The 121,896-nt window shown below is 46.1% G+C and overlaps 9 protein-coding genes, 2 long non-coding RNA genes and 1 pseudogene across 13 annotated transcripts in view; all 12 read left to right on the forward strand.

The window, feature by feature from the left end:
• The window catches only part of LOC143009021 (uncharacterized), a 3,953-nt gene extending 2,146 nt beyond the window's left edge, over positions 1 to 1,807 (forward strand). Inside the window, exon 4 of the long non-coding RNA XR_012964645.1 lies at positions 77 to 1,807. This is a non-coding gene — a long non-coding RNA (uncharacterized LOC143009021). The remainder of the gene's footprint in view (positions 1 to 76) is intronic.
• LOC143009008 (serine dehydratase-like) overlaps positions 1 to 9,105 on the forward strand; it is a 21,965-nt gene extending 12,860 nt beyond the window's left edge. Inside the window, exons 2-11 of one of the 2 annotated variants that reach the window (XM_076160999.1) lie at positions 5,333 to 5,429; positions 5,632 to 5,696; positions 6,205 to 6,358; positions 6,435 to 6,471; positions 6,583 to 6,722; positions 6,835 to 6,923; positions 7,109 to 7,342; positions 7,424 to 7,554; positions 7,707 to 7,793; positions 7,935 to 9,104. In XM_076160999.1, coding sequence (XP_076017114.1) covers positions 6,212 to 6,358; positions 6,435 to 6,471; positions 6,583 to 6,722; positions 6,835 to 6,923; positions 7,109 to 7,342; positions 7,424 to 7,554; positions 7,707 to 7,793; positions 7,935 to 8,038 — 969 coding nt within the window. In that variant the 5' untranslated portion in view covers positions 5,333 to 5,429; positions 5,632 to 5,696; positions 6,205 to 6,211 and the 3' untranslated portion in view covers positions 8,039 to 9,104. Of the gene's footprint in view, positions 1 to 5,332; positions 5,430 to 5,631; positions 5,697 to 6,204; positions 6,359 to 6,434; positions 6,472 to 6,582; positions 6,723 to 6,834; positions 6,924 to 7,108; positions 7,555 to 7,706; positions 7,794 to 7,934 lie in introns of both variants that reach the window. The other variant, XM_076160998.1, reaches the window with a different exon arrangement.
• An 8,085-nt stretch (positions 9,106 to 17,190) lies between these two features.
• On the forward strand, positions 17,191 to 20,767 carry LOC143008988 (serine dehydratase-like). Its single transcript, XM_076160977.1, has 10 exons — positions 17,191 to 17,311; positions 17,514 to 17,578; positions 18,086 to 18,236; positions 18,329 to 18,368; positions 18,480 to 18,619; positions 18,732 to 18,820; positions 19,016 to 19,249; positions 19,331 to 19,461; positions 19,606 to 19,692; positions 19,834 to 20,767. Exons 3-10 carry the CDS (start codon positions 18,093 to 18,095, stop codon positions 19,935 to 19,937), a joined length of 969 nt encoding a protein of 322 aa, XP_076017092.1. The 5' UTR covers positions 17,191 to 17,311; positions 17,514 to 17,578; positions 18,086 to 18,092; the 3' UTR covers positions 19,938 to 20,767.
• An 11,788-nt stretch (positions 20,768 to 32,555) lies between these two features.
• LOC143008995 (serine dehydratase-like) lies at positions 32,556 to 35,139 on the forward strand (annotated as a pseudogene).
• Positions 35,140 to 37,664: 2,525 nt separating this feature from the next.
• On the forward strand, positions 37,665 to 42,714 carry LOC143008992 (uncharacterized). Its single transcript, XR_012964643.1, has 3 exons — positions 37,665 to 37,853; positions 40,890 to 41,141; positions 42,395 to 42,714. It is a non-coding gene; the product is annotated as an uncharacterized LOC143008992 (long non-coding RNA).
• On the forward strand, positions 37,850 to 40,748 carry LOC143008991 (E3 ubiquitin-protein ligase TRIM21-like). The gene is made up of 2 exons (XM_076160981.1): positions 37,850 to 38,110; positions 38,222 to 40,748. Exon 2 carries the CDS (start codon positions 38,259 to 38,261, stop codon positions 39,684 to 39,686), a length of 1,428 nt encoding a protein of 475 aa, XP_076017096.1. The 5' UTR covers positions 37,850 to 38,110; positions 38,222 to 38,258; the 3' UTR covers positions 39,687 to 40,748.
• Positions 42,715 to 45,127: 2,413 nt separating the features above from the next.
• LOC143008996 (zinc finger protein RFP-like) lies at positions 45,128 to 47,871 on the forward strand. Its single transcript, XM_076160984.1, has 3 exons — positions 45,128 to 45,234; positions 45,394 to 45,488; positions 45,600 to 47,871. The coding sequence occupies exon 3, from the start codon at positions 45,637 to 45,639 to the stop codon at positions 47,062 to 47,064; it is 1,428 nt and encodes a 475-aa protein (XP_076017099.1). The 5' UTR covers positions 45,128 to 45,234; positions 45,394 to 45,488; positions 45,600 to 45,636; the 3' UTR covers positions 47,065 to 47,871.
• Positions 47,872 to 52,810: 4,939 nt separating this feature from the next.
• Positions 52,811 to 55,809, forward strand: LOC143008993 (zinc finger protein RFP-like). Its single transcript, XM_076160982.1, has 3 exons — positions 52,811 to 52,917; positions 53,077 to 53,171; positions 53,283 to 55,809. The coding sequence occupies exon 3, from the start codon at positions 53,320 to 53,322 to the stop codon at positions 54,745 to 54,747; it is 1,428 nt and encodes a 475-aa protein (XP_076017097.1). The 5' UTR covers positions 52,811 to 52,917; positions 53,077 to 53,171; positions 53,283 to 53,319; the 3' UTR covers positions 54,748 to 55,809.
• A 4,698-nt stretch (positions 55,810 to 60,507) lies between these two features.
• LOC143008994 (E3 ubiquitin-protein ligase TRIM21-like) lies at positions 60,508 to 63,506 on the forward strand. The gene is made up of 3 exons (XM_076160983.1): positions 60,508 to 60,614; positions 60,774 to 60,868; positions 60,980 to 63,506. The coding sequence occupies exon 3, from the start codon at positions 61,017 to 61,019 to the stop codon at positions 62,442 to 62,444; it is 1,428 nt and encodes a 475-aa protein (XP_076017098.1). The 5' UTR covers positions 60,508 to 60,614; positions 60,774 to 60,868; positions 60,980 to 61,016; the 3' UTR covers positions 62,445 to 63,506.
• A 4,639-nt stretch (positions 63,507 to 68,145) lies between these two features.
• LOC143008985 (E3 ubiquitin-protein ligase TRIM21-like) lies at positions 68,146 to 71,147 on the forward strand. Its single transcript, XM_076160974.1, has 3 exons — positions 68,146 to 68,255; positions 68,415 to 68,509; positions 68,621 to 71,147. The coding sequence occupies exon 3, from the start codon at positions 68,658 to 68,660 to the stop codon at positions 70,083 to 70,085; it is 1,428 nt and encodes a 475-aa protein (XP_076017089.1). The 5' UTR covers positions 68,146 to 68,255; positions 68,415 to 68,509; positions 68,621 to 68,657; the 3' UTR covers positions 70,086 to 71,147.
• A 150-nt stretch (positions 71,148 to 71,297) lies between these two features.
• On the forward strand, positions 71,298 to 98,131 carry syt14a (synaptotagmin XIVa). The gene is made up of 8 exons (XM_076160975.1): positions 71,298 to 71,537; positions 77,791 to 77,838; positions 81,145 to 81,297; positions 83,620 to 83,862; positions 89,753 to 90,024; positions 90,111 to 90,560; positions 91,035 to 91,224; positions 95,815 to 98,131. The coding sequence occupies exons 1-8, from the start codon at positions 71,525 to 71,527 to the stop codon at positions 96,126 to 96,128; spliced, it is 1,683 nt and encodes a 560-aa protein (XP_076017090.1). The 5' UTR covers positions 71,298 to 71,524; the 3' UTR covers positions 96,129 to 98,131.
• A 3,558-nt stretch (positions 98,132 to 101,689) lies between these two features.
• On the forward strand, positions 101,690 to 120,193 carry sertad4 (SERTA domain containing 4). Of its 2 annotated transcripts, XM_076160997.1 has the most exons (6): positions 101,690 to 101,993; positions 102,110 to 102,177; positions 115,160 to 115,332; positions 115,448 to 115,563; positions 115,930 to 119,652; positions 119,742 to 120,193. In XM_076160997.1, the coding sequence occupies exons 3-5, from the start codon at positions 115,179 to 115,181 to the stop codon at positions 116,809 to 116,811; spliced, it is 1,152 nt and encodes a 383-aa protein (XP_076017112.1). In that variant the 5' UTR covers positions 101,690 to 101,993; positions 102,110 to 102,177; positions 115,160 to 115,178; the 3' UTR covers positions 116,812 to 119,652; positions 119,742 to 120,193. The 2 variants fall into 2 exon arrangements, with proteins under 2 accessions (XP_076017112.1, XP_076017111.1); XM_076160996.1 differs by having other exon boundaries at positions 101,690 to 102,177.
• The last annotated feature ends 1,703 nt before the right edge of the window (positions 120,194 to 121,896 follow it).

Genomic DNA, 121,896 nt, shown 5'->3' on the forward strand with positions numbered 1-121,896 from the left:
GAGATGTGTTTAGGGATGAGGATCACTTTCACTGTTACTTACTGCTGTTCTTGTTCTTTACTTCATGCACATGAAGAATGGAAACAGTCTCCCTCCCTGTGGTGCTCGTGGCTTCACTCGGATCTCCCAGGTGAGTCCCATCAGCTGATCAGGGCTCTGACCTGGAAGCTGAATGTCAGGCGTTTGAGCAGAAGATTGGAGCGGCTGGAGGAATCCAGTACTACCACTACTACTTCGACAGTTGAAGGTGGATCAGCTTCATCACATCTTTGTGAAGTTATGGGCCTTGCCGGCCACATCGCTTTCAATGAGCCGGGCTCCAGCCTGCTGTCCAGGATCAGAGTGAAGACTTTGTCTAAGGACACCATTGCCGCCAACGTGTGATTCTTTGGTAACGACCTGCCGAAGGTTCCTATCATGGCCCTACCTCTGACTGTGGGTATGGCAACAGCCATGGACGCCAGAGAGAGACTCTGTCCTCTTGGGTTTCTTCTATTCTTGGACTTGAAGGAGGGCAGAAGTTTTTTCATTGCAGCAGTATCAGGATTCCTCAGAACAGGTCAGAAGTTATCAGCTGATTGTCTGTGACCTTTGACCCCACTGAACAGGAGCTGGGTTGTGACCTCATTTGTAAAACTAATAGTACACACACACACGCCGGCAGCCGCTTGTAGTGGCTCTGCTTTGTAGCGATCCAGACAATGCTCTATGGATTCCTCCTCATCATCTGAATCAGAAGAAAACGCAAGATGGACATCCTCCTCTTCTTTGGTGACGGCTCCTCTGTTGTCTCAGCAGGTGGTTGTTGTGCAAGTGTCTCGCTCATCAACAGGTCACGTACTGAAGCCCACACCTCACTCCTTTCATCTATTGGAAGGCACTTACGGTCTTTAAACCTAGGGTCAAGGGCAGTAGTGACCTTCAGCCATTTGAGGTTGATGCTATCCTTCCGTTGAGCTAGGTGGGAGGCAGTTGCTCAGTGGGTAGTGCTTCCGCTCGAGAACCGGAGGGTCGCCGGTTCGAGCCCCTGCCGAGGTGCCCCTGAGCAAGGCACCGAACCCTCAATTGCTCCCCTCTCTGCGAAGGGTGGTAATGTAAGTCGCTTTGGATAAAAGTGTCTGCCAAATGATCGTAATGTAATGTAGGTCTGTGGTAAAGGCCTTCTTGAACCTCAGAACATAAACGGGATCATCGTCTGAGGGCTCCATAACTCTGAACAAGTGGCATAAGGCTGGCAAGACCACTGAACAGGAGACATACTCAATCACTGATGGGGTGTGGTACACCTCAGGGGGTAAACATGTTTTATCTTACTCCTCCCAGTCTTACCCACGCTGTGACCTAGTACCCGGGTCATGCATGGTTTTGTTGGTACATGGGACACAGCACAAATAATGATCCATAAATGACAGAAATGAGAAGACATTTTTCCACCGCACTAAAATAAATCAAATGATTTACACTATTCTTTGCAAATTTCAAAATTATGAAATTGTTTCCAGACACCTTCTGGACTAATCCACAATATCGGGTCACAATTGGAAAATTACGCGGTAAATGTGCTGGGAAAGCGAATGTAAACAACATGCTGGTGTCTCTCATGCAGAAGCCAGACAAGAGAAACAGGCGCCTGGTCAAAAACCTCCACATTGGATTCACTGTGTTTGAGGTAAATACTACTGTTTATTGTTTCCATGAAAGGATGTGGGCAACTTTGACTGGGACTTCCATGCACTTTGAAAATAGCCACAAATAAGTGAAACGCAAATGCACCTGTGTTGTAAAAATTTATTTTTAAATGTTGAACCCTGAACACTGAACACTGAACGAAATAGTGACCTCTTCGAACGTCTGAAGTCGGTAAATGTTGTGCTGCGAAATAACAACAAATATAAATAACAACATATATAAATTCATTGTTCATTACATCATCGAATACATTCATAAAACATGCATAACATATATTAACGTGTGTGTATAAATATATATATTGTATTATATAGTATATATTACCTCCATTTAAAGTGGGAGCTAGGGCTTCTCCTTCGGTGGTCGTGCTGATTCATCAGCCCTGCGCCTTTTAGATGCTGATGGTGGAGGTGGTGGCGGTGGTGGCGGCGGCGGTGCCGAAGCGCTGCCTCGATTTCTCCCATGCTGCGGGAGATGGCCTCCAACAGCCTCGCGGCCCTTAATGCCATTGCTCCGGCAGCCCCTGCCGCCCTGATGGCGTTCTCCAATGGAACCATCGCTCCACCACTCCCTCCAGCGGCTCCTTGTTCCTCCCCAGAACTCATGGCTTTTGGGGAAAAACAAAACAACAGTTGTATATACTATTGATATTATTGTAAACCCATAAACTATATGAGGATATATGCAAAGGTAAAAAATGAAATACTTTTAACAATTTACTTGAAAGAAGAATGGAAAAACAGTTGAGAGTGACATAAACACAACATATAAATATGAACAAGTTTAAACCTATATTTAAGCCGGCATAACTAACTAAACTATCTAAGCCTTAGATAGTTTAGTTAGTCTAAGCCTTAGATAGGTAAGTTAGTAATGCGGCTTAAATATAGGTTTAAACTGGTTTAAACTTGATGTATGATGATTTTACAGCAGTTTGTATGTGCGTGGCTTTTTCTGCCACGAAGGTGTCCAACGTTAGTAAGGGCATAAGGGTTAAAATGATAGGGGTTTTTATATGATTTTGACCCAGGAATTGAAAAGCTCAATCTACTCACAGTCAGCCGGAAATGGTTCTTTTTTTTATGGTCTGTGGAGGAACAGCACAGAAAAGATTAGACAGCAGTCACTGTGTCATTAATGGACCTGTCACTGTGCACCTGGGGGGCAGTGGCTCAGTGGGTAGTGCTTCCGCTTGGGAACCGGAGGGTCGCCGGTTCAAGCCCCTGCCGAGGTGCCCCTGAGCAAGGCACCAAATCCTCAATTGCTCCCCCCTCTGCGAGGGGTGGTAATGTAATGTAAGTCGCTTTGGATAAAAGCGTCTGCCAAATGATCGTAATGTAATGTAATACATCCAATAAAATCAAGGAGGTGAACTCCACAATTACAAACCGGAATTAAAGTTCAATCAAATGGGACGAGAGCATGGAGAGCATAACAGTTTCTCCTTGACCTGACTGGACAGTCTGAAAGATGGTGAAGGAGCACAGATAATCTCAGTTTATTGACAAAAAGTAATTATAGTAACCCATTGGTTTGTTTATCTGAACACAGAAAACAAAGTGCGCTCTAGAATTCCATAAAAAAAAAAAGATACACTCATTACTCACGCACGCACGCACGCACACAATTCCAAACAGTCATTCCAAATGTTTTAACAGGTTAGCTACCTGGTGAGTAACCTAGCCGCGCAAGCTAATTAGCGTTTAGCTGCTAAAATGGCGTTAAATAGCCGCTAATTAGCGTTAGGGTTCTGTGATGCTAAACTCCGACTCACAGAAGTTGAGCACAACAACACGCAGCAGAGCATATAAAGATTGTCATGGAGTTATTGGTTCTCTCAGCCATAACAAAATATGTAATCAAAGGAAACACTCACCGTTATTTTGTTGAGACTTCTACCTCAAGACAGAAGATGGCTGATTCTTTGCGCTTGTTTGAGAGAGAGAGAGAGAGAGAGAGAGAGAGAGAGAGAGTGAGCGAGTGAGCGAGGGAGCGCGACAAAGACAAGGAGGTCTCAATCAGATCAAAGTTTCATTTCATCTGCCATTTTGTTTTTGTTTTCCTTTCTTTTGTCAGATTTCATGTGAGCAAGTGAATTTCGGTTTAGTTTGATTTCATTTGGTATTGACGAGTGTAACCAGGTTAAAATTGTAAATATGTTTGGTTTGAAATTTCACCAAATCTTTGACCGATGTCTGGTTATTGTTGTTGGTTTGGTTTTTAACGTATTAAAGCTTCAGCTGTGCTCTGTGGACCTCGTCTCATTTCTGATGGCGACTCAGACTACCTAAGGCTTTAGAGGACCTCAGTCAGGTCCTGCAGAGGGTCCAGAGCCTCCAAGGAGCCACCGTGCACCAGAGATCATAGATTTATGTTCCACAGTTCATGTGTCCAACTGGACTGGACAGTCCGAAAGGTGGTGAAAGAGCACAGATAATCTCAGTTTATTGACAAAAAGTAATAATAGTAACCCATTGGTTTGTTTATCTGAACACAGATTACAAAGTGCTCTATAGAATTCCATAAAAAAAATAGATACACTCATTACTCACGCACGCACGCACACACACAATTCCAAACAGTCAAAAAGTGTTTTAACAGGTTAGCTACCTGGTTAGTAACCTAGCCGCGCAAGCTAATTAGCGTTTAGCTGCTAAAATAGCGTTAAATAGCCGCTAATTAGCGTTAGGGTTCTGTAATGCTAAACTCCGACTCACAGAAGTTGAGCACTACAACACGCAGCAGAGCATATAAAGTTTGTCATGGAGTTATTGGTTCTCTCAGCATAACAAAATATGTAGTCAAAGGAAACATTCACCCTTATTTTGTTGAAACTTCTACCTCAAGATAGAAGATGGCTGATTCTTTGCGCTTGTTTGAGATAGAGAGAGAGAACGAGAGAGCGAGGGAGCGCGAGACCGCGATAAAGACAAGGAGGTCTCAATCAAACCAAAGTTTCATTTTATCTGCCATTTTGTTTTTATTTTCCTTTCTTTTGTCAGATTTCATGTGAGCAAGTGAATTTCGGTTTAGTTTGATTTCATTTGGTATTGACGAGTGTAACCAGGTTAAAATTGTAAATATGTTTGGTTTGAAATTTCACCAAATCTTTGATCGATGTCTGGTTATTGTTGTTGTTTTGGTTTTTAACGTATTAAAGCTTCAGCTGTGCTCTGTGGATCTCGTCTCATTTCTGATGGCGACTCCTGAGGCTTTGGAGGACCTCAGTCAGGTCCTGCAGAGGGTCCAGAGCCTCCAGGGAGCCACCGTGCACCAGAGATCATAGATTTATGTTCCACAGTCAATGCGTCCAATCAGGAGCACAAAACTTTGATCTGTCTGGTCGGTCTTGGTTTGTTACTCGCAGGTTTTTATGTGGTGGATTTCTTGAACACAGTGTGACGCTACAGCAGGAACAGGAGTATGAACGGGAAATGACAACAGCAAGCAGAAATAAATTAAGACACGAGTGTGTTACTGTTCATTCGGTAACGCTACATCACGAACCTGACCTATGGGCGCCATGTTTGTACGGACGCCCTGATTTATTTTGACTTTATTTACTGGCGCTTTTATTTTGAAATCATCGACCAGAAGTGACCTGCCGTGTTGTTGTTCTGTCACGTGTTTAACCCACGTATAGCGCAACATAACGCCACGCTAATGTTTAACACACGAAACTCCTGAATGCGTCTGAGTCCTTCATCGTTTGTTGTCCTGACGAGAAACTTTAAATAAACGTAAGTAAACATTTATCTTTGCATATTTACGATCATTTACGAGATTCTGTGCTTCGACCTAAGATGCGCCGGTGCAGCGCTGCCACGTTAAAGTCCGTTTCTGCTTTTGTTTTAATTTATAACACACCTCAGATGATTCATTATATTATTTTTGAACTTTTCTGTGGGTGTTGCGTAACCAGCTCAGTTGTTTTCCTTACAGGTCCCGTGTTGATCTCTCTTCGGCTCTCTGTCTCCATAGTTGACTCCTTTATTGCTTTAGTAAAGGTACGTAAATGTTTGTTATCATTTATTTATCATATTGTTGTTAGTGTTATGAATAGTAATCACGAGGAAAAGCTCTACTCTTTATCATCACGGCTTTATCATCTCAGCAGAAAGCATCAGTGGACGCATCAGAAACTCGTGCTCTTTCACAAAAACCCCGATAGAGGGCGGTAGCGAGCAGAGTTCATCAAAGGTCTGACATTGATCATAAAGTCCGCAGTTTTTGCAGTATTGTGCTTAATGTACTCACATGATTGAACGTGCCCTTAACCAGACAAGATGAGTCAACACTAGAAGTTCATTTTCATATCCAAGGTGCTTCAAAGTGATGTACATAAATCACTTCAAAGACAATTGAACAGGAAATAAAAACAGAATAATTTTAAAGGCATTGGAAAGTGAAATGAGACGCCACAGAAATGTTCTGATTCACAAAGTGATGCTGGAGTGAAGAAGCTGCACACTTCTATCTCCTCTGTATTCTGTCCGGTCTGTGTTTCTGTCTCAGGCGCGTCATGTCGGAGCATTTCCACCTCAACACACCTCTGCTGGAGAGCGCCGGCATGTCCAAACGGGTCGGAACCACCGTCTACCTGAAGATGGAGAGCTCACAGCCCACCGGATCCTTCAAGATCCGTGGCATTGGACACCTCTGCCAGCAGGTACCGGCCCGGTTAGATGATACAGTATGAACTGAGAACACTCACCTTCATTCAACCTTCATCGTGTCCTTTGCAGCTCGCTTCAAAGTCCAAAGGAGTCACCTGTGCTTCAGGTGAGTTATGCTCTGATAAACTCTGTGTTCAAATGCACAATATAACACACAATCAGTACAGCCCAGTCTCATCTGCAGTGTCATGTTGTGTTATTCTGTGTCCTCTTCTAGGTGGTAGTGCCGGGCTCGCTGCATCCTTTGTAGCCAGAAAAATGTGTCTGCCAGCCACTATAGTGATTCCCACCTCCTCTCCTCAGCTGGTGGTCCAGAAGCTCCAGGATCAAGGAGCTACTGTCAAAATTACAGGCAAGGTGAAGTAAGCTATTACACGTGTAAGTAAGCTATTCCACCTGTTACAACTAATCAGTTGTAACAGGTGGAACACAAGAAATCAAATGTTTGCTTTCTTTTCTTCTGCTGCAGGTGTGGGATGACGCCAACACTGAGGCTCTCAGACTGACGGAAATTGAGGGGCTAACTTATATTCCTGCATTTGATCACCCGCTGCTATGGTACACACACACACACACACACACACACACACACACACACACACTCCTTTTATTAATAAGTATAATACTTACTTCCCTGTACTTAAACCAAACCCTCTCTGTACCTCATTCCCAACACACACACACACACACACACACACACACACACACACACACACACACACACTCACACACACACACCTCAGGCAGGGTCATGCCAGCGTCATCACGGAGGTTGCGGCCTCCCTGGGCCCCACAGTGAAGCCCGGGGCCGTGGTGCTGTCTGTGGGGGGAGGGGGGCTCCTCTGCGGGGTCGTCCAGGGCCTGATACAGGCAGGCTGGGCAGACGTGCCGATCGTCGCCGTGGAGACGGTGGGGGCCGACTGTTTCAATGCAGCAGTAAAGGCGGGGAAGGTGGTCACCCTGGATGACATCACCAGGTCAGAGGACTTAAGTTTTCTTGAATATGTCAAAGTGTTTTCAGCAAACATCTTCACCTCCGTCCGTCCGTCTTCACTCAGTGAGGCCAAGTGTCTGGGATCAAAGACAGTTTGCACCAAAGCCTTTGAGCACAGCCAGAGTAGTGAGCTGAACATCATATCTGAGGTCGTCACCGACCTGCAGGCGCTGCACGCCGTGGAAACCTTCCTAGGTCAGACCTTCATTTATTAGATTTGAATCTATCTGTGCATGCTTTGGTCTTAGTGATCTCTATGCTCATGGTGTGTGTGTGTGTGTGTGTGTGTGTGTGTGTGTGTGTGTGTGTGTGTGTGTGTGTGTGTGTGTGTGTGCGCGCGCTCCCAGATGAGGAGCGTGTGTTGGTGCAGCTGGCATGTGGAGCCGCTCTGGCAGCTGTGTACAGTGGAGTTATCCTCAGATTACAGGAGGAAGGTAAACACAGACTAAGTCACTTACATTTGAACATTCATTTCATACTAACTCATCAGCATTAATAATAGTTTCTCTCTTACACTTCTGGCATATTAAACTTTATGGATTATACATTTTCCTCACTAACTTCTTTCCTTCTAGGTCGCCTTCCAACCCCTTTGCGCCCCCTGCTGGTGATTGTGTGCGGTGGCTGCGGCATCGACATGAAACAACTGGCTAAGCTCAGAGAGAAAATACACACTTAAAGTGTGTGTGTGTGGGCTAATAAGAAATCAATAACTGTATTAATTTCATGAACTATTTTAGATGCAATCATTAGGAATCACTGCAATGAAAATGAAAATTGAAATAGTAGCAGATTGCAGGGAAACTCACTCATATTCTTATGAACGTTTAAGACACTGTCTTTTTGTTCACTTTCTTGATTTGTCCACATGGTGTCGCCCTTGCTCGTCATTCATAACAGACTACAGTACAGTGCGTTCCCATACCTGACCTGTATATTGACTAAGGCCGAGCCATAAGGGGTAATGGATTGATAGATTGATTGATAGTCAGACAAGTCATTTATCATTCTATCCGTTTTGCTTAATTAATCCTCTATACATGTCGGTAATCATGCATCCATATGTGTTAGGCTAAGGAGGAATTACTATGGAAACGGCTCCTCTGTGTTCTGTCTGAGCTGCAGAGCCTGCAGGGGAGCGATCACACACAGGCTGAGCACTGAAACACAGGGGTGAACTGATTGAACCATAGAAAAATGCATTCAATCAAGCATTTATAGGATCTTTATAATAAACAACATTCCAATAGGGATTCTATTCTTTTATTTCAAATTCAATTCATATATATGTGATCAATGTTGATGTCAGAGTCAGATTGGATTCTATATTTGTTTTTCTTGCTCTCCAAATAAAAAGAATTAAGTAACAAAATCACAGGAAGTGGAGTCTTAAAGAGATTTCTTCTAGATGACATCCCATAATGCTTTGTAGTGTGTGTGAATGGCACACTGAATACACACATCACAACTCAACCTTGAGGGGTGTTTTTTATGACCAATAAAAAACTCAGATACTTGTTGCTAAGCCATCCTGGACTCTGCCTCCGCACTACTGTGCCATGTTCTCACAACCTGCAGAGGCCGCGGCTTCCAGCTGTTTTAATTTCAATTTACCTCATATTACCTATTTTACCTCAGGGTCTACGTATAAAGTTGAACAACAACAACAACAATAATAATAATACAACCCCCCCCCCCCCCCTCTCTCTCTGTATAAAAATGATCTCCAAAATGTCCCATATTTGTATGAGCAATGTCATGTAATATATTTGCTTCAATAAAAACAAATAGCAAAAAAAATGAATGGACTGAATTCTGTCTTTAGTCTTTGTCACTTTCAGGGATCTTTGAATCAGTCGGAACCTACGCTTACCGGGATTCTGACGGTTCTGTCCGCCACAGCATGAAACCAGACCCGCAGAAGGCATCAACAGGACGGAACACGGAGGTAGTTCTTAGCTGCTAGCTTAACCGCGCTCCAACTAAAAGGAGACAAAACCTGACATTGGTTCGTTTTCTCTGTTAATAAAGTCATTCATTAGTAGATTCACTGACTGGTAGTTTACGTTATGTGGTGTTGAACATTTAGGTGTATTAGTCATCTGCTGATTTGAATTAACATTTAATGACCAAATAACTCAATTTATACAAACAAGAGGATCTGTATTTGAGTTATTGATTCGTCTTATTTCGGAACCTAAAACCGTGACTTCATTCCTGAGTCAGCGTCTTTAAATGTTGATTTTAATCCTCCTTACAGGACGTTTGGACCATGTGGTTCCTTTTGGAGGAGTGAGACCCTGATGAAGATTGAAGTCATGAACCTGCAGGTGTCTGAGTCTGATCAAACAGGTGAGAAGCAGGAAATAAAAACCAAAGCTGTGGAGTTTGAGTGTTTTGAGTAGAACGATTAAAAGACTTAATGTTTTCAGTTTAACCCTTATGCCCTCCTCTGGCATGTTTCCCCCCTATTTTGCTTTTTGATATCGGGAAAACTTTGGCTGTGTTACAGCTTTTGGCATGAATTTTTGCAAGAACTCTTATTTTAAGTCACATTTTTTAAAGTTGTCTTTTAAATGTGTTTTATACTTCTATTTATGCATTTTGCACCCTCTGGACCTCCGTGGCAGAAAAAGCCGCACACATAAAAACTGCTATAAAACCATCATACATCAATTTTTTTTCTACCTTTTTTCATAAATCTCTTACACAACTTCTTAGTTGCTCAAAACTACCAAATATTCAACAATTCTCTGGATTTTAACCCTTTAAGTGCCTGTTTAACTACTTGAAGGATTTCATTATTTATGACAAAGTAACACAAAAGGGTCATTATTTTCCATAAACTTAACAGCGATGGGGCTTTGGTGGTGATTAGAGTCTTGGATGTGTCAAAGATTAGTTATTAAAATTGATTGGATTGATTATGATTGATTATAATGGGCGGCAGTAGCTCAGTCCAAAGGGATTCAGCTTGGGAACCGGAGGGTCTCCGGTTCGAGTCCCGTATGGACCAAGTAAGTGGTCTAAGTAGCTGTTGAGTTGCCTGTTTGCCTCCAGGGCACTGCCGAGGTGCCCCTGAGCAAGGCACCGAACCCCCAACCGCTCCACGGGCGCCGTAAAATGGCTGCCCTGCACCCCCTCTATAGTGCATGTGTTTGTGTGTGATATGTAGGGGGTGCAAGACAAATATCAATTGCATGTGATTGCCGTGAATTGCATGCAACATGACAAGAATAAAGTATCTTAATCTGAATTAGTATTTTTATGTAGTATCAAATACTCCCTCTGGACACCCTCGAGGCAGAAAATGCCCCATTGACTTCCATTGAAACCACATTTTCCAATCCCATTGCCATTACTTTATAAAGTCGTGCATTCTCTAATGTCAGCATTTCATTATGAAGAAAAGTGGTGATATTTGACATTTTTAGTGTATTCCACCAGATTCAATCATTTTCCCAGTGTAGGCTGATGCATGAAATTCTTGTATTTTTGACAGTTGTTGTGTGTGTGTGCGTGTGTGTGTGTGCATCTGATTCATTAATGTGAACATTTATTGTGCAAACTGCAACAACTTTGAAAACTTGATCCACAAAAGAGAACACAACAGAACATGAAATAGGAACAAATTTGAAACAGAAATATCCAGGCGAGAGAGAGAGAGAGAGAGATGTGTTTAGGGATGAGGATCACTTTCACTGTTACTTACTGCTGTTCTTGTTCTTTACTTCATGCACATGAAGAATGGAAACAGTCTCCCTCCCTGTGGTGCTCGTGGCTTCACTCGGATCTCCCAGGTGAGTCCCATCAGCTGATCAGGGCTCTGACCTGGAAGCTGAATGTCAGGCGTTTGAGCAGATGATTGGAGTGGCTAGAGGAATCCAGTACTACCACTACTACTTTGACAGTTGAAGCTGAAGGTGGATCAGCTTCATCACATCTTTGTGTAGGTATCGGCCTTGACGGCCACATCGCTTTCAATGAGCCGGGCTCCAGCCTGCTGTCCAGGATCAGAGTGAAGACTTTGTCTAAGGACACCATCGCCGCCAACGTGTGATTCTTTGGTAACGACCTGTCGAAGGTTCCTATCATGGCCCTACCTCTGACTGTGGGTATGGCAACAGCCATGGACGCCAGAGAGAGACTCTGTCCTCTTGGGTTTCTTCTATTCTTGGACTTGAAGGAGGGCAGAAGTTTTTTCATTGCAGCAGTATCAGGATTCCTCAGAACAGGTCAGAAGTTATCAGCTGATTGTCTGTGACCTTTGACCCCACTGAACAGGAGCTGGGTTGTGACCTCATTTATAAAACTAATAGTACACACACACGCCGGCAGCCGCTTGTGTGTTTGTAGCTTCCAAACATTCGCCACATTTGTGCAAGAGTTCACTGTTAAAACATAGAAAATGCCTTTCAAACTTTGCACCATGTGCAAACATCTCACAAGTCTAGAATTTCATTAAAGCGTCTAAGGATACATAAAGGGCTACCACAAAAATCCGAGCTAACTTAGCTACTGTCAGCCTAGTCACATGGCATTACAGGGTACATACAGGGTAATAAGGCCACAGAGTTTACTCCACTTTAACACAACTTTAATCATCACCTAGCAACCACATTAACAGATAAAAAAGCTGTGTCCCCTGGCGGTGGCGCTGCAAATAACAACAAAAAATATAAATAACGACAAACATAATCATATATAAATTCATAAAACATACATAACATATATAAACGTGTATATATATATATACATATATACATATATACATATATATGTTTTTTATCGATTGACAGCCCTAAGTTATATATATATAAATTATTTATATTATATAAATTATTTATATATATATATATATAAATTATTTATATATATATATATATATATATATATATATATATATATATATATTAGGGCTGTCAATCGATAAAAAAAAAAATTAACTAATTAATCGCAAATTTCTGTAATTAATCGCGATTAATCTATCAATAAATTAATCGCATTTTTCTACTTAAGACTGAACCTTATAATGAATATTCTTTTTATGTAAAATCCTCCAATGAATGTAGAATAAACACAAAGAAAGTACATTTAAATTCAAAAAACATTTTAATGGCTTAAGGTGCACATATGCACAGTGCAAATACAAAAAAGAAAGGAAAGTTACAGTTGAAAGTTCAGGGGGTTGACAGGTACTTGCATGCAATGGATGCCAGCCTGGCATGTGCTCCCTCTGTCTTTGACCACCTTTGTAGTGGACACCGCTCTATGCCCGTTTTTGACACTGCTTTGAGCATTCCTCCTCATCATCTGTATCTGAATCAGAAGAAAACAGCAAGATGGACATCCTCCTCTTCGTTGGCGACGGCTCCTCTGTTGTCTCAGCAGGTGGTTGTTGTGCACGTGCTCATCACCAGGTCACGTACTGAAGCCCACACCTCACTCCTTTCATCTTTTGGAAGGCACTTAAGGTCTTTAAACCTAGGGTCAAGGGCAGTAGTGATCTTCAGCCATTTGAGGTTGGTGCTATCCTTCCGTTGAGCTAGGTCTGTGGTAAAGGCCTTCTTGAACCTCAGAACACAAGCGGGATCATCGTCTGAGGGCTCCATAACTCTGAACAAGTGGCATAAGGCTGGCAAGACCACTGAACAGGAGACATACTCAATCACTGATGGGGTGTGGTACACCTCAGGGGGTAAACAATTTTTTATCTTACTCCTCCCAGTCTTACCCACGCTGTGACCTAGTACCCGGGACATGCATGGTTTTGTTGGTTCATGGGACACAGCACAAATAATGATCCATAAATGACAGAAATGAGAAGACATTTTTCCACCGCACTAAAATAAATCAAATGATTTACACTATTCTTTGCAAATTTCAAAATTATGAAATTGTTTCCTACTTTGCTTTCCAGACACCTTCTGGACTAATCCACAATATCGGGTCACAATTGGAAAATTACGCGGTAAATGTGCTGGGAAAGCGAATGTAAACAACATGCTGGTGTCTCTCATGCAGAAGCCAGACAAGAGAAACAGGCGCCTGGTCAAAAACCTCCACATTGGATTCACTGTGTTTGAGGTAAATACTACTGTTTATTGTTTCCATGAAAGGATGTGGGCAACTTTGACTGGGACTTCCATGCACTTTGAAAATAGCCACAAATAAGTGAAGCGCAAATGCACCTGTGTTGTACACATTTTTTTTAAAATGTGGAACCCAAAGAAAGAATAAAGACTGGACCTCTTTGAAGGAGTCTGAAGGAGTGGCAGAAATGCGGTTGTGCTGCCAAATAACAACAAAACATATAAATATAAATAACAACAAATATAAATAACAACATATATAAATTCATTGTTCATTACATCATCGAATACATTCATAAAACATACATAACATATATTAAGGTGTCGGCACTTAATGCCGCTGCTTCGGCAGCCCTTGCCGCCCTGATGGCGTCCTCCAAAGAAGCCATCGGGGCGGCTCCACCACGCCCTCTCCCTCCAGCGGCTCCTCCTTCCTCCCCAGAACTCATGGCTTTTGGGGGAAAAACAAAACAACAGTTGTATATACTTGTGATATTATTGTAAACCCATAAACTATATGAGGATATATGCAAAGGTAAACAATGAAATACTTTTAACAATTTACTTGAAAGAAGAATGGAAAAAAAGTTGAGAGTGACATAAACACAATATATAAATATGAACACAACATTTAAATATGAACAAGTTTAAACCTATATTTAAGCCGGCATAACTGGTGGTGGTGGAGGTGGTTGGAGTGCGAGCTGCTGAAGCGCTGCCGGGATTTGTCCCATGCTGCGGGACATGCCCTCCAACACCCTCGCGACCCATAATGCTGCTGCTTCGGCAGCCCTTGCCGCCCTGATGGCGTCCTCCAAAGAAGCCATCGGGGCAGCTCCACCACGCCCTCTCCCTCCAGAGGCTCCTCCTTCCTCCCCAGAACTCATGGCTTTTGGGGAAAAACAAAACAACAGTTGTATATACTTGTGATATTATTGTAAACCCATAAACTATATGAGGATATATGCAAAGGTAAACAATGAAATACTTTTAACAATTTACTTGAAAGAAGAATGGAAAAACAGTTGAGAGTGACATAAACACAACATATAAATATGAACAAGTTTAAACCTATATTTAAGCCGGCATAACTAACTAAACTATCTAAGCCTTAGATAGTTTAGTTAGTCTAAGCCTTAGATAGTTTAGTAAGTAATGCGGCTTAAATATAGGTTTAAACTGGTTTAAACTTGATGTATGATGATTTTACAGCAGTTTGTATGTGCGTGGCTTTTTCTGCCACGAAGGTGTCCGACGTTAGTAAGGGCATAAGGGTTAAAATGATAGGGGTTTTTATATGATTTTGACCCAGGAATTGAAAAGCTCAATCTACTCACAGTCAGCCGGAAATGGTTCTTTTGTTTTGTAGATGGTTCTCTTCGTGTCAGGTCTGTGGAGGAACAGCACAGAAAAGATTAGACAGCAGTCACTGTGTCATTAATGGACCTGTCACTGTGCACCTGGGGGGAATACATCCAATAAAATCAAGGAGGTGAACTCCACAATTACAAACCGGAATTCAAGTTTAATCAAATGGGACGAGAGCATGGAGAGCATAACAGTTTCTCCTTGACCTGACTGGACAGTCTGCTAAGGTGGTGAAGGAGCACAGATAATCTCAGTTTATTGACAAAAAGTAATTAAAGTAACCCATTGGTTTGTTTATCTGAACACAGATTACTAAGTGCTCTATAGAATTCCATAAAAAAATAGATACACTCATTACTCACGCACGCACACAATTCCAAACAGTCAAAAAGTGTTTTAACAGGTTAGCTACCTGGTTAGTAACCTAGCCGCGCAAGCTAATTAGCGTTTAGCTGCTGAAATAGCGTTAAATAGCCGCTAATTAGCGTTAGAGTTCTGTGATGTTAAACTCCGACTCACAGAAGTTGAGCACTACAACACGCAGCAGAGCATATACAGTTTGTCATGGAGTTATTGGTTCTCTCAGCCATAACAAAATATGTAATCAAAGGAAACACTCACCGTTATTTTGTTGAAACTTGTACCTCAAGACAGAAAATGGCTGATTCTTTGCGCTTGTTTGAGAGAGAGAGAGAGAGAGAGAGAGAGAGTGAGCGAGGGAGCGCGAGCGTGACGAAGACAAGGAGGTCTCAATCAGATCAAACTTTCATTTTATCTGCCATTTTGTTTTTGTTTTCCTTTCTTTTGTCAGATTTCATGTGAGAAAGTGAATTTTGGTTTAGTTTGATGTCATTTAGTATTGACGAGTGTAACCAGGTTAAAATTGTAAATATGTTTGGTTTGAAATTTCACCAAATCTTTGATCGATGTCTGGTTATTGTTGTTGTTTTGGTTTTTAACGTATTAAAGCTTCAGCTGTGCTCTGTGGATCTCGTCTCATTTCTGATGGCGACTCAGACTACCTGAGGCTTTAGAGGACCTCAGCCAGGTCCTGCAGAGGGTCCAGAGTCTCCAGGGAGCCACCGTGCACCAGAGATCATAGATTTATGTTCCACAGTTCATGTGTCCAACTGGACTGGACAGTCTGAAAGGTGGTGAAGGAGCACAGATAATCTCAGTTTATTGACAAAAAGTAATAATAGTAACCCATTGGTTTGTGTATCTGAACACAGATTACTAAGTGCTCTATAGAATTCCATATTAAAAAAAAGATACACTCATTACTCACGCACGCACGCACACACAATTCCAAACAGTCATTCCAAATGTTTTAACAGGTTAGCTACCTGGTTAGTAACCTAGCCGCGCAAGCTAATTAGCGTTTAGCTGCTAAAATGGCGTTAAATAGCCGCTAATTAGCGTTAGGGTTCTGTGATGCTAAACTCCGACTCACAGAAGTTGAGCACAACAACACGCAGCAGAGCATATACAGTTTGTCATGGAGATATTGGTTCTCTCAGCCATAACAAAATATGTAGTCAAAGGAAACACTCACCGTTATTTTGTTGAAACTTGTACCTCAAGACAGAAGATGGCTGATTCTTTGCGCTTGTTTGAGAGAGAAAGAGAGAGCGAGAGAGCGAAAGAGCGCGAGAGCGCGAGCGCGACAAAGACAAGGAGGTCTCAATCAAACCAAAGTTTCATTTTATCTGCCATTTTGTTTTTGTTTTCCTTTCTTTTGTCAGATTTCATGTGAGAAAGTGAATTTCGGTGTAGTTTGATGTCATTTGGTATTGACGAGTGTAACCAGGTTAAAATTGTAAATATGTTTGGTTTGAAATTTCACCAAATCTTTGGTCTAAAATGTCTGGTTATTGTTGTTGTTTTGGTTTTTAACGTATTAAAGCTTCAGCTGTGCTCTGTGGATCTCGTCTCATTTCTGATGGCGACTCAGACGACCTGAGGCTTTAGAGGACCTCAGTCAGGTCCTGCAGAGGGTCCAGAGCCTCCAAGGAGCCACCGTGCACCAGAGATCATAGATTTATGTTCCACAGTGCATGCGTCCAATCAGGAGCACAGAACTTTGATATGTCTGGTCGGTCTTGGTTTGTTACTCGCAGGTTTTTATGTGGTGGATTTCTTGAACACAGTGTGACGCTACAGCAGGAACAGGAGTATGAACGGGAAATGACAACAGCAAGCAGAAAGAAATTAAGACACGAGTGTGTTACTGTTTATTCGGTAACGCTACATCACTATCTGACCTCTGGTCGCCATGTTTGAACGGCCGCCCTGATTTATTTTGACTTTATTTACTGGCGCTTTTATTTTGAAAGCATCGTCCAGAAGTGACTTGCCGTGTTGTTGTTCTGTCACGTGTTTAACCCACGTATAGCGCAACATAACGCCACGCTAATGTTTAACACACGAAACTCCTGAATGCGTCTGAGTCCTTCATCGTTTGTTGTCCTGACGAGAAACTTTAAATAAACGTAAGTAAACATTTATCTTTGCATATTTACGATCATTTACGAGCTTCTGTGCTTCGTCCTAAGATGCGCCGGTGCAGCGCTGTCACGTTAAAGTCCGTTTCTGCTTTTGTTTTAATTTATAACACACCTCAGATGATTCATTATATTATTTTTGAACTTTTCTGTGGGTGTTGCGTAACCAGCTCAGTTGTTTTCCTTACAGGTCCCGTGTTGATCTCTCTTCGGCTCTCTGTCTCCTTAGTTGACTCCTTTATTGCATTAGTAAAGGTACGTAAATGTTTGTTATCATTTATTTATCATATTGTTGTTAGTGTTATGAATAGTTATCACGAAGAAAAGCTTTACTCTTTATCATCACGGCTTTATCATCTCAGCAGAAAGCATCAGTGGACGCTTCAGAAACTCGTGCTTTCACAAAACCCCCGATAGAGAGCGGTAGCGGGCAGAGTTCATCAAAGGTCTGACATTGATCATAAAGTCCGCGGTGTTTGCAGTATTGTGCTTAATGTACTCACATGATTGAACGCGCCCTTTACGGGACAAGATGAATTAACACTAGAAGTTCATTTTCATATCCAAGGTGCTTCAAAGTGCTTTACATAAATCACAACAAAGCCAATTAAACAGGAAATTAAAACACAGGGCGATTCAAAGGCATTGGAAAGTGAAATGAGACGCCACAGAAATGTTCTGATTCACAAAGTGATGCTGGAGTGAAGAAGCTGCACACTTCTATCTCCTCTGTCTTCTGTCCGGTCTGTGTTTCTGTCTCAGGTGCGTCATGTCGGAGCATTTCCACCTCAACACACCTCTGCTGGAGAGCGCCGGCATGTCCAAACGGGTCGGAACCACCGTCTACCTGAAGATGGAGAGCTCACAGCCCACCGGATCCTTCAAGATCCGCGGCATCGGACACCTCTGCCAGCAGGTACCGGCCCGGATAGACTCCTGGTGCTGACTGCTGATACAGTATGAACTGAGAACACTCACCTTCATTCAACCTTCATCATGACCTTCCAACTCGCCACAAAGTCCAAAGGAGTCACCTGTGCTTCAGGTGAGTTATGCTCTGATAAACTCTGTGTTCAAATGCACAATATAACACACAATCAGTACAGCCCAGTCTCATCTGCAGTGTCATGTTGTGTTATTCTGTGTCCTCTTCTAGGTGGTAGTGCCGGGCTCGCTGCATCCTTTGTAGCCAGAAAAATGTGTCTGCCAGCCACTATAGTGATTCCCACCTCCTCTCCCCAGCTGGTGGTCCAGAAGCTCCAGGATCAAGGAGCTACTGTCAAAATTACAGGCAAGGTGAAGTAAGCTATTACACGTGTAAGTAAGCTATTCCACCTGTTACAACTAATCAGTTGAAACAGGTGGAACACAAGAAATCAAATGTTTGCTTTCTTTTCTTCTGCTGCAGGTGTGGGATGACGCCAACACTGAGGCTCTCAGACTGACGGAAATTGAGGGGCTAACTTATATTCCTGCATTTGATCACCCGCTGCTATGGTACACACACACACACACACACACACACACACACACACACACACACACACACACACTCCTTTTATTAATAAGTATAATACTTACTTCCCTGTACTTAAACCAAACCCTCTCTGTACCTTGTTCCCAACACACACACACACACACACACACACACACACACACACACACACACACACACTCACTCACACACCTCAGGCAGGGTCATGCCAGCGTCATCACAGAGGTTGCGGCCTCCCTGGGCCCCACAGTGAAGCCCGGGGCTGTGGTGCTGTCTGTGGGGGGAGGGGGGCTCCTCTGCGGGGTCGTCCAGGGCCTGATACAGGCAGGCTGGGCCGACGTGCCGATCGTCGCCGTGGAGACGGTGGGGGCCGACTGTTTCAATGCAGCAGTAAAGGCGGGGAAGGTGGTCACCCTGGATGACATCACCAGGTCAGAGGACTTCAGCTTTCTTGAATATGTCAAAGTGTTTTCAGCAAACATCTTCACCTCCTTCTGTCCGTCTTCACTCAGTGAGGCCAAGTGTCTGGGATCAAAGACAGTTTGCACCAAAGCCTTTGAGTACAGCCAGAGCAGTGAGCTGAACATCATATCTGAGGTCGTCACCGACCTGCAGGCGCTGCACGCCGTGGAAACCTTCCTAGGTCAGACCTTCATTTATTAGATTTGAATCTATCTGTGCATGCTTTGGTCTTAGTGATCTCTATGCTCATGGTGTGTGTGTGTGTGTGTGTGTGTGTGTGTGTGTGTGTGTGTGTGTGTGTGTGTGTGTGTGTGTGTGCTCCCAGATGAGGAGCGTGTGTTGGTGCAGCTGGCGTGTGGAGCCGCTCTGGCAGCTGTGTACAGTGGAGTTATCCTCAGATTACAGGAGGAAGGTAAACACAGACTAAGTCACTTACATTTGAACATTCATTTCATACTAACTCATCAGCATTAATAATAGTTTCTCTCTTTCACTTCTGGCATATTAAACTTTATAGATTATACATTTTCCTCAAAAACTTCTTTCCTTCTAGGTCGCCTTCCAACCCCTTTGCGCCCCCTGCTGGTGATTGTGTGCGGTGGCTGCGGCATCGACATGAAACAACTGGCTAAGCTCAGAGAGAAAATACACACTTAAAGTGTGTGTGTGTGGGCTAATAAGAAATCAATAACTGTATTAATTTCATGAACTATTTTAGATGCAATCATTAGGAATCACTGCAATGAAAATGAAAATTGAAATTGTTGCAGATTGCAGTGAAACTCACTCATATTCTTATGAACGTTTAAGACACTGTCTTTTTGTTCACTTACTTGATTTGTCCACATGGTGTCGCCCTTGCTCGTCATTCATAACACAGACTACAGTACAGTGCGTTCCCATACCTGACCTGTATATTGACTAAGGCCGAGCCATAAGGGGTAATGGATTGATAGATTGATTGATAGTCAGACAAGTCATTTATCATTCTATCCGTTTTGCTTAATTAATCCTCTATACATGTCGGTAATCATGCATCCATATGTGTTAGGCTAAGGAGGAATTACTATGGAAATGGCTCCTCTGTGTTCTGTCTGAGCTGCAGAGCCTGCAGGGGAGCGATCACACACAGGCTGAGTACTGAAACACAGGGGTGAACTGATTGAACCATAGAAAAATGCATTCAATCAAGCATTTATAGGATCTTTATTATAAACAACATTCCAATAGGGAATCTATTCTTTTATTTCAAATTCAATTCATATATATGTGATCAATGTTGATGTCAGAGTCAGATTGGATTCTATATTTGTTTTTCTTGCTCTCCAAATATAAAGAATTAAGTAACAAAATCACAGGAAGTGGAGTCTTAAAGAGATTTCTTCTAGATGACATCCCATAATGCTTTGTAGTGTGTGGGAATGGCACAGTAATAATAATACAACCCCCCCCCCCCCCCCCTGTATAAAAATGATCTCCAAAATGTCCCATATTTGTATGAGCAATGTCATGTAATATGTTTGCTTCAATAAAAACAAATAGCAAAAAAAATGAATGGACTGAATTCTGTCTTTAGTCTTTGTCACTTTCAGGGATCTTTGAATCAGTCGGAACCTACGCTTACCGGGATTCTGACGGTTCTGTCCGCCACAGCATGAAACCAGACCCGCAGAAGGCATCAACAGGACGGAACACGGAGGTAGTTCTTAGCTGCTACCTTAACCGCGCTCCAACTAAAAGGAGACAAAACTTGACATTGGTTCGTTTTCTCTGTTAATAAAGTCATTCATTAGTAGATTCACTGACTGGTAGTTTACGTTATGTGGTGTTGAACATTTAGGTGTATTAGTCATCTGCTGATTTGAATTAACATTTAATGACCAAATAATACAAACAAGAGGATCTGTATTTGAGTTATTGATTCGTCTTATTTCTGAACCTAAAACCGTGACTTCATCCCTGAGTCAGCGTCTTTAAAAGTCGATTTTAATCCTCCTTACAGGACGTTTGGACCATGTGGTTCCTTTTGGAGGAGTGAGACCCTGATGAAGATGAAGATTGAAGTCATGAACCTGCATGAAGGTGTCTGAGTCTGATCAAACAGGTGAGAAACAGGTAATAAAAACCAAAGCTGTGGAGTTTGAGTGTTTTGAGTAGAATGATTAAAAGACTTAAATGTTTTCAGTTTAACCCTTATGCCCTCCTCTGGTATGTTTCCCCCCTATTTTGTCTTTTGATTTGGGGAAAACTTTGGCTGTGTTACAGCTTTTGGCATGAATTTTTGCAAGAACTTTTATTTAAGTCACATTTTTTAAAGTTGTCTTTTTTTAAATGTGTTTTATACTTCTACTTATTTATTTATTTATGCATTTTGCACCCTCTGGACCTCCGTGGCAGAAAAAGCCGCACACATAAAAACTGCTATAAAACCATCATACATCAATTTTTTTTCTACCTTTTTTCATAAATCTCTTACACAACTTAGTTGCTCAAAACTACCAAATATTCAACAATTCTCTGGATTTTAACCCTTTAAGTGCCTGTTTGTCTACTTGAAGGATTTCATTATGACAAAATAACACAAAAGGGTCATTATTTTCCATAAACTTAACAGCGATGGGGCTTTGGTGGTGATTAGTTATTGACAGCCCTAATATATATATATTAGGGCTGTCAATCGATAAAAAAATTAACTAATTAATCGCAGAAATTTCGCGATTAATCTATCAATAAATTAATCGCATTTTACTACTTAAGACTGAAGCTTATAATGAATATTTTTTTTATGTAAAATCCTCAAATTAATGTAGAATAAACACAAAGAAAGTACATTTAAATTCAAAAAACATATCAATGGCTAAAGGTGCACATATGCGCAGTGCAAATACAAAAAAGAAAGGAAAGATACAGTTGAAAGTTCAGAACATTGAACATTTTTCACTTCATAGACATAATTTACTTAGTCCTTCTTTACACTCAGCCAGTTACTGAGGCAGACCAGTTTGTTAACGTTATCAGGGGACAAAGAAGCTCGCTTCTTTTGAATGATGTGGCCTGAGAGTGAGAACAACCTCTCACAAGGCACTGTGGTTGCAGGGGTTGACAGGTACTTGCGTGCAATGGATGCCAGCCTGGCATGTGCTCCCTCTGTCTTTGACCACCATTGTAGTGGACACCCCTCTATGCCCGTTTTTGACACTGCTTTGAGCATTCTTCCTCATCAGCTGTATCTGAATCAGAAGAAAACAGCAAGATGGACATCCTCCTCTTCTTTGGTGATGGCTCCTCTGTTGTCTCAGCAGGTGGTTGTTGTGCACGTGCTCATCATCAGGTCAGGTACTGAAGCCCACACCTCACTCCTTTCATCTTTTGGAAGGCACTTAAAACCTAGGGTCAAGGGCAGTAGTGATCTTCAGCCATTTGAGGTTGGTGCTATCCTTCCGTTGAGCTAGGTCTGTGGTAAAGGCCTTCTTGAACCTCAGAACATAAACGGGATCATCGTCTGAGGGCTCCATAACTCTGAACAAGTGGCATAAGGCTGGCAAGACCACTGAACAGGAGACATACTCAATCACTGATGGGGTGTGGTACACCTCAGGGGGTAAACAATTTTTTATCTTACTCCTCCCAGTCTTACCCACGCTGTGACCTAGTACCCGGGTCATGCATGGTTTTGTTGGTACATGGGACACAGCACAAATAATGATCCATGTGCTGGGAAAGTGAATGTTAACAACATGCTGGTGTCTCTCATGCAGAAGCCAGACAAGAGAAACAGGCGCCTGGTCAAAAACCTCCACATTGGATTCACTGTGTTTGAGGTAAATACTACTGTTTATTGTTTCCATGAAAGGATGTGGGCAACTTTGACTGGGACTTCCATGCACTTTGAAAATAGCCACAAATAAGTGAAACGCAAATGCACCTGTGTTGTAAAAATTTATTTTTAAATGTTGAACCCTGAACACTGAACACTGAACGAAATAGTGACCTCTTCGAACGTCTGAAGTCGGTAAATGTTGTGCTGCGAAATAACAACAAATATAAATAACAACATATATAAATTCATTGTTCATTACATCATCGAATACATTCATAAAACATGCATAACATATATTAACGTGTGTGTTTAAATATATATATTGTATTATATAGTATATATTACCTCCATTTAGCGCCAGTGCAACTGCTTTTTTGGTCGTGCTAATTCCTTGCGCTTTCTAGCTGCTGCTGATGGTGGTGGTGGTGGTGGTGGTGGAGGTGGTGACGGTGACGGTGGCGGCGGTGGTGGCGGTGGCGGCGGCGGTGGCGGCGGCGGCGGCGGCGGCGGCGGCGGCGGCGGCGGCGGCGGCCGGAGCTGCCGAAGCGCTGCCTCGACTTCTCCTATGTTGCGGGAGACGGCCTCCAACAGCCTGATGGCCAACGCGGCCATCGCTGCGGCAGCCCCTGCCGCCCTGATGGCGTTCTCCAATGGAGCTATCGCTCCACCACTCCCTCCTGCGGCTCCTCCCTCCTCCCCAGAACTCATGGCTTTTGGGGAAAAACAAAACAACAGTTGTATATACTATTGATATTATTGTAAACCCATAAACTATATGAGGATATATGCAAAGGTAAAAAATGAAATACTTTTAACAATTTACTTGAAAGAAGAATGGAAAAACAGTTGAGAGTGACATAAACACAACATATAAATATGAACAAGTTTAAACCTATATTTAAGCCGGCATAACTAACTAAACTATCTAAGCCTTAGATAGTTTAGTTAGTCTAAGCCTTAGATAGTTAAGTTAGTAATGCGGCTTAAATATAGGTTTAAACTGGTTTAAACTTGATGTATGATGATTTTACAGCAGTTTGTATGTGCGTGGCTTTTTCTGCCACGAAGGTGTCCAACGTTAGTAAGGGCATAAGGGTTAAAATGATAGGGGTTTTTATATGATTTTGACCCAGGAATTGAAAAGCTCAATCTACTCACAGTCAGCCGGAAATTTTTTTCCTCTTCGTGTCAGGTCTGTGGAGGAACAGCACAGAAAAGATTAGACAGCAGTCACTGTGTCATTAATGGACCTGTCACTGTGCACCTGGGGGGAATACATCCAATAAAATCAAGGAGGTGAACTCCACAATTACAAACCGGAATTAAAGTTCAATCAAATGGGACGAGAGCATGGAGAGCATAACAGTTTCTCCTTGACCTGACTGGACAGTCTGAAAGATGGTGAAGGAGCACAGATAATCTCAGTTTATTGACAAAAAGTAATTATAGTAACCCATTGGTTTGTTTATCTGAACACAGAAAACAAAGTGCTCTCTAGAATTCCATAAAAAAAAAAAGATACACTCATTGCTCACGCACGCACGCACACAATTCCAAACAGTCATTCCAAATGTTTTAACAGGTTAGCTACCTGGTGAGTAACCTAGCCGCGCAAGCTAATTAGCGTTTAGCTGCTAAAATGGCGTTAAATAGCCGCTAATTAGCGTTAGGGTTCTGTGATGCTAAACTCCGACTCACAGAAGTTGAGCACAACAACACGCAGCAGAGCATATAAAGTTTGTCATGGAGTTATTGGTTCTCTCAGCCATAACAAAATATGTAATCAAAGGAAACACTCACCGTTATCTGTTGAGACTTCTATGTCAAGACAGAAGATGGCTGAATCTTTGCGCTTTTTTGAGAGAGAGAGAGAGAGAGAGAGAGAGAGAGAAAGTGAGCGAGGGAGCGCGAGCGCGAGCGCGACAAAGACAAGGAGGTCTCAATCAGATCAAAGTTTCATTTCATCTGCCATTTTGTTTTTGTTTTCCTTTCTTTTGTCAGATTTCATGTGGGCAAGTGAATTTCGGTTTAGTTTGATTTCATTTGGTATTGACGAGTGTAACCAGGTTAAAATTGTAAATATGTTTGGTTTGAAATTTCACCAAATCTTTGACCGATGTCTGGTTATTGTTGTTGGTTTGGTTTTTAACGTATTAAAGCTTCAGCTGTGCTCTGTGACCTCGTCTCATTTCTGATGGCGACTCAGACTACCTGAGGCTTTAGAGGACCTCAGTCAGGTCCTGCAGAGGGTCCAGAGCCTCCAGGGAGCCACCGTGCACCAGAGATCATAGATTTATGTTCCACAGTTCATGTGTCCAACTGGACTGGACAGTCCGAAAGGTGGTGAAGGAGCACAGATAATCTCAGTTTATTGACAAAAAGTAATAATAGTAACCCATTGGTTTGTTTATCTGAACACAGATTACAAATTGCTCTATAGAATTCCATAAAAAAAATAGATACACTCATTACTCACGCACGCACGCACACACACAATTCCAAACAGTCAAAAAGTGTTTTAACAGGTTAGCTACCTGGTTAGTAACCTAGCCGCGCAAGCTAATTAGCGTTTAGCTGCTAAAATAGCGTTAAATAGCCGCTAATTAGCGTTAGGGTTCTGTAATGCTAAACTCCGACTCACAGAAGTTGAGCACTACAACACGCAGCAGAGCATATAAAGTTTGTCATGGAGTTATTGGTTCTCTCAGCATAACAAAATATGTAGTCAAAGGAAACATTCACCCTTATTTTGTTGAAACTTCTACCTCAAGATAGAAGATGGCTGATTCTTTGCGCTTGTTTGAGATAGAGAGAGAGAACGAGAGAGCGAGGGAGCGCGAGAGCGCGACCGCGATAAAGACAAGGAGGTCTCAATCAAACCAAAGTTTCATTTTATCTGCCATTTTGTTTTTATTTTCCTTTCTTTTGTCAGATTTCATGTGAGCAAGTGAATTTCGGTTTAGTTTGATTTCATTTGGTATTGACGAGTGTAACCAGGTTAAAATTGTAAATATGTTTGGTTTGAAATTTCACCAAATCTTTGATCGATGTCTGGTTATTGTTGTTGTTTTGGTTTTTAACGTATTAAAGCTTCAGCTGTGCTCTGTGGATCTCGTCTCATTTCTGATGGCGACTCCTGAGGCTTTGGAGGACCTCAGTCAGGTCCTGCAGAGGGTCCAGAGCCTCCAGGGAGCCACCGTGCACCAGAGATCATAGATTTATGTTCCACAGTCAATGCGTCCAATCAGGAGCACAAAACTTTGATCTGTCTGGTCGGTCTTGGTTTGTTACTCGCAGGTTTTTATGTGGTGGATTTCTTGAACACAGTGTGACGCTACAGCAGGAACAAGAGTATTGTTGGAATATAACAAATAATGTCAAACACATATAAGTAAATGCAGTAACTGAGGTTAATATATTTACAAGTAACCAAATGGCTGGCCCCGGGAAAGTCTGGAGATTGAGTAATACATACGAGCATTTACAGCTTCTCTCTCCAGGAGGGCTAGGTTCCCGTGGGTAGGGTTCTTTAATTTTCACAAGGAGAATTCTACTTTCCCCCACAGACAGCTGTTCATCCCTCAGATTTGAATCTTAGCGCTGCCCCGCATCTCAGGGCTCGAAGCTGGCTGACCAATAGATAACAGTTAAACTACAGTGTCATCAGTGAATTGATGACGCCTTGTGTTTGCGGCATAAATGCAATTGTACGTGGAAACTCACGGCCTGACCCACGACACAAGGACGGGGGCAGGACGAGCGCTCTTCAATGTCTTATTCCAGTAAAAACCCATCTGAGAATTTCAGTTCATCTTTGCCTCATCATTCACCACCAGAACAACGAACACGAAGAAAGACCACCAGAAAGGTCCTTTTTTCAATATTTGGTGACACCCGGACGTGTTTGGTGGTGTTTGTTCATTGGAAGAACTCCGTGACGACCGAGGCAAACGCTCCACTTCTATAATGCGCGCAACTCAAAAGGTACAGTACAGAACCTGTTAAATCAAATCTGTAATAGGTTATTGGACACTCTAAAGTTTATCTATGGAAGTGGGTGATTGTCTGCTGTAGCCACGTAAATATAATGTAAAGAGGAGACTGATTGAAATCTCTGGATGGTTAACTGCGGTAACACATTGAACTTCTTATCCAGACCGGGGAGATGCGAGTCTTCCCAGGGTTTAATTCCCTAATTAAATTGTTTTAAAAAAAAGCTGAATTCGATTTGTAGCTGGGGCTGAATTCCCTTCTACAATTTTACATTGAGCTAATTTCGGCTGAATTCCGGTTATTAGCTGGAGTTGAATTCTCTTATTACTTTTGCGCAACAACTTATGGTTTAATTCAAATGTTGTTATGGTTGAATTCCAACGACTTGTGTTAAAAAACCCCGCTAATTATTAGTAAGGAATGTCCAAGCGTTCCTGTGATTCGGCATGATCACATGGTTGAATTCCAGTTATTGTTAACTTGTTAAGCTTAAATACTTAGAGAACCCTTGGGGTGCATCTGTAAGAGAGATGTGGCAGATTACTGACACAAAATAAAGAATAAATAGACTTTTGAGTAATAAATAATCGTTCCATGTGATTCTGTGTTAAGTCCTGCCTAGAATATAGTGGTATAGTCGTATAGGGAGTAATATTTTTGTCTGACCGTTAGTTGAGATCGAGTAATGTAATTTTAAACTGTCTGTGTTGTATTGGTGGATTAAGGGTTATCCGCTTTCAAACTTTTGGTAAAGTTGCGTACTGGCCATACGTTCCTTTTTCAAAGCTGTATGCGTGTGTGTGTGAGAGGGAAAAATAGAGAGAAACGGACGTTTTGGATGCATGATCCGTTTTCGACTGAGAGAGGTTTGTGTGTCCGTGTGTGTGGGAGGCAGTAGCTCAGTGCGTAGAGCTTCCGCTTGGGAACCGGAGGGTCGCCGGTTCGAGCCCCTGCCGAGGTGCCCCTGAGCAAGGCACCGAACCCTCATTTGCTCCCCCCTCTGCGAACGGTGGTAATGTAATGTAAGTCGCTTTGGATAAAAGCGTCTGCCAAAATGATCGTAATGCGTAATGTGTGTGGGGGACTTGCAGTCACGTGTCTTTGACAAACAGCTGGTTGAGACAGTACTTGTGTTTGTTTGTTTTTGGTCGCCACGTGTGACTGAGAGGTGGCTGCATCTGACTGAGATTCTGTATGAGAGTGTGTCTATGTCTTTGACTACGGCAGCGAACGAATGAGCCGTATGTCGTGAGAGGGTTGTCCGTGTGTTCTGGTCCAGCTGTGTACGTGTGTGAGATTGAGTGAGCCGGCGCGTAAATAAGTGTGTGTGTCTGAATATCTGAGTTGTGTGTGTAAATGCGTTATAACACGTGTGTCTGAATATCTGAGTTGTGTGTGTGTAAATGCGTTATAACACGTGTGTCTGAATATCTGAGTTCTGTGTGTAACTGTCTTATAACACGTGTGTCTGAATATCTGAGCTGTGTGATTAACCTTGTTATTACGTGTCTGTATCTGATCGTGCGTGTGTGTATGTGTAAGAATGCAAGCAGGAAGAACGAACTGTTTGTCTGAGAGGGAACTGTCTGTGGGTGTCTGAATATATTCAGGATATAGGTTTTATAAAAGTTCAGAGACTTTTCGGGAGTTTTTCAGCACCGGCATATCACGCAGTAATATACTCTGATACACTGTCGAAATCCCGGGGAATTAATTGTTGGTGAATCACGAAAAATAACTATTACATTGGATTTCTGTTTTTTTTTTTTTTGTTTTTTTTTTATTTATTATTTTTTTCTCTTTAAAATTTTTAATCGAATGTTTTCATTTTAGACTTTACTTTTTAATTTTCTCTATTTTTTAAATAAGTAAAACATAAGATAATTACAACGTTTGAAAAAGACTTGGAAAGCCATGGCTGAATTTGTAACCTGCAAGTCCTACACTGAGGCCACTCTGACACGTGTCATGTCAGGTACGGATCCTGACAAAAGAGATAAAACCCGACAACATCTGGAACGCCTCCTGTCTGACTGGGAAGACAGGGGCCTGTGGCCCAAACCTGATGCGCCTCCTCCTTCCACTGAGTGCGTCAGAGCAACTTTTGACCGTTAATGCAGCAGCTACAGAAGCTACCAAGAAATGGGAGGCAGGTGGAAAGAAATCATGGGGGACAGCCAAGCAAGGCAAAGACCACACGCAGAAGATTCGAGCCGCCAATCAAGTGGAACAGCAAAACCGGAACAAGTTTGAAGAGATCTCCGGGAAAGTTCCCTTATCCCCTACTGCCTCACTATATCCCATCCCCCCTCAATATGAGAAGCCCTCTCCAGTGAAGCCCCCTCCATATCCCGAAGGGACAATCACCATGGCCCCCCTCTACAAAGTGAGTTCAGGTGTCTTGGACTTGGAACCGGCTCCAAACCAAGCTGTTCAAGACGACATGGAACAAATACATGGTGAACAGAGAGAAGCTGAACGACGCCTGGCCTGTTCAGAGGAACTGCTAATTCAGATGCAGGAATCCGCTTACCAAAGGAGTGGTTTGGGAGCCAGGCCCAAGACGCCTCATCTAACTGTGACACATGAGGCTGAACAAGAGTTGGAAAGAGAGGTGGGCAGGTTCAGGAAAGTCCACTACAAGGACGATCACAGACCTGAGGAAAACCTGAGCAACAGTGATGACGGCGGGAAAAGACGCTGCTTCCCACATAGCAGTGCCTGCTCTATGCCACATAGACTCCAGTCTACGCCTCTGACCTTTGTCACTTCCGAATGGTCCAGGCGTCTGGACCCCTCAAGGAACTCCCACGACCCCTTCCTGACCCCGTACATGCATCAAGGATTCCTGAAAATCTCCCCCGCTCCTTTTGACTCCTCCCGGAATCCCTTCAAGAGCAAGGAGGAATGGGAGGCACACGAACAAGACACAAACGCCAACAGCTATCATGACCTTCCTTTTTCTCCTGATGTGTCAAAACAAAAAAGCAGCCCCCCATTCACCAGGTCAAGGGTAACACACAATATACGTGGAGAAGAGCGTTTGACCCGGAAACGCAGTTCTATGGGAACAACAACAAGATCTCATACTATGAGAAATAAGGCCACACATGAACTTGAAGAATCAAGCATAGCTCCCGCACAATTCATGTGCCCTCTGCTGCCAGACAGTGCTGGAAATGTCACTTTCTTTCCATGGAAGCATCGAGACATGGAGGGCCTCGCATCCAGCTTGCCCCCTCTGGTAGAAGGAGCAGTCCAGTGGATTCGAAAGTTTGAGTCTCTCACCTCAAGTGACTTCCTGGCCATGGGAGACCTCCGGGCCATGCTGGGATGCTTGTTAGGACGAGAAACAGTTAATGACATCGACGAACGGCTACGCTTCATGGGAGTAGCAGACTCGGAGCCCTTCAACAGAGGAAGGACTGCATATTGGACTGAACTGCGACGACGCTTCCCTCAGATTTTGAAAGTCTCCAACCTGCAGCGATTTGATTGGGTCAAGGGAAAATCCTTCCATGTGTTCCTCAACAGTTGTGCTGAACAGTGGGACGACACTACTGGAACAATGCCCCACACTGAATTGCCAAACAGTGCCACGGTCCAAATGTTCCGAGCAGCGGTGATACGCTCCCTGCCCCAGCAGGTCCAGGCTAAATTGGAAGATGTTGTAGGACTAGACCAAGAAACCCACGACAAATGGCGAGCTGTGTTGGCACATTACACTGAACGGCATTCTCAGCCAGAACATTCAGAGGTCTCAGAGATTAACACACACCAGAAAAGGTTGTTGAAAATGCTGATTGCCCTGATCAATACTGACAAGGAAACCAAGTCAGTCCCCCCTGTTCAAATATGCCCAGTGGTCCCCGAACACCCTTCCCCAGCCGTCCCTGCCCGGCTAGCCCCCCCTCCACCTGTAGCACCCCAGGCTTGGGTCCCTCCTCAGCCGGCCTCATATGGTATGCATTTCTATCCATATGCTCCACAACCCCAGATGTATTCCACCCGGTACCAGAATGGTCCACGCAATCAAAGAGGACGTGGCCGTGGATGTTCAGGAAAAGACAGAGGAGGAAGAAGAGCAGCACTACGTCGACAGCCCCTCAACAAAGTCTGTTTTCATTGTTTGGATCCTTGTCACTGGGTCCGAGAGTGCCCTTACATGGAATATGCATGGCAGCAGTCCAAACTTCGGACAGCAACGGAATATCAGAATGGAGGACAGGGAACAGTTGAGCGCCCACCGCACCATCCCCCATACGCCCCACAGATGCCCATGTATGCCCGGCCCACAGGTGACCCTTACAACCCGGGTCACTATTGACAAGGCCCGAAGACAGCGCATCCAACCCCCTCCCCAATCACCATAACCCACGCCCTCAAGCTGAATATTCACCCATCCTTTATCAGGTCAAATGGATCTTCAAACACTCATCACCATCGAGCAAGCCATGGCGCATGCGGCTGCATTGCCAGTACTGGACTACATCAACACCTTCCATTGGAGTTTCTGAAAGACACGGCATTGTGGACGCCGTGTTGTATCAGAAACAAAAGGGGGAAATGACAAGAAGGTGTTAATGTGTTTGTGTGTGCAGGACAGAGTTGAATTGTATATGATATGACAAATGAAGTGTCTTAATCTTTATCACAAGGGCAAGAGATCACAATTGGTTCTTATTGGACATCTGATGGCTGTGTGGAGACCTCATAATGTGATACAACTGCTAATAATGTCTCTCCCTAGGTTCCCTGTATCTGATTACAGATCTTTTCAAGAGAAGCTCAACCTTTTTCACCTCACCAAGGGGTCATTTGGCCCACAAGTGTATATTGATGAGTTTGGGGTGCTTTGGAGTGTTCCAGACAAGAACAGAGCTAGGAACTAAGTGGAAGCGGTGTTTGAATCATTGTTTTTCTGGTGGGCCACAATTGATAAAAAATGGTGATTGGATTAACTACTTCTATTATGATCAACAGAGATTTGTCAATTACACACGGGATGCTGTAAAAGGGATGACTGAACAAATGGCCCACACCACGTTGATGACCTATCAGAATAGGATAGCCCTCGACATGATCTTAGCTGAAAAGGGGGTGTGTGTGCCACGTTTGGATCTGCATGTTGTACTTTCATCCCCAATAACACTTTCCCAGACGGTCCTGTCACCAAAGCCCTGGCAAGTGTGACGTCCCTGAGTCACCAGCTGAAAACTCAGGGATAAATGACTTCTTCTCTGACACCCTCGAGAAGCTATTCGGACTTTGACGACGACCTGGATGTTCTTCTCCTGACCACAGTGGTTGTGAAATAAGGACTTCCTTTCTTTTTCTTCTCAGACTACCTCAGGATTACAAATGTTTATATTTTGAAAGCACACACAAGTTTGCGCTTTTGTGCCAGCTAATAGAATAGATTTAGTACGAGGTGTTTATATTACTGTGGGATTTATTGAATTGTCTGAGTCCTTCATCGTTTGTTGTCCTGACGAGAAACTTTAAATAAACGTAAGTAAACATTTATCTTTGCATATTTACGATCATTTACGAGATTCTGTGCTTCGTCCTAAGATGCGCCGGTGCAGCGCTGCCACGTTAAAGTCCGTTTCTGCTTTTGTTTTAATTTATTACACACCTCAGATGATTCATTTTATTATTTTTTAACTTTTCTGTGGGTGTTGCGTAACCAGCTCAGTTGTTTTCCTTACAGGTCCCGTGTTGATCTCTCTTCGGCTCTCTGTCTCCTTAGTTGACTCCTTTATTGCTTTAGTAAAGGTACGTAAATGTTTGTTATCATTTATTTATCATATTGTTGTTAATGTTATGAATAGTAATCACGAGGAAAAGCTCTACTCTTTATCATCACGGCTTTATCATCTCAGCAGAAAGCATCAGTGGACGCTTCAGAAACTCGTGCTTTCACAAAACCCCCGATAGAGGGCGGTAGCGAGCAGAGTTCATCAAAGGTCTGACATTGATCATAAAGTCCGCAGTTTTTGCAGTATTGTGCTTAATGTACTCACATGATTGAACGTGCCCTTAACCAGACAAGATGAGTCAACACTAGAAGTTCATTTTCATATCCAAGGTGCTTCAAAGTGATGTACATAAATCACTTCAAAGACAATTGAACAGGAAATAAAAACAGAATAATTTTAAAGGCATTGGAAAGTGAAATGAGACGCCACAGGAATGTTCTGATTCACAAAGTGATGCTGGAGTGAAGAAGCTGCACACTTCTATCTCCTCTGTATTCTGTCCGGTCTGTGTTTCTGTCTCAGGTGCGTCATGTCGGAGCATTTCCACCTCAACACACCTCTGCTGGAGAGCGCCGGCATGTCGAAACGGGTCGGAACCACCGTCTACCTGAAGATGGAGAGCTCACAGCCCACCGGATCCTTCAAGATCCGCGGCATCGGACACCTCTGCCAGCAGGTACCGGCCCGGATAGACTCCTGGTGCTGACTACTGATACAGTATGAACTGAGAACACTCACCTTCATTCAACCTTCATCATGACCTTCCAACTCGCCACAAAGTCCAAAGGAGTCACCTGTGCTTCAGGTGAGTTATGCTCTGATAAACTCTGTGTTCAAATGCACAATATAACACACAATCAGTACAGCCCAGTCTCATCTGCAGTGTCATGTTGTGTTATTCTGTGTCCTCTTCTAGGTGGTAGTGCCGGGCTCGCTGCATCCTTTGTATCCAGAAAAATGTGTCTGCCTGCCACTATAGTGATTCCCACCTCCTCTCCCCAGCTGGTGGTCCAGAAGCTCCAGGATCAAGGAGCTACTGTCAAAATTACAGGCAAGGTGAAGTAAGCTATTACACGTGTAAATAAGCTATTCCACCTGTTACAACTAATCAGTTGTAACAGTTTTCTTCTGCTGCAGGTGTGGGATGACGGAAACTGAGGGGCTAACTTATATTCCTGCATTTGATCACCCGCTGCTATGGTACACACGCACGCACGCACGCACGCATGCACGCACGCACGCACGCACACACACACTCCTTTTATTAATAAGTATAATAGTTACTTCCCTGTACTTAAACCAAACCCTCTCTGTATCTCATTCCCCACACACACACACACACAGACACACTCACACCCCTCAGGCAGGGTCATGCCAGCGTCATCACGAAGGTTGCGGCCTCCCTGGGCCCCACAGTGAAGCCCGGGGCCGTGGTGCTGTCTGTGGGGGGAGGGGGGCTCCTCTGCGGGGTCGTCCAGGGCCTGATACAGGCAGGCTGGGCAGACGTGCCGATCGTCGCCGTGGGGGCCGACTGTTCCAATGCAGCAGTAAAGGCGGGGAAGGTGGTCACCCTGGATGACATCACCAGGTCAGAGGACTTTTCTTGAATATGTCAAAGTGTTTTCAGCAAACATCTTCACCTCCGTCCGTCCGTCTTCACTCAGTGAGGCCAAGTGTCTGGGATCAAAGACAGTTTGCACCAAAGCCTTTGAGTACAGCCAGAGCAGTGAGCTGAACATCATATCTGAGGTCGTCACCGACCTGCAGGCGCTGCACGCCGTGGAAACCTTCCTAGGTCAGACCTTCATTTATTAGATTTGAATCTATCTGTGCATGCTTTGGTCTTATTGATCTCTATGCTCATGGTGTGTGTGTGTGTGTGTGTGTGTGTGTGTGTGTGTGTGTGTGTGTGTGTGTGCTCCCAGATGAGGAGCGTGTGTTGGTGCAGCTGGCGTGTGGAGCCGCTCTGGCAGCTGTGTACAGTGGAGTTATCCTCAGATTACAGGAGGAAGGTAAACACAGACTAAGTCACTTACATTTGAACATTCATTTCATACTAACTCATCAGCATTAATAATAGTTTCTCTCTTTCACTTCTGGCATATTAAACTTTATAGATTATACATTTTCCTCAATAACTTCTTTCCTTCTAGGTCGCCTTCCAACCCCTTTGCGCCCCCTGCTGGTGATTGTGTGCGGTGGCTGCGGCATCGACATGAAACAACTGGCTAAGCTCAGAGAGAAAATACACACTTAAAGTGTGTGTGTGTGGGCTAATAAGAAATCAATAACTATTAATTTCATGAACTATTTTAGATGCAATCATTAGGAATCACTGCAATGAAAATGAAAATTGAAATTGTTGCAGATTGCAGTGAAACTCACTCATATTCTTATGAACGTTTAAGACACTGTCTTTTTGTTCACTTCCTAGATTTGTCCACATGGTGTCGCCCTTGCTCGTCATTCATAACACAGAATGACGAGCACTAGCCCGACGCCGCCGCCGCCGCCGCTGCTAAGTAAACAGGAATGGATGAAAAAGGAAACAGCAGAGTGTGTATGGTTCCATATATATATATATATATGTATATATATATGTGTGTGTGTGTGGGGGGCATGCATGACTATGGTGGCTATGGGCACGCACACACACACTTTCCTGTCATATTGGTGAAGAAGCTGTGTGTCCTCAAATGTCATTAAGCAATCATTGTTCATATTGGAAATGTTTCTTCTGAATTTCTTAATTTTTTAAAACAAACTACTCTAGGCAGCTGTATTGGAAACACACACACACACACACACACACACACACACACACACACACACACACACACACACACACACACACACATTCACACACACACACACACACACACACACACACACACACATACACACACTGAACTCTCTCAAACACACTGCCAGCCCCTCTATCACAGATCCATCAGTTCTGAACTCAGCCACTTTCTTTCAGATCAGCACCTGATGTGTTCCAGCGTGTTATGAAACACACACTGCTGTGTTCAATCCCGTCCGATGAGAGGGCGGCTCTAAAACCAGGAGCACAGAGAGAGAGAGAGAGAGAGAGAGAGAGAGAGAGAGAGAGAGAGTTGCCACCATTGGTGATTACTTGCTCATGTTTCTGACAAGGAGTCACAAGGTAGAGCTCGGCAGCTGCTGCACGTCTCCATGGCAACGCAGTGATGACTAGCGAGTGTTAATCGTATCTTGACATTGATGGGTTCTATCGTCCTGTTGTAGCAAGTTCACATCGACATCGACAAAATGCAACAGCTGTGTGTTTAGAGGAGGAGGAACATCGTGTTTATGTTCTGCTCAGTGGGAGCAGGAGTGCAGGGAGCAAGGGAGCAGGGGAGCAAGGGAGCAGGGGAGCAGGAGAGCAGGGCTGGCACTTCGACTTACTGCTCCGGACGGCGATGGGGGCAGAAGCTTAATTAGGATTTGATTGGATGGAAACGAGTGGAGGCTTAATGATCCTGGTGAGGAAATGGGGGACGAAGCAGCAGCACAAAGCAATGACAGAGAGATTTAGATCAGAATACCAGGAATCCAGAGCGCTGCAGCTCATGAAACAAGCACTTATGAGACGTTCTGCCTGCGCCGCACGCAAACCTATTTAGCGTGAGCGGGTACAGATGGAGCTGTGATGTCAGGAAGCAGCATCCACTTCTCCACGTGACGTCTGACGCAGAGAACAGATCGCAGCTGAGCTTCGCCTGAGTCGAGTTCATACAGCAAGAAGACGTTTTTCCTGAACGTTGACTGATATCTGATGAGGAACGATCCAGAGCAGCTGATTCTGATTCATAAATGATCAGAATTACAACCAGCTTATGAGACGTGACCTGAAAGTGTTCCGGTGACCTTAGACGCCCTTGAATCCAGAAGGACTATGGCTGTGCCAGACCAGTGACTGAAAACCTGAACACCCAACACTTCCTTTTTATTTTTTCATTTTATTTGACATCCCAGGCAGGCCAGGATGGGGTTGTATGGGTGCAGGGTTGTGTGACTGTGGGGTTGGGTTGGGTCTCAGGGTGGGATATCCTCTCTTTGTTTTGTTTTATTGTTTCTCTCTCCTCTCCTTCTCTTGACCACAGCCTATGATGAGATTTGTAGTAGCCTACATTGCTGTTTGACATCATCCTGTAAAAACTGTATTTACCCTATGAGATCATCGCATCAACATCTCTGATGCCATCCTGGACTCTGCCTCCACACTACTGTGCCATGTTCTCACAACCTGCAGAGGCCGCGGCTTCCAGCTGTTTTAGTTTCAATCTACTTGTACCTCATATTACCTATTTTACCTCAGGGTCTACGTATAAAGTTTAACAACAACAACAATAATAATAATACAACCTCTCTCTCTCTCTCTCTCTCTCTCTCTCTCTCTCTCTCTCTCTCTCTCTCTCTCTCTCTCTAAAAATGATGTCATGTAAAATGTTTGCTTCAATAAAAACAAATAGCAAAAAAAAATGAATGGACTGAATTCTGTGTTTGGTCTTTGTCACTTACAGGGATTTTTGAAACAAAAACAATAAAGTTTGGATGAGGTCGTGTCAGCTGTTTGCCTTGAAGTGATTTCATGTTTGGTATCAAATCTGGAAACATGTTTGACTTTCAGGTGATCAATAGTTCAGCACAGACTTTCACTTCAGGTAACCATAGCAACGCTACTATCAGGTAAGGCTAGAAGACAAAACCACGAATAAAGTGTCCATCCTCCGTATGATATCACACACACACACACACACACACACACACACTCGCTCACTCATTCAGCAGTGAGAGAACAACATCTACAGAAAGGGGAGGGGGAGGAGCAACAGGAGAAGCTAACGTCACTTTCCAGAAACGAGTCAGTCAGTCAGTCAGAGTCCAGCAGAGCCTCGACTGAAGCAGACGAGAAGCCGGAGACTCAGAAGTTTGTCCAAGTTTGTCTCTGCAGCGTCTCAGACTCAAACTCTGGTGAGTGCAGACAGAATATTGAGTTTCAGCAGCAGCAGCAGCATGAAGTCCAGGCTGAGCTGCTCTCACTTCACTGCTCTCACTTACTGCTTCAGTGTTAAAGGCTTGGCTCTGGTTCACACACGTTGGTGTTTGTAAACACATGGCAGTTTTTACCGTCAGAGCAAGAAAACAGCGGCAGGAAGTGAGTGTTTAGCTGCGTCAGTGAGTCGCAGCACTGAGCCGCAACCACGACAACCACAACAACAGGAAGTGAAGTGAGTGCAGCCTGTTTGCCGTCATCGGCCGATGACGGCATGTAAATAATTATACTGTGACCAGTATAATACTGGGACAGTAACGTCCAGTTTGTGTGTGCTCTGTGTTAGAAGACCTGAGCTACAGGTGAACACGTTCATATCTCAGATGGCCGCTGAGTTCAGACAGTCGAGGCAAAACGAAGCCAGCAGAAGATCAGAGGGACCAGCTGCCAAACCAGGAGAAGTCCAGTGTGACGTCTGCACTGGAAGCAAACTAAAGGCCATCAAGTCCTGCCTGAAGTGTGAGGCCTCCTACTGTGAGACTCATCTGGAGCCTCATCTGACAGCAGCACGCCTGAGATCACACCAGCTGATCCATCCTGTGGACAACCTGGAGGACAGGATGTGTAAGAAGCACAAGAAACCTCTGGAGCTCTTCTGCAAGACCGACCAGACCTGTGTGTGTTCACTCTGTCCTGTTTTAGACCACAAGAACCATGAGTTTGTTCCTCTGGAAGAAGGATATGAAGGAAAGAAGTCCGAGCTGGAGAAGATGGTGGCTGAACATCAGCAGAAGATCAAGCTGACACCACTGAAGATCCAGGAGATGAAACAGTCAGCAAAGCTCAGCATGGAAGCTGCAGACAGAGAGAGAGCAGATGGAGATCAGGTCTTCACCGCTCTGAAGCAGCTTGTGGAGAAAGTCCAGGCCGACTTCGTGGAGACTGTGAAGGAGAAGCAGAGGAGCACAGAGAAACAGACTGAAGACTTCATCAAAGAGCTGCAGCAGGAACTCTCTGAGCAGAGAGAGAAAGCTGCTGAGGTGGAGAAGCTCCTACTCTCTGATGATCACCTCCACCTCCTCCAGAGCTTCTCATCCATCAGCTCTGCTCTTCCCACCAAGGACTGGACACAGGTCACAGTCCATCAAAGGTCACACGAGGGGAGTGTGGTGAAAGCTGTGGCTCAGCTGGAGGAGACCATCAGTGAAGAGCTGAAGAAGCTGCTGAAGGTGGAGCTGAGGAGGATCCAGCAGTTTGCAGTGGACGTGACTCTGGATCCTGATACAGCTCATCCTAAGCTCATGCTGTCTGATGATGAGAAACAAGTTTACGCTGGTGATGAAGCAGCACAGAAGAATCTCCCAGACAACCCACAGAGATTTGATACAAATGGTCTTGTTTTAGGAAAGCAGAGTTTCTCCTCTGGAAGATTTTACTTTGAGGTTCAGGTCAATGGAGAGGGAGCGTGGGCTTTAGGAGTGACCAGAGAGACGAGCGAGAGGAAGGGAGAAGTCAGACTGAGTCCTCAGCGTGGTTACTGGCTTGTAGCAATGTGGAATGAAGAGTATGAAGCTCTTGCTGAACCTCGTGTCCCTCTGAGTCTAAAGTCACAGCCAGAGAAGGTGGGCGTGTTTGTGGACTATGAGGAGGGTCTGGTCTCCTTCTATGACGTGGATGCTGCAGCTCTGATCTTCTCCTTCACTGGCTGCTCCTTCACTCATAAGCTCCTCCCATTCTTCTCTCCCAGTCCTTATGAGGATGGTACAAACTCCGCCCCTCTGATCATCTCAGCTGTCAGTCACTCTGCCTAACCTGCAGGAGTTTATATGAAACCATTCTGTTTTTCAAAGGAACTAAAGTACAGAGGATCAGCTGGTCTTCCCTCTTTACTTTGTCTTTTCTTCACATTCTGATGACATCATATTTGTTTCTGGTTGCGTCTTACCGCTGTAACACAACAATTTACTCACACTGATCTAAGAACTGCGACTACTGTTCATTAATTAATCAATCAGAAGCTTTTAGTAAAGTCTTTGCATGTAAGTGTGATCAAAAGGTTTGATTGATCACACTTACATGCATACGGAACCTGAAAGTGTTCCGGTGACCTCAGACGCCCTTGTAGACAGAAGGACCCGAGTGTGTTTCATATTATAGAGCAACACTGCCTGTTTTTGATAGTTTTGTTGAGCTGAAAACTACAAATGGTGACCTGAGTGTCATGAGGTCATAAGAGGTTCTGATCACATAAACCTGAGGGGCTCTTTGTGTTCTTATGGGGTTATGTTTTGGGGTCAGAGTTCAATATGAATGATTGTGTTGATTCCAGGCCGTTACCTTGTGCTGAAGTTCTTCTCCACCCTCTGGTTTGTGTACAGCTGCAGCAAGAAGCAGCACATAGATCTAATCCTCTCATCAGGGCCGACCGTATGAATTTTTCATATATATATATTTGATTTTTTTCATGTTGTTATGGTGTGTTTAACGCTCAGACTCACGCTGAGGCAGATTGGAGAACGTGACTACATGTCAGCTGTCGTCATGTGATTCATCCTCTGAACCCTGATGATCCTGACTGTTGGCTGAAACTACAAATCTTTCTCTTTTGATTGTCAGAGCTGTCGTCTGCGCTCAGGAAGCACAGCGGTGCTTCAGAGTGATTTACACGTGAGGAAGCTGCTGGCTGTGATTTAGTGTCTGGCAGGAAGCAGCAGAATCATGAGCCTGTTAGAGCTCAGAGGACACCAGAGCTGTAAACATAAACCACACACCTTTATGAGTCTGGACCCATAGGAAAGATTTAGGGCTTCCGTTTTGTAAAATTCTGATTTTTTTCTTCTCCAAACCGATTAAAGTGCAGTCACTAACTTCAACTTCTCTCTTCCTCTGATGTTCCTGATTTGATGTAAATAGAGTCGATCTTGTCTTTAAATCATGTTTATACACTGACATCCTCCTCCTCCTCCTCTTCCTCCTCATCCACCTCTCCATCCTCTGCTCCCTCCTACTCGCAGTCCTCCTCTTCCTCCTCCCCCTCCTCCTCTGCCTCCCCCTCTTCCTCTATATCCACCTCTCCCTCCTCCTCTTCCTGTTCATCCACCTCTCCCTCCTCTTCCTTTTCATCCACCTCTCCCTCCTTGTCCTCCTCCTGCCTTGGACTGTACCATTCCCTCTCCCCCCCTCCTTCCAGCCTCACAATGGTCCGCTCCCCCTTCTTCACCGCCCGCTTTGGTCGAATCCAAAACAGAACATCATGGCGATTGATGGTAAGTAGGCCAATAACGTCTCTCCGCTCCTCCGCTCCTAATTAACTTCAGCTGGAAATGCGGCGCGTGTCGGGCCGATTGATCGATCCGTAAAAGTGCAGGATGATCCGGAAAGATGGCGGCGGCTTCGTGTTCGATCGGTAAAAGTTTATTTTCGGCTGGATTTGTGTGTGAGAGTAGAAACGTGTTGGGCGTGTGTGTGGTGCTGAAGGGACAGCGACGCGTATCAGCTGTTTGTACTTTGCGCCCCCTGCTGGTGATTGTGTGCGGTGGCTGCGGCATCGACATGAAACAACTGGCTAAGCTCAGAGAGAAAATACACACTTAAAGTGTGTGTGTGTGGGCTAATAAGAAATCAATAACTGTATTAATTTCATGAACTATTTTAGATGCAATCATTAGGAATCACTGCAATGAAAATGAAAATTGAAATAGTTGCAGATTGCAGTGAAACTCACTCATATTCTTATGAACGTTTAAGACACTGTCTTTTTGTTCACTTACTTGATTTGTCCACATGGTGTCGCCCTTGCTCGTCATTCATAACACAGACTACAGTACATTGCGTTCCCATACCTGACCTGTATATTGACTAAGGCCGAGCCATAAGGGGTAATGGATTGATAGATTGATTGATAGTCAGACAAGTCATTTATCATTCTATCCGTTTTGCTTAATTAATCCTCTATACATGTCGGTAATCATGCATCCATATGTGTTAGGCTAAGGAGGAATTACTATGGAAACGGCTCCTCTGTGTTCTGTCTGAGCTGCAGAGCCTGCAGGGGAGCGATCACACACAGGCTGAGCACTGAAACACAGGGGTGAACTGATTGAACCATAGAAAAATGCATTCAATCAAGCATTTATAGGATCTTTATAATAAACAACATTCCAATAGGGAATCTATTCTTTTATTTCAAATTCAATTCATATATATGTGATCAATGTTGATGTCAGAGTCAGATTGGATTCTATATTTGTTTTCTTGCTCTCTAAATATAAAGAATTAAGTAACATAATCACAGGAAGTGGAGACTTAAAGAGATTTCTTCTAGATGACATCCCATAATGCTTTGTAGTGTGTGTGAATGGCACACTGAATACACACATCACAACTCAACCTTGAGGGGTGTTTTTTATGACCAATAAAAAACACTCAGATACTTGTTGCTAAGCGATAAGCATCCATTCTTGTTTGGAGGAAGTGAATGATCCTGATCTAAACTTCGCTGTAATGAAACACCTCTCAGGCAATCAGGAGTGTGTGGAGCCGCTGGAAAACCAATTTCCACAGTGACGCTGTAACAGCCGAAGCATGAGGTCATTGGGTAATTCCCTGGAAAGCAGACGTTGCTCAACCCAAGGTCAAAGGGAGCCATGATGGCTGCATGGTGAAGAAGGCTCAGAGGCAGAGGAGGTCTGGAGGGACGGTGACACGCCAGGTGCTGTTTTAATGGACCATCATGTAGCTCAGTGACTGACGGTTATTAACAGTCTCTCTCTCTCTCTCTCTCTCCACCTGGTCACACTCGCTCATTTCTATGACAACAGGATGGAGCTGCTCTGATGAGGCCGGCAGAGGGCACATGAGCCCGACGCCGCCGCCGCTGCTAAAAATAGAACCAAGTAAACAAGAATGGATGAAGAAGGAAACAGCAGAGTGTGTATGGTTCCATATATATATATATGTGTGTGTGTGTGTGGGGCATGCATGACTATGGTGGCTATGGGCACGCACACACACACTTTCCTGTCATATTGGTGAAGAAGCTGTGTGTCCTCAAATGTCATTAAGCAATCATTGTTAATATTGAAAATGTTTCTTCTGCATTTCTTAATCTTTTAAAACAAACTACTCTCGGCAGCTGTATTGGAAACACACACACACACACACACACACACACTCACACTCACACTCACACACACACACACACACACACACACACACACACACACACACACATACACACTGAACTCTCTCAAACACACTGCCAGCCCCCTCTACCAATCCCTCTATCCATCAGTTCTGAACTCAGCCACTGTCTTTCAGATCAGCACCTGATGTGTTCCAGCGTGTTATGAAACACACACTGCTGTGTTCAAATCCCGTCCGATGAGAGGGCGGCTCTAAAACCAGGAGCACAGAGAGAGAGAGAGAGAGAGAGAGAGAGAGAGAGAGAGAGAGAGAGAGAGAGAGAGAGAGAGAGAGAGAGAGAGAGAGAGAGAGTTGCCACCATTGGTGATTACTTGCTCATGTTTCTGACAAGGAGTCACAAGGTAGAGCTCGGCAGCTGCTGCACGTCTCCATGGCAACGCAGTGATGACTAGCGAGTGTTAATCGTATCTTGACATTGATGGGTTCTATCGTCCTGTTGTAGCAAGTTCACATCGACATCGACAAAATGCAACAGCTGTGTGTTTAGAGGAGGAGGAACATCGTGTTTATGTTCTGCTCAGTGGGAGCAGGAGTGCAGGGAGCAAGGGAGCAGGGGAGCAAGGGAGCAGGGGAGCAGGAGAGCAGGGCTGGCACTTCGACTTACTGCTCCGGACGGCGATGGGGGCAGAAGCTTAATTAGGATTTGATTGGATGGAAACGAGTGGAGGCTTAATGATCCTGGTGAGGAAATGGGGGACGAAGCAGCAGCACAAAGCAATGACAGAGAGATTTAGATCAGAATACCAGGAATCCAGAGCGCTGCAGCTCATGAAACAAGCACTTATGAGACGTTCTGCCTGCGCCGCACGCAAACCTATTTAGCGTGAGCGGGTACAGATGGAGCTGTGATGTCAGGAAGCAGCATCCACTTCTCCACGTGACGTCTGACGCAGAGAACAGATCGCAGCTGAGCTTCGCCTGAGTCGAGTTCATACAGCAAGAAGACGTTTTTCCTGAACGTTGACTGATATCTGATGAGGAACGATCCAGAGCAGCTGATTCTGATTCATAAATGATCAGAATTACAACCAGCTTATGAGACGTGACCTGAAAGTGTTCCGGTGACCTTAGACGCCCTTGAATCCAGAAGGACTATGGCTGTGCCAGACCAGTGACTGAAAACCTGAACACCCAACACTTCCTTTTTATTTTTTCATTTTATTTGACATCCCAGGCAGGCCAGGATGGGGTTGTATGGGTGCAGGGTTGTGTGACTGTGGGGTTGGGTTGGGTCTCAGGGTGGGATATCCTCTCTTTGTTTTGTTTTATTGTTTCTCTCTCCTCTCCTTCTCTTGACCACAGCCTAAGATGAGATTTGTAGTAGCCTACATTGCTGTTTGACATCATCCTGTAAAAACTGTATTTACCCTATGAGATCATCGCATCAACATCTCTGATGCCATCCTGGACTCTGCCTCCACACTACTGTGCCATGTTCTCACAACCTGCAGAGGCCGCGGCTTCCAGCTGTTTTAGTTTCAATCTACCTGTACCTCATATTACCTATTTTACCTCAGGGTCTACGTATAAAGTTTAACAACAACAACAGTAATAATAATACAACCTCTCTCTCTCTCTCTCTCTCTCTCTCTCTCTCTCTCTCTCTCTCTAAAAATGATGTCATGTAAAATGTTTGCTTCAATAAAAACAAATAGCAAAAAAAATGAATAGACTGAATTCTGTGTTTGGTCTTTGTCACTTACAGGGATTTTTGAAACAAAAACAATAAAGTTTGGATGAGGTCGTGTCAGCTGTTTGCCTTGAAGTGATTTCATGTTTGGTATCAAATCTGGAAACATGTTTGACTTTCAGGTGATCAATAGTTCAGCACAGACTTTCACTTCAGGTAACCATAGCAACGCTACTATCAGGTAAGGCTAGAAGACAAAACCACGAATAAAGTGTCCATCCTCCGTATGATATCACACACACACACACACACACACACACACTCGCTCACTCATTCAGCAGTGAGAGAACAACATCTACAGAAAGGGGAGGGGGAGGAGCAACAGGAGAAGCTAACGTCACTTTCCAGAAACGAGTCAGTCAGTCAGTCAGAGTCCAGCAGAGCCTCGACTGAAGCAGACGAGAAGCCGGAGACTCAGAAGTTTGTCCAAGTTTGTCTCTGCAGCGTCTCAGACTCAAACTCTGGTGAGTGCAGACAGAATATTGAGTTTCAGCAGCAGCAGCATGAAGTCCAGGCTGAGCTGCTCTCACTTCACTGCTCTCACTTACTGCTTCAGTGTTAAAGGCTTGGCTCTGGTTCACACACGTTGGTGTTTGTAAACACATGGCAGTTTTTACCGTCAGAGCAAGAAAACAGCGGCAGGAAGTGAGTGTTTAGCTGCGTCAGTGAGTCGCAGCACGGAGCCGCAACCACGACAACCACAACAACAGGAAGTGAAGTGAGTGCAGCCTGTTTGCCGTCATCGGCCGATGACGGCATGTAAATAATTATACCGTGACCAGTATAATACTGGGACAGTAACGTCCAGTTTGTGTGTGCTCTGTGTTAGAAGACCTGAGCTACAGGTGAACACGTTCATATCTCAGATGGCCGCTGAGTTCAGACAGTCGAGGCAAAACGAAGCCAGCAGAAGATCAGAGGGACCAGCTGCCAAACCAGGAGAAGTCCAGTGTGACGTCTGCACTGGAAGCAAACTAAAGGCCATCAAGTCCTGCCTGAAGTGTGAGGCCTCCTACTGCGAGACTCATCTGGAGCCTCATCGGACAGCAGCACGCCTGAGATCACACCAGCTGATCCATCCTGTGGACAACCTGGAGGACAGGTTGTGTAAGAAGCACAAGAAACCTCTGGAGCTCTTCTGCGAGACCGACCAGACCTGTGTGTGTTCACTCTGTCCTGTTTTAGACCACAAGAACCATGAGTTTGTTCTTCTGGAAGAAGGATATGAAGGAAAGAAGTCCGAGCTGGAGAAGATGGTGGCTGAACATCAGCAGAAGATCAAGCTGACACCACTGAAGATCCAGGAGATGAAACAGTCAGCAAAGCTCAGCATGGAAGCTGCAGACAGAGAGAGAGCAGATGGAGATCAGGTCTTCACCGCTCTGAAGCAGCTTGTGGAGAAAGTCCAGGCCGACTTCATTGAGACTGTGAAGGAGAAGCAGAGGAGCACAGAGAAACAGACTGAAGACTTCATCAAAGAGCTGCAGCAGGAACTCTCTGGACAGAGAGAGAGAGCTGCTGAGGCAGAGAAGCTCCTACTCTCTGAAGATCCCCTCCACATCTTCCAGAGCTTCTCATCCATCAGCTCTGCTCCTCCCACTAAGGACTTGACACAGGTCACAGTCCATCAAAGGTCACACGAGGGGAGTGTGGTGAAAGCTGTGGCTCAGCTGGAGGAGACCATCAGTGAAGAGCTGAAGAAGCTGCTGAAGGTGGAGCTGAGGAGGATCCAGCAGTTTGCAGTGGACGTGACACTGGATCCTGATACAGCTCATCCTAGTCTGATCCTGTCTGATGATGAGAAACAATTTTACTCTGGTGATGAAGCAGCACAGAAGAATCTCCCAGACAACCCACAGAGATTTGATACATATGGTTTTGTTTTAGGAAAGCAGAGTTTCTCCTCTGGAAGATTTTACTTTGAGGTTCAGGTCAATGGAGAGGGAGCGTGGGCTTTAGGAGTTACCAGAGAGACGAGCCAGAGGAAGGGAGAAGTCAGACTGAGGCCTCAGCGTGGTTACTGGACTTTAGGGTTGTGGAATGAAGAGTATGAAGCTCTTGCTGAACCTCGTGTCCCTCTGAGTCTAAAGTCACAGCCAGAGAAGGTGGGCGTGTTTGTGGACTATGAGGAGGGTCTGGTCTCCTTCTATGACGTGGATGCTCCAGCTCTGATCTTCTCCTTCACTGGCTGCTCCTTCACTCATAAGCTCCTCCCATTCTTCTGTGCCAGTCCTTATGAGGATGGTACAAACTCCGCCCCTCTGATCATCTCAGCTGTCAGTCACTCTGCCTAACCTGCAGGAGTTTATATGAAACCATTCTGTGCTTTAAAGGAACTAAAGTACAGAGGATCAGCTGGTCTTCCCTCTTTACTTTGTCTTTTCTTCACATTCTGATGACATCATATTTGTTTCTGGTTGCGTCTTACCGCTGTAACACAACAATTTACTCACACTGATCTAAGAACTGCGACTACTGTTCATTTATTAATCAATCAGAAGCTTTTAGTAAAGTCTTTGCATGTAAGTGTGATCAAAAGGTTTGATTGATCACACTTACATGCATACGGAACCTGAAAGTGTTCCGGTGACCTCAGACGCCCTTGTAGACAGAAGGACCCGAGTGTGTTTCATATTATAGAGCAACACTGCCTGTTTTTGATAGTTTTGTTGAGCTGAAAACTACAAATGGTGACCTGAGTGTCATGAGGTCATAAGAGGTTCTGATCACATAAACCTGAGGGGCTCTTTGTGTTCTTGTGGGGTTATGTTTTGGGGTCAGAGTTCAATATGAATGATTGTGTTGATTCCAGGCCGTTACCTTGTGCTGAAGTTCTTCTCCACCCTCTGGTTTGTGTACAGCTGCAGCAAGAAGCAGCACATAGATCTAATCCTCTCATCAGGGCCGACCGTATGAATTTTTCATATATATATATTTGATTTTTTTCATGTTGTTATGGTGTGTTTAACGCTCAGACTCACGCTGAGGCAGATTGGAGAACGTGACTACATGTCAGCTGTCGTCATGTGATTCATCCTCTGAACCCTGATGATCCTGACTGTTGGCTGAAACTACAAATCTTTCTCTTTTGATTGTCAGAGCTGTCGTCTGCACTCAGGAAGCACAGCGGTGCTTCAGAGTGATTTACACGTGAGGAAGCTGCTGGCTGTGATTTAGTGTCTGGCAGGAAGCAGCAGAATCATGAGCCTGTTAGAGCTCAGAGGACACCAGAGCTGTAAACATAAACCACACACCTTTATGAGTCTGGACCCATAGGAAAGATTTAGGGCTTCCGTTTTGTAAAATTCTGATTTTTTTCTTCTCCAAACCGATTAAAGTGCAGTCACTAACTTCAACTTCTCTCTTCCTCTGATGTTCCTGATTTGATGTAAATAGAGTCGATCTTGTCTTTAAATCATGTTTATACACTGACATCCTCCTCCTCCTCCTCCTCTTCCTCCTCATCCACCTCTCCATCCTCTGCTCCCTCCTACTCGCAGTCCTCCTCTTCCTCCTCCCCCTCCTCCTCTGCCTCCCCCTCTTCCTCTATATCCACCTCTCCCTCCTCCTCTTCCTGTTCATCCACCTCTCCCTCCTCTTCCTTTTCATCCACCTCTCCCTCCTTGTCCTCCTCCTGCCTTGGACTGTACCATTCCCTCTCCCCCCCTCCTTCCAGCCTCACAATGGTCCGCTCCCCCTTCTTCACCGCCCGCTTTGGTCGAATCCAAAACAGAACATCATGGCGATTGATGGTAAGTAGGCCAATAACGTCTCTCCGCTCCTCCGCTCCTAATTAACTTCAGCTGGAAATGCGGCGCGTGTCGGGCCGATTGATCGATCCGTAAAAGTGCAGGATGATCCGGAAAGATGGCGGCGGCTTCGTGTTCGATCGGTAAAAGTTTATTTTCGGCTGGATTTGTGTGTGAGAGTAGAAACGTGTTCGACGTGTGTGTGGTGCTGAAGGGACAGCGACGCGTATCAGCTGTTTGTACTCGCGGGGAAGAGTTCTGTTATTTCCTGCTGTGCTTGAAGTATCAGAGTGTGTGACTGAGCCTCACAGCGGGAGGTCAGGGAGCGGAGGGGGGTTCGGGTTTGGGCTCAGAGACTGAAACCGACCGATAGAATTACAAACGACTGGACTGGTGCAGGAGTGTGAGTGTGTGTGTGTGTGTGTGTGTGTGTGTGTGTGTGTGTGTGTGTGTGTGTGTGTGTGTGCGCTCCCAGATGAGGACCGTGTTTCTCTCTTACACTTCTGGCATATTAAACTTTATAGATTATACATTTTCCTCAATAACTTCTTTCCTTCTAGGTCGCCTTCCAACCCCTTTGCGCCCCCTGCTGGTGATTGTGTGCGGTGGCTGCGGCATCGACATGAAACAACTGGCTAAGCTCAGAGAGAAAATACACACTTAAAGTGTGTGTGTGTGGGCTAATAAGAAATCAATAACTGTATTAATTTCATGAACTATTTTAGATGCAATCATTAGGAATCACTGCAATGAAAATGAAAATTGAAATTGTTGCAGATTGCAGTGAAACTCACTCATATTCTTATGAACGTTTAAGACACTGTCTTTTTGTTCACTTCCTTGATTTGTCCACATGGTGTCGCCCTTGCTCGTCATTCATAACAGACACTACAGTACAGTGCGTTCCCATACCTGACCTGTATATTGACTAAGGCCGAGCCATAAGGGGTAATGGATTGATTGATTGATTGATAGTCAGACAAGTCATTTATCATTCTATCCGTTTTGCTTAATTAATCCTCTATACATGTCGGTAATCATGCATCCATATGTGTTAGGCTAAGGAGGAATTACTATGGAAACGGCTCCTCTGTGTTCTGTCTGAGCTGCAGAGCCTGCAGGGGAGCGATCACACACAGGCTGAGCACTGAAACACAGGGGTGAACTGATTGAACCATAGAAAAATGCATTCAATCAAGCATTTATAGGATCTTTATAATAAACAACATTCCAATAGGGAATCTATTCTTTTATTTCAAATTCAATTCATATATATGTGATCAATGTTGATGTCAGAGTCAGATTGGATTCTATATTTGTTTTCTTGCTCTCTAAATATAAAGAATTAAGTAACATAATCACAGGAAGTGGAGACTTAAAGAGATTTCTTCTAGATGACATCCCATAATGCTTTGTAGTGTGTGTGAATGGCACACAGAATACACACATCACAACTCAACCTTGAGGGGTGTTTTTTATGACCAATAAAAAACACTCAGATACTTGTTGCTAAGCGATAAGCATCCATTCTTGTTTGGAGGAAGTGAATGATCCTGATCTAAACTTCGCTGTAATGAAACACCTCTCAGGCAATCAGGAGTGTGTGGAGCCGCTGGAAAACCAATTTCCACAGTGACGCTGTAACAGCCGAAGCATGAGGTCATTGGGTAATTCCCTGGAAAGCAGACGTTGCTCAACCCAAGGTCAAAGGGAGCCATGATGGCTGCATGGTGAAGAAGGCTCAGAGGCAGAGGAGGTCTGGAGGGACGGTGACACGCCAGGTGCTGTTTTAATGGACCATCATGTAGCTCAGTGACTGACGGTTATTAACAGCCTCTCTCTCTCTCTCTCTCTCCACCTGGTCACACTCGCTCATTTCTATGACAACAGGATGGAGCTGCTCTGATGAGGCCGGCACATGAGCCCGACGCCGCCGCCGCTGCTAAAAATAGAACCAAGTAAACAAGAATGGATGAAGAAGGAAACAGCAGAGTGTATGGTTCCATATATATATATATATATATATATATATATATATATATGTGTGTGTGTGTGTGTGTGGGGGGCATGCATGACTATGGTGGCTATGGGCACGCACACACACACTTTCCTGTCATATTGGTGAAGAAGCTGTGTGTCCTCAAATGTCATTAAGCAATCATTGTTCATATTGGAAATGTTTCTTCTGCATTTCTTAATTTTTTAAAACAAACTACTCTCGGCAGCTGTATTGGAAACACACACACACACACACACACACACACACACACACACACACACACACACACACACACACACACATTCACACACACACACACACACGCACACACACACACACATACACACTGAACTCTCTCAAACACACTGCCAGCCCCTCTATCACAGATCCATCAGTTCTGAACTCAGCCACTGTCTTTTAGATCAGCACCTGATGTGTTCCAGCGTGTTATGAAACACACGCTGCTGTGTTCAAATCCCGTCCAATGAGAGGGCGGCTCTAAAACCAGGAGCACAGAGAGAGAGAGAGAGAGAGAGAGAGAGTTGCCACCATTGGTGATTACTTGCTCATGTTTCTGACAAGGAGTCACAAGGTAGAGCTCGGCAGCTGCTGCACGTCTCCATGGCAACGCAGTGATGACTAGCGAGTGTTAATCGTATCTTGACATTGATGGGTTCTATCGTCCTGTTGTAGCAAGTTCACATCGACATCGACAAAATGCAACAGCTGTGTGTTTAGAGGAGGAGGAACATCGTGTTTATGTTCTGCTCAGTGGGAGCAGGAGTGCAGGGAGCAAGGGAGCAGGGGAGCAAGGGAGCAGGGGAGCAGGAGAGCAGGGCTGGCACTTCGACTTACTGCTCCGGACGGCGATGGGGGCAGAAGCTTAATTAGGATTTGATTGGATGGAAACGAGTGGAGGCTTAATGATCCTGGTGAGGAAATGGGGGACGAAGCAGCAGCACAAAGCAATGACAGAGAGATTTAGATCAGAATACCAGGAATCCAGAGCGCTGCAGCTCATGAAACAAGCACTTATGAGACGTTCTGCCTGCGCCGCACGCAAACCTATTTAGCGTGAGCGGGTACAGATGGAGCTGTGATGTCAGGAAGCAGCATCCACTTCTCCACGTGACGTCTGACGCAGAGAACAGATCGCAGCTGAGCTTCGCCTGAGTCGAGTTCATACAGCAAGAAGACGTTTTTCCTGAACGTTGACTGATATCTGATGAGGAAAGATCCAGAGCAGCTGATTCTGATTCATAAATGATCAGAATTACAACCAGCTTATGAGACGTGACCTGAAAGTGTTCCGGTGACCTTAGACGCCCTTGAATCCAGAAGGACTATGGCTGTGCCAGACCAGTGACTGAAAACCTGAACACCCAACACTTCCTTTTTATTTTTTCATTTTATTTGACATCCCAGGCAGGCCAGGATGGGGTTGTATGGGTGCAGGGTTGTGTGACTGTGGGGTTGGGTTGGGTCTCAGGGTGGGATATCCTCTCTTTGTTTTGTTTTATTGTTTCTCTCTCCTCTCCTTCTCTTGACCACAGCCTATGATGAGATTTGTAGTAGCCTACATTGCTGTTTGACATCATCCTGTAAAAACTGTATTTACCCTATGAGATCATCGCATCAACATCTCTGATGCCATCCTGGACTCTGCCTCCACACTACTGTGCCATGTTCTCACAACCTGCAGAGGCCGCGGCTTCCAGCTGTTTTAGTTTCAATCTACCTGTACCTCATATTACCTATTTTACCTCAGGGTCTACGTATAAAGTTTAACAACAACAACAGTAATAATAATACAACCTCTCTCTCTCTCTCTCTCTCTCTCTCTCTCTCTCTCTCTCTAAAAATGATGTCATGTAAAATGTTTGCTTCAATAAAAACAAATAGCAAAAAAAATGAATAGACTGAATTCTGTGTTTGGTCTTTGTCACTTACAGGGATTTTTGAAACAAAAACAATAAAGTTTGGATGAGGTCGTGTCAGCTGTTTGCCTTGAAGTGATTTCATGTTTGGTATCAAATCTGGAAACGTTTGACTTTCAGGTGATCAATAGTTCAGCACAGACTTTCACTTCAGGTAACCATAGCAACGCTACTATCAGGTAAGGCTAGAAGACAAAACCACGAATAAAGTGTCCATCCTCCGTATGATATCACACACACACACACACACACACACACACTCGCTCACTCATTCAGCAGTGAGAGAACAACATCTACAGAAAGGGGAGGGGGAGGAGCAACAGGAGAAGCTAACGTCACTTTCCAGAAACGAGTCAGTCAGTCAGTCAGAGTCCAGCAGAGCCTCGACTGAAGCAGACGAGAAGCCGGAGACTCAGAAGTTTGTCCAAGTTTGTCTCTGCAGCGTCTCAGACTCAAACTCTGGTGAGTGCAGACAGAATATTGAGTTTCAGCAGCAGCAGCATGAAGTCCAGGCTGAGCTGCTCTCACTTCACTGCTCTCACTTACTGCTTCAGTGTTAAAGGCTTGGCTCTGGTTCACACACGTTGGTGTTTGTAAACACATGGCAGTTTTTACCGTCAGAGCAAGAAAACAGCGGCAGGAAGTGAGTGTTTAGCTGCGTCAGTGAGTCGCAGCACGGAGCCGCAACCACGACAACCACAACAACAGGAAGTGAAGTGAGTGCAGCCTGTTTGCCGTCATCGGCCGATGACGGCATGTAAATAATTATACCGTGACCAGTATAATACTGGGACAGTAACGTCCAGTTTGTGTGTGCTCTGTGTTAGAAGACCTGAGCTACAGGTGAACACGTTCATATCTCAGATGGCCGCTGAGTTCAGACAGTCGAGGCAAAACGAAGCCAGCAGAAGATCAGAGGGACCAGCTGCCAAACCAGGAGAAGTCCAGTGTGACGTCTGCACTGGAAGCAAACTAAAGGCCATCAAGTCCTGCCTGAAGTGTGAGGCCTCCTACTGTGAGACTCATCTGGAGCCTCATCGGACAGCAGCACGCCTGAGATCACACCAGCTGATCCATCCTGTGGACAACCTGGAGGACAGGTTGTGTAAGAAGCACAAGAAACCTCTGGAGCTCTTCTGCGAGACCGACCAGACCTGTGTGTGTTCACTCTGTCCTGTTTTAGACCACAAGAACCATGAGTTTGTTCTTCTGGAAGAAGGATATGAAGGAAAGAAGTCCGAGCTGGAGAAGATGGTGGCTGAACATCAGCAGAAGATCAAGCTGACACCACTGAAGATCCAGGAGATGAAACAGTCAGCAAAGCTCAGCATGGAAGCTGCAGACAGAGAGAGAGCAGATGGAGATCAGGTCTTCACCGCTCTGAAGCAGCTTGTGGAGAAAGTCCAGGCCGACTTCATTGAGACTGTGAAGGAGAAGCAGAGGAGCACAGAGAAACAGACTGAAGACTTCATCAAAGAGCTGCAGCAGGAACTCTCTGGACAGAGAGAGAGAGCTGCTGAGGCAGAGAAGCTCCTACTCTCTGAAGATCCCCTCCACATCTTCCAGAGCTTCTCATCCATCAGCTCTGCTCCTCCCACTAAGGACTTGACACAGGTCACAGTCCATCAAAGGTCACACGAGGGGAGTGTGGTGAAAGCTGTGGCTCAGCTGGAGGAGACCATCAGTGAAGAGCTGAAGAAGCTGCTGAAGGTGGAGCTGAGGAGGATCCAGCAGTTTGCAGTGGACGTGACACTGGATCCTGATACAGCTCATCCTAGTCTGATCCTGTCTGATGATGAGAAACAATTTTACTCTGGTGATGAAGCAGCACAGAAGAATCTCCCAGACAACCCACAGAGATTTGATACATATGGTTTTGTTTTAGGAAAGCAGAGTTTCTCCTCTGGAAGATTTTACTTTGAGGTTCAGGTCAATGGAGAGGGAGCGTGGGCTTTAGGAGTTACCAGAGAGACGAGCCAGAGGAAGGGAGAAGTCAGACTGAGGCCTCAGCGTGGTTACTGGACTTTAGGGTTGTGGAATGAAGAGTATGAAGCTCTTGCTGAACCTCGTGTCCCTCTGAGTCTAAAGTCACAGCCAGAGAAGGTGGGCGTGTTTGTGGACTATGAGGAGGGTCTGGTCTCCTTCTATGACGTGGATGCTCCAGCTCTGATCTTCTCCTTCACTGGCTGCTCCTTCACTCATAAGCTCCTCCCATTCTTCTGTGCCAGTCCTTATGAGGATGGTACAAACTCCGCCCCTCTGATCATCTCAGCTGTCAGTCACTCTGCCTAACCTGCAGGAGTTTATATGAAACCATTCTGTGCTTTAAAGGAACTAAAGTACAGAGGATCAGCTGGTCTTCCCTCTTTACTTTGTCTTTTCTTCACATTCTGATGACATCATATTTGTTTCTGGTTGCGTCTTACCGCTGTAACACAACAATTTACTCACACTGATCTAAGAACTGCGACTACTGTTCATTTATTAATCAATCAGAAGCTTTTAGTAAAGTCTTTGCATGTAAGTGTGATCAAAAGGTTTGATTGATCACACTTACATGCATACGGAACCTGAAAGTGTTCCGGTGACCTCAGACGCCCTTGTAGACAGAAGGACCCGAGTGTGTTTCATATTATAGAGCAACACTGCCTGTTTTTGATAGTTTTGTTGAGCTGAAAACTACAAATGGTGACCTGAGTGTCATGAGGTCATAAGAGGTTCTGATCACATAAACCTGAGGGGCTCTTTGTGTTCTTGTGGGGTTATGTTTTGGGGTCAGAGTTCAATATGAATGATTGTGTTGATTCCAGGCCGTTACCTTGTGCTGAAGTTCTTCTCCACCCTCTGGTTTGTGTACAGCTGCAGCAAGAAGCAGCACATAGATCTAATCCTCTCATCAGGGCCGACCGTATGAATTTTTCATATATATATATTTGATTTTTTTCATGTTGTTATGGTGTGTTTAACGCTCAGACTCACGCTGAGGCAGATTGGAGAACGTGACTACATGTCAGCTGTCGTCATGTGATTCATCCTCTGAACCCTGATGATCCTGACTGTTGGCTGAAACTACAAATCTTTCTCTTTTGATTGTCAGAGCTGTCGTCTGCGCTCAGGAAGCACAGCGGTGCTTCAGAGTGATTTACACGTGAGGAAGCTGCTGGCTGTGATTTAGTGTCTGGCAGGAAGCAGCAGAATCATGAGCCTGTTAGAGCTCAGAGGACACCAGAGCTGTAAACATAAACCACACACCTTTATGAGTCTGGACCCATAGGAAAGATTTAGGGCTTCCGTTTTGTAAAATTCTGATTTTTTTCTTCTCCAAACCGATTAAAGTGCAGTCACTAACTTCAACTTCTCTCTTCCTCTGATGTTCCTGATTTGATGTAAATAGAGTCGATCTTGTCTTTAAATCATGTTTATACACTGACATCCTCCTCCTCCTCCTCCTCTTCCTCCTCATCCACCTCTCCATCCTCTGCTCCCTCCTACTCGCAGTCCTCCTCTTCCTCCTCCCCCTCCTCCTCTGCCTCCCCCTCTTCCTCTATATCCACCTCTCCCTCCTCCTCTTCCTGTTCATCCACCTCTCCCTCCTCTTCCTTTTCATCCACCTCTCCCTCCTTGTCCTCCTCCTGCCTTGGACTGTACCATTCCCTCTCCCCCCCTCCTTCCAGCCTCACAATGGTCCGCTCCCCCTTCTTCACCGCCCGCTTTGGTCGAATCCAAAACAGAACATCATGGCGATTGATGGTAAGTAGGCCAATAACGTCTCTCCGCTCCTCCGCTCCTAATTAACTTCAGCTGGAAATGCGGCGCGTGTCGGGCCGATTGATCGATCCGTAAAAGTGCAGGATGATCCGGAAAGATGGCGGCGGCTTCGTGTTCGATCGGTAAAAGTTTATTTTCGGCTGGATTTGTGTGTGAGAGTAGAAACGTGTTCGACGTGTGTGTGGTGCTGAAGGGACAGCGACGCGTATCAGCTGTTTGTACTCGCGGGGAAGAGTTCTGTTATTTCCTGCTGTGCTTGAAGTATCAGAGTGTGTGACTGAGCCTCACAGCGGGAGGTCAGGGAGCGGAGGGGGGTTCGGGTTTGGGCTCAGAGACTGAAACCGACCGATAGAATTACAAACGACTGGACTGGTGCAGGAGTGTGAGTGTGTGTGTGTGTGTGTGTGTGTGTGTGTGTGTGTGTGTGTGTGTGTGTGTGTGTGTGCGCTCCCAGATGAGGACCGTGTTTCTCTCTTACACTTCTGGCATATTAAACTTTATAGATTATACATTTTCCTCAATAACTTCTTTCCTTCTAGGTCGCCTTCCAACCCCTTTGCGCCCCCTGCTGGTGATTGTGTGCGGTGGCTGCGGCATCGACATGAAACAACTGGCTAAGCTCAGAGAGAAAATACACACTTAAAGTGTGTGTGTGTGGGCTAATAAGAAATCAATAACTGTATTAATTTCATGAACTATTTTAGATGCAATCATTAGGAATCACTGCAATGAAAATGAAAATTGAAATTGTTGCAGATTGCAGTGAAACTCACTCATATTCTTATGAACGTTTAAGACACTGTCTTTTTGTTCACTTCCTTGATTTGTCCACATGGTGTCGCCCTTGCTCGTCATTCATAACAGACACTACAGTACAGTGCGTTCCCATACCTGACCTGTATATTGACTAAGGCCGAGCCATAAGGGGTAATGGATTGATTGATTGATTGATAGTCAGACAAGTCATTTATCATTCTATCCGTTTTGCTTAATTAATCCTCTATACATGTCGGTAATCATGCATCCATATGTGTTAGGCTAAGGAGGAATTACTATGGAAACGGCTCCTCTGTGTTCTGTCTGAGCTGCAGAGCCTGCAGGGGAGCGATCACACACAGGCTGAGCACTGAAACACAGGGGTGAACTGATTGAACCATAGAAAAATGCATTCAATCAAGCATTTATAGGATCTTTATAATAAACAACATTCCAATAGGGAATCTATTCTTTTATTTCAAATTCAATTCATATATATGTGATCAATGTTGATGTCAGAGTCAGATTGGATTCTATATTTGTTTTCTTGCTCTCTAAATATAAAGAATTAAGTAACATAATCACAGGAAGTGGAGACTTAAAGAGATTTCTTCTAGATGACATCCCATAATGCTTTGTAGTGTGTGTGAATGGCACACAGAATACACACATCACAACTCAACCTTGAGGGGTGTTTTTTATGACCAATAAAAAACACTCAGATACTTGTTGCTAAGCGATAAGCATCCATTCTTGTTTGGAGGAAGTGAATGATCCTGATCTAAACTTCGCTGTAATGAAACACCTCTCAGGCAATCAGGAGTGTGTGGAGCCGCTGGAAAACCAATTTCCACAGTGACGCTGTAACAGCCGAAGCATGAGGTCATTGGGTAATTCCCTGGAAAGCAGACGTTGCTCAACCCAAGGTCAAAGGGAGCCATGATGGCTGCATGGTGAAGAAGGCTCAGAGGCAGAGGAGGTCTGGAGGGACGGTGACACGCCAGGTGCTGTTTTAATGGACCATCATGTAGCTCAGTGACTGACGGTTATTAACAGCCTCTCTCTCTCTCTCTCTCTCCACCTGGTCACACTCGCTCATTTCTATGACAACAGGATGGAGCTGCTCTGATGAGGCCGGCACATGAGCCCGACGCCGCCGCCGCTGCTAAAAATAGAACCAAGTAAACAAGAATGGATGAAGAAGGAAACAGCAGAGTGTATGGTTCCATATATATATATATATATATATATATATATATATGTGTGTGTGTGTGTGTGTGGGGGGCATGCATGACTATGGTGGCTATGGGCACGCACACACACACTTTCCTGTCATATTGGTGAAGAAGCTGTGTGTCCTCAAATGTCATTAAGCAATCATTGTTCATATTGGAAATGTTTCTTCTGCATTTCTTAATTTTTTAAAACAAACTACTCTCGGCAGCTGTATTGGAAACACACACACACACACACACACACACACACACACACACACACACACACACACACATTCACACACACACACACACACGCACACACACACACACATACACACTGAACTCTCTCAAACACACTGCCAGCCCCTCTATCACAGATCCATCAGTTCTGAACTCAGCCACTGTCTTTTAGATCAGCACCTGATGTGTTCAAGCGTGTTATGAAACACACGCTGCTGTGTTCAAATCCCGTCCAATGAGAGGGCGGCTCTAAAACCAGGAGCACAGAGAGAGAGAGAGAGAGAGAGAGAGAGAGAGAGAGAGAGAGAGAGAGAGAGAGAGTTGCCACCATTGGTGATTACTTGCTCATGTTTCTGACAAGGAGTCACAAGGTAGAGCTCGGCAGCTGCTGCACGTCTCCATGGCAACGCAGTGATGACTAGCGAGTGTTAATCGTATCTTGACATTGATGGGTTCTATCGTCCTGTTGTAGCAAGTTCACATCGACATCGACAAAATGCAACAGCTGTGTGTTTAGAGGAGGAGGAACATCGTGTTTATGTTCTGCTCAGTGGGAGCAGGAGTGCAGGGAGCAAGGGAGCAGGGGAGCAAGGGAGCAGGGGAGCAGGAGAGCAGGGCTGGCACTTCGACTTACTGCTCCGGACGGCGATGGGGGCAGAAGCTTAATTAGGATTTGATTGGATGGAAACGAGTGGAGGCTTAATGATCCTGGTGAGGAAATGGGGGACGAAGCAGCAGCACAAAGCAATGACAGAGAGATTTAGATCAGAATACCAGGAATCCAGAGCGCTGCAGCTCATGAAACAAGCACTTATGAGACGTTCTGCCTGCGCCGCACGCAAACCTATTTAGCGTGAGCGGGTACAGATGGAGCTGTGATGTCAGGAAGCAGCATCCACTTCTCCACGTGACGTCTGACGCAGAGAACAGATCGCAGCTGAGCTTCGCCTGAGTCGAGTTCATACAGCAAGAAGACGTTTTTCCTGAACGTTGACTGATATCTGATGAGGAAAGATCCAGAGCAGCTGATTCTGATTCATAAATGATCAGAATTACAACCAGCTTATGAGACGTGACCTGAAAGTGTTCCGGTGACCTTAGACGCCCTTGAATCCAGAAGGACTATGGCTGTGCCAGACCAGTGACTGAAAACCTGAACACCCAACACTTCCTTTTTATTTTTTCATTTTATTTGACATCCCAGGCAGGCCAGGATGGGGTTGTATGGGTGCAGGGTTGTGTGACTGTGGGGTTGGGTTGGGTCTCAGGGTGGGATATCCTCTCTTTGTTTTGTTTTATTGTTTCTCTCTCCTCTCCTTCTCTTGACCACAGCCTATGATGAGATTTGTAGTAGCCTACATTGCTGTTTGACATCATCCTGTAAAAACTGTATTTACCCTATGAGATCATCGCATCAACATCTCTGATGCCATCCTGGACTCTGCCTCCACACTACTGTGCCATGTTCTCACAACCTGCAGAGGCCGCGGCTTCCAGCTGTTTTAGTTTCAATCTACCTGTACCTCATATTACCTATTTTACCTCAGGGTCTACGTATAAAGTTTAACAACAACAACAGTAATAATAATACAACCTCTCTCTCTCTCTCTCTCTCTCTCTCTCTCTCTCTCTCTCTAAAAATGATGTCATGTAAAATGTTTGCTTCAATAAAAACAAATAGCAAAAAAAATGAATAGACTGAATTCTGTGTTTGGTCTTTGTCACTTACAGGGATTTTTGAAACAAAAACAATAAAGTTTGGATGAGGTCGTGTCAGCTGTTTGCCTTGAAGTGATTTCATGTTTGGTATCAAATCTGGAAACATGTTTGACTTTCAGGTGATCAATAGTTCAGCACAGACTTTCACTTCAGGTAACCATAGCAACGCTACTATCAGGTAAGGCTAGAAGACAAAACCACGAATAAAGTGTCCATCCTCCGTATGATATCACACACACACACACACACACACACACTCGCTCACTCATTCAGCAGTGAGAGAACAACATCTACAGAAAGGGGAGGGGGAGGAGCAACAGGAGAAGCTAACGTCACTTTCCAGAAACGAGTCAGTCAGTCAGTCAGAGTCCAGCAGAGCCTCGACTGAAGCAGACGAGAAGCCGGAGACTCAGAAGTTTGTCCAAGTTTGTCTCTGCAGCGTCTCAGACTCAAACTCTGGTGAGTGCAGACAGAATATTGAGTTTCAGCAGCAGCAGCATGAAGTCCAGGCTGAGCTGCTCTCACTTCACTGCTCTCACTTACTGCTTCAGTGTTAAAGGCTTGGCTCTGGTTCACACACGTTGGTGTTTGTAAACACATGGCAGTTTTTACCGTCAGAGCAAGAAAACAGCGGCAGGAAGTGAGTGTTTAGCTGCGTCAGTGAGTCGCAGCACGGAGCCGCAACCACGACAACCACAACAACAGGAAGTGAAGTGAGTGCAGCCTGTTTGCCGTCATCGGCCGATGACGGCATGTAAATAATTATACCGTGACCAGTATAATACTGGGACAGTAACGTCCAGTTTGTGTGTGCTCTGTGTTAGAAGACCTGAGCTACAGGTGAACACGTTCATATCTCAGATGGCCGCTGAGTTCAGACAGTCGAGGCAAAACGAAGCCAGCAGAAGATCAGAGGGACCAGCTGCCAAACCAGGAGAAGTCCAGTGTGACGTCTGCACTGGAAGCAAACTAAAGGCCATCAAGTCCTGCCTGAAGTGTGAGGCCTCCTACTGTGAGACTCATCTGGAGCCTCATCGGACAGCAGCACGCCTGAGATCACACCAGCTGATCCATCCTGTGGACAACCTGGAGGACAGGTTGTGTAAGAAGCACAAGAAACCTCTGGAGCTCTTCTGCGAGACCGACCAGACCTGTGTGTGTTCACTCTGTCCTGTTTTAGACCACAAGAACCATGAGTTTGTTCTTCTGGAAGAAGGATATGAAGGAAAGAAGTCCGAGCTGGAGAAGATGGTGGCTGAACATCAGCAGAAGATCAAGCTGACACCACTGAAGATCCAGGAGATGAAACAGTCAGCAAAGCTCAGCATGGAAGCTGCAGACAGAGAGAGAGCAGATGGAGATCAGGTCTTCACCGCTCTGAAGCAGCTTGTGGAGAAAGTCCAGGCCGACTTCATTGAGACTGTGAAGGAGAAGCAGAGGAGCACAGAGAAACAGACTGAAGACTTCATCAAAGAGCTGCAGCAGGAACTCTCTGGACAGAGAGAGAGAGCTGCTGAGGCAGAGAAGCTCCTACTCTCTGAAGATCCCCTCCACATCTTCCAGAGCTTCTCATCCATCAGCTCTGCTCCTCCCACTAAGGACTTGACACAGGTCACAGTCCATCAAAGGTCACACGAGGGGAGTGTGGTGAAAGCTGTGGCTCAGCTGGAGGAGACCATCAGTGAAGAGCTGAAGAAGCTGCTGAAGGTGGAGCTGAGGAGGATCCAGCAGTTTGCAGTGGACGTGACACTGGATCCTGATACAGCTCATCCTATTCTGATCCTGTCTGATGATGAGAAACAATTTTACTCTGGTGATGAAGCAGCACAGAAGAATCTCCCAGACAACCCACAGAGATTTGATACATATCGTTTTGTTTTAGGAAAGCAGAGTTTCTCCTCTGGAAGATTTTACTTTGAGGTTCAGGTCAATGGAGAGGGAGCGTGGGCTTTAGGAGTTACCAGAGAGACGAGCCAGAGGAAGGGAGAAGTCAGACTGAGGCCTCAGCGTGGTTACTGGACTTTAGGGTTGTGGAATGAAGAGTATGAAGCTCTTGCTGAACCTCGTGTCCCTCTGAGTCGAAAGTCACAGCCAGAGAAGGTGGGCGTGTTTGTGGACTATGAGGAGGGTCTGGTCTCCTTCTATGACGTGGATGCTCCAGCTCTGATCTTCTCCTTCACTGGCTGCTCCTTCACTCATAAGCTCCTCCCATTCTTCTGTGCCAGTCCTTATGAGGATGGTACAAACTCCGCCCCTCTGATCATCTCAGCTGTCAGTCACTCTGCCTAACCTGCAGGAGTTTATATGAAACCATTCTGTGCTTTAAAGGAACTAAAGTACAGAGGATCAGCTGGTCTTCCCTCTTTACTTTGTCTTTTCTTCACATTCTGATGACATCATATTTGTTTCTGGTTGCGTCTTACCGCTGTAACACAACAATTTACTCACACTGATCTAAGAACTGCGACTACTGTTCATTTATTAATCAATCAGAAGCTTTTAGTAAAGTCTTTGCATGTAAGTGTGATCAAAAGGTTTGATTGATCACACTTACATGCATACGGAACCTGAAAGTGTTCCGGTGACCTCAGACGCCCTTGTAGACAGAAGGACCCGAGTGTGTTTCATATTATAGAGCAACACTGCCTGTTTTTGATAGTTTTGTTGAGCTGAAAACTACAAATGGTGACCTGAGTGTCATGAGGTCATAAGAGGTTCTGATCACATAAACCTGAGGGGCTCTTTGTGTTCTTGTGGGGTTATGTTTTGGGGTCAGAGTTCAATATGAATGATTGTGTTGATTCCAGGCCGTTACCTTGTGCTGAAGTTCTTCTCCACCCTCTGGTTTGTGTACAGCTGCAGCAAGAAGCAGCACATAGATCTAATCCTCTCATCAGGGCCGACCGTATGAATTTTTCATATATATATATTTGATTTTTTTCATGTTGTTATGGTGTGTTTAACGCTCAGACTCACGCTGAGGCAGATTGGAGAACGTGACTACATGTCAGCTGTCGTCATGTGATTCATCCTCTGAACCCTGATGATCCTGACTGTTGGCTGAAACTACAAATCTTTCTCTTTTGATTGTCAGAGCTGTCGTCTGCGCTCAGGAAGCACAGCGGTGCTTCAGAGTGATTTACACGTGAGGAAGCTGCTGGCTGTGATTTAGTGTCTGGCAGGAAGCAGCAGAATCATGAGCCTGTTAGAGCTCAGAGGACACCAGAGCTGTAAACATAAACCACACACCTTTATGAGTCTGGACCCATAGGAAAGATTTAGGGCTTCCGTTTTGTAAAATTCTGATTTTTTTCTTCTCCAAACCGATTAAAGTGCAGTCACTAACTTCAACTTCTCTCTTCCTCTGATGTTCCTGATTTGATGTAAATAGAGTCGATCTTGTCTTTAAATCATGTTTATACACTGACATCCTCCTCCTCCTCCTCCTCTTCCTCCTCATCCACCTCTCCATCCTCTGCTCCCTCCTACTCGCAGTCCTCCTCTTCCTCCTCCCCCTCCTCCTCTGCCTCCCCCTCTTCCTCTATATCCACCTCTCCCTCCTCCTCTTCCTGTTCATCCACCTCTCCCTCCTCTTCCTTTTCATCCACCTCTCCCTCCTTGTCCTCCTCCTGCCTTGGACTGTACCATTCCCTCTCCCCCCCTCCTTCCAGCCTCACAATGGTCCGCTCCCCCTTCTTCACCGCCCGCTTTGGTCGAATCCAAAACAGAACATCATGGCGATTGATGGTAAGTAGGCCAATAACGTCTCTCCGCTCCTCCGCTCCTAATTAACTTCAGCTGGAAATGCGGCGCGTGTCGGGCCGATTGATCGATCCGTAAAAGTGCAGGATGATCCGGAAAGATGGCGGCGGCTTCGTGTTCGATCGGTAAAAGTTTATTTTCGGCTGGATTTGTGTGTGAGAGTAGAAACGTGTTCGACGTGTGTGTGGTGCTGAAGGGACAGCGACGCGTATCAGCTGTTTGTACTCGCGGGGAAGAGTTCTGTTATTTCCTGCTGTGCTTGAAGTATCAGAGTGTGTGACTGAGCCTCACAGCGGGAGGTCAGGGAGCGGAGGGGGGTTCGGGTTTGGGCTCAGAGACTGAAACCGACCGATAGAATTACAAACGACTGGACTGGTGCAGGAGTGTGAGTGTGTGTGTGTGTGTGTGTGTGTGTGTGTGTGTGTGTGTGTGTGTGTGTGTGTGTGTGCGCTCCCAGATGAGGACCGTGTTTCTCTCTTACACTTCTGGCATATTAAACTTTATAGATTATACATTTTCCTCAATAACTTCTTTCCTTCTAGGTCGCCTTCCAACCCCTTTGCGCCCCCTGCTGGTGATTGTGTGCGGTGGCTGCGGCATCGACATGAAACAACTGGCTAAGCTCAGAGAGAAAATACACACTTAAAGTGTGTGTGTGTGGGCTAATAAGAAATCAATAACTGTATTAATTTCATGAACTATTTTAGATGCAATCATTAGGAATCACTGCAATGAAAATGAAAATTGAAATTGTTGCAGATTGCAGTGAAACTCACTCATATTCTTATGAACGTTTAAGACACTGTCTTTTTGTTCACTTCCTTGATTTGTCCACATGGTGTCGCCCTTGCTCGTCATTCATAACAGACACTACAGTACAGTGCGTTCCCATACCTGACCTGTATATTGACTAAGGCCGAGCCATAAGGGGTAATGGATTGATTGATTGATTGATAGTCAGACAAGTCATTTATCATTCTATCCGTTTTGCTTAATTAATCCTCTATACATGTCGGTAATCATGCATCCATATGTGTTAGGCTAAGGAGGAATTACTATGGAAACGGCTCCTCTGTGTTCTGTCTGAGCTGCAGAGCCTGCAGGGGAGCGATCACACACAGGCTGAGCACTGAAACACAGGGGTGAACTGATTGAACCATAGAAAAATGCATTCAATCAAGCATTTATAGGATCTTTATAATAAACAACATTCCAATAGGGAATCTATTCTTTTATTTCAAATTCAATTCATATATATGTGATCAATGTTGATGTCAGAGTCAGATTGGATTCTATATTTGTTTTCTTGCTCTCTAAATATAAAGAATTAAGTAACATAATCACAGGAAGTGGAGACTTAAAGAGATTTCTTCTAGATGACATCCCATAATGCTTTGTAGTGTGTGTGAATGGCACACTGAATACACACATCACAACTCAACCTTGAGGGGTGTTTTTTATGACCAATAAAAAACACTCAGATACTTGTTGCTAAGCGATAAGCATCCATTCTTGTTTGGAGGAAGTGAATGATCCTGATCTAAACTTCGCTGTAATGAAACACCTCTCAGGCAATCAGGAGTGTGTGGAGCCGCTGGAAAACCAATTTCCACAGTGACGCTGTAACAGCCGAAGCATGAGGTCATTGGGTAATTCCCTGGAAAGCAGACGTTGCTCAACCCAAGGTCAAAGGGAGCCATGATGGCTGCATGGTGAAGAAGGCTCAGAGGCAGAGGAGGTCTGGAGGGACGGTGACACGCCAGGTGCTGTTTTAATGGACCATCATGTAGCTCAGTGACTGACGGTTATTAACAGCCTCTCTCTCTCTCTCTCTCTCCACCTGGTCACACTCGCTCATTTCTATGACAACAGGATGGAGCTGCTCTGATGAGGCCGGCACATGAGCCCGACGCCGCCGCCGCTGCTAAAAATAGAACCAAGTAAACAAGAATGGATGAAGAAGGAAACAGCAGAGTGTATGGTTCCATATATATATATATATATATATATATATATATATGTGTGTGTGTGTGTGTGGGGGGGGCATGCATGACTATGGTGGCTATGGGCACGCACACACACACTTTCCTGTCATATTGGTGAAGAAGCTGTGTGTCCTCAAATGTCATTAAGCAATCATTGTTCATATTGGAAATGTTTCTTCTGCATTTCTTAATTTTTTAAAACAAACTACTCTCGGCAGCTGTATTGGAAACACACACACACACACACACACACACACACACATTCACACACACACACACACACGCACACACACACACACATACACACTGAACTCTCTCAAACACACTGCCAGCCCCTCTATCACAGATCCATCAGTTCTGAACTCAGCCACTGTCTTTTAGATCAGCACCTGATGTGTTCCAGCGTGTTATGAAACACACGCTGCTGTGTTCAAATCCCGTCCAATGAGAGGGCGGCTCTAAAACCAGGAGCACAGAGAGAGAGAGAGAGAGAGAGAGAGAGTTGCCACCATTGGTGATTACTTGCTCATGTTTCTGACAAGGAGTCACAAGGTAGAGCTCGGCAGCTGCTGCACGTCTCCATGGCAACGCAGTGATGACTAGCGAGTGTTAATCGTATCTTGACATTGATGGGTTCTATCGTCCTGTTGTAGCAAGTTCACATCGACATCGACAAAATGCAACAGCTGTGTGTTTAGAGGAGGAGGAACATCGTGTTTATGTTCTGCTCAGTGGGAGCAGGAGTGCAGGGAGCAAGGGAGCAGGGGAGCAAGGGAGCAGGGGAGCAGGAGAGCAGGGCTGGCACTTCGACTTACTGCTCCGGACGGCGATGGGGGCAGAAGCTTAATTAGGATTTGATTGGATGGAAACGAGTGGAGGCTTAATGATCCTGGTGAGGAAATGGGGGACGAAGCAGCAGCACAAAGCAATGACAGAGAGATTTAGATCAGAATACCAGGAATCCAGAGCGCTGCAGCTCATGAAACAAGCACTTATGAGACGTTCTGCCTGCGCCGCACGCAAACCTATTTAGCGTGAGCGGGTACAGATGGAGCTGTGATGTCAGGAAGCAGCATCCACTTCTCCACGTGACGTCTGACGCAGAGAACAGATCGCAGCTGAGCTTCGCCTGAGTCGAGTTCATACAGCAAGAAGACGTTTTTCCTGAACGTTGACTGATATCTGATGAGGAAAGATCCAGAGCAGCTGATTCTGATTCATAAATGATCAGAATTACAACCAGCTTATGAGACGTGACCTGAAAGTGTTCCGGTGACCTTAGACGCCCTTGAATCCAGAAGGACTATGGCTGTGCCAGACCAGTGACTGAAAACCTGAACACCCAACACTTCCTTTTTATTTTTTCATTTTATTTGACATCCCAGGCAGGCCAGGATGGGGTTGTATGGGTGCAGGGTTGTGTGACTGTGGGGTTGGGTTGGGTCTCAGGGTGGGATATCCTCTCTTTGTTTTGTTTTATTGTTTCTCTCTCCTCTCCTTCTCTTGACCACAGCCTATGATGAGATTTGTAGTAGCCTACATTGCTGTTTGACATCATCCTGTAAAAACTGTATTTACCCTATGAGATCATCGCATCAACATCTCTGATGCCATCCTGGACTCTGCCTCCACACTACTGTGCCATGTTCTCACAACCTGCAGAGGCCGCGGCTTCCAGCTGTTTTAGTTTCAATCTACCTGTACCTCATATTACCTATTTTACCTCAGGGTCTACGTATAAAGTTTAACAACAACAACAGTAATAATAATACAACCTCTCTCTCTCTCTCTCTCTCTCTCTCTCTCTCTCTAAAAATGATGTCATGTAAAATGTTTGCTTCAATAAAAACAAATAGCAAAAAAAATGAATAGACTGAATTCTGTGTTTGGTCTTTGTCACTTACAGGGATTTTTGAAACAAAAACAATAAAGTTTGGATGAGGTCGTGTCAGCTGTTTGCCTTGAAGTGATTTCATGTTTGGTATCAAATCTGGAAACATGTTTGACTTTCAGGTGATCAATAGTTCAGCACAGACTTTCACTTCAGGTAACCATAGCAACGCTACTATCAGGTAAGGCTAGAAGACAAAACCACGAATAAAGTGTCCATCCTCCGTATGATATCACACACACACACACACACACACACACTCGCTCACTCATTCAGCAGTGAGAGAACAACATCTACAGAAAGGGGAGGGGGAGGAGCAACAGGAGAAGCTAACGTCACTTTCCAGAAACGAGTCAGTCAGTCAGTCAGAGTCCAGCAGAGCCTCGACTGAAGCAGACGAGAAGCCGGAGACTCAGAAGTTTGTCCAAGTTTGTCTCTGCAGCGTCTCAGACTCAAACTCTGGTGAGTGCAGACAGAATATTGAGTTTCAGCAGCAGCAGCATGAAGTCCAGGCTGAGCTGCTCTCACTTCACTGCTCTCACTTACTGCTTCAGTGTTAAAGGCTTGGCTCTGGTTCACACACGTTGGTGTTTGTAAACACATGGCAGTTTTTACCGTCAGAGCAAGAAAACAGCGGCAGGAAGTGAGTGTTTAGCTGCGTCAGTGAGTCGCAGCACGGAGCCGCAACCACGACAACCACAACAACAGGAAGTGAAGTGAGTGCAGCCTGTTTGCCGTCATCGGCCGATGACGGCATGTAAATAATTATACCGTGACCAGTATAATACTGGGACAGTAACGTCCAGTTTGTGTGTGCTCTGTGTTAGAAGACCTGAGCTACAGGTGAACACGTTCATATCTCAGATGGCCGCTGAGTTCAGACAGTCGAGGCAAAACGAAGCCAGCAGAAGATCAGAGGGACCAGCTGCCAAACCAGGAGAAGTCCAGTGTGACGTCTGCACTGGAAGCAAACTAAAGGCCATCAAGTCCTGCCTGAAGTGTGAGGCCTCCTACTGTGAGACTCATCTGGAGCCTCATCGGACAGCAGCACGCCTGAGATCACACCAGCTGATCCATCCTGTGGACAACCTGGAGGACAGGTTGTGTAAGAAGCACAAGAAACCTCTGGAGCTCTTCTGCGAGACCGACCAGACCTGTGTGTGTTCACTCTGTCCTGTTTTAGACCACAAGAACCATGAGTTTGTTCTTCTGGAAGAAGGATATGAAGGAAAGAAGTCCGAGCTGGAGAAGATGGTGGCTGAACATCAGCAGAAGATCAAGCTGACACCACTGAAGATCCAGGAGATGAAACAGTCAGCAAAGCTCAGCATGGAAGCTGCAGACAGAGAGAGAGCAGATGGAGATCAGGTCTTCACCGCTCTGAAGCAGCTTGTGGAGAAAGTCCAGGCCGACTTCATTGAGACTGTGAAGGAGAAGCAGAGGAGCACAGAGAAACAGACTGAAGACTTCATCAAAGAGCTGCAGCAGGAACTCTCTGGACAGAGAGAGAGAGCTGCTGAGGCAGAGAAGCTCCTACTCTCTGAAGATCCCCTCCACATCTTCCAGAGCTTCTCATCCATCAGCTCTGCTCCTCCCACTAAGGACTTGACACAGGTCACAGTCCATCAAAGGTCACACGAGGGGAGTGTGGTGAAAGCTGTGGCTCAGCTGGAGGAGACCATCAGTGAAGAGCTGAAGAAGCTGCTGAAGGTGGAGCTGAGGAGGATCCAGCAGTTTGCAGTGGACGTGACACTGGATCCTGATACAGCTCATCCTATTCTGATCCTGTCTGATGATGAGAAACAATTTTACTCTGGTGATGAAGCAGCACAGAAGAATCTCCCAGACAACCCACAGAGATTTGATACATATCGTTTTGTTTTAGGAAAGCAGAGTTTCTCCTCTGGAAGATTTTACTTTGAGGTTCAGGTCAATGGAGAGGGAGCGTGGGCTTTAGGAGTTACCAGAGAGACGAGCCAGAGGAAGGGAGAAGTCAGACTGAGGCCTCAGCGTGGTTACTGGACTTTAGGGTTGTGGAATGAAGAGTATGAAGCTCTTGCTGAACCTCGTGTCCCTCTGAGTCTAAAGTCACAGCCAGAGAAGGTGGGCGTGTTTGTGGACTATGAGGAGGGTCTGGTCTCCTTCTATGACGTGGATGCTCCAGCTCTGATCTTCTCCTTCACTGGCTGCTCCTTCACTCATAAGCTCCTCCCATTCTTCTGTGCCAGTCCTTATGAGGATGGTACAAACTCCGCCCCTCTGATCATCTCAGCTGTCAGTCACTCTGCCTAACCTGCAGGAGTTTATATGAAACCATTCTGTGCTTTAAAGGAACTAAAGTACAGAGGATCAGCTGGTCTTCCCTCTTTACTTTGTCTTTTCTTCACATTCTGATGACATCATATTTGTTTCTGGTTGCGTCTTACCGCTGTAACACAACAATTTACTCACACTGATCTAAGAACTGCGACTACTGTTCATTTATTAATCAATCAGAAGCTTTTAGTAAAGTCTTTGCATGTAAGTGTGATCAAAAGGTTTGATTGATCACACTTACATGCATACGGAACCTGAAAGTGTTCCGGTGACCTCAGACGCCCTTGTAGACAGAAGGACCCGAGTGTGTTTCATATTATAGAGCAACACTGCCTGTTTTTGATAGTTTTGTTGAGCTGAAAACTACAAATGGTGACCTGAGTGTCATGAGGTCATAAGAGGTTCTGATCACATAAACCTGAGGGGCTCTTTGTGTTCTTGTGGGGTTATGTTTTGGGGTCAGAGTTCAATATGAATGATTGTGTTGATTCCAGGCCGTTACCTTGTGCTGAAGTTCTTCTCCACCCTCTGGTTTGTGTACAGCTGCAGCAAGAAGCAGCACATAGATCTAATCCTCTCATCAGGGCCGACCGTATGAATTTTTCATATATATATATTTGATTTTTTTCATGTTGTTATGGTGTGTTTAACGCTCAGACTCACGCTGAGGCAGATTGGAGAACGTGACTACATGTCAGCTGTCGTCATGTGATTCATCCTCTGAACCCTGATGATCCTGACTGTTGGCTGAAACTACAAATCTTTCTCTTTTGATTGTCAGAGCTGTCGTCTGCGCTCAGGAAGCACAGCGGTGCTTCAGAGTGATTTACACGTGAGGAAGCTGCTGGCTGTGATTTAGTGTCTGGCAGGAAGCAGCAGAATCATGAGCCTGTTAGAGCTCAGAGGACACCAGAGCTGTAAACATAAACCACACACCTTTATGAGTCTGGACCCATAGGAAAGATTTAGGGCTTCCGTTTTGTAAAATTCTGATTTTTTTCTTCTCCAAACCGATTAAAGTGCAGTCACTAACTTCAACTTCTCTCTTCCTCTGATGTTCCTGATTTGATGTAAATAGAGTCGATCTTGTCTTTAAATCATGTTTATACACTGACATCCTCCTCCTCCTCTTCCTCCTCATCCACCTCTCCATCCTCTGCTCCCTCCTACTTGCAGTCCTCCTCTTCCTCCTCCCCCTCCTCCTCTGCCTCCCCCTCTTCCTCTATATCCACCTCTCCCTCCTCCTCTTCCTGTTCATCCACCTCTCCCTCCTCTTCCTTTTCATCCACCTCTCCCTCCTTGTCCTCCTCCTGCCTTGGACTGTACCATTCCCTCTCCCCCCCTCCTTCCAGCCTCACAATGGTCCGCTCCCCCTTCTTCACCGCCCGCTTTGGTCGAATCCAAAACAGAACATCATGGCGATTGATGGTAAGTAGGCCAATAACGTCTCTCCGCTCCTCCGCTCCTAATTAACTTCAGCTGGAAATGCGGCGCGTGTCGGGCCGATTGATCGATCCGTAAAAGTGCAGGATGATCCGGAAAGATGGCTGCGGCTTCGTGTTCGATCGGTAAAAGTTTATTTTCGGCTGGATTTGTGTGTGAGAGTAGAAACGTGTTCGACGTGTGTGTGGTGCTGAAGGGACAGCGACGCGTATCAGCTGTTTGTACTCGCGGGGAAGAGTTCTGTTATTTCCTGCTGTGCTTGAAGTATCAGAGTGTGTGACTGAGCCTCACAGCGGGAGGTCAGGGAGCGGAGGGGGGTTCGGGTTTGGGCTCAGAGACTGAAACCGACCGATAGAATTACAAACGACTCGACTGGTGCAGGAGTGTGTGTGTGTGTGTGTGTGTGTGTGTGTGTGTGTGTGTGTGTGTGTGTGTGTGTGTGTGTGTGTGTGTGTGTGTGTGTGTGTGTGTGTGTGCGCGTGCGTGTGTGTGTGTGTGTGGGTGGCTGCTGTGTTGGTAGTAAGTTTGATGTAGGATCACTGTGACTGTAGTTGCTGATTGACTTGAGTTTGGGTTTGATTCTGTTTATTTTGCCTTAAAGTAACAAGTAGTAATGAAAACAATACTCATCTTTAGTCGTGTTAATATTCACACACACACACACACACACACACACACACACACACACACACAGCTCTTCATTGTAAATGTCAGTGATGAGGACGAGGCAGAGCTCAATCATAACTGCCCTTTTAGACTTTAGCTCTGGTAATCAAATTGAAGCTGAACTACGCTTCTATTTACCATTTAAAGAATATTAAATGTGTATAAAACTTGAAACGGCAGCAGAGCGGGGACAGCAGGCTGGCAAGGCAAAGTGGAGCGATGTCACATCTTTCATCTAAATGTTCTGCTGTATAAGAACACACTCACTCACACCTGTCTGATGGGTTTGCTGATATGTTTGTATATTAATGTGCAGATAGAGATGAATGAACTATTTCTCAGTAAGGTTCATCCATCACTGTGTAGCTGTGATGATGTCATTTAGTTTGCCGAGTTGCTCAAAAGCAACAAATGAAACGATGATGGACGACCATAAACCTCACAGCTGCTTCAGCTCAGCTTCTGTTTGCTTCCTGTGTTAATAACATCAACCAGAGCCATCCATCAGTTATGCAGCTCTTTGATTAAGAAGCAAACAGCTGAGGTTTGGTGTCACAAACCAAGTAAAACCGTCTGATTTCAGTGATGTATGATCAATAATGAGACCTGATACTTCTCCTCTTATTCGTCTCCTGCTGTGTGAGGACGTTCTGTCTCTTGGTGGCTCTTTGCAGGACGAGGCGACACGACGTCAGGTGATGAATGGGGGACAGCAGAGTTCACCTCCACAGAGCAGAACAATGGAGTGAACTCCTGCAAAGTAGGAAAACAGATCATCCAGCAGCTCGGGGCCTCGGGGCTGCCAGACGCTGGGTATTATTAGTGTGAATGGAGAGCAAGGTGCAGAGTCTCATTCATAACGCCGCACTGATTTAGGGCTTTGAACCCTGCAGGGAGTGAAAACAGTGTGTATGAGACCATTAAAACACCTGAATGAGCAGAAGGAAGGAATCAGGACCAAACTGCAGTATAGAATCCTCCTCCATGACTCTGGTGAGGAAGAACAGCTGATGAGACATGTGACACATGATTGAGTTGGTGATGTTTGTCTTAACATTATTAAAACAGTAAACAAGATGTGGACATGGGCATGCACACCTCGCATTGTGTAAGAACAACACTGCTGTGACCCTAAATTGTTACAGTTTCCATGTTGTCCACAGTCTGAATGAACTATTTCAATGTAGGAAATCTGCACTCTCCTTGTGCCACTCTATCGGGTCGATTGTGTGTGCTGAACTTGTAATTACTGTGTTTGCGACAGCACTTGAAGGCAGCACTGGCTATAGAGGACAGATGAGGTAGAGGCTGGTAGTTGTGGTCCCATGCATTCTCCTGCACACTGAGACTAAACATAACACCACTGCTGCTCAGAACACTGCTGACTCCACTTTGTGGTTTCATGGTGAAAGAATGTGAATAGATTGTGGTACTTTATCTTCTTCTTCGTTTTCCAGTGGATAGTCTTCTCTGGAGTTTGTCACTACTTGTTGGATACTTTAATTTAGCATTTTAAAGTGTGTTGTTGGGATAATCAAAGTGCAAATTCAATTTATTTACTCAAGGTACTAATGTGAAACTCATGAAATTTGTAGTTTGAACCGTTCTGCATTTCCTGTCAGAGCAGGGTTTGATGTCTGAGAAACACTTCTGCACAAAATCTGTCAGGTGTTGATTGCATTGAAAGTGGGACACAGTGAAGAGGAGAGGACGGTGCAAAGAAGCACAGAACTGAAGCTCAGAATATGTCGGGACTGAATCTGATCTTTAAATCTGTAGTAGGTAACAGAACAGAAGTACAACATACTCTTACAAGAACATACAGTTTCACTCCAGGTGTCTGCTTTATCAGATTGGATTTGACTTGTACTACAGTCCCGGTCCGTCGGCAGGACCGGCCACCGGCGGGACTGGCGTGTCAGGACGGGTCCAACTGTGGAACGTAGATAGAACTTTGATCTGCAGAGGTTTTGCTTCTCCCCATCATTATTTCTGCACATGAAGTGTTTTGCCGGTTGTCTGGTTGGTCTTGCTTTGTTACTTGCAGGTTTTTATGTGGTGGACTTATTGATCTCAGCTCTCAGCCTGACGAGATTCCAGGGAGCCGGAAACAAGACAGTGTGTTTCCTCTAAATTGGAGTGTCAGTGTGTGAAGCTTTGATGACTCTGACTCTGTCCTGACCTCATTATGTGGACAGTGTGTGCCGGATGTTAATGTGAGGTGTAACCAGAGCCTAAATTGGGCAAACATGACTGTCGCTTCTAAAAATAACCAATCAGCTGCACTACTTTAGAAGTGTGTTTCCATCGCTCGGGGCCACGGAGTGTCTGATGATGTGGAGCGACGGTTTAGATGTGATGTAACAGAGGAAGATCATCAGTGACAGGAAGTGTCAGTCAGGTTAGAGCACCAAGACAAACAACTCCTTCCCTGACGACTTAATCACTCTACGTTAGCCCCAGCGACCATCGCTAAGGTGATGACATCCTTCAGTCCACAAGTCGTGTGCGGTGTGTTTGAGCTGGGGGGCTAAGCCGGCTGAGCTTTGACCTCCTGACTCTTTGTGCTTCTTGGGCTAATTGGCTTAGGCTCAGTCTGAAGACACATGAGACGTCCAGTGGGACAACAGCAACAACCTCATGCTTCCTCTGCATCTTTTTATGAAGACATTGAGTGGATAATTGTCCCTTTAATGAGAGGAAATGGTGTAACCTAATAAATGAAACCGTGTGTGTGTGTGTGTGTGTGTGTGTGTGTGTGTGTGTGTGTGTGTGTGTGTGTGTGTGTGTGTGTGTGTGTGTGTGTGTGTGTGTGTGTGTGTGTGTGTGTGTGTGTGTGTGTGTGTGTGTGTGTGTGTGTGTGTGCGCGTGTGTGAGAACCTAAAGGGAAAGCAAAGCCATACATTTCTCGCCCTCCACTGGCCTCAAATAACTGAAAATCTCTTTATCAGGTCAATTTTCCTGGATTCTCCTACTCCCCTTTGTCGCTCGGCCTCAGCCTATCCGTCTCCTCGCTCCCCCTGGGCGGTCGCCCTCGGCGCTAAAGGAGGTAAAGGCGATCCCTGTAAAGAAACTGGGACGAACCCTAAAAGCGTCCCGGCCCCAGACGTCTGTGAGAGGGAAGACGCAGGCTTCACCTGGATTTAGGTTCCAGGAATGAGAGCAGAAGCTGTACTCTGCTTAGACTCAGCACAAGGTCAAATAGGTCAAAGCTCTCACGTACGCCATCATGTACATTCAGTGATGCTGCAAGTGAGGCTGCTGGAGAAAGGAGAGGAGCAGGTAGTTATGATCTGATTTGACGTTTACTCGATGTCTTGTCGTCTTCTCTCTCCTCTGATCAGACTTGGCGAGTACAAATCATCTATTGATCAGTTGAAGGTCTGAATCTGACGTGTGACAATTATTCATCTCTCACCACACAGTCCATCTCCTTCCCACTTTACACATTTCACAACAACACATAACAACTGACAGCACCTCCTGATGTTTGTGTCCACATGGAGACTTTGATGTCTGAAGGTTTAGAAGACGGGAGAGAAGCTGCTTTGGTTTTGCGTCTCGGGGGGATGAGCTCGTCGGCCATGCTGTGCCTTCAGAGAGAGAATGTTATTTTTGATATCGCTGTGCGGGCGTGGAGGAGCACGCAGCTTCCTCCCACACACAGCTGTTCTATCGATCTGCTGGACAACGGCGAGAACGCGGCTCTTTGCTTCTCGGCTTCTCAGCTTCTCGGCTTCTCGGCTTCACGGCTTCTCGGCTCGGCCCAGAGTCTCACGCACACCTGTCACGTAGACGCGCCGCTGTTCTCAAAGGTCCCGGCTGATAGGTGGAAACACGGCGAGGTGAAAGTGTGTGCTCCTCCCACATATGAACCTATTAGAATACTGTCTGTCATCTGGCTGTCCGAGCAGCAGGGGGCCACAGACAGTTTGTGGGAGGGAATGACGAGTTTCTGTTTGACGTCTTCTTATCGCAACGCTGTCAAAAAGTGGTGTTATAGTGGAACATTGCGAAGGATTCACCATCGTCTCGGTTACGTCTGCTGCTCTGCTGGTGCTCCTGGTAAAGATCTATAGGTGTGACATTTAAAGGGCAAAAGCAATGAGCTAAACCACTCATCTGTCATGGTTATGGCCTCAGACAGCCTGTTAATATTGAATGAGTGTGACCTGCTCTCCCCTCACAGCCAGACATCTGAGACACGTGACACAGAGGGTAGAGGAAGGAGCTGGAGACAGACAGGCAGACAGACAGACAGGCAGGCAGACAGGCAGACAGGCGGACAGGCAGGCAGATGTGGGTTCCTCCATGTTTGATATGTACTGATTCCTTTATAGATTAGCAGTAGTGTTTGTTTTTATGGTATAAGACCTCATATCACAGTTGTTATGTGTTAAGCGACTCCACCCACCCAGGTTCCTGAAACGATGCGTTCGAATGCTGTAATGTAGCGTTGACCTAGAAAAATCCACTCATTGGTCCCGTCTGGCTGCCACACGAGCGCCTGCAATTACTAAACAAACCAAACTAGATGTTGCGTAACGTCAGTCTGAGCTGTGACTCCTCTGTGCCTCTCTCTCTCTCTCTCTCTCTCTCTCTCTCTCTCTCTCTCTCTCTCTCTCTCTCTCTCTCTCTCTCTCTCTCTCTCTCTCTCTCTCTCTCTCTCTCTCTCTCTCTCTCTCTCTCTCTCTCTCTCTCTCTCTCTCTCTCTCTCTCTCTCTCTCTCTCTCTCTCTCTCTCTCTCTCTCTCTCTCTCTCTCTCTCTCTCTCTCTCTCGTCTTCCTGCGTCGGTCTCTTTCTCGTTGGAAGGGTGCAAACCTCAGAACTGCGCCTGTTGAACGCAGCCTGAGCGATTTGCACTGCAACCTGTGTGCAGATCCCAGAGGCTGCGGCGGCGCTCAGAGGCTTCCACATGTGTGAGTAAAGCTTTGGAGTCTGAAGGCTCGTCTGCTGGTTAACGTGTTTCATTCTGCTCTCCGTGTCGTTGGCTGGTTTGGAGGAGAATGTGGAGCTGCAGAGGAAAGTTCAGTCAGGCCGCCTCAGTGGGTTTCAGTGCTCTGGAGTTCCGGGTGTCCTGCTTTCTGAAACGAGGCTGAGAGGAATTGAATTTACCATTTATAACGCCGTCTTTAAAACTCTCTGATGATCGACCTAAACTAAAGTCTGTTCGAGACGTGATGGTGAACAGGTTCTGGTTCTGTCCCAAGTCGTGGTCCAGAGACAATTCTTCACTTTTCATTTGCTGCTGTCTTCATTCTAATTGTATGTAACCTCACTCAGCTCACAGGAATTACAGGTTAAAGGTCAGCATTCATACAACCTCCATGCTTTTACCGCTCGACTCCTACAGTGAGGAGAAACACTGACAGCTCTGTGGTCTCAGCCCATCAGTCTGGTTTAACACATGGTCAGACTGTGACCCTCAGTGTCTCTCGTCTCTCTCTCTTCTCTGCTAATACGTCTCAATGTGCAGTCATGTATAAATGTGAAATGTCCATAAATGTCCATGACGTTTGTCCTGCGTTCCCACCGTCCCAGTGTGTCTCATTGAAATGCATTGTCTTTCCAGGTGGCGAGCGTAACTGTGGAGTACATGAGCTGATCTGCATCAGGAAAGGTAGGGGCAGATCAGAGAGGAGGGCGACCTCTGACCCCACGCCGCACCTCCCATCCCACCGTCATCATTAGCATTCATCATGATTAAATGTCACCGTTAAGCTGTCCCGTGTTCACTGTGTTCATCCTGTGCTCTTTGTTCCAGTCTCATTTTGCTGTGTGAGCTTTCTGTCTTAACATTTAAAAGTTCTAATATCCAGTTGTCGTTTCTTCTGGAGTTTCAGACAGAAATGTAAGTTTTTGAAGTGAAGCGTTCTCTGAGAGCTCAGCGTTTCCCTCTACATCACTTTGACACCGAGGCTGTTGCAGGATCTTAAGTGCAGCATAATTAAACATTGATGCGTCCTGATTAAAATTCAGAAAGTAACTTCAGTAGTCGGAGGTCTGAGTCAGACTCCAGCGCTGTTTGAAGATCAACTGACTGAGATTAAAGACATACTCATCTCAATAACGATGCCGTGCACTTTTCACTCTCGCTGAAGAAGAATAGAAACTTTAAATGCCACCGTGGAATAAAAAGCTTAGCCTCTCTCCTCTCCTCTAATGTGAGTAATCAGTAATCAGACGTAATCAGGTTGATTTGAAGGCGTCTCTTGAAGTTGGTGATTGTGCTGTAAAGGCACCACTGTGAAATTAAGCTCTTCAACAGCAGACTTGTTGAAATCATCTTTTTCTGCATGCGGCGAACACTTGGAGGCTCTTTTTGCCATGACAACGTTCATACTTTTGGATGGAGATGAAACAAGTGGGTGCTTTTCAGAGTGTGTGTGCCTGCTCAGGGGTCTGGTTGTGTAAGTGTGTATGTTTTATTAATATTAGTATAGTTGTGTTTGGTTTGTGGCCGTGGCTGCACAGCAGGTTTGTGCCTGGAAGCCTTGTGTGTGAACACGGGTGGGAGTGTGTGTGGGAGCGCTGGTGAGAGTGCTTATGGACTGCCTGTGGAGTGTGTGGGTGTCTGAGATTTTGAGATGGTTGGCACTGTTTGACATTCAACTTGGCAACCGTTTCCATGCAGACACAAAGCAGCAAAGAGACAAAAGGGATGTGCAAAAATTCAAACAATGATCCAGAATAAATACAGAGGACAGTAAGAGTGTGAAGATGAAGAAGTGTTGGTTTGATGAGGAAGAGGTCCTGGTCCCTGTTAATTACAATGAGAGAGCACAACAAAGACGAAGGTAGTAGTGTTCTTCATTCTGCTGCTCTTCTTCCGTGTCAGGTGATAACATGCTGATAATGTCCCTGTTGTCAGAAGACTGGTGGGGAAAACAAATAGCTGTAGCCCCGCCCCAGACTGTGCCATTAAACTATTACATCAATTACCAAAAATAAACGTAAATTCATCAATTAATAATAGATTCGAAAAGGAGATGACATACAAGAACGCAAATTAATTCGTGTGTGAATTATGGTTTCACTGTAGACAAACGCTAAGAGGCGCTGGGACGTGAACACAACGCAAAGCTTCCAAAGTCAAACTAGCCGGAATGGAGAATCAAGCCACCTATGATTTCCCCCCGGAATGGTCTAACCCGCTTTTCCACAAATCAAAATAACCCTGTTAGCTTCCTGTTTCCGGTTTTGGAACGTCAGCCGGCCCCGCGAACCTGCAGGTCAGATTACACACACACACACACACAAGTACAGCGTGAGTGGACCCTCAGCTACGGCTCCTTAAAGATGTTAATGAGCCACATTAATGACAATCCATAACTAAGCGGCTTCCTAGTTGTAATATTAGCATATGCGGTGTAATGGTAGCTCGCGATAACAAATTAGCAGTAGAATTAGCAGCAATAACAAACACGTTGCATGACAAACATACATTGAGGATGAATGCGTGAAGTTGCTGCTGGTGAGACAGTTTGTAGTCCTGTTTATTGTACAATTGTTACTTTAGAGGCGCAAACTAACAAGATAAACAATGTAATTTACAGATTTTGTGGTTTCACACACACAGAGCGTGAAGGCAACACAGCTGTAAGCAGATCAGACAGAGGAAAGTCCAAAGTAAAGAGTCAAACTAAGTTTCTGGTTTCTGAGTCAATTGTGGAATGAAACGGAGCAGGATCTGATTCCATCTGTGCTGTGAATAGTTCAGTCAACACTGAAGAGCTGCGAGCAGACAGGCAATCCCTAAAGAACACACACACACACACTTTGAAGAACCCATCCTCTGCATAGCACATTATGTTTCTTGTTGTTCTTCTTCTTGTGCTGTGTTTGATCATCTTCATCTCTAAGCTCCCAGTGAGAACATGGCAGTTATGTAACAGTCACTGGTTCTGTAGGTGGGCTTGGTTCTGTTATAATGGGAGACGACTCACTCAGCTGCAGATCCACAGGCTGGACCTCCAGAAGATAACCTTTATTTGTCAATCCTAGAATAAATGCATTTATTATTTTCCACACACATCCCACCTTCATCACAGAGGAGTGAGTAGTGAGAGAGAGAGAGTGTGAAGGTCCAGATCAGCGTCCTCTTCCTCCACCTGTTGATGACTCAGCAGGTCAGGCTTATGTGTGACGAACATGAGAGAGAGAGAGAGAGAGAGAGAGAGAGAGAGAGAGAGAGAGAGAGAGAGAGAGAGAGAGACTCGATGATCTCTGTGTGTTTAATGACTTTCTGAACAAGCTGAACTAAATCTACTGATGTGTGGCAGCCAGGGGAGCATTTAATGAGAGAGAGAGAGGCTGTGAGTCAGGAGTGATGCTGCACCTCAACCTGTTACCGTGGCAACCAACCGTTTGTTTCTCTGTCTCTCTCTCTCTCCCCCTCTCTCTCTCTCTATTTCTCTCTCTCTCTGTCTCTGTCTCTGTCTCTCTGTCTCTCTCTCCCCCTCTCTCTCTCCCCCCCCTCTCTCTGTCTCTCTGTCGCCCACCCCCCCGCCCCCTCTCTCTGTTTGTCTCAATCTGACGTGAGCGTTTCTGATGTTAGTCGCTTCACTTGACTGTAGTGGCTGTCAGACAGATGATTGAATACATTTTTATGTTGCACAAAGACCCAAACCTCTTCTGTTCTCCATTTTATCTTTTACATTCCCGTGGCAGGAGATCTGATGTTTTAACTGTGATGGTAGCTTGATTTGTATGAGTGCATATAAACACAAAGCCTTTAATCAGCTGTGATGTGACAGGACGCAGTGTGGGCGAGTGTAGTTTCATTAAGAAGCACACTCATTTATTACACAATGAGCCTCTCGTTGTTTTGACCATCGTCTCACTTGTTTACCATTATTATGCTGAGCTACAAGGCATACTCAGTGTAAAATGTCAATCTCCTCTAACTTTAAACTCTGTGTCTCAGTTTCTCCAGAGGTGCTGGGGTTTCTGACGGCCATCGGAGTCTTCATCATCCTCATGACACTCCTGTTTCTGTACATAAACAACAAGTTGCCACTAGAGAGCCCCGGGAGCCTTCAGTGCCTGGAAGACTTCAGGAAAAACAAGGATGTGCAAGGTGAGGCGGAATGTGAGTGTGTGGCTCTCAAACTGTGTGTTGCACCCCTACTGGAGGATGAAGAGGCGGGGGGTCATACAGGCAGGATATGAAGTGGAATGAAAGTCTCGCAAGGGAGTAATGAACCAACAATACTTTAATGTAAGCATGCTTCTTCATTCAGTCAGTTTGAAGTAGAAGGTGGACAGATTCTGGGCAGGGCTGACAGACGGACCGGGACACACGGGTCAGTGAGGCCTTTGAAGAAGAAAAGAGAAGAGATCCTTTCATGTCTTCTGTCTGTAAACAGCCGGAAGCCTTCAGTTCATATCCAGACAAACAGGAGGATGAGCTGGAGTCAGAGATGTTAGCAGAGCTTTGACTCTAGCCTGGCCGTGGCCTTTCCCAGCCCACGAGGGGATCACTGTTGCTGACAGATGAACGGCTGTTACCTTGTCACCGTCCGCGGGGCCTCAGAGGTTTGAAAAGGTTGGCGATCCCAGGGAGCCGACAAAGGGAGGCGGCGATGCCCCGAGAGGCAGAGCTGGTAAACACTCAGCAAAACTGGAGTGGAAAGTAGAGAGGAGCAGGTGAGGGAGGAGGGAGGTGGAGTGCTGAGGCTCCACATGAAGGGAGAGTTCCTCTATCAACCAGGCTTTGTTTATCACATTCACAGCTAAAACAGATCTCCGCTAGCCGATCTGCTGGCTGTATCATCTGAAACAAATTAGAGAGTGATTAGTACACACTATTTGATAGCTTCATGCTTTATACTCAATTTACAAATACACCTAAGAGATAAACGATCTTTCCAGAGCGTCAGGATGCTGCTGGAACATCTTAAAGCCTGCATGTACTGTTGGTGAAGTTGCTGGTGGGGTTATATCAAAGCTCTGCTGCCCCCTGCTGGACAGAACATGAAGTTACACCTTATGCCTGAGCGGTAGAGTGAGTTTTAGTGACGCCTTCATGTGTGTGAGCTGAGTGAAGTGTCTCTGTCACAGTCATAAAGTATCTGAGCAACATTGAACATTTACCTGTTTGCTGATTTTGAAAGTGTTTGCTTGTGAGATTGTGGACTGCAGTAAACTTGGAAATCACCACACACACTTCTCAAATGATACTGCCAATGCATTACATGACCGTATGTTGCTTCGTGAGTGTGTTTGTAGTTTCAGCTCTCTGTGTCTCATTCAGAGCAAATTCAGCCACTCAGGATCATAACCATGTGATGTAGAGTGCAGCATGAAGTTCAGATCATCTCACACTGGCTCTGAAGAACCATTTACAGAACCACACATCACACATGTATGTATGTACTGTGTGTGTGTACCTGCAGACTAAACGCACACGCTGCTATGAAGAGTCTTTGTGATCCCCTCGCTGCTTCATCTTTAAATCAGCTCCTCTCCATGTTCAGAGTCCCTGAGCGTGTTGTTGTTGTTGTTGTTGTTGTTGTTTACTCTCTCTCGCTCTTTTCCACATCCATATGAATTCCGTAGCTTCCACTCTGTTATTGAGTTTGGCAGATTCCTCCTTTCCCCCCAGATGCTCCAGTCTGAACTCGGGACTCGTCTCCCCTCAGACCCGCCGTGTGTTTGTTCAGTCAAACATCACATCTCATTCTAACGATCCAGCGGATGCTCTTAAATCAATACGAGCCTCCGTCTTCCCCTCATTAAACCTGTACACACACACACACACACACACACACACACACACACACACACACACACACACACACACACACACACACACACACACACACACACACACACACACACACACACACACACACACACACACCGCTGATTCATCCAACATCTGTCACTCAGATCTGATGATGTCATATATTTGGTCGTCAGAAAATGCTATAGATTTTGACCCTTTGATCTTCTTGTGAGCTCCAGATCGTTGTCAAGTGGAGTTTCTCAAGTCTAGTTTGTGTTTGCGTTTGAGTTTTTATTGACACTTGGAGTTTTACTGGAAGTGATTTTTTCCATCTGTCTCTCATTTCTCTCAGATTCATATTCCAAAAGCTTAAGCTCCATCTGTGCTGTGTTCTTCCTCGTGTTGCATCATAAATCCACCTCTCTATCCTGTGAGATGCGGCACAGAGGCCGATGGAGGCTGTCAGTCTACCTGATCTCCATCAAACACGTCTCCCCTGGGCTCCCTTTGAGCTGGAGAGGTGCTGGCTGCTGTTATCTGAGCCCATTACACACTGACAGGCCCTGTCTCTCTCTCTCTCTCTCTCTCTCTCTCTCTTTCTCTCTCTCTCTCTCTCTCTCTCTCTGTCTCTGTCTCTCTCTGTCTCTCTCTCTCTCTCTCCCCCCCCCACAGAGAAGCCGTACACTGATGCCGACCTGCAGGGCTCGTCCTCTGACAGCGAGGATGAACTCATCGGTCAGTACCAAGAGGCGGTCAGCCGCTCGCAGGGCCTCCGAGGAGGAGGAAGAGGAGGAGCAGCAGCAGGGGCCACCAACACCAAACATGCCAGAAGCTTCACCTGGGACAGACGGCAGAAATACTGCCCCCTGTCTGCAGACTACGACGGCTACAGCAGCGACGCCTCAGCTGACGACGGTGAGTTTGTACCTGGGAGGAGGGAACGGCTTCTTACGTGTGGAAGGTTATCGCTACTCACACACACACACACACACACACACACTGATTGAGGTAGAAGCTGTTTTTTTTCCTCCTGTTTTTATGGATTTCCAGCAAAGCGTACATGAATTATTAACAAGGAAAAACACATCACATAGATTTAAAATTCCCCAAATGTGGATTTCCTGCTACAACAACTCCAGGTTCACAGCAGGGTCATCACAACTGAGAGAGACAGAGAGAGAGAGAGAGAGAAACAGAGAGAGATGCAAACCAGCTGCTCAGGCACTAAAGCAAATCTGTGAGATGACTTCTTCCTTCAGATTATAGAATAAGTTGTAGGCGTCTCTCCCTCTCTCTCTCTCTCTCTCTCTTCATTTCTACTCTCCGAGGTGTTTGATTATGTGGAGTTGTGTGAGGTAGAGAGACTTTGTGCGCCTGCAAACCTGAGATCTCTCACATCTGCCAGCACCCAGGATTCATTTCCAACCCAAATATCACAAATTCAAACGAATATCCTGAACTTCTACAGCTTGTAAAGTCACGCTGAGGCGTCTAACATCATGTCACGAGGTTCCGCTACAAATCCGGATCGTTATTGTGAATCCAAACTGAGAGACGTCTCCATCTTACCACCTAATTAAACTGTAAAACAAACAAGGAACAGAAAGTTTGATGAAGACGAATCTGACTTCCTCACCAACACACACTCAGAACAGATGGTAACAGTGTCAGAATTGAACAGATCTGAGTTCATTTAGATGTCACACACACACACACACACACACACATCTCATGATTGCTCTAATGACTCCTCTGCATCTCCCTCCCAGCACAAACACAACATAGACACACACACTGATCCTGGGCGTCAGTTAATCCGTAGAGGTGATCAAAGCGGCGCCCTGGCTCTGCTCTCTCTCTCTCTCTCTCTCTCTCTCTCTTTCCGTGGGAGGGTTGCGAAACAGTCAACCGTCTACCATCTTTTTCTCTCTTCCCCCTAACGCATCCCTTTGCCGCCATCTGCCAGACTCGCCATCACACCGTGTTTACAGCGGCGGATGGAAGGCGGTTTGATGCGACGCAACCCATTAGCCACAGCGAGTCACAGGAGGAAAGCAGCTCCGGAGCGATCTGGGTCAGCCTGCCTGGTGCTCACTCTTCATCATTTAAAACGCTCGGCTGCACGGCCGCGCTCAGGCTTTAACAGGAAATGAAGAATGCAAATGCCAAATGCTGTTTGGTGTCAAAGGGAAGCGAGGAAGAGCCGCGGTTTGAATGAATGAGGAGGAATGAAGCAGCAGAGTCAGATAGAGACTTCATCACTATGACTGATGATGGGCTGAAACCAAAACAAATACAACTACACATCAGATAATTAGTCTTTTATACAAACAAATGTGTAGCAGTATTATCTGCTGCTCCATACACACACACACACACACACACACACACACACACATCCTACAGTGTGGTGGATGAAGCACCTTGGAGTAAAATAGTGTAGTGTAAATAGTGAACCTGTCCCAGCGTTCATCAGGCTCAGGTGTGTGTTGTTGTGACGTTGTCCTTTCTTTGGTCACACCTTTACTCGGACGTCACTGAGCCTGACGAGGATCTGCCACGTTTACGCCTGAATCAAGGCTCAGCGCTCCAAACTGGTGGATGTATCTGGTGTGTGAACCCTCTCGGTGTCGTGTGCGAGTGTGTGTTCCACAGCTGTGTGTCGGTCTATTTAAAGCCATGTTGTGAGTGTGTAGCTGAAGGATAAATAGTGCATGACACGCTTCTGACTCCATTAGTGAAGAAGCTCTACACCTCAAGGTTACTGTTATGCAAGAGCTGCCAGAGCTGCCAGTCTGGCTCTGACCACTAGATGGCCCCCTTTCATCCTCAGCCTGATCCAGGTGTTTAGGTGCATTGGATCTGTGTAACGAGTGGCGTTTTCAGGTCAGCATGTTTCCATATTTGTCTCCTGAAGTGGCAGGTGCCTCTAGGTGTGTTTGAACAGCGAGCACATTAAGGGAGTCGCTGTATGATAACAAACATGCAAACACAACCTCCGTGTTCCTGAGGAGCTGCTGCTGCTGCTGCTGCTTCACACTTCCTCCTGTGTGTTGTGTTGTCGGGACAGTTGTACATGTTTGACTCTGTAATTAGTATTAAGTGTTCATATTTCCTGTCCTAGTTAAAGTTTAATAGAGTTTCCTTGGTTGTTATGTGTTGCCTCTGCACCATAAGCCACTTAAAATGAGAAATGGGAGAAAAGAGTCCCATTACTGTGATTTTACCCAGTTTAGCTCCGGGGCTGAATTCTGGAAATATCTTGGGACGAGCAGCAGCTTCTAACTGGAGTCACTCCTAAAAATAACTAAGTCTGCAACTCCTAATATTTAGTCAGTAACTCACAAATAGTGTTTTCACTCAGCAGCAGTGAAAGCTGCTCGTGACTCGCTGACAATCTGCCTCCTAATCAGCTCCACGGCTGGGAGGATTTAATGACGTGGAGCTGTTTTGAAAGTATTGAGATTGAGATGTGAGCGGTTTGGTTTGGAGCGGAGCTTCCCACAGTCCATATGTTCCCTGAGCCGCCATGGCAACTGAATCCAGCATCATGACATCACTGCATCCTGCTCTGCTGTTTGATCAGCCTGCAGAAGATAAATATATTGTGTTTGTTTTCAATTCAAAAAGCCAATGAATGTTGGCAGTAACATCTGTGTGTGAATCCTTCAGCACGGCAGAGTTACGGCCTTAATTAGGACCTGACTGCTGTACACGTGTTTCACCAGAGGGTGTCGCTGGTGTGCTTAGACTGATCAACGCACTCCGTTACCTTAGAGGGGAGATATTTGATATTGAAACAAAACACAGTCGTCTCTCCCTTGCTGCAGCACTACTGTGCACACAGAGTGAAAACGACGTTGGTTTAGGATACTGTCTCTTTAAGCAGCAGTTAATGAGACGGCAAAAATGAAGCTCTTGATGTTTGACATCTATGTGAGCACATTGATTTGATTGACAGGTTGCAGACTCCTTCATATGAGACTCTGCTGTGTAGAAATGAGCAGAAATAACAAAATGCACACTTACTATTCATGTTTAAGGGCTCCAGATGTGACTCGTGGGCCACCGTTTTTTAACCCCTGCATGTCACAATCAGACATTACATTGTTACGATAACAATGTCTCATATTTCCTCTCACACACTGCAGAGGTGAGACCAAAGCAAGAATCCCCTCACCTACACAATAACACACACATACAGACACAAATGAAGCTAAACCTTTTAATTATCATCTCACATTGCTTCACACCTTTACACAATATAGTAAGAGTACCAGCAGGACTCCTCTGTGTGTGTGTGTGTGTGTGTGTGTGTGTGTGTGTGTGTGTGTGTGTGTGTGTGTGTGTGTGTGTGTGTGTGTGTGTGTGTGTGTGTGTGTGTGTGTGTGTGTGTGTGTGTGTGTGTGTGTGTGTGTGTGTGTGTGTGTGTGTGTGTGTGTGTTCAATGAGCTGTGAGCTAATTTCCACCGACGTGGCTGATGAAAGGAAGATAAGCCGATCAACTCCGAGATCAATTTGTGTTCTCCAGGTGCTGAGAGTGGCACAGCTGGATGAACAAACACACACCTGGACTCTTCCTCTGTACCGAGTCTATTAAAGGTGCCTCACAGTCATAAAGGCGCTTGTTTTAACTGCTTATTTCCCCTCGTTGTTATTCCACTTCGGTGGCTCGTACCAAAGGTAGAAGAAGGGACCGGATAAATAAATGATCAGTTCCTGTTATTTTCTCAGTTACACCTGACAGAGCTGCAGGCTGGAGATTACAAGAGCGAGAGGAGTGTGAAACTGTTGTTACGAGGGTTTATGAGACGACAGCAGCACGAGGTGTGTGTGTGTGTGTGTGTGTGTGTGTGTGTGTGTGTGTGTGTGTGTGTGTGTGTGTGTGTGTGTGCGTGTGTGTGTGTGTGTGTGTGTGTGTGTGTGTGTGTGTGTGTGTGTGTGTGTGAGAGCTGATCTCAGCCTCCCGCAGCTCTTCTGGCTGAACGACGGTCACGAGGCTGCAGCACATTAACTTCATTATCTGCACTGCTGGGTGGTTAAAGTCAATCGTCATGATACCGGCGAAACACTAGAGAGCAAAGAGACGCCATGATACATCATCTGATTTAAAGGATCCCTTGTCTTTGTCTTTGTTTCTCTTTATAGCGTTATATACGATAGCCACCACCATCTCCTGTTGAATTTCCTCCTCTGTCACTGTCGCTGTGCCTGGACTGACTGGCGCCTCCTTCTGTCAACCAGTGACACTAAAAGAACTCCAGAGAACCTAGAATTGTCCCGCTCTTTCATCAGTTGTATCTCCTGCCATTTGAAGTGGGAAATAGCGGTTGAATAGATAAAAGGAGGCTTTTATAGTTTGGCAGTTTCTCCGACACGCGAAAGGCAAAACAAGGTGACTGAGCGAAATGAAATTGGAAGAGGAGGGATTGGTGGTAACGTTCCAATTAGCAGGCTGGAGGAATAGAGTTGTGCTTCCATCGGATCAGCCGCCCACAGCTCAGCGGGGAAAAGGAGCCGCTCAAAATGGAATCGCTCCTTTTTATCAAAGCTCTGCCTGACACTTGGTTACGGCTGCTTTGCCTCCACGCCGCCACTGATGTGTGTCACTTTGAGGCGGCTTCTCGCTGACATTATGAAGAGGGAAACTTTCCACAAGTCGGGCAGAAGCCTGGAACGATGATTTGGTGTCGATTACGTCATTTTTCAGCCAGACTGGGCCACACACACTCTGCGCCGGCGTCCCTATGGGAGTGTTACCATCGCCTGTGCAGTGTTTGATGAGCCAAATTGGACAGCGGAGGCAGATTTAAGAATGCAGCTGTCAACAGCAGGCAGGGTTCTTTATTAGCGTCGGGGAGAGAAGCTCACTGAGCTTTATTCTTAGCCTTCCACGTGAATGAATCATTTAGAAAGGTGAGAGGCGTGAAATCCACAGCAAGATCAAGACGTATTCAGTTCAGCCCTTTAATGGTGCATGTCTGATGTTTTATTTAGGCTGCGCGTTTCAAACATTCCCCACACACACACACACACACACACACACACACACACGCGCCGCGCTCATGAGGACAGGGATCATAAGAGTCATTTGTCAGGGTGAGAATGGAATCTGTGCTGAGGACACACACACACACACACACACACACACACACACACACACACACACACACACACACACACACACACACACACACACACACACACACACACACACACACACACAAACACAAACACGCAGGTACCTTAAGTGTTTGATTCACTGCTGAGGATTTAGCAGAGAATTAGAAGCCAAAGCGTCATTCGGCAGTGAAAGCTCCTAATGAAGCGTTTACTCTCATTAAAACACACAATGACAGACACACACATGAATAACTCCATAATCCTCCAGGCGTGAGTGCGTTCCTGTTTGTAGATTCAACCTTTATGTGTGATGTGGTGTGAGTTCTGTAGCTACGCCGGCTCAGTCTCTCTCTCTCTCTCTCTCTCTCTCTCTCTCTCTCTCTCTCTCTCTCTCTCTCTCTCTCTCTCTCGCCCTTGTTTCCTGTTGCTGTAGAAGGATTAAAATAGTCTCGTCTCCCCTAACGACTGCTGTCGAGGTTTGTCCTTGCACACACACATTTGGCTCCCCAGTGTGTTTGTGTAGAAGGCTGTGGTTGTTCCGGGTCATTCCTTGTGTACAATGTGTGTAAGTACATTAATGTAAAGCAGTGGGCTGTTAGAAAACCAGCTGAAGGTTTCAAGTAACAAACCATATGAACGTAATTGAAGGTGTCATGGTCCTTGGTCTCCGTCTGTCCCTCAGCCAACTGCATCCAGAGGATGAGACGAACGCCGCCGCTGGACGAGCTTCAGCCGCCGCCCTACATGGACGAGGACGGCTCTCCGCGGATGTCCTGCACGCTGTCCGACCTGGGAGACGCCAAGTGTGATCTGTCGCACACCAGCGGCAGTCCGCACATGTCCTATGGGAAATGTCCCAGCGAGGGCAGCGACGGCCACGAGACGGAGAGTTACCTCAACAAAGGCTACGAGGAGGACGTCCCCAGCGACAGCACCGCCGTCCTCAGCCCGGAGGTAAGGGCCAGAGCTTTACAGCCACATTCTGTTGCGAGAGGTGGACCAAAGCAAAACCCTGAGCGTCCCCTTCCTGTCTCCCTCAGGACATGTCAGCACGTGGATCAGCAGCACAGCTTCCCAAAGGTTACGAACCAGATCCCATCGCAAAGTTCGGCACCTTGGATGTGGCCTTCGACTACGACTCGGAGGAGCAGCGGCTTGCCGTCACCATCACGGCCGTGACGGACCTCCCCGCCTTCAAGCGCACCGGAAACTTCTCCTGGCAGGTCCACCTGGTCCTGCTGCCCACCAAGAAGCAGCGGGCCAAGACCGGGGTCCAGAGGGGCCCCTGTCCCATCTTCACCGAGACCTTCAGGTTCAGCCACGTGGAGTCAGAGATGATCAGCAACTACGCCATCCGCTTCCGCCTCTACAGCATGAGGAGGATGAAGAAGGAGAAGGTGCTCGGGGAGAAGGTCTTCTACCTCACCAAGCTCAACCTGCAGGGCAAAATGTCCGTGCCGGTCATCTTGGACCCCTGCTGTGCTCTGCCAGTAAGTGTGTGCTGTCTCTCTCTACACAGTGGGATTGATCTTCAGCTCTGAGGACCCTGTTAGGTGATGGGTTCACTCTCTCACACTGTACTGATCATGCAGAGATCTAAACTGCTTCTCTCTGTGTCTCTGTTACTTGATTTCATCTGCAGTGCCAACAAATCAACCAAGTACAGTTACTTAAGTGTAAATTTGAGGTTTTATTTTTTTTAGATATATTTACTATTCAACACCATTTCCTACGAGTAATTAAAGATCGAAGAGGAAAGAAATGATTGCAGAATTTATAGACATATCCTGGAGGGATAAAAAATTCCTGTGAAAAACTTTGTATCTGAAACTATTCTATTCTATTCTATTCTATTCTATTCTATTCTATTCTAGTTTCCCTGTGCCAGCATCTGTAGCCGTTGGCCGTGACATTGCTGCACATGCCAGCGAGCAATTCTCCTGATTGTCTCTCCACATTTTCAGGGTGGGGAATCCCAGGTCAGCCTCTCTGAGATGTCGTGCAGTGAAAGCGCCTCATCATTCCAGTCCGTCAGTCAGACTTCCACACCAGAGATCCTCGTGGGCCTCGTCTACAATGCCACAACGGGACGTCTCTCCGTGGAGGTCATCAAAGGCATCCATTTCAAAAACCTGACTGCCAACAAGCCACCCAGTAAGTACACTAAAACGTTCTCAAAGTGCTTTCTGAAAGGGCGGCCAACGGTGCAAAAGAGTGTATTTAGCAGCTTTCTGCTCCGGACAGCAGTGGAGGAACAGAAATTGTGGATGTATCACAAGAAGAAGCCCCGTGGAAATGTGTTACAAAAACCCTGACGTAAGTGTTTAAACCCTATTCCAAATCCTAAACTTTGCCATTAGAGCACAAAAAGTAGCAAACGTCAGAGTGTGAATGCCCTGCTGCTGCCCCGAGAGGCTGAGCTGCCGTGTGCGCCTCACATGATCAAAAGTGTTTGAGCAGCGCCAGCGAGCGAGCAGGTGACTCACGTTGCCATCGTTATAGCCGCGGGCGCGCCGGGGGGGCTGAAAAGTCATTAATTTCTGGCGGTGATGTGTTTCCACGGTAGCTGTGAGTGATATCTGCTTGGATCTCATTTGCATGCAATTACTTTGAGTTAAAGCCAGAGACAGTGTTTTTCTGTGCAGTCGCGTCAAACTTAAATCTAAATGAGTTGTTTCTGTTCATTAAAAGACGTCAGGTTTAGATTGAAGAGGTCGCGCCGTTCACGCCGACTGTTTGCCTTCGCCGCTTAGAGCTGAAGAGGTCTTTGGAATGACGGGATGAAGAGTGAAACATCTTCAGCCTAATCAAACCTGCTGCTGCTGAATCCTACCTGACCCGCGGAGGAGCCGCACGCCTGTGCGCCCTCATGCCTGTTGCCTCTACGTGGCTCGAGTGCCGTTTCCATTAAAGCGAAACCTCCTCTGTCAAGGCCGAGCTGAGCCCAGCCGAGCGTGGGTTGAAGACGGCGAGTACAAAGGAGCGATTAGAGTGATGCAGATGAAGCCTCATCAAGCAATCATTACATCTTCACTTATATAATAATAACATCTGCTCTCTTCTGCGTGGAGATGTTTCACTCTGCAGTGCAGCCAGAACACAACGGTCGGGAAGCTCATTACTTTTCAATCAGTAAGTCAGATTACAAAGTGCAAAGCTGCGACTACGGCACCTAAACACTGCTGTGAACAACATCTTTAACCTGTTTGACCTTAGAACCAGATGTGTGTGTGTGTGTGTGTGTGTGTGTGTGTGTGTGTGTGTGTGTGTGTGTGTGTGTGTGTGTGTGCATGTGTGTGCATGTGTGTGTGTGTGTTCTCATGACGCCTATAAGCACTTCACGTCTCTTATCAGCAACAGGAATGTGAAAGAAGCGTATGATTGCGTAACTTCTCTGATGAAGAGCGAGTTGGGCTCCTCCTCGGCTGCTCCACCTGCTTCTCCTCTCCTTTCCTCTCCTCTGATCCCTGCTTTCCCTCCTCTCCTGATTTCAGAGATCCTGCAAGTTCCAACAAACGCCCCCCTGTTGTTGAACTTGGCGTCGGAGCGGTTGACCTCTGACCTCCTGACCTCCTGGTTTCTCTTCCCCTTGCGTTTGCTCTTATGTTTCTCTCACCCTACTGCCTTTTGACATCTTGGTCCGTTTCTTTTCTCTTACTGCTGTCCAAACCTTGTTGTCAGACGGGCTGTTCTGTTGTCTGAAGCACTTGATAGGTGGACAGGTTTATATAATCAGAGGTGAGTCTCTGTCTCTCCTGTAGCCTCACGCTTCAGTCTTCATGGATGCAGTTCAGCACATCTGCACACTGAAGGGAAACGGCTCTTGTTTCTGTTTTTACAAAAGAGTAAAAATCCAAATAACGAGTAAAAATTGACGAATCCATGTAGATATCTTAATTTGGTGTAAATCTGCTCTTGCATCATCTAAAGTTCACCACCCGGAAACCGTTACCATGACACCCTGACGTGGTGAATCTCCGTTCTCACTATTCTATTACCGATTTGACTTAATTATTATTATTACTAATTAACTCAGTTAGCTGGCGACAACTCTCTCACAACTCACTGTCACAATGCCAAGAAATTGTCGATGTCGAGACAAAGAGCAGAGAGACGGTGAAAAGGTCGCCATAGAAACCAGCCGAATCTGTTCCTTTGTTCCCTCACCGACAGCTTGTGTTACTATCAACGTTACAAAGCTGCCAGCAAACGCAGCACAGAAGTAATGCAGTCACTTACAGGCGCATTATTCAGTGTATTTGTACGTTTACACACTTACAGGAACATAACAAGTTTAGTTCAAAGCACCATAAGAGATTTAAATGTTGCTCTATGTATTAGATTGTGGAAAAGTCCCGGAAAAACTTTGGGAATTTAATCAGCAAATTCTAAAATTGTGCTTCTCCTTCTATAGACCTCAGTGTAACTCCAGGTTTGTCTGTCGTCGTATTAGCAACACGACTCAACACTTGACTTTATAATCGTCACACTCATCCATGAAGACGCCGCCGCAGCTCTCTGTAAACACGCTTCCCAAAGTGTATCATCATTCCCCTCTTGTACCTTGTTATGCATGTCACATCCCGTCTCTTGCCATTGTGTTTGTGCCTGTGATGCTTGGAAGTGTTGTTTTCGCCCAGAAGTAGCATTTTTCACGCTCGATCCAGTTTGCTTTGGTGGCTGATCGCCAGCCTGAAGGAACTGTGGCATCTCTGTGACTGCTGGCTGCCTTCACTGCACGTTGGCATGCGTTGGGTGTAATTTGACATTTTTTTTTCCAGGACATGAAACAGACAAAGGAGGTCTGGTGTTTGATTTTAGCTCGGAGGCAAATGAATATTCATGTCAAAGACCTAACCTGCTGTCCAACCCACAGATACACACTCACTGTATGATCCTGTATGATCCTGTTTGATCCTGTATGATCCTGTATGATCCTGTATGATCCTGTATGATCCTGGTGTTCAGGCTGGTCTGGGAGTACAGTCACCATTAGCCCACATGTTTCAATGTTAAAGGCACATTTCCACGTACAGTCTGGAAATCACACTTAGGAAATCTGCTCCATCTGGTAACGGCGGACAAGAAAAAAAAAAAGACTCTCTGTGCAAAATCCCTATGAAGGCCTTGATTGACATTGTGCGTTTCACAAAGTGGAACGAACACGGCGACGGAGGGATGCAGAGCAATTCCAAAGCTCCGTTCCCCCCCCCTGCCCCTGCCCCCCCCCCCCCCCATCCTCCATTTGAAAACAGTAGCGAGCCTGCGAGTCAAGTTAATCATCAGTCGCAGCCCCTCTCATTCAGTAACAATGCCAAAGAGCCGCGCATCACCGCTGCTGACCACTTAAGACATCCACGGCTCTGCGGCGCTCCATTCAGCGCCAGTCAAAAAAGAAATCAAGGCTATTTTTTCCACTGTGCTTTTATGTCAAAGAGAGCAACCGAACGCGTGATTCAAGGCGGCGAGCGAGGCGTCGGAAAGGCAGCTGGCACTCGACGGCATGAAAGCCTCGGCAATTCATTCCTTCTACTCCCTCTCAGACGGGAACATAATACGCGGCATTATTATGGAGTACGGTTGTAGACGAGGGGCGAAACACTCTCAAAGAGCCATTGTGATTGCCAGTCGTGCCTCGTTTACTTTCAGCTGGATTTGTGAGGCTTCAGTTTGTGCGCCCCCATTTTTTTTCTCTCCCTCGCATGGAAATGAAAAGTGAATAAGAGAACAGTGAATGCTAAATCACGCCATAATGCCCCTAAATGTTTTTTTTCTTAAGTCGGTTGGGGTTTAATGAAGATTTATTGAAAGCGATTTTGCTCCTGATTTATGAAGAAATGGAGCTGAATCACTTGGGAAATTAAAGGTGGGAGGCGACACACGCGCGCGCACACGCACACACACACGCACACACACACACACACAAACTGTATCCGCACAACCCAACTGCAGTCGACCCAAATTCCTGAATGCTGCTCAGGTGAATCCTCTTCCCCCTGTGATCCGACCGTACGAGCCGCCGTCTGAAAGGAGTCACGTCCCCATAAGCTGTGAGATGACGTGACATCCATCAGGCCTGAGCCACGGTGCTGCAGTGTGTGTGTTTCTACATGTGTGAGCTGTGGCCTCTAGACGTTTGCGTGGTGTTTTGACTTTGGCGTTGGAGCGTTGTCGCGGTTCCTGATCGCCTGCTTCACATCGCCTGCTTCACATCGCCTGCTTCACATCGCCTGCTTCACTTCCAGCTCCTCCTCCAGCTCCTCTCCCTCTATTTTAAGCACAGGCAGAGGAATAACAAACTTCTTCTTGTCCGTTTTTATATTTAACTTTATTCCCTACTTCAGGTTAGGTAGTTGCATAGCAACAAGCCTGAATTAATGCTCCTTGCTCCCTGCGAGTTCTTGCTCTCTTTTATCACGAACGTTCACAGCTGCTCTTTGCTTTTGATCAGGAGAAAGCTGCTCCCTATGTGGTCACAGTTATGCATCTCCTACAGTTACATTATTACAGGAAGGAAAGGGAGAGAATGCATCATTTCCCTGCAGAACAAACACGCCACCTCTTCAAAGCATCGTTGCTGCTTTACTTCTCAAAGCAGAAGGGCGACATAAGGATTTTGCACAGCTCCTACATTAGTTACTCTGTTTGAACCCAGTATGAGTCAACAGTAAGTCACTGTAAACGGCACAGCGGTGTTAAACGAGGGTTTGAATGTGTGATTGTCTCCTCCTGGTTCCCGTTTAGACACGTACGTTAAGCTGACCTTACTGAACTCCATGGGCCACGAGATGTCCAAGTGTAAGACATCCATCTGTCGAGGACAACCCAACCCCACCTACAAGGAGACCTTCATCTTCCAGGTAGCTCTGTTCCAGCTGTCTGACGTCACGCTCATCCTCTCCGTCTACAACAAGCGCAGCATGAAGCGCAAGGAGATGATCGGCTGGATTTCGCTCGGCCTCAACAGCTCAGGAGAGGAGGAGCTCACCCACTGGACTCAGATGAAGGAGTCCAAAGGACAGCAGGTCTGCCGCTGGCACAGTCTGTTAGAGTCCTAACGGAGACGGGACAGTGAACACCGAGCTGCAGCGTTCAGCCGGGCGTGAACGTGACAGACAGCCCAGTGTGACTGTAGGATCCAGGGTGAGCGGCCATCGGCTACAAGCAGCAGAACCTCCTGTGTCTGCGCTCAGATGTTCAGTTTGCTGTTTAAAGGCAAAGTCTGTAAACTGGCTGGCAGTCCCACCGGATGTCTGTCATTTAAAGAGGTAATCCCCGAGATTGACACGTTTGACGCTGCCTCCATCTACGGTGCTAAACGATCACCGCCACATCCCAGAGATCATGTTTCATTCAGTGTGACGCCATGTGCTGTGCCACTGTCTGTCTGATAATGAACTTTGGCCTTCTGCAGGTTGTGCTTGTGTTTAGGTTAGATGAGTGCAGGCAGACACAGGACACGTGTGCTCTGGTTGATCTCTTCTCAGGACTGTGCGGGTGTGTGCTCCCCCTGCTTGACTGACATCATCCTGACTCCTGATGTTGAGTTTGGCGGCGATTCTGCACAATTGTTCAACCTGAACGTGATCAAATCAGCCAAAGCGAGCGAGCGAGAGCAGTTAAACATCTCTTAGTCTTTCAGAAGCCAGAATCCTCTTTGTTTTTGCTGTAACAACCCAGACACTCTCACTTTAGGAGTTCACTGTGTGAGATTGTCACTCACTCATACTAACCTAGTTTTATTAATCATATTTCAAGTACTAATGTTGCTGCTGAAACCTAGCAGCAGCTAGCTACCTGATTAGCGAGCTGAAAGTAACACACCAACGGTGACGGGCGCTCAGACTGAATGTACGACATCAGAAGATGCCACAAACTGACAAACAAACTCTGGTTCATGGAATGTTTACGTGTTTGTTTACATCCTGAATTATTTAGCCAATATCAGCTTGGACCACCGGAGCAGCTTAGCCTGATTAAGTCATCGGCTTAGGCTAACTCCGGACCGTTCGCATGTGAACGTAGCTAATGTGTCGTACGTGTGCAGGCGTCTCTGGGGATGGAGGAGCGTTGAAGCGTCTCTGAAGGCTTCACTCTGCGTTCTGAACCTCAAATCAAGTAAACAAAGATGATTTCCAGTAGTGATGCAGTTCCGTCAGCGACTTCACTTAGCGCTGAAAGACTGAGTGTGTTAGATATCGTATAGAAACATGTGGTAGTTAGTTTGGATGGACGGTGGCGTGATCTTTGCTTTCTGACAACAGGACACGACGGAAGACACAGCACAGGAAACAATCAGGCAGGAAGAACATGTCCACACTCCTTTACCTGCTGTGGTGCTATAGCTGCACACACACGCACACACACACACACACACACACACACACACACACACACACACACACACACACACACACACACACACACACACAGTCCCCTCCTCGCCTTAATGGTCCCGGTCAGTTGAACGCCGCCCATCACAGACCTGCACGCCTCGTCCAGTCGGCCTCAGTGACGGGATGTAAATTAAACTCTGAGAAATAAAACGTGTCTGCCGGAGCCGCGGCGCTGACTGATGCGTGCGGGGAGGAAGCGGTCGCCTTCCAGCCCGCCGCCACTTTCTCACTATATTTCATTTGCAGACAACAGAAGATTCATACGCTCTTTACTGTGCCTGTGGTCGTGGTGAACGCTCGCTTTGTGCAGTGATCACCAAGTGGATGTGTGTGTGTGTGTGTGTGTGTGTGGTAGCTGGAGAGGTGCAGTAAAGGGGGGGGGGGGGGTCGTGCTATATAGGTAGTTGTGAATTTAACCGTTTATAGGAACGTGACTCACTTCTTGATTGTTTTACCACCGACTTTGTATAAATGTTTGAATATATATTTTTGTATCACAAATAGGTGAGAATGTCAAACCGTGTATCAGATATGAACCCATTCTGTGAGCAATACTGTGCTGGATGGCTGCTCGATTGATGTTTAAGAGAAAGTAACACAAGTATGAGAGCGACAGAACGAAGGCCCAGCTCCGCCGGCGTCGGGAAAATTTGGATTTTGAGAACAAAGTTGTAATATTCAGTGATTATTATTTATAATTCAACTTTTTCTCTGAAGGTCCCAGCTTCATTCCCGTCCTCTCTCTCTCTCTCTCTCTCTCTCTCTCTCTCTCTCTCTCTCTCTCTTCCATTGTTCCCGTGGCAGCGTGGGCCACGATGCTCCGTCATCTCTAATCAGTCTGTTAACACGTTTGAACGCCGACACTTTAAACGGTGTGAAGCGGATGCAAAGCTTTACAGCACAACTTTGAAACACACCTTGTGAACAAAGTTTTGGCAGTAAGATCACACATGACACACACTTTCACACACACACTTCCTCTCTTGCTCTCTCTCTCTCTCTCACCAACACAAAGTGGGCCTCACCTGATAGAAGAACGGTCCTCTGCTCCCCCAGGACAGCGTTTGCGAGCGGAGGAACGCTTCTTCTATCACGTCGATCGCTGATAAACACACAGAAAGGTCTTATAGGTTTTCTTCAGACCTGCATTCAAACACAAATCCACTCTCAGATCCTCTGCCGCTGCTAAATGCGTTTTAATCCAATTTTTTACCTGCTGGTTTTACTTCGGCGAGTGAATCATTCTATTTCCCAGGATGCTTTTTTTGAGGAGTGTACAGGAATATAAATAAGTTTAAGGTGCGATAATTTATCAGTGTGTGTGTGTGTGTGTGTGCGATGGCAGCCACGCTCCATAGCCAAGAAGAAATTGGTTTCTCTGCCTCTTCTGCTGCGAGTTTCCCCCTGAATGATTGGAGAACTTTGGCGCTGTGAAAAAGAACAGTTTGCTCTTTAGGTTCATTGTTGTGGTGCCAGAAGTTTCTCACCGTGATCCTGCATCATCTGTATTAAGCCAGTTATGCACCAGCACTGAGACGGGCCAGGAGAGTAGCTCCTAAATGCTGTTAACGCATTTAAAAGTGGATTTTCTTGTAAAATTGGCAAATCTCACATTGCAAGAAACTCTGCACCCACTCGTCCCTGAAAATAAAATCTCCCAGTAGAAAACGAAGTGAAAATCCTCTGAAGATACGCAGAGCTGCACGGATTTGGTTCTCGGTGGTGTGGAGTGTGTGGAGTGTGTGGCTCACTTATTGAATGTCAAACCAGGTCTTACTGCCAAATCAAAGTGATAATCTGCTCTCGTCTTTCACAAGATGCTCCCACACTTTCAAACCATGTTTATGCTTTGCAGTATTGCTTCTTAAGCTTTCACTCCTCGGGCACATTATGACGAATGTTCTAGCCGTGGTTTGGTGTTTAAAAAAATGTAATAATTTCATTTTTATGTACGTATTCTTCTTTATGACTTTAGAAACAGCCTATGCCTCTGATGGCATCGGTGCCTTACTGTTTTCACTCAGCAACCTTGTGTCACCGTGTCTTACTGTACGGTACTTACTTGTTAATGTACTTTTCTTCTGTACTTCAGGTTGAGTTGGATTTGTAAAAAGGCACTTACACAAACGGATTTATGATGAAGAGAATTTATATGTGAAGTTATTATTGTTTTAAAAAAAAGAAATGGAAAAAAAAACACAGCTCGTGTTGTCGGAGCATTTTTTCCATCTGAGTCATGAGAAAGATTACTTTGGTGTGTGTGTGAATTTGTGTGTGTGTGGGTGAATGTTTGAGTGTGTGTGTGTGTGTGTGTGTGTGTGTGTGTGTGTGTGTGTGTGTGTGTGTGTGTGTGTGTGTGTGATTACTTTTTCAGAAACGACTTGGAACTTGAAATTGGCTCTCGCTCTGCATTATTACAAAGCGGCCAACAGGTGGAGCAAGTATTGCATTTTGATGCCTCTTTGGCTCAAAATGGTACAAATTTCAGTCTGAACAACAATCTCACAAACTGTAGGTACAAAAAAAGATTCACATCCGTCTTAGCAAATGTCAAAATCCATATTCTGAGCTGTCATTCATAATCTATAGGAATCCATCTAAGTGCTGGGAATGTGTTATGTCTGAGAGCAGTTAGCCTGCAGCCAGAATGGGACGTGGTTGGGACTTGTACAGTTTTGGCACACTGTGCTGAAAATGGAACGTCTCCTCTGCTTCATTAGGACATGAATGTTATTGTTTAACTAATATAAATATTCAAAGACAACACAGTAAATATGTTTAGTGGAACAGTGGGATACCTGGATGAGGATGAGGATGATGATGATGTATAAACTGATTTTATCTCTAGTAATTAGAAATATCCAACCTGTAATGTCTCTGGGTGAAGGTGTGGCGTCCACCTGAGTCCAGATGTGATGTCTCTGTCCAGGTGTTTCATCTTTGTCCATCTCTGTGACTTTGAACGTCATTCCTCTTCTGCCTGAAAACAAATAGATCTTGTAAATTTAGTTAAACACATGCAGGGACTTCGCTTTGGCATCAGGTGTACTGATTTGACGCCCCTGATTTCTGCGATCTTCAGGTGTATTTTTAGCTCTTCCATAAAAAAAAACCTCATCATGAGAGTGCAAAGAATGAGAAAGCAAGAACAGACACATATGGTTTTCACAATAAACTGAGTTCTTCAGCACATTCCACAGCTGAACACAGAACAAAGTGCTTAGAAGAGAAAAGCTGGAAAATAAGATTCAGTGGCTGCTGCTGCTGAATCAAAGGGGGAAATGCATAACAGATGAGGGGGGCCGCCTCTCCCCCCCCGCCCCCCTCTTTGTCGGTCACATCCCTGCAGAGCAGATCTCCAACACAGGCAGTCTGAGAAGTGTTCGACTGCCTTCAAGTGCTGTCGGAAATGTCACCACAACCAACACACTGCCCAGAAACGGCTTCAACGAAGTAGTGGGGAGGTGGAGGTTATGGAAGACAAACTGGTCTATTTATAGGCTATAATGAGATCATTATTCCTCTTGTTTAATTGAGGGTCAATAATTACAGCTATAAAATTCTGGATCCAGATCTGCACCGAGGTTTGAAGGGGGTCCTTTATCCCGGCCCCCCACCACAAAGTTCCACTTCTTAAGTTATTCTACAACTAAAGAAACAGACACAGATGAAAGCACAAATGATTGGATAAAAGAATAAAGTCCAATATATTCAACAATGAGCCGTCACAAACTACCCTGTTATTATAAAGAGGGCAGAACATATTGTTCCTTGTCCTCATTGAGACATTTATATATTCCCACATTTCTTTTGCTTTCATTCTTCTCTTTTAAATCAATAACATTAAGTATCGGTGTGACACAGAGCGATGCAGTGTTGTGATTATGTAATTACACTGAACCGCTGAAGGTTCATCTTTAAACAAACAGCAGTGGGCATCAAACAGTGGCCACATCACCTCACTAACTCCCTCAACACACCCGTTTGTACAATGTCTCTTTTTTATAGCTTAACCTTTTCTATAAAATGCAATCCTTACTAGAAAGAATCCCGTTTTTTAATAATATTTATAAATCGTTTTAATGAGGAGAATCCTATTTTTACTCGTAAGAAGTGAGCCGCTGCTCGTCTCGTCTCGCCATAGCTGGGATCGCTTTCAGTGTAAGTGCCGAAGTGTCCGAGTTGCACTTGAACTCATCATCAGCAGTTGACTGGAGGGACGGAGCTCCGACGCTGCTGTTGTTTTCTTCGCCGCACGTCCGCGTTCATAATAACTCTGAAGCCCGCCGCCGTGACAGCGTGAGCCGCAGGGGAGCCGGAGCACGGACGAGCCACACACACCGACCACAGCGGACTACCGACACTGCCGAGCGCACTGGGAGACACGACGACGACGCCACGTTTGTTTTGACGGAGGAAAGAGAGAAACATTCACCGTTCAGGCGCGCGGCGATGCTTCGCGCGGGTACCGAGCGGAACGCGCGCGCTTTACGATTTCGAATTTAAGACTAAGTAGCTAATTAACCGGTAATTACGTTATTACGCGTTAAATTTGCTACGTATGCACCGTTTTGTGAGATTTTAAAAACAAGCGCGGGTTTGTTTATTTACAAAGAGTTTTTTCGTTTTTTTCGACAACGCAGCTTGGATTTCGCTCCTCGGTACAAAGCAAGTGTGGAGCTGAGGACGACGTCAACACACATCAAGCCAGGTGAGTTGACGTTCTTCTACATAAACACGGCAGGAATGAACCGTGTTGAATCAAACTAGCTATTATAACGAAACGCAGTAAAAGTTACAATCTAAGCTGTAAATATTGCAGATTTCTGAGCACAGCTGGAGTAACGACTACTGATAATCTGTTAAATGAGCTGACAGTTCAGATGGACGATTCATTTTTAAGCTTTTAATGTTGTGATACAAATCCAAAATGCTCGTTTCAGCCTTTGTGTGTTGTAGTATAATAAAAGGCATTAAGTCATTCAGCACATTTGTACTCAGACTACATTTCTGGCATGTGTTGGTACCTTGTTGACGCCCATATTGTATCTGCCATTCACAAAGATCACACTGTGCAGAGAATAATAACTTCCAAGTTTATTGGACAAAAGGCTATTGTGTCTCCAGGCCACGTAAAGATTAAATCTGTGTCATTTCAATTCAGCCCCATTACTCATAGTTTCAGATTTCCGTTGAAGTCCTGCCAGGCGAGAGATAACACACTGACAAAACATCTCCAAACAGCCTTTGTATGCGACACGACCTCAAATCCAACGCTTTATTGCAGGTTTTTCCAACGCTGTTCCGCTCCAGTCAAAGTGCTTATTTTATGACTTGGGTCCAGTGCAGTTGAATTGAGTGATTTAGTGGATAATCCTGAGCGTGATACTGCTGGATTAATGAGATTCACGGCGGTCAATAGCTCAGTGGAGTGACATGACAGAGTCCCTGGCCTCCCACATTATGCAGGCTGACATAACCAGCCACCCTCTTTGGCACCCGTCCAGCCTCACTTCATTATTTTGGGAGGACGGGCTCCTGGCTGCAAATCCTGAAGTGGCGGTTGCCCGTATTATCACTGTCCTCTGGAAGAATGGAGGGGAGGCCGGGGGTGGAGGGAGGGAGGGGGGGAGAGCGGGTGGAGGTGATTTAGCTGGATCCTGAGCTTCTGTGGTAATTCTCTCCTTGATGTCATTTCTGTGCCTCCTTGGACTTAGTGTCACTGGCGTCTTCTGGCTCTCAGTGGGCTATTAACGCCCAGTTCTGCCCCAGAAAAGATGAATCAAACGTGGCGAGTGTTATGCGGGGCAGTAAATAAACACGGCCTCCCCTCTGTCTCCTCTTCTTTATCTGGCTTAAGCATTCCTTTTTGATGAAAGAAAGGCTTGAAGCGCAGTGGGCTGGTAATAGGGTTGGATGCGCTTCACCTCCACTCGCTGCCAACAACATCCGGAGTCACTTGCCAGGAATTCCACCTTTGCTATTTGTTTCCCTCGGAGGGGAAAGTGTGTTATGTGGAATATGGTGAGGCACACAACAGGGGAGGAACATCCAGCTAAGCTCCCAGTCGACGACCCGAAGAAGAGGGAGACTGTAACAAGAGGAAGCGCCCGGGCTCTGCAGCACGGCGGCTGGGTTTCTGGCACCCAGGTTTTCGGGGGAAGTCCGATGCCAGAGTCTTTTTCTGTGCCCGCCTGCCAAAGCCCTCCACCCCTACGTCTTCATCAAAAACCCTCGCTGTGTTTCCGCTCTTCCAGAGCTGTCGCGGTGGCATTATCAGTCATATCTTGCTCTCAGCAGACTCTCCTGCTCATTAAGGATGTGAACCTGTAGGTAGCCCGCAGCCCCTCTAGCCATTCATCTCTCTCAGCGGGGTGCAGAGGCTCACATCTGGAACAGAATTTCACAACACGGCTCTTTTGCAGACGCGTACTGCATGCCGAAGAGGATTCCGACACGGTGCCAAGCCGGTTGAATTAACGGCATTTGAAGCCCGTGGTTCATAGAGAAGTCTGTAAAGGGTTTGGAATGTGCCAGAAGAAAGCAGGTGTGTTAGATCAGATGCTTTATAGTGCAAAGGAAATGGAAGAATTGTCGAAAAAGACAGAAGTTTTAACGACTTGTCGGCGGTGATCAGGGCTGGCAGAGACTGAGCCGGCCTCACATCCCTCTGCTCTCCCTTTTGTCCTTCTTTCTCTGCTCTGTTTTGTGTAAAAGGTCCCAGCCAAGACACGTTGAGCAGCCTCAGTGTGTGAGTGTGTGTGTGTGTGTGTGTGTGTGTGGACCGCAGGGTGTAGCCCCAGAGTTTTTTTTTTTCCCCCTCTGGCACTGCTTCTCCAACATGAATACGCCTTTGTGCTGCAGAAAGACACTCTACTAAAGGTGGACAAGTTGAGAGGACAGAGGAACACACAAACCTGTTTCAACACAACTGTAAGAAGTACAGACGGGAAAATGGATTTATTTACTGCCAGTAGCTTGTTTACAAACTGAATTCCTCCACCTTAATTATAAGGAGGGACTCAAACACCCTTCCTGGCAGCATATGTGCCTGATAATTAGTAACCCACTTTAATGGGAACAAAATGATTTAGATAAGACAGAATGGATGCAGAATGTACCCGCACTAACGAGGAGGGCGCTCACACACAGATAGGCTTTTTTTTACTCATCTAAATGGTGTCATGTGTGCAATTGTGCGGCGGATCTCTTTGCCAGCGTTCCTTCCATAGTTGCGTCCCGGTGGCAGCAGACACACTGCAGCTCTCGGCTCTCTTTGTCTCAGTGGGACTCAGCTGTGTGTGTGTGTGTGTGTGTGTGTGTGTGTTCAGCAGGTGATCTGAGGCGCCGTAGATTCACCGTAACCACGTTATGATGCCGGTGTGAGTGTTGGTGAAGCTCCCAGATTAAAGCCAATTACAAACCTAATCTTGTTTTTGCAGGACGCACTCGTTTTAAAACATCAACAAAGTGCAAATCTGTGTTTTTATACGGTGTGTGTTTCAGGTTAGGTTGTGACTAAAGAGCCAAATAAAGCAGCAGCACCTACACACATAATTCAACACAACACCACAGCAGCGGCCACACAGTTTGAGCACCGAGCGTGCTCTGGACAGTGACACATTCAGACCGTTGTCGTATAGATGTTATATAAAGCATCAGAAGCCCCCCTGCTGTGACTGTAACATCATACTACTGTGATGTGACAAATTAGACTCCCGCCCCCGTGCTCACACCTCTGGGAGCGACGGCGGTGACTTAACCCAAAGAGCCGCGGCCTCTACGCCCTCACAGCCACAGCAGGGCCGCTCCCCGACGGCCCGTACAGCGATCACGTAGGGCTGCCCTGTCACCACACGTGTGTCACCACTCTGAAGCCCCCCCCGCCCTCCCCGCCCCCGCCCCCGAGGGTCCTGGAGTCAGCTTAGTCACGCTGCGGTGGCCAAGACGACGAAGCTTCTCTGATGCCTCCTGACAGGCTGCAAGCGGCACAAAGCCAAGATGCAACCATGAGAAAATGTTTCAATACTTCACTTAAAGGATCGTCGAGGCTGGAATGGAGACAGAGACACACACTGTTGTCCCATAGAGCGCCCAAGCTTCCTTCTATCAGGACTATAACTTCAGAATAGTAAGAGAAGTTTAGGTTGCAGGACAAGGAGGCTCTCATTATCCAAAGAGTCACACAGATGACTGCAGGCTCTGGTTTCTGGTTTGGACATAACTTCTCTAATCTTTCCCCCTTGGCTGTGTGTAACAGTGAGACTTCTTTCTGCCGCTGCACATTTTAACTTTGTCGCAGCAGAAATGGCGCGAGTGCGACTAATAACAAAAATCCAAGTCCCCGGTTGTGTGCCGTCAGCACGCCGGAGCTGCCACTTTATGATCACAGACGTGCGTAATGAGACGCAGAGACGCCGTAACCTCGGTGTGATCGCCCACCTCGGATCGTCGGGGTTATTACATCACCTCCTCCGCTTTGATAAACAGGCCCAATTAAATGTGTTTATGATCTCTGGAGAAGAAGCAGATGTGATGTCAAGTGGTGATAATGGAGGTAATGTAAGGAAAGAGAGGAGAGAGAGCCTCAACTCCAATCTAGTCTCCATTCTCACTGGTTGACAGGCGTTACTCGCCACTTGCACGGCTCCACTTTGATGCGCGGCGAACAGCGGCTGGTTGTTGTGGCTCTGGAAGACGACCTGGTGTTATGAGAGCTGTTATCAGTTCCCTGGATGATGTACGCCTCGCCGCCATGCCACTCGCAAAAACTCCCCGCCCACGCACCAACAGGCAGATTATGTGATGGAATGTTCTATATATTGATGAGAAGTGGGACGTAGCCTGGTGAAGTCATCATAAAGCCGTCTCTGGAAGTCCTGCCTATGCTGTTTTGCTAAATTATGCTAAATCAATTCCGGTATTGGCATAGATATCGGCTTTCACCAGGCAATCTGCAGCTAAACCCTCTGAGCAAAGACGTGGGCAAGCTGCAGCACCGCCATGCACACTGAGCCCCTAAAGTGGTAAAGCTATTATTTACACTTTTAATGGGAAAATGGCACGCAAAGACCAAAACATTGCAACGATGACAAAGATGAACCTTTTTCAGTAACATGTGAAGCACCTGCCAAACACCCAGCACACACTGCTTAGCCTGACTGCCTCACCCTCAGGCAGAGTCAGGCTAAGCAGTGCAGTGTGTTAGCAGCAGCAGCAGCAGGCAGCTTCTGTTTGTTTGACTCAGCCTGCAATGAGAGGATGTTTATGTTCATGAGCTGCACTTTGAGCCCGGCTGAACCTTTTTACGGCGCTTGTTTCACATTACCTGCCTGCACGGCGTGGAAGCGGCACCGCGTGACTGCTGAGGCTTCGGTCGGGACGCGTCGGGCGCGGGAAGCTGAGAATACATTTATCTGAACATATTTTTGGCGTAGATCTTAAAGTCCTGTTATGCAACGAATGCATTAGTTTAATACCACAGGGCCGAACGCTGCCAACACCATGATGTCATCACCGCACAGCCCTCAGCACTGCGAGTCTGCTAATGTATTGATCCCAGTCATAAAGGGCTGCTCGGGCTGTGCGGTTGTAGCCGACAGCAACATGTTTTGATCCTTCACGTCTTTAAATACTCAGTCAATACATCACCACAGGGTTAATAAGACCTTTATTCTGCAGCAGGCGGGACAATCTTTCTATCCATTGCTATTTGACTGTTTTGTCACACATTGGTTGTCGTGGAGCTTCCGTACGATGAGCCACGTTCCTCCAATCGCCTCCAAACGTCCCAGAAACATCGTTCAGGAGTCGGGCATTTGCATAAGGTGATTCTCATTCAGTTTATATTTCCGTGTCAGGCTGCGATCACAGTAACATTGAGCAGAGGTCAGGGGTCTAGAGAGCGAGCGAGCTGGCATCTCCCTTCCTCAGCCTGTGTTTGCTCACGGCCATGCAGCTCTACACAGCCTCCTCCAGGGAAGAGAGAGGGAGAGGGAGAGAGAGAGAGAGAGAGAGAGAGAGAGCAGGCAGCAGCAGCAGCAGCAGCAGAGTTTTCACTGAGGATGATTAGGAAAAGAGCCTCGAGTGACCAAACGCGTCTCTGGCCAGCTGCAGCGGTGATTCTATGCAATTAGATTGGAATTCTGCGTGTTCCTCCTCCGCCCCAGAGTTCGGTCTTATAGGATGTAAACAAAGGTGCGAGTATCCAAGGCAACAAAGCTACAAGAAGTACAACAGGTATTCCACATGTTAGAGATTTCAATGAGCTTGTCCCTGTCAAACACGTCAACATTCAGCGTGTGTGTGTGCGTGTGTGTGTGTGTGTGTGTGTGTGTTTGTGTGCGGAGGCAGCTGGGATCAGTCTGTAAAAGAAATGCAGGAGAGAAGGCACCAGTGCAACCGGGGCTCTGCTTTTTTTTTTCCCTTTTTCCATCAAGATTCAAAGTGGCTGCCACCGGATCACAGAGCTCAGAGGAAGACGCTGCCAATGCAACCGCAGGCACACACACGCCCACATATCTCACTTAAGGTTTTGTACACAGCTCAGACGCTCTCACACACACGCGCGCGCGCACACACACACACACACACACACACGCACACACACACACACACCTGTATTCGCCTAGTGATTCTAAAAAACACTGACACACACACACACACGAGGGCCGACGGCTGACAGCAGCTGACGCGGTGGCGGAGGACTGACTTGTGAGAATGTGACTTTGTACCCACACACACACACACACACACACACACACTGGCCTCACAAACACTTCACATTTCATTTCACCGTCCGTCTGCATCACCGCCTCGACCTCTTCATGTTTATTGGCTCAAAGAAATGAAGCAGCCGATATTTCTTCTCCACAAACACGGCGACAGTCAGAGCGAGCTGAAGAACCGCCGGGTTCTGCCTCACGTCTCATCTTAGTGCTGCCGGATCCTTCTGTAGAGGAATTTCACATTTAAATTTACATTCAGATGCAAGAATAGAGTCGTTTAAATTAAAGTGCGTCGCTTTAACCCAAACTACATCACTGACTGCTATTTTCCTCTCTTACTTCCTGTTACGTCGTGAGAGAAAATCCTATTCCGTGTAAGAGACTTAAGCCGGCGCACAAGTTGTGTTGTTAGTTGGAGATATAAATAATTAATGATGGTGAATGTTTAGTGATTATAAATCTGTACGTCGGCGAGTTACATCATCGGCCTCCTTCAAAATGTCTCGCTTGTAAACATAAAAGCGTTCTTATTAGCTTGTTACTAACGGAGATGACATCATGTGGCCGTGTTCCTCATCCAAGCCTCTTTATTTGGGCTTATTGATGGACTGTGTGTGTGTGTGTATGTGTGTGTGTGCGCTTATGTCATTTGCGGTAATGGAATACGGCAGAGCGAAGTCTCACCAACAGGCACGTCCTCCTCTCCTCTCCTCTCCTCTCCTCTCCTCTCCTCTCCTCTCCTCTCTCCCCCGATCCAAAATTTATGTGCACAATTTCATGCAGTTGTTAAGCCATGACACATTGCGTGGTGGTGTGTGTGTGTGTGTGCTGTGAAGAGCCTCTCAGGCGGGCTGGGGATCTGTTTTGATGTGAAAACCACAGACACAAACTCTTTTCACCGCTATCTGTTTCCCCCCAAGGCTCGGAAACACTTAGTGAAGACCTGGCCAAGAGAACAAGGAGTAAACAGTGGCACGCACACGCACACACACACACACATGCACGGGCGCACAGATCATGTGACGTGCGAGCGCATACAGGGCGACACCGTACACTCTCCATCAGGCACATGCTGGATCGATTAGCATTTTTGAGGCCGCTGAGAAAACACTTTGAGAGAACGGCGAGTTCATCTGACGCACACAATCAGTGAACAAATTAAATCTTAACACACCTTTCCTTTGCGCGCTTCCTATCAAACGCCACTAAACACTTACATCCCAATAGATCGGATGAAGAGGAGCAGCAGATGTGAGTGTGAACGTTACACTGCATGCTGTCACATTCATTCCTGCATGTAATGGAAGCCTGAAATATGGACCTGCTTTTATTTCATATCGCCGCATCACATTAACACTTTTAATGACAACCTGCTGTAGATTTAAACGCCGCTGTGCAGTCGGCAGCTCCCCCCCCCCCCCCCCCCCCCTCGCTGCTTTGAGGGCCGGAGCTGCTGTCGTCCTGGAGGGGACGACGTGTAACGTACATGTTGTTCTCTCTCACAGACGCATCGTCCAGCCACACAGGGAAGCCATTATACTGTGGGATACAAAGGAAGTGGATGATGTCGCGCTTAAACGTACAAAATCTCACACCGTCATTTAAACCAAAGATGAATTTGAACCTAAGTTGCTTACTGCTTCTAAATTCTATAAATAATATTAAGCTACAATTTATATTCAAATGTCAATGTTTCAATTTCAGGAGAAACCCGTAAGTCCCCTTTATCACCCAAACCTGGTAGCAGTAATTAAAACAGTGTGAGAAAAGGTCAGTCAGCGTGTTTACCTGCACTGTAGGACTTCAATGAGACTCAGATTAGTGCCATAAATCATTTAATTTGAAATGTCACGGCAACAACGTCATTAGATCAAACGCTGATTTGGACCGTAATTGTGCGATTGTCGGTCAGTAAAGTCAGGCGTGTGTGACGCGTGACAAGTTGCCCTCTGTGTGCCGGGATTACATCATCTCCATCTCTGTCCACTGGCTTTATACTTTAATTATCAATGTGATCATCTTTACTGTGAGCGTCTACACACACATGATCGCACAGGACGACGCACAAACACACAAAGAAGAGTCAGAGTGGCATTAACGAGGCGCTGGTGTGTGTGAGAGGCCTCTGCTGGCTTTGTGTCCTGAGTTGACTTCCCTCCGAAATATTTCAGGACACTGCAAGCTGTGTGTGAGCGTGTGTGTGTGTGAGCGTGTGTGTGTGTGTGTGTGAGCGTATGTGTGTGTGTGTGTGTGTGTGTGTGTGCGTGCGTGTGTGTATATCTCTGTGCTGGAGGGAGTGAGTCAATCACAGCAGCAGAAATCATCCCTGCAGGCGATCTGTCTGCGCTCATGACAGGCTCTAAGGCACTCATCTTTTCTTCTCTGACTCATTCCATCCATCCGTCCGTCCTTCCCTCCCCGTCTAATCCCTCTATCGCTCCATCCACCGCTTTTCTCTCTCTCTCTCTCCTTCCCCCCCTTTCTCTCTCTCGCCCTCCTCGTCCCTCCCTCGGTTTGTTTCGTGCCCCGGCACCGCAATTAACTTCTCCTCATCAAAGAGAGTAATGAAAGAGAGGAGAGAGAGTCAGAGTCAGACAGAGGTAACGAGACTGAGAGAGGAGAGATAAGAGGGATGAAGCCAGGGGAGCTGGGACTGTTTGAACAGAGGTGAAGGAGTGTATCACACACACACTCACACACTCACACACACACACACACACACACACACACACACAGACGTGCTCTCACACACTTGTGCACATGCTTGCAGGCTTTCTCTTTCCTCTCCTCCAAACACACACTATTTCCCTGCTGTACACACACACACACACACACACACAGTCTGCACTCTCAATCAGTCACATTCCGGAGAGACTCAGACAGAGAGAGAGAGAGAGAGAGCGAGCGAGGGATGATTTCCCCTTGGGAGGTTTTTTTTCTCTCCTCATTCCTTGTTTTCATTTCTCAACCCTTCAGCTCCCTTTCTCCCTCTCTCTCTCTCTCTCTTTCTCACACACACACTCTCTTCCTTCCTCTTTCTCAAACGCACTGGCTCGTTCACGTTGTCTTCCCTACCTCCCTCCCCCTCCCTGTCCCCCTCCTCCTCCTCCTCCTCCTCATCCCTCTATCTCTTTTTTTTCTTTCTTTGAAGAACAAGAAATATTGCGGTGCATGTAGGGAAGCTGCTCTGTCTGTATCCTCAATTTTTTTTTTTTCTCTCTCGACGCCCCGGTTCAGAGAGCTGTCAACTGTGACCGCCGCTGAAAGGATGTCAGAGGCAGACCCAGAGATGGAAGGAGAGTCAGAGAGAAAGAGAGAGAGAGAGAGAGAGAGAGAGGCAGGAGGATGAAAGCCAGGGTGAAGGAGAGGAGGGGGGAGGCTGTTGAAATGGAGGTCCCTACGGAGGGCGCGGGGAGTGATGGCATGCTTGTTTCTTTGTGCCCGAGCAAACGCGGCTACAGCGGCGGCGAGGGGGAGAAGGGGGGAGGAGAGGAGAGGAGGGGGGAGGAGAGGAAAATAGCTGCTGGGTTAAAGCGACGCAGCTCAGGGGGAAAGGAGCAGCAGGACCAAAGCTGCTAATTAAGCGCCGACACTAACGCGCGGCAGCAGACGCACCATTAGCCCGAGTCGGTGGTCCTCGCCGGGGGAGCCCCTCGGCGACGGACCCCGACATGTTACCCAACCAGGAGCATTCCCATCATGCATCCTGAGCTGTGACGCCCCCCGGGCCCCCGCCGGCCAAAACACAAAACTTTAGCTCCTCTCAGGCAGACTCACACCCGACCACTCACATCTGAGTGTGGTGTCGGGGCGGCAGAGGTAAAACGAGGCTGTTAGCTCGCTCACACTGACACACACACACACACACACACATTATTGTATGACCAATACATAGAAATGAGACCTGTGTGTCGTTTTCTTTCTTTTGTTTGCGATTTTTTCTTCTTAGGATTCACACAAAGGAAGCATTTAAATAAATCCGACACGTTTGAGCTCGCAGGCGTGTGTGTGTGTGTGTGTGTGTGTGAGAGAGTGTGTGAGTGTGTCAGAGTTCAGATGGAAACGCAGACAATCGCTACAATATCCACCCACAAAGGTGACTCACTCTTCATTTCTGTTTAATTGAACACAGCTCCATTAATAAGCGGCTTCAGTGGGACAAAACCCAGCAGAACACAAATAGAAATCCGTTTGGAGATAATGGATCCAAGAAGCCTCTCCTCCTCCTCCTCTCACACCGGGTAGGATGAGTTCAACAGCCAGGAAGAACAAGGAAGGAAGGAAGGAATGTCCTGAGTGTCTCCTGTCTTCTGGCACGGTGGCGTGGACGCGTCCAAACGTGCCGCGCTGACGTCCTCGTCTCTGTCGGCCCGGAGACGACGGGAAACAAACAAAGACCACAACAAAACAAGTAGAGACGCTACAACATGACAAAAGCTCTCAAACCTGAGATAGAGATCCGACAACCTGAAGCAGATCAGAGCCCAGGCAGAGGAGTGAAGAGGTTGAATCCCCCCCTGAGCTCGGTTGATCCACACTCATCCTTTACACACTCGTCCACTTCACTTACTCTTAATGAATATGAGCTCATTAGTCTGATATGGAATGTGGGACTCGTGAACGGAGCCCTTAAACGCAGCCGCCCAAGACCCGGCTCAAGTGTTTGGACCCTAAAGGGATCCGACCAGAACAACGAGCGCACAACGATCCCACACAAACGCTCCGGGCCAAAAATCAAAGACATATTTGGCTTTGCTTTCTCACGATATTCAGCACATCAGAGTAACGTGCAGCATCATGGGATTGCGTCAGGCTGTCACACGACGTGCCGGGTCCACGTTCACACGGAGCAGGAGCCAGATGTGTGTGTGTGTGTGTGTGTGTGTGTGTGTGTGTGTGTTGCGTGGGCTGGTTTCCTTTATCTTCCTCCAGACGCTGTGGTTTGCGCTCCGCCGTCTGAACGTAATGAAGTGAAGTCGGCTCAGGATGAGATCGCTTCTTTATTTATTTCTTTCTTTACCTCATCTCCACGCTGATGCTGGAATATTTCCCAGCGGACCCGCGTCGTCCCTCAGTGTGAGCGGTTTGTGCCGTAATAACACAATTTGTCTTTTTTTATTTGATTAGTTTGTTGTCATTTTAATTAGTATGGAAGTTGTAAACAGAGAGAGTTTAAGTTTAACACAGCAGACAAACTCACTGTTTACTCTCTGAACGCCTCAAATGACAACTAAATACTAATATACACTCAGAGTTATGATGTCATATGATTGCTGTGTTTGTTAGGTACAGGTGTATTGATTGATCTCTTCTCTCTGGATGTGATAGATTGACATTCTGGCATCCTGGCTGATTGTTCTCTGTATTTCTGATGCTTATTGTTTCCCTGTGTGTCTCTTTGTTTACGGGGTTTGTTTGCTGTTGCTCGTGTGTGTGTGTGTGTGTGTGTGAGGAGGAAGCTGCTCTCACTGTACATTACTGTGGATAAGCGTGTCTGATACGTGCTTAAAATGTCAAATATAATCCTGTTACATTTAATCCCTCCCTGGCTGGGCCCGGCTAGATTCAGGGGGTGACGGCGGCGGCGGTGTGTGTGTGTGTGTGTGTGTGGTGTAGGTGATGTCGCCGCGGCTCTAGGTGTGTCTGATTAGTCAGAAAAAAGCCAACAGTAGAAAAGCGGCAGGCGGAATCAAACTGCTCAGCCAGGCAAAGCGGGGAGGTTATTGAAGCGGACATTTTAATCAGCTACCCACCGGGGGTGAGGCTGAGATGGTGTCGCCCGAGTGTGGCCTGTCAGGAAAGGTTGCGAGCGGCGACGTCTGCTCAGGGGCGGGGGGGGCGGAGCTCTGAGGAGGAGGAGACGCGGTGATGAGGAGGGTCCGACCGGCGGTGCCAGAAACAGCTGGCTCTCCATTCTGCATGAAGGGGCGGAATCAACAGCGAACCAAATGACATCCATTCGCTTTGATCAAGAGGAGGATACGCTTTATCGCCTCTGATTCAGTACGCCTCCCCCTCTCCCCCTCTCCTCCCCTCCTCCCCTCTCCTCCCCTCCCTCCCCTGCTCAGTGACAAACACTGTAGGCGCACGCAAACACACAGAGAATCACAAACAGCCCCGTGTTGGCAGTACTCTTCCTCTCGGGCCCCTCGGTGTCTTCGCAGCACGGCTCTGGTTGCAGATTTGAGGAAGTGTGCGTCGGGTGAACGAGCACAGCCTGCCGCCCCGCTGCCAAGGCAACGCGTCGGGCCCAGCATCTCCCCATCCGCCGTCACACGATGCCATCCCAAACGTTTTGCGAAAATGACGTCGCTTGTGAAAAAATTCCGACATAGCGGCGAAACCCAAACTCGGGGGGGAACTTTCCTCAAGTTTTGTTCCACTCGCCCCTCGCTCGCTCGCTCGCTCCCTCTCTCGCTGGCGGCGCTCCAATCTCCTCTGCCTCCCAGATTAACGCGCTGTTGACACAACTTCCCAGTGTTGTTCGACGTGTGGGATCCGTTTCACCGAACAAATTGGTGTCACACATCTCAGCTAACTCTCTTGCCAACTAATCAATAGGGAATTCATGGTGTGAGTGGGTGTCATCTCTCCATCTGTGTCTCACTTGTTACGCTACCACGCACATCGCAGGGCTGCCAACCATCTGCCCGCTCTCGGCGCTCACCAGCATTGTCATTCGTCACGCGGCCTGGTTCCTCCTCCTCCTCCGAGCGCCACCGTTAGATTTGCCAGGATCTTAGATAAACATCATGTGAACTTCATTTACCACACGAGAAGGAAAACATATGCACAGCGCTGGTGAGAGTCGTTATGGAGACCACGCGGTTTTGTGTTGACGCGGGTTTTAGACGGCCGCGGTGTTTCGGGGAGACGAGACGATGTCGCTCTGAACCCTAAAGCCTTCTTGTGAGAGCTTTGATCTGCTTTGCTTTCAGCTGGTTGTGTGATCTGTTCTCTTCCCAGGTCAGAGTCCAGGAGAGAGATGACCCTCGTCTTGTCCATGAATCCGTTCCTGGACCCCGAGGGCGACCCCCCTCTCTCCCCGTACCAGCCTCTATGGGAGACAGAGTGCTGCACCAAGACCTGTCTGTCCACCTCCTCCCCAGCAAGCGGCTCTGGAGAGCAGTTCACCCCAGGTACAGAACACACACACACACATCCATCCATCTGACCCTGTCTGTGTGTGCCGGCTTGGAGATACACACACACATGGCAGTGATGTGTGATCCATGTTGTTGTGTGTCTGTGCAGAGCCTCACTGCAGAGGAGCTCCTGACCATGTGTCCGTGTCCAGGATCGCTTACTTCAAGAGGAAGTTTGTGACTGATGATGACTCTCCCTTCAGCTTCAGGGCCTACTGCCAAAGTGTAAGCACACACACACACACACACACACACACTCACACTCACACACAAACACACACACACACAGACACGCACACACACACACACACACACACACACAGACACGCACACACATACACACACACACACACACACACACTCACACAGACACGCACACGCACACACACACACACACACACACGCGCACACAGACACACACACACACACTCAGACACGCACACACACACACACACACACACACACACACAGACACGCACACACCCGCACACACACGCACACAGACACACAGACACCCACACGCGCGCACACACACACACACAGACACACAGACACACACACACACAGATCTAATGGGTCCCTGTCCTGTAGGTGGCCCCGGTCCTGGAGGAGCGCGCCCACGTGCTGCGTCTCTCCCTGGAGAAGATGCGTTTCATCGACGACCCCGAGGCGTTCCTGCGACGCTCCGTCCTGGTCAACAACCTCCTCCGCCGCCTGCGAGCTGAGATCCTGCTCCAGAGCACCGACTGGTGCTTCCCGCCCAACCCGGGGTTCAGCGCCGGGCCCTGCATCCTGCCGCCCGGCGCCGGCCCCGCCCACCAGGGCCTCCACGGGGCCGTGTCCACCCGCATCTGCCTGGCCCACCAAGCCGGGCCGCCGTTCCGTAAGCGGTTCAGAATGGTGCGGGGCGGACCGGGGGAGCTCCGGGCCGACTGCGCCCAGACGTGCTGCTGCATCTACGCGGCGGCGGCGGCGGCGGGACATTACATCCACCTCCCCTTCTCCATGTACGACGCCGCGCTGTCAGCCTGCCCCACCGCTCCACACTCCTCCCTCTTTCAGCTGGGCGCCAGCCAGAGCAAGCTGGGGCTGACGGGGGGCGGAGAAGACCAGGATGACGAGGAAGAGGAGGCTGAGGAGGAGGAGGAGGAAAATGAAGAAGAGGAAGAAGAGAGGGTAGAAGAGGAGGAAGAAAATGAGGAAAGAAGAAGAGCGGGGCCTTCCCTTGACGCGGCGAAGGACAAGTCCAGTCAGAAAAGTCGAATAAGGACCTTGCTGGCTCAGAGACGCGGACACAGGAGGACGGAGGAAAGTGGGACGGTAGACGGCGTAGAGGAGGAGGAAGAGGAGGAGGTGGAGGAGGAGGAGGAGGAAGAGGAGCGTGCTGTGGGACCGTGTCAGTGGGACTCTACGGTTGTGGAGAGGGAGCTGCACAAGGTTAGCTTTTGGCACCATCGCGGTCACAGACAATGATGTGAGCTCTACAAAAAACAAGGCGAGAAATGACAATGAGACCACGACGACCACGACAACGACGAGGGTCAGTCGAAGCATTTTCCTCTGTGGCTCTGTGTTAAAGTGTCAACTACCTGAAGAACAGCTAATCCAAGTCAGCTTTATGGGTTCATTTACGCCCGTGACACACACACACACACACACACACACACACACACACACACATAACTTCACACACCTTTGCTGATTCTATGGTCAAATGAAAAAATGACAGTTATTGGCCTCTGATGGCACTGGAAACATTTCACACTTAAGGCTACACACACACACACACACACACACACACAGAGACATGTTGGGGTCTCTCTCTCTTGCACTCTTGGTCTGTAAGACCGTCTCCAGTCCCCACAGCACAAAACTCAAAGTCTCAAACGGGGCTCTTGTGGGTGCAATGGTCTCGCTTCAGGACCCTAAATTAGCCGATGAAATTAAGGGGCGTGGTTTGTGGGTGTATGTGTGTGTTTGTGTGGATGTACTGTGTGTGCACATGGCAGTATGTGTGTGTGTGTGTGTGTGAGTGTGTGAGATCTGATGTAGCATTTTGAAACTTGATTCCCTCAGTTGTTTTTGTTACTCATGATGTTGTGTGTCTGTCTCAGGCAACAGTGAGCGACTGTACTGCAGTGTCAGCACAATGTGTGTGTGTGTGTGTGTGTGTGTGTGTGTGTGTGTGTGTGTCTGTCTATTGATTCTAAGAGAAAAAACAATCATCAACATTGGAGATGTTAAAATACAGTTTCCTTAAAGAAACGGTTTCAAGTGCCTTAGTGTTTTGTAGATGTGTGTGTATAGTGTGTGTTCATGTACTTGTTCTTGTTACTGAGTGATATCTTGCATTCCAAGTGGCTGCAGATGACTTTGTGTTTCAAAAAAAAAAAGAAAGTTGAGCGTTTTAAAGCAGCCTGCTTTCACACACAGATTGTTTTTAAGTTTGTTTTTAATTCTGAATGCATGTTTTCTAGCACTACCTGTGGACAGTGAGCCAACCTAAAGCCTAACACACACACACCTGACCTGAGAGCAACTGCTACTGCTTTGAACACCTGGAAGTGTTTAAACCTCATTCCCATTAGGGAGATCCAGCCAACACACACACACACACACTGAGGTTTGCTGGGTCAGTCCATTGATTAGGGGTTCACCAAAATTGATTTTTAAAAATGTCAAGGGAGACTCACACACAAACAGATTATAGATTTAAGTCGGACAAGATTCCAGTTCTGTAGATATAAACACGCATCTCTGTCTGCAGCGTTCCAATCCCAAATCACTTTCTGCCTCATGGAGTCGGCGATGTGAACAACAAACTCTAATTAGAACCAGTGCAGAAGATGATTCCAGCCGCCTGAGGCTGCAGCTGCAGCCAGCTGCGGTCCGGCTCTGATGAGTGACGGCTATGCTGCATCACAGTGGAAAGACGAGCGGGACGCCACGGAGACGACCAGTTTGTGAACACATGACAACGTGTGATAAGATTCACTTTTTTTACAATCAACTCTGAGTTTGCTAACATGCCGGGGTTAATGCCTCCCACAAGCACGCAGCACCCAGAGGAGACACAGGTTCACACACAGACTTCAGCCTCTCCTGGGCTGCGGCGCTTCACAAACACTTTCAAGGGCGTCTGTGAAAGAAAGTGCAGGTTCTCAGCGGCTGAGTGGTCGTGTGTGTGTGTGTGTGCAGTTCTACATGAATTCCATAGAGATCCTTTCTGTGCTGTTTCTGGACAGACATCGGACCCAAACCACCCGTCAGCGTCTCGTCTGTCATCTTTGTTTACAGATGGTTTTGCACATTCAGAGAGAATTTGTAGATATTTGTTGCATGTGAGCATCAACCTGTTGGTAGTTAACAATAAAAGACAAAAAACAAATGTTGGGTCAGTTGATTTGCTAAGCCTCTCCAGATGTTGGCTGGTGCTGTGTGCAGAGTTCAGTCAGAGGTGTGAACCTGCAGTGTTGTACAGACTGGCTGGATCTATATGAGCTGTGCATTCATGACATCAGTCAAACTGATGTTGGATACAAAAAAACAAAAACGTTTAAGAGAATATAAGTAACACAGTTTGATTGTCTTGACCTGGAATTCAGAATAAAATATGACCTGACAGTCCACCGCGTTTTTGTTTGTGGTTTTTGCGATCAGAATCACTGATTTTGTTGCTGTATTTCCTTTGAATTTTTTTTGATACATTTCCATTGATCACATCTTAAAAACGTTTTATTTATAATAACAAAGTTTAAATACATCACATGACAAACAAACAGAAACAACCTTCATTCTCTTCTGTCACGAGGCATTGGAATTCCTACCATCGAGATTCTAGTTATCATTGATGACAGCTAGTTTAAATGAACAAGTCTAACTCCATTGTAAAGGCGATGTTTACAAAGTCAGCCAGATTTAAACATTCCAGTACAGTGTGATCGGGGAAGAAGCCCCCTGGAAACGCACTTCTGTGTCCAGCCGTCGCTTTAAGAGCTCCCGCAGACAAACTCTTCTCCTTTACACAAATTGAAATGTATTTGTTAAACTCGCAAACAAGCTGGAGGGCCTGACTGTAGAATGTCATGAAATGGTGGCTATCTCTTCATCAATTTAAAGTTTCTCCAAATTCTTCATTCATATTGGCATTATTACAGTCTGAGGGGAAAAACGCATATTTTGTAATTGTGTGTTTTCAGTATACAAAGCAAAAATAAGAGAGGACCCAGCATTGACCCCTGAGGGACTCCACCAGCAGAGGAGCACAGGGAGCAACTGACCAAGTGACCCTTTCACTTTCTGCCTCATGACACTGTGTGAAAGGGTCCCTTGGTCAGTTGCTTCCTGTGCTCCTCTGCTGGTGGAGTCCCTCAGGGGTCAATGCTGGGTCCTCTCTTATAAAGCAGCAGCTGAGTTGCTGGTGGAATCTTGTTTCCATAGAAACACTCAATCTATAGAATCTTATAAGTCAGACTGAAGCTTTAATGGTTACTTGTTCATGGACTTCCTAGTTTACATTAAGTTTACATCCACCGACGACAAAAGTAGTTTTCATTTCCTTTAGGCTGCAGCTCGTTTGAGTGTCAGATCTCAGATGGTTTGCTTGGTGGACGTATCGCTGCCTTGCCTTTGTTCATCCTGTCCTTATGTGCAGTAAAGGAAAGACTATTATATAGATTCATGATAAAGAAATGTGTTTGGCCATTGTTGCCAGCGACACATCTCCATCCAGACAAATTTACTTTATCTCTAAATCCTATGATTTCTCAAAGTGAAAGCATTATGATGAAGCAATATTAGTTTCTGAGACAAGAACATATAACCACATTGTCTGTTATTAAAAACAACAAAGGAGCCGGTGTGCTCTGAGATTTTATGTGATGTTCTGTGAAAAGATGTGTAAAGAATCAGTAAAAGAAATATATGAAAAAAGCTCTGTTTCCTTTTTTTACTCTTTTACATCACAGCCGTGTTAATCCATGCAAGATCCAGAGACGGCAGCCTGGCAGACGCATGTGTGTGTGTGTGTGTGTGTGTGTGTGTGTGTGTGTGTGTGCTGTTCTGTGCCGTGCTGTACTGCAGCTTATCGTGCTCGGCAAGCGTCTCTCAGGTGTCACTTCACTGCCCGACTCCTGTTAATCTTCTTGACGTTACTTTCACAGCAGTCACCTCCGCACTCTTGTTCCTGTCATATCTGTTGTCCCTACAATATTCACTGGCTGTAGTATTCAACACACACACACTCTAACACACACCATTCCCACCATATCCAACATGAGATGCACTCACTACATTCCCACAGTGTCTGGCTCCACACAGGGAGAACACATGAGTGACACTCAGGCCGACAGGACACAAGCAGCATCTCTGCACTAATCTGATGTTTACGTACTGCAATTAGATAAATGAGTTATTTGACGTAAGATTTTGTCTCTGTATCTGAAGTATACCAACATTTTAAAGCTGTGCCACAGTTTTAATATTATAATTCCTGATTTATCCTGACAGGAAGTACTAAATGAAAAGCAGACCAATCAGAGGGTGACAATGCTGAGACGTCGCTCTCAAGGTTTTGGCCACATTTTAGTTCCTGGTCTAAAATAAATCCTATTCATTTTTAGTCTTGGTTTGATTGACTGAAATGTGGGTCACTCACTCTTAAAGGACACACACACACACACACACACACACACACACACACACACACACACACACACACACACACACACACAGACACACACTCTTTGTGCTCTCTCTCCTGCTGTATTCCTCCTCTCTGTCGTCACCCAGCAGCTCTCAGTTCAAATCTTCCTTTGATCCAGTAATGCTGCTTATTATGTGTGTGTCCTAATTTCTCCATCATTTGTAACACTGCAGGTTTTTCAGCCATTGTGGTAACATTCTGTAGCGCTGTGTGTGTGTGTGTGTGTGTGTGTTGGTGGGATGTAATGGTGTGAAGTGGGGAGGTTAAATCACAGGTCTGAACATCTTGACAGCTCTGTTGCGAGGTGAGGATGGAAGATCATCTTTTCACGACACTTCTGCCGCAGGGGTGTGTGTCTGTGTGTGTGTGTGTGTGTGTGTGCGTGTGCATCCTGCCGCTCTTTATCTCAGTCTGCCCCTGTTGTTCTCTGCCTCTGCTTCAGATTCCTGTGTATGACTGTGGCTCCACTCAGCAGACTGTGATTGGATCGTCAGTGTGTTGTTCCTGTATCCCTGTGTTACTGTAAGCAGTAAATGATTACATGCACGTTTAAAAAAGAGCTTCATTAGTCGACAGAATCATATTATTATCTGCACCATCAGTGTTATTTGGTGTATAAACATGTACACAACAGCAGCACATCCTCGGAAATTATGATAATACACAACTTCCACTGTTACAAACAACAACTGTCTCTCTCTCTCTCTCTCTCTCTCTCTCTCTCTCTCTTTCTCTCTTCACCCCTTCTTCCCCACCCCTGAGGCAAAGATGGGGACTTGCCAAATAAAACACACACACACATCGTCAGGCGAGTGCTGAGGAGAGGGGAGCTGTCATTTGTCAACAAGGAACTT

The sequence above is a fragment of the Genypterus blacodes genome, unplaced genomic scaffold (assembly GCF_046128005.1).
Source record: "Genypterus blacodes isolate CSIRO-AG114 ecotype Tasmania unplaced genomic scaffold, CSIRO-AGI_Gbla_v1 ptg000109l_1, whole genome shotgun sequence".
Taxonomy (NCBI): domain Eukaryota; kingdom Metazoa; phylum Chordata; class Actinopteri; order Ophidiiformes; family Ophidiidae; genus Genypterus; species Genypterus blacodes.

Coding starts and splice junctions, on each gene's coding strand:
- LOC143008991 (XM_076160981.1), top strand. CDS start 38,259: ATGGCCGCTGAGTTCAGACAGTCGAGGCAAAACGAAGCCAGCAGAAGA.
- LOC143008994 (XM_076160983.1), top strand. CDS start 61,017: ATGGCCGCTGAGTTCAGACAGTCGAGGCAAAACGAAGCCAGCAGAAGA.
- LOC143008985 (XM_076160974.1), top strand. CDS start 68,658: ATGGCCGCTGAGTTCAGACAGTCGAGGCAAAACGAAGCCAGCAGAAGA.
- syt14a (XM_076160975.1), top strand. Junction 77,839..81,144: donor GCTGATCTGCATCAGGAAAG/GTAGGGGCAGAT, acceptor TCTGTGTCTCAG/TTTCTCCAGAGGTGCTGGGG. Junction 90,025..90,110: donor CCGCCGTCCTCAGCCCGGAG/GTAAGGGCCAGA, acceptor TGTCTCCCTCAG/GACATGTCAGCACGTGGATC.
- LOC143008996 (XM_076160984.1), top strand. CDS start 45,637: ATGGCCGCTGAGTTCAGACAGTCGAGGCAAAACGAAGCCAGCAGAAGA.
- LOC143008988 (XM_076160977.1), top strand. CDS start 18,093: ATGTCGGAGCATTTCCACCTCAACACACCTCTGCTGGAGAGCGCCGGC. Junction 18,237..18,328: donor GCATCGGACACCTCTGCCAG/CAGGTACCGGCC, acceptor ATCATGACCTTC/CAACTCGCCACAAAGTCCAA. Junction 18,821..19,015: donor TTTGATCACCCGCTGCTATG/GTACACACACAC, acceptor CACACACCTCAG/GCAGGGTCATGCCAGCGTCA.
- LOC143008993 (XM_076160982.1), top strand. CDS start 53,320: ATGGCCGCTGAGTTCAGACAGTCGAGGCAAAACGAAGCCAGCAGAAGA.
- sertad4 (XM_076160996.1), top strand. CDS start 115,179: ATGACCCTCGTCTTGTCCATGAATCCGTTCCTGGACCCCGAGGGCGAC. Junction 115,333..115,447: donor TGGAGAGCAGTTCACCCCAG/GTACAGAACACA, acceptor GTGTCTGTGCAG/AGCCTCACTGCAGAGGAGCT. Junction 115,564..115,929: donor TCAGGGCCTACTGCCAAAGT/GTAAGCACACAC, acceptor CCTGTCCTGTAG/GTGGCCCCGGTCCTGGAGGA.